This window comes from Glycine soja, chromosome 5 (genome assembly GCF_004193775.1).
Source record: "Glycine soja cultivar W05 chromosome 5, ASM419377v2, whole genome shotgun sequence".
Lineage (NCBI taxonomy): Eukaryota > Viridiplantae > Streptophyta > Magnoliopsida > Fabales > Fabaceae > Glycine > Glycine soja.
Genome location: NC_041006.1, coordinates 32,990,005 through 33,106,533, shown reverse-complemented (window position 1 = coordinate 33,106,533; position 116,529 = coordinate 32,990,005). Strand labels below are relative to the sequence as shown.

General features: G+C 32.4%; 10 protein-coding genes and 2 pseudogenes across 14 annotated transcripts; 6 read left to right on the top strand and 6 right to left on the bottom strand.

Moving 5' to 3' along the window:
- The first annotated feature begins 4,127 nt into the window (after positions 1-4,127).
- LOC114412581 (protein SODIUM POTASSIUM ROOT DEFECTIVE 3-like) lies at positions 4,128-6,380 on the top strand. The gene is made up of 3 exons (XM_028376523.1): positions 4,128-4,602; positions 5,588-5,663; positions 5,972-6,380. Exons 1-3 carry the CDS (start codon positions 4,303-4,305, stop codon positions 6,094-6,096), a joined length of 501 nt encoding a protein of 166 aa, XP_028232324.1. The 5' UTR covers positions 4,128-4,302; the 3' UTR covers positions 6,097-6,380.
- A 1,842-nt stretch (positions 6,381-8,222) lies between these two features.
- Positions 8,223-9,114, bottom strand: LOC114412580 (chaperone protein dnaJ 20, chloroplastic-like). Its single transcript, XM_028376522.1, has one exon. It carries the CDS (start codon positions 8,918-8,920, stop codon positions 8,354-8,356), a length of 567 nt encoding a protein of 188 aa, XP_028232323.1. The 5' UTR covers positions 8,921-9,114; the 3' UTR covers positions 8,223-8,353.
- A 9,263-nt stretch (positions 9,115-18,377) lies between these two features.
- LOC114412579 (non-specific lipid-transfer protein-like protein At5g64080) lies at positions 18,378-20,802 on the bottom strand. Its single transcript, XM_028376520.1, has 3 exons — positions 20,379-20,802; positions 19,526-19,552; positions 18,378-18,801 (listed from the first exon to the last, which is right to left on the bottom strand). The coding sequence occupies exons 1-3, from the start codon at positions 20,734-20,736 to the stop codon at positions 18,614-18,616; spliced, it is 573 nt and encodes a 190-aa protein (XP_028232321.1). The 5' UTR covers positions 20,737-20,802; the 3' UTR covers positions 18,378-18,613.
- Positions 20,803-39,088: 18,286 nt separating this feature from the next.
- Positions 39,089-40,538, top strand: LOC114412578 (serine/threonine-protein phosphatase 7 long form homolog). Its single transcript, XM_028376519.1, has 3 exons — positions 39,089-39,781; positions 39,859-39,943; positions 40,030-40,538. Exons 1-3 carry the CDS (start codon positions 39,642-39,644, stop codon positions 40,519-40,521), a joined length of 717 nt encoding a protein of 238 aa, XP_028232320.1. The 5' UTR covers positions 39,089-39,641; the 3' UTR covers positions 40,522-40,538.
- Positions 40,539-51,330: 10,792 nt separating this feature from the next.
- Positions 51,331-52,757, top strand: LOC114412577 (annotated as a pseudogene).
- Positions 52,758-52,844: 87 nt separating this feature from the next.
- On the bottom strand, positions 52,845-55,078 carry LOC114411311 (annotated as a pseudogene).
- Positions 55,079-58,994: 3,916 nt separating this feature from the next.
- Positions 58,995-60,753, top strand: LOC114412576. The gene is made up of 2 exons (XM_028376518.1): positions 58,995-59,128; positions 59,219-60,753. Exon 2 carries the CDS (start codon positions 59,271-59,273, stop codon positions 60,402-60,404), a length of 1,134 nt encoding a protein of 377 aa, XP_028232319.1. The 5' UTR covers positions 58,995-59,128; positions 59,219-59,270; the 3' UTR covers positions 60,405-60,753.
- Positions 60,754-74,504: 13,751 nt separating this feature from the next.
- On the top strand, positions 74,505-77,862 carry LOC114412575 (3',5'-nucleoside bisphosphate phosphatase-like). The gene is made up of 5 exons (XM_028376517.1): positions 74,505-75,057; positions 75,613-75,737; positions 75,926-76,240; positions 76,327-76,496; positions 77,228-77,862. Exons 1-5 carry the CDS (start codon positions 74,716-74,718, stop codon positions 77,641-77,643), a joined length of 1,368 nt encoding a protein of 455 aa, XP_028232318.1. The 5' UTR covers positions 74,505-74,715; the 3' UTR covers positions 77,644-77,862.
- Positions 77,863-80,686: 2,824 nt separating this feature from the next.
- LOC114412574 (endoplasmic reticulum-Golgi intermediate compartment protein 3-like) lies at positions 80,687-90,805 on the bottom strand. Its single transcript, XM_028376516.1, has 13 exons — positions 90,475-90,805; positions 89,355-89,428; positions 88,944-89,027; positions 88,680-88,760; positions 86,959-87,039; positions 85,283-85,375; positions 84,770-84,949; positions 84,561-84,628; positions 83,741-83,792; positions 83,097-83,150; positions 82,928-83,014; positions 81,590-81,656; positions 80,687-81,253 (listed from the first exon to the last, which is right to left on the bottom strand). Exons 1-13 carry the CDS (start codon positions 90,755-90,757, stop codon positions 81,162-81,164), a joined length of 1,296 nt encoding a protein of 431 aa, XP_028232317.1. The 5' UTR covers positions 90,758-90,805; the 3' UTR covers positions 80,687-81,161.
- A 1,628-nt stretch (positions 90,806-92,433) lies between these two features.
- On the top strand, positions 92,434-95,562 carry LOC114412573. Its single transcript, XM_028376515.1, has 4 exons — positions 92,434-92,782; positions 92,868-93,003; positions 94,330-94,498; positions 95,170-95,562. The coding sequence occupies exons 1-4, from the start codon at positions 92,561-92,563 to the stop codon at positions 95,390-95,392; spliced, it is 750 nt and encodes a 249-aa protein (XP_028232316.1). The 5' UTR covers positions 92,434-92,560; the 3' UTR covers positions 95,393-95,562.
- A 985-nt stretch (positions 95,563-96,547) lies between these two features.
- LOC114412571 (protein LNK1-like) lies at positions 96,548-103,388 on the bottom strand. 5 transcript variants are annotated; one of them, XM_028376509.1, is made up of 8 exons: positions 102,671-103,092; positions 102,394-102,569; positions 101,701-102,050; positions 101,240-101,588; positions 100,023-100,712; positions 99,261-99,409; positions 97,007-97,142; positions 96,548-96,841 (listed from the first exon to the last, which is right to left on the bottom strand). In XM_028376509.1, the coding sequence occupies exons 2-8, from the start codon at positions 102,394-102,396 to the stop codon at positions 96,752-96,754; spliced, it is 1,767 nt and encodes a 588-aa protein (XP_028232310.1). In that variant the 5' UTR covers positions 102,397-102,569; positions 102,671-103,092; the 3' UTR covers positions 96,548-96,751. The 5 variants fall into 5 exon arrangements, with proteins under 5 accessions (XP_028232310.1, XP_028232311.1, XP_028232312.1 ...); XM_028376510.1 differs by lacking the exons at positions 102,394-102,569; positions 102,671-103,092 and adding an exon at positions 103,188-103,388; XM_028376511.1 differs by lacking the exon at positions 102,394-102,569 and having other exon boundaries at positions 102,671-103,089.
- Positions 103,389-107,570: 4,182 nt separating this feature from the next.
- On the bottom strand, positions 107,571-112,602 carry LOC114412570 (putative pumilio homolog 7, chloroplastic). The gene is made up of 5 exons (XM_028376508.1): positions 110,516-112,602; positions 110,257-110,419; positions 109,205-109,368; positions 108,349-108,607; positions 107,571-108,074 (listed from the first exon to the last, which is right to left on the bottom strand). The coding sequence occupies exons 1-5, from the start codon at positions 112,147-112,149 to the stop codon at positions 107,967-107,969; spliced, it is 2,328 nt and encodes a 775-aa protein (XP_028232309.1). The 5' UTR covers positions 112,150-112,602; the 3' UTR covers positions 107,571-107,966.
- Between the last annotated feature and the right edge of the window lie 3,927 nt (positions 112,603-116,529).

Sequence of the window (116,529 nt, the reverse complement as noted above, 5' to 3'; positions counted from 1 at the left end):
TCCAACCATATGGGATCAGCATAGGCTTAAAGGAGCACTCAAACCCGATGACCCCCAAGGCCTACACTCCGAAGAGTCCATCAGGGCCTCTCCCTCCAAATTCAGGTCCAACCCCTAAAATCATTTTAGCACACAAACACTGCTAGTGAATTATACAATACCCACGACCTCACACTCGTGTCTTAAACACGTACAACATATTGCGCTACAATTTAACACTGGTTCCTAAATAGGAACCTACACTTTCTCTTTAACACTGGTTCCTAAATAGGAAATCTACACTTTCTCTTTAACATTGCGCATTTACACTTTTCTCAAGATAACACTGGTCGGGTTATTGTATAATTCACAGCTTACAACACAAATAATGTCACATCAAGAGTTAATCACACACTTATTCACAACCAAAATTCATTCACAATTTCACATCTCATAATGTCGCAATCCACCATCACATGTTTTCACGTATCTCACAATTCAACACCTGTTCTACTTTACATTTTTACTCGATCTCAATAACAATATTATAATCTCAAGGCAACATATTATTCCACAATTCATCACATATTTCATTTATAAGCACTGCTCATGAATTATACAATACCATGACCTCACACTCATGTTTCAAACATGTTTAACACAATTGCGCTACAATTTAACACTGGTTCCTAACTAGGAACATACACTTTCTCTTTAACATTGCACATAAACACTGGTTAGGTTATTGTATAATTCATAGCTCACGATATAATTAATGTAACATCTAGTGTTAACACATCCACTTATTCACAATCGAATATCATGTTCACACTTTAACATCTCATAACATCACATCAACCATCTCATAATATTCTCAATGATATTCATAAGGTACAACATACACATGTTCATGAAATTTAACCATAATATTCTCAAACTCCAACACTTAATAATTTTTGGAATCATACTATAACACTCTACAATATTAATTACATAAATTATTAATATAAATAACTACCTCTATATCTATAAACTAGCATACATCATATTGAATCACAAATTTCAAAGTAAGCTTTCAATGCACAAATTTTAAATAATTATATGAACACTTTGGTCAGTTTCAATTATGATATTAATTTTTTAAATTATATATAAAAACCTAAACAACAAGAAAAAGAGAAAATACAAAATCAATATCTCTCTCTAAATTTTTCCTTACTTTATTTCATCAATTCATATTAATTAGAAAAAGTACTTGATTTATAGAGTTCACGCTCAACACAATAGCATATCAATTTCACAAAAATTGGTCTGTCAAACATATATAATTCACTGTAATAATTATAAGGATAAAATGAAAATTACAAAAACACCCCCAAAACTCATTCCAATTGATATCTCTAAGGATCCCTACACATGTTCTCACTAATTCCCAATTGTGAATAACTCATCCCTTACCTATAAGTGGGCTCACGTGTCTTCCAACAACGACAGTGGCATCTCTAGTGGTTCCCTGAGATTCCTCCAATTTTTCCTCCGACTGCTCTGATAGAGTTCCCAAACGTCAGAGAGACGGAGAAGAGATTGAAACCTTCACTTGTATTGTCTTCATGCGATTCCTTTTTCTCCCTCCACGAACATTATCTCGCAAATCCCAACGGTGAAAGATTTCAAAATTGAATTTCAAACAACATATCCAAATTTTATGCAAAATCCAACGGTTAAAGAAACCAGGATCGTAATTTTACTGAGACCGTTTTGGGTTTCTACAGGAAAGGAAAAGGCTATAATGCAAAAGGTATTTCTCTTAGCTCAAAGATGATATCCAAATTCCCAACGGTGAGAATGCTCGGAATTGGGATGCAAACATAGTGCTCAAATTTCACCACGATCCAACGGTGAACAAGTCCGAGATCGTCGTTTTTCTGAGACAGGTTAGGTGGCCTGCGAGAAAAAGAGAGAGTTTTGGGAGAAGAGAGAAGAAACGAAATTGTGAGGCAGATGAGTCAGTCTGAAAACTGACCTAGCATGTTGTTATTTATAGCTAGGGGCATTTACGACCTATTATTTACTCTATTTATTTATTTATTATTTATTATTTTATAAAAACAAACTTTATTTTATTCTCTATCAAACAAATAAACAAAATACCCTTTTTATTTTCTCTCAAATCATTATTTTAATTAATAATTATATCTCCTTATTTATTTATTTATAAAATCTCATCATTTTTTTAAAATTCTATTTATTTATAAATAACAATCATTTTTAATCTAGTTTACGAAAATTGAGATGTTACATAGTTGTCTCCTAGCAGTACAGCTCGTGCTGGTTTCAGTTCCAAGGTCTCAAAATAGTCCTTTCTCGGGCTGCTATGATATGAGCATCCAGAATCCATAATTCATTCTGTTTGTGTTTTGGTATTAGAAGCTACTAAAACACCTGCACTCTCATAACCCTTCAACTATGTCAGCAGAGTCCAAAGATCCTTTCTTGATCTTGTCTGGGCAGTCTTTCTTGAAATGACCAGTTTTGTGACAATTAAAGCATTTGAACTTTATTTTCTGGCCATTCTTTGAATCCATTGACCTTGATCTGGACTTCTTTCCTCTTGTTCCCTTCTTTTCATTCCTTCCCTTTGAAATGTTCAGGCTTTCGCCATTATCCTCAGATTTGGAGTCTTGCTGTTTTTGCATCTCCTTGGTCCTTATTGAGGTCTAGACTTCTTCTAGGGTAATGACTTGATGTTTGCCATAAAGAATTGCATCCTTGAAATGTTCAACGGATTTTAGTAAGGAATTCAGAAGCAAGAGAGTTTTATCCTCCTCTTCAAGCTTTACTTCAATATTTTCCAAATCATCAAGAATCTTGTTGAAATCAGCCAATTGTTCAGTGGCTGTTCTTGACTCTGTCATCTTGAAGGTGTACAGTTGTTGCTTCAAGCATAGCCGATTTGCAAGGGACTTTGTCATATACAATGACTCCAGTTTCAACCACATTGAGGCTACTGTCTTTTCTCTTGCAACTTCTCTTAAAGTTTTATCTCCAAGGCATAGAATGATTGTACTTCTGGCTCTATCAATCATCTTTGATTTCTCTTTTGAGCTTAGAGATTCATACATCCTTTCTTCTCCTTTAAGAGCTTCTGCACAGTCATGTTGAATCAAGATTGCTTCCATCTTAATTCTCCATAACCCGAAGTCATTTTCCCCTGAAAACTTCTCAATATCGTACTTTTTTGTTCCCATCTTTCTTGATCTTGATCTCCCCACAGACGACGCCACTTGTTGGTTCTTTGTATAAGTTCTCCAACTCTTAAACCTGCACAAGATCAAAAACTAGAAAAACAGAAAACAAGCACAGCAGAATAAGACCCAAAGATTTACGTGGTTTGGCAAGCACCTACATCCACGGGAAAGTGCAGCTCCTCATCATCACATTGATCATGAAATTACAAGTTCAATACAAGCATCAACTAGCTTTGATCTCTCTTGGTTTCTCTTTTCAAAACCTCTCTCAATCACCTAGCTCACTACCTCCTTTAAGAACCCTCTAAATTTCCTGCAACTCCTTTGTCTTTACAGCCTCAAAAAAACTCTTTGTGTATTACATGATCAAAGAGTATATATACACTCTAAAAGCTAGTCCTAGGAACAAAGGCTATACTTTGGTGCCAAAACCAATTCAGTTATAATAACTAAAAACAGTTATGACAACACTACTTTAAAGTCTTCTCACTTGTGCCAATTGTGATTTTGAGTCACACACCACATTATCCATTTAATGAAATTAATTGATCGGTTCTATTACCATCAAATGTAAATGAAGGGTGAATATCTGAAGAAATATTTAGGCGATGAGATCATATCCGTTATAAGTTATAACTTTTGAAAATCAGTTTGATTATCTAGTCAAAACAAAATTTTTGGTAAAACAAACACTAAACCCCATGTTCATTAATATTATGTTTTTGTCTAATTTTCACCCTAATAAATCAACTTACTTCTGTTTGAAGTTCTTTTCTTCTCAGCAAAATAAAGCTATTGTCAAATTCTCTGCATTAATCAATGACAAGGACATCATTTTGGACACTTTCACGTCCTAGGTATATGCATAATAGATGAATTGCCAATATCATTTCTACACTGGCAGTAACCTATTGTTAGCTTATGACAGCATGTGTGTCACTTTCTGCTATTCTCTCCAAGTCAGAAAGCCAGCATTAGCGTTGCAATAGTATAATATTTGCACGCCAACCCCATCTTTTGTTGCCTTCAAAACTTCCACAGTTTCCACTCTTCATTTGTGTTGTAGTAACTTGTGATGAGCCTGAAAAGCAGTGAAAGGAAAATTATGAGAAGGGGTTTCATGTGTCGCTCTCAGGCTTCAACAGCTGTGTGCATGAGTACTCGTGACCCTCGATCTGTAGTTGTGCCTAAGAAGCTTGAAAGAAGAGTGTTTCTTGATGATACAAGGTTGATCAACTATGCCAAGTACTCCAAACTTGTTGAACCTCCAAGGTCTAATCCAGTTCCAAAGATCAAGCTTAGAGGGCAGGATCAGGTTCAAGCCAATGAACCAAGGGAACTTCTGAAAACACAGACAGATAATAATGTCTTTCAGGTTTGTTAAGTTCACATGTGTTCTACTTCACTTGGTGTAGGTTTATGCAAATGTCATTTTTGGCATGAGCATTTTTTTTTTTTTGAGTTTCTCTTACAAATATTATATGGAATACATTGCACTAATTCATGTTTTCTGTTTTCACAACACCAATTTATCATGGAAATGGAGTAAATCTTGTATAGTAGTAGTTCAAAGTTTTAAATATAAGTTATTGAAACAATCAAACAATATACCCTCTTTATGTGACATAACTACATTTATCTGATAATCAAGAAAGCAATCAAAATAATATGTCATAATTAAAACCAGGACCATAAAGAAGCTATGAAATGGAAGTAGAGTTTGGATGATGATTCATAAATGTTGGTCTTGTTGGGCTTTTCAACTACAGTTGCTATGGGGTCAACACAACTCACTAGAGTATGATCCATTTTTCCCCTTTAATTGATTATTTGTTAGATTAATAGCAATGGCTGGGACTATAGCAACCACTAGTGTCAGGTGGATTCAGCAAGGAAACAAATGATCTCCATTATTTGTCTTCCTCATATTTGTCATTTGCAGAGGTTTCAACATGTCTCACATGCATATTACTTGACCGTGTCCCATACATATTCCTTAGAGAAAGCAGAATGATTATGTCCTTTTTGTGCAAATGGGAATTTTATTAGACAAAACACATGAATGTGAATGGTGTTATCAGAGGACACGTCGTTTGATTTTGTCTCTTCTACATAAAAAAAAAAAAAAAAACCCTTCTATATAAATTTTCTATTTTTTTCCTTTATAGTTTGCCACCGAGGAAGGTATGTGCCCTAGAGTCATATATGGTCACTCTCACATATTAAATTTTGAACGGAATAATGGAATCTCTTGTTCAAATCTCTTTATGATTGTATGTGACATACGATAAGAAAATGTTAACACTTCACGTGTACTCTATCATATTTGAAATTTTATTATTGAAGAGTGTTAAATGCAGGTGGTTGTGATGCGGGTTGCAATTCATTGTCAAGGATGTGCTGGAAAGGTGAAAAAACATCTGTCTAAGATGGAAGGTATTCATCAATACTAGTTATATACCCTTATTCACAGGGTAAAAGTAGGGGGAAAAAGTAACACTTGAATAAATCATCTATTCAGCATCATATATTTTTGTATTCTAAAATAAATTGTATATATATCATATAAGCTCTAAGAACACTAGATGGCCCACTTTACCTTATTTGTGGGAGTTTCTGTTTTGTACTTGAGCAAATTTGGGGTTCAGCCAAATGACTGAATTATATTGAGGTTCTAACATTTCTTTTCTTCTTCTTTTTTTGAAAAAAAAAAGGTTCTAACGTTTTTAAACATACAATTTCAGGAGTTACATCATTCAGTATAGATGTAGAATCTAAGAGGGTGACAGTGATGGGGCACATTTCACCAGTAGAAGTCCTTGAGAGTATTTCAAAGGTGAAAAGAGCAGAGTTCTGGACTGCTTGTTAAAGCACTTCAGAGTACCTTAAAAGGGAAGCACAGAAGATGCAGAACTAGAGTCAAAAAGTTAGAAAATTACCTCAGCCATCTCATTTGTTAACATCTTTTATATGGTGGTGGACCTGGTGGTCCTCAACACAATAAAATTAGGGAAGGGGGTGGGTAGAAATCTGCTCAAGTGACTTGATTCTGGTGGTGATGTTCAATGACAATTTAATGGTATCTACCCCCCATTTCCACTTTGCAGTTTTCTTTCTTTTATGGCATTCTAATTATAGTTGCAATGCTTAAAACCAGTGTGAGCAAAAGCTGTTTCACTTCTTGACTTTTGAATTTTCTTTCTCGTCTAGTTATATTTTCCAATTTTCCATAAAAGAATACAAGAGGAAGATGACAAAATAATACAGGTGTCAGTCTCATTATGCAATGTCTCGGCTGTTTAATTTGTCTTATGTCAAATACAATAATCACTTGTGCTCATATATGATTAAATAGACTTGTCATATTTATTCATCTGGTTACGTAGACTTGTCATATTTATTCACCGAGGACAACCTTGTTAAATTTTAGTATTGTCATCGACATGCCTCAAGGTTTATGTGGCAATTGATCTACAGATCGACTACGGACACCTTTTATTAATTTAAAGTTTTAGACAGAACTTTTTTTGGATGAAGTGAAGTAGTTTTTCCAAAAGTACCAAGAATATTACCATCAAGTTGTAACTTAAGTAATGGCCCATAAGATAGGTGAATAGTGGACAGACGTGAAATGTAGTGTAATTAATACTCAAAAGGCACTAATAATACAGAAAATAAGCTGATTGACAGAAATCATAAGGTAATTCAGGCAAAGCATAAGGTAATCACAGAGTGGATGACTTCTTGTATAATAATACTAATGATATAGTGACAGCAGTGTCTTTTTGGGATGAATTACTCTCATTGCAGCTAACAACTTGATCCATCAACACCTTGTTTAGTAATGGCTTTATAAGAAGACACGTTACAAGGGTTAATAGGCCTTAAGTTCTCCAATATAACAGTGATTAGCGTCTCATTCAACTCACCAATAGTAGAAGAATTCTGGAATGCCTCTTTTATCATTCTGCATAACAAAGGCTCCACAATATTCCACTGACTATGCTAAAAAAATACCAGTGTTTTCTCAAAAGAATATGAATATACCAGATTGAATTGAGAACTCAAACCTAATTCTATAATAATTAATTAATAATCGAAGCACAAACCTTAACACCACTTCTGTCTTCCTCTATCATGTAATATTTCATCATCTTTTTATCTACTTTTAAATAAGACTCATTGCATTGTCATGCTTTTTAGTGAAGGAGGTAGGGAAAAAATGAAGAAAATAAAGAGGCAAATGAATACATTAGTACTAAAGGTGAGAGTATACATGTCCGAGTCCACAGATAGATCTGCATAACTTGCGAGCCACACAAACTCGAGTCCTTTTGTGAAAACCGATTAAACAAGTTTAATTTACGAGAGTTCACACAGGCCAAGTGTTCAAGATGTTTACACGCAGGGGGGAGGGGGGAAGAAAGTAACTATTTGCTTTTTAGTCTAGACCATAGATATAGATATTTTATATGAAAGAGAATCTTATTCGAGTTAAATAAAATTATTGTGAATAACAAACCTCTTATTTCTCGAGTTTTCAATATAGATGCATATTCACCTATCTCAATGTTATTGGTTAACAATTCTACTCTAGTTAACTAAAATCATTTTATATGTAAGAGAAAAATAAAATCATATTGGGCTAGACCAAATAATCCGTGAGTCAACTCAGAAATCAAACATATTTGCCAAAGAAATAGATATGCAGAGCAATTTGTGAATTAGACCATTTAAATGTGAAATTATGCAGGTTCATTCAATATAAACTAATGCAAATATGGGTTATTCGAGTTGATCCATTTAACTCAGGGTTAGGCCAGTCCAATCCGCATGCCCACTTATATTTGCTGAAGTTTAGATATGTGTGCGACTGTGCTCTCCTTACATATCTTCTACTAAGTGAACCAATTGAATTGTACTATGTGTGCTCTCCTTACATACCTTATCACCGAACCTTAGAAGAAATTGAACTTGTATCTGATATTTAATTCATGAAATAAAAATGGTTGGCTTTGTATAGTATAAAGAATTGTAGAAAAACTGAATTGGCTATGTAGAGTTTATATAGTTAAATACATGAAAGAATCAATCTATATCAACAAAAATACATGACTCAAAGAAAATTAATTCCTGTCTCTCATGTTTGGTGCCCTCATTCTGCTACCCGATGATCCACCCTTTTGTCCCATACGTCTACGAGACCTTGTCTTCAACTCAATCACTTGCTCCTGAAACCTACTTTCCCATCTCTCATGTTCACTACTAACACTCACACTTCTCCACCTCTCATGATCACTACTAACACTCATCACTTCGCTTCTCAAACCCAATTCACTATCATACTGTTCTCTAAGCCTTGGATTGGACAAGGTCTCGTAAGCTGCATTTAGCTGAACAAACATCCTCGTTGACTCCTCCTTCATGGAAGGATCATGGCACACATCAGGGTGGTACTGAAGAGCCATTGACCTATAAGCCCTCTTGATCTCATCCATTGTTGCACTTCCTGGACTCACAGATAATATTTTGTACAAGTTTTCTTGGGTTAACGTTGTGGCTCTGCATGAAACACTACCAAACTTCACACTAGAAGGTCTTCGATGTTGTTTACTTGAGAGTGGAAGGCCATGAGATTCAAAGGGCTTGGACATGCTTAGGCTTGAACTTGATCTTAAAGATAAAACATCCATTGCTCTAGTTTTTTTTTTTTTTCTTCCTAAAATATAAGAATCAAAGACAGGTATCAGGAGATTTACAACAATTTACACACTCTTCAGATCAACCAACTGGACTAAACCCCCTTGAGATTACTCTATATAATTGTATTGAACCTAGCTAGCTATCTTTGATCTATGAGAATGAGTGTGGAAAAATGATATGGAACTCACTCATATTTATATTTGTGATGGACTGAGAAGGAACCTAGATGTTGCTATGAAGAAACCAGGATGGTGCATTGAACACGTGATAATATAGCTACTACTTATTATTTTATGTTAATTATTTTGTGTGCATATTGGTGGACGTACGTTGAATTTTCAAAGAAAATTAAAGTATTGGGTTAGGAATAAGACTTTTCTTGACAAGAGCCCATCTTCATACGGAAGATTAAAAAATGTGAAGGTGGTAGCTAGCAACCATGTTTGACTGACTAACAAGGCCACAGTTTCTTCGTGTATTTTGCTTCAAGGAGACTCTGGTCTTGGTCATGAAGCGCTTGAAGAACTTCATTAGCGTATTTATTAATAATTAATAATTAATATTTTTCGTAAAAAAAAATGTTTAACTGATAAAGTCGATGTGCGTGTTTATTTCTGAATTAGTGAATTTGGTATAGTCGGGTGGTAGGGTCAAAAGGTGTGCATTTCAGTTGGATAAAGTAGTCCAGCTTGTATTTTCCTAGTAAACAACATGATAAAGACAGAACTACGTCGTATGGCTGCAATCAGGGTCATGTAATTAACCAAGTTTGAGTTAAGGAAAAACATATTGTGTGATGTATCCAGATTAATTGAGATATACTAGTGGTTAGTTTAACTCGGTTTTCTTAAATTTTAGAAGTGAATTTGAGTGAAACCACCTCGATTAAATTTGGCTTGGTGTTAGTTGAGTTGAATATGGTTATAGTTATACGTTTTAACAAATAATTGAAAGAAATGTAAATTACAGGGAAAAAAAAATAACATAAGTTTATTCTTGAAGATACATGCTTAACAGAATTTATAATTGAAACATAAAACTCGAAAAGAAGACAAACAATAAAATTAAGAGCACAACTATACTAGTATTTATTTGAGTGTTGCTAGGTGCACTCAGCATTTTTGCTAGTGCACCCAGCAAAAATATAAAATGCCAAAATTGCCCCTATCAACTTTCTTCCTTAAAATACCAAATTTTTTTCCGGAACAACTTCTTACTCCATTTTCAAAGAGCTTTCTTCTCGTTTTCCACTTTTTCCTGCGGCATTGTCTCTGGTTCGTGGGGGTAGCAAGGTTGAGTGCAGCGGTGAAGGTGAAGTTTCCGGCGTGAAGCTTTGCGGTGGTCGGTGGCGGCAAACAAGGTACGCAGATGACGTTTGTGCGTCGCGGACGTACGGATGGCTTCCGGATCAAGTTGATCCGTAAGCTTTTTACGGATCAACTTGATCCGTAAGCTTGTTAATACTCTTCCGGATCAAGTTGATCCGTAAGAGGCTTCCGGATCAAGTTGATCCGGGAACCTCTTACGGATCAACTTGATCCGGAAGAGCATTAACAAGCTTTATGGATCAAGTTGATCCGTAAAAAGCTTACAGATCAACTTGATCCATAAGCTTGTTACGGATTAACTTGATCCGTAAGTTCCGGATCAAGTTGATCCGTAAGTTCCGGATCAACTTGATCCGTAAGTGTATTATTTTTTGTATTTGCTGTTTTTGCATTTTTGCATCTGTTTTTCCATTAATTTTCCTTTTTTATTTTAAATTACTAATTTTTTTGTATGGTCATTTTTTGTTTGATTTGGTTAGATGGATGAAGATGAGTGGATGTATGAAATAATGTCTGAACGAGTGGATATGAATTATGAAAATGCAGAATCATGTGGTGCGAATGAACCCCAAGTTGATTGTTCGGAAGCGTTCAAGACTTCTCAGGTTATAACGTTAATGCTTGTCACATATTTAATAAAATGAATATTGGTAGAAAACTTAAATTATGTGGTTTTTGTAGGTGTTTGAGTGCCGAGAGGATGTTTTGTGGTGGGCTCGATCCGTGGCTCATGAAAACGGATTTGTGGCGGTGATTTTAAGGTCGGACACAAACACAGGTAGTAGAGGAAGAAGTACGTTTGTGTTAATTAGCTGTGAAAGGAGTGACGAGTATAAGTGTAGGAAAAAAGAATTTATCAAAAGAGACACTGGGACTAGGAAATGTGGGTGTCCCTTCAAGCTTCGTTGCAAGCCAGTGGCTGGAGGAGAAGGCTGGATGGTGAAGTTGATTTGTGGAGTGCATAATCATCAATTGGCCAAGTCATTAGTTGGACATCCATATGCGGGGCGATTGACTAAAGCTGAAAAGACACTTATTGCTGATATGACGAAGTCCATGGTGAAGCCAAGAAACATTCTGCTAACTCTGAAGGAACACAATGCCAATAGCTGTATGACTATTAAACAGATATACAATGCAAGAAGTGCATTCCGTTCTTCCATAAGAGGAAGCGATCTTGAAATGCAACATCTGATGAAGCTTCTTGAACGTGATCAATATATTTATTGACACAGAATAAAGGATGAAGACGTGGTTCGTGATATCTTTTGGTGTCACCTTGATTCAGTGAAGTTAGTCAAGGCATGCAATTTGGTGTTTTTGATACACATCACCTACAAAACAAACCGGTATAGACTCCCATTGCTCGATTTTGTTGGGATGACACCGACTGGGATGAAATTCTCTGCCGGTTTTGCATATGTGGAGGGTGAACGCGTTAATAATTTGGTATGGGCTTTACAACGCTTTCGAGGCCTTTTTTTAAAGCGTGATGCCCTCCCTGGAGTTATTGTCACTGACAGAGACCAAGCATTGATGAATGCAGTGAAAGATGTATTCCCTCAAAGCACAAATTTGTTGTGCATCTTTCACATAAACAAGAATGTGAAGGCTAAATGTAAATCACTAATTGCGCAAAAAAATGCTTGGGATTATGTCATGGATTCTTGGGGATCTCTGACTGATTGTCCTTTAGAACAGCAGTTTGATGAATACCTGAAGAAGTTCGAAGTAGCTTGCGCACCTTGGCCAATATTTGTTGACTATGTCAAGGAAACATGGATAATACCACACAAGGAAAAATTTGTTTCCGCCTGGACTAATAAGGTGATGCACTTAGGAAACACAACAACAAACAAGTATGAAACTGTTCAACTATTTCTATTAACGTTGAAAAATTTATGGAATTGTATTATTGTATATGTTTATTTTTATTTGTGTATTTGAAATGTAGGGTTGAATCTGCTCACTCGTCTTTAAAAAGACTGTTACAAAATAGCATTGGAGACTTATGTAGTGTGTGGGATGCCCTGAACAACATGATTACGTTGCAGCACACACAGATTAAAGCATCATTTGAAACAAGTACACATGTCGTTGGACATGTGTTCCAAAAAACCTTATATAGGAGGTTGCTTGGAATGGTTTCAAGGTATGCTTTAAATCAGATTGCTGCTGAATTTGAAAGTGTTCACTATGCTGGCAAGAATCCCTTAAGTTGTGGTTGCGTGGTGAGAACCACGCTTGGTCTTCCTTGTGCTTGTGAGCTATCCAAATATGTTGGTGGTTGCATCCCACTTGATTCAATTCATATGTTCTGGAGGAGACTCAGTTTTTCAGACCAAGGGTTATCTGAGCCCGAGGTGGGCATCAAGGACGTAATGGAAACAATATACCAAAAATTCGAAAAACTTGATGTTTGTGGCAAATTTACTCTAAGAAGTAAACTTTGGGAAATTGCACACCCTGATTAGAATTCGATGTGTCCTCCTCCAGCAAAGGTTAACACAAAGGGGGCACCGAAGAAAACTACGAGTAGGAACCCAAGGTCAACAAAGTGCGATCCATCTTACTGGGAGTATGTAGATGCCTTTGAATCACAACAAAATAGCAATTCGTCCGTGAGACGTACTGCATCATCCTCTGAGCAACCGATTCGAAGAACGATGATGCCCATGTTGGACCAGTTTCAGCCATTTATGCACGACTTCATTGATAAGATTGTTGATGTCAAAGGTGATGGTAACTGTGGATATCGGTCGGTTGCCGGTTTATTAGGTATGGGTCAAGACTCTTGGTCGGTGGTCCGCAACCATCTGCTTAAAGAACTTGCCAATTTCTCAGAAGACTATGTCAAGCTCTTTGGTGGCACGGAGATATTTGAGGAATTACGGATGTCACTACTTGTTGATGGGTTAACCAAGGTATGTAATTTATGAATTTGATTTTTAAGACTTTAGTTTGAAATTAAGTTTGACGTGTATATTTGTTTTATTCAGGTGACAACGGATAAGTGGATGGATATAACGGACATGGGACATGTCATTGCATCAAGGTATAACGTAATCGTTGTATCCTTGTCTAAACAATAAAGCATGACATTCATTCCCCTTAGAAGTCAACCGCTGACAAATTCTTCATTGCATCGTATAATTTGTATCGGTCATGTGTATGACAATCATTTTGTTGAGGTACATTGTAGATATGAAGTGTTTTTTTATGATTATGCAATGACTTTTGTAGGATTGAGTTAACATTTTTTTCACATACACAACAGGTTTATTTAAAAGAACGTTGTCCCTTACCGCCTGTATCATTGTTATGGTCTAGCAATTGTCATCCGCAGGCGAAGTCATGGCCAAATCCATATATTAGCAGAATGCAGCATTACAAGAGCTTCATGATGTTCAAGAGAGACTATGTTGACTTAAATGATGATTGTACATGTAATTTATAAATGCCTGATCATTTTGAACATGTAATTTATTTGTTACGTCCACAACAAAATTATTACTTAATTCTAAAAAAGCATGTATGATATATCGTTGTCTGACTTGACTACACATTGTGGAAAACCGTGTTTGATAAATTGTTGTCTGCATTAACATAAAGCGCGTGAAAGGACCCTGCACAGCATGACTACACATGCAGATCTGATGCAAGCTAAAGCATGTCATGTCATTCGTGTAGTTGACAACACATACAGAAAGCATGTGCATGCGTATTTTCAATCTTTAAAAAATGCAGCACTAATATTAAAACTCATCTATATATATGGCATTGCTAGAACCCCAGATGGTATTTTAAACTTACTTGAAACTACTATGACCCCTACTCATGATGTCCTGCTATATTACAATGGGAGGTGGAACATGTCACGCCAAAATGAGTTTGTAGGTTACTTGTTCACAGGAAAAAATCCCAAAACTTTGACATTCCCACCGGATGTACCATGGATGAACTGAAGGATTTGATCAAACAAGTTGCGTCTCGTGGGATTCCCCCTTATGATGTTGATGAAACACAAATGGTAACGCGATTGTTTTTTCGAAAACCAAGTCACCATGAGTATTCAGAAAAAGTTATAAAATTTGAAATAATTGAACTCAAAACCAACGAGGACGTGATGAAGGTGCTCATTGACTCTAACTACTGGAAAAAGATTGGGCCAATAGAAATTTTAGCTGTTTTCAGTAAACCTTTACCGCAAATGGAAGACGAGTTGTCCTTGTCGCAAAATTAGCATGAGTTAGTTAGTTGTAGTATTTTATGGAAATTTAATTTCGTTTGACTATGTTGAAGTTAATGTACTGTTTGAATTCATGTATTGCATAATCGTTTTCAATTACAAGAATCTCAACTAAAAAAATAGATTTCTATATATAACAAACTAATTAATAAATTGTTTTTCTTCTTACGGATCAACGTACGGATCACCTTGATCCGTAAGAAGAAAAACAAGTAGGGGCAATTTTGCCATTTAAGAGCTTTGCTGGGTGCACCAGCAATAATGCTGGGTGCACCTAGCAACACTCTATTTATTTCAAGTGAGGCTAAAGGCTCAATTTATATATACAATGGGTCACCTCCTAATGTTGGCCCAAAGCATAAAATATTTATCAAGGTCAATATCACTAACGTAAAAATTCTTAAAATACATTTTAAACTTATCTTGTCCATGTATTAGAATTTAGAGAAGAAAAATACTTGCATAGATACACACCTATCACATTAGCCTTAGACACAACCAATCAAGTTCAAGTGTCCAATTAATACATAATAAGAAATAAAATATTACACATGTTAAACATTAAAATACTACGCAAATATGGGGACAAATATTACACATCCTTTTGATTTTGATTCAATTTTTTTTTAAAGGAATTTGTTTAATTCATTTTGTTTGATTTAGATTTAATTTCAAACAAAAATTTATTTTTTGGTTTATTTCATCTATTATAACAATGATTTCTATTTAGTGAGGAAGGTGTCTCATAACCACAATATATTGAACCGAAACATATTAGAGGGCGTTTGGTTTGGTTGTTTTTTGTTTCATTTTCACTGGAAATAGAAAATGGTGATGGAAATGTGTTTGGTTGGATTTCTGTTTTCATTTTTAGTGAAAATATTTTTTCAAAGGAACCAAAAACTGGAAACAATAAAATTTTGTTTTCAATGTTTTCAGTTGAAACCAAGAATCTTATTTTGGGTAAAATGAAAACGCGGTGGTAAGGAATGTAATTTTAAGCAAATCTAAAAATACATTTCCTTTTGAAAATGCAATTTCAGTGTTTTTATTTCTTGAAAGCAGAAAATAAGAAGTCAAACCAAACATGTTTTTAGAATTCTAATCTTTTGAAAATGAAAATAATTTTCAGAAAATGAAAATGGTTTTCATCATCATTTGCACTAATTCATATTTGTTTTCATTTTTATATGACCAAACACAGCTGCAAACTTGATGAAATAAACCAAAAATCTATATTTTTCTTTAAAATTAAATATGAATCGAACAAAACGAATTAAACAAAGTCTTCAAGAAAAAAAAATATGAATCAAAATTAAAAAGGTGTGTAATATTTACCCCATATTAGAGTAGTATTTATTGTTTAGCAAGTGTAATATTTTTTTTACATAGCAGGTGTAATATTTTATTTCTTATGTTATGCATTAATTGGACTTACATGATTGTTAGTGTCCAAAGCTTATGTGTTAGGTGTGTGTCTATGCAAATATTTCTCATGAGAACAAAGTAATATTAATTTTGAGAGACCCCTAAGTTAATTTAGCTTGTTAAAGACTCTTATAAATACAATCAACATAATTATGATAGACATCCATTTAATATATATTATCACCCTCATAAAATTACTATTAACGTGTTAGAATGCCTTTCATCTCTTATTCACAATGTCTCAAGTGTGTTGAACAGCATAACCACAATTAAAATATACCTCAAACAATTGGTCCACTCAGAATACTCTTCACTTCAGTTAGTACAGTTTAAAAAATTCAGTCAAAGTCAACAATTCTACTTTGAACAAATCATCAAAGTACTCATAAATTTACCATCTAAAGTTGTAAGTTGTAACAACTATAGCAGCCAAAAGCATTTCGAAAACAAGCATAGTCTCTTCAAATCCATTGCTCAAAATACCAATAAATTACTCCATCCATCCGTTCCAAAATAATTATTGACATAAATTATTTTACATCCATAAAAATAATAATAAATAGATGAAACAGAATGACAATTTTATAAAATTAATTTTATTAAATAGATGAAAAAGATATTATTAATATTAGATTCAAAAATTAAATTAATATTTATTAAAGATATTTGTGAAAAAGAGCAAACACATAATACAGTGAATTAATGTGGCGCATTTACATCGAAAAAGGAACATTAAACAACTAAATAACAATATGACATATTGTTAATAACTTAATATTCAAATCAATTAAATGTCTTTTAAAAAAAATAGCTATTTTTTCTTTCAAATCTATAGAATTCTACCTAATTCACACATCAAGTACTACTATTGTTAGACTTATTTGTTTTTTAGAAAGACCTCACAGAAGAAGTCAACTCAACTACAGATGGCTTATACATATATGTTATATGTACATAGAGTAAATAGTATATGTGTAATAATAGCATAAAGTTTTTTAGCTCTCCTAAAAAAATAGTAAATTTTTTTAATATTATCATCTAATCATAAATAATTATTAAATATGATTAATTTATTGATTTTTACATTTATTATCATATAAAATTTATATCTATCATAATTTTTTAATGGTTGATGTATGATATTTGATACACATATGTGGTATAATTAAATTATTTTATTAGTAATTATTTATAAAATTACTCCACTCGATATTCTATATACATATAAAATTTTATTAACTCAGCCATTGAAATAAATGTTCTCATCCAGTAAATAGAGTATACAGTTTTTTTTATATAAATTTTTAAAACTATTTTCTAAAAATACAAGTAAAACTATAAGCTTACTTAACCAAAAAATGTTCGATTTATCTAAAATATTTATACGTACATTGTTGAGTTTATATATATATATATATATATATATATATATATATATATATATATATATATATATATAAAGAAAAAAAATAAAATTAAAATAAATATAACTCAATTTTTATCTCATCATTCATATTATTTGAAATTATTAAATTAAAAAAAATGAAAATGAAAATAAATATACTGACACAAAAGTTATCGAATATTTTCTTCTTTTTTGTTGATATCTTTTTTTATCTTATCTTAATGTTTGACCTCCTTTTTATATGAAAGAAATGAATAAATATTTATAAAGATATTTCGACACTAAAATTATAATAAACAAATGAGTGTAAGAGGATGAATACCTCCTATATACACATTTTATGGGCTTTAAAGTTAAGATAAAATAAACTAAATTTCTTAATCTTCCTGGCGAGGCTGGGACTAAACTAAATTCCTCATTAAAACTGTTTATGCGGTGCTTAATTGGACGGTCCATAGCATTGCTTACTCCACTTTGATGCACACAGTTGCAACAAGCCAAGCAATTTTTTCTGTTAAAAATAAAAATCCTGCATTGCATTCGCTTTCTTTTATTAAGCACGCGCCGAAAAGCTACAAACTGATCAATACAACAATGTCTTTCTGCCCATATAAAGGGTCGCCACATGGCAGCAATGATTTGCAAAACTTCTAAAGGTCATAATCTCTACTGCACAAAAAGGCAATACCAGTTGGTAGAGCAAAGTATTTTGCTTTTAGCAACTTTAGTTTATAACAGTACAAATCAGAACACATTAATAATTTTCAGCTTAATCTGCGCTTAAAATTAGTAGCATTTGAGCTTGATATGCGCTTAAAATTAAACAAGGAACTGGGACCCATCATGTGGGTATCCCCTAGTTAATAATTTTGCGAAGAGAGTTTGGTTGTTGTGACTATGAAAACCATGATTCAAAAGAAGTCTCTAGCACTAACTAGTAGTGCTCATACACCATAGCATGTCACCCCTTGTGACATTGGCACATGTACTTATTATTATCAATTTTCAACAACGAAAAAGAAAAAACAACTGTAATATAATATGGCAACTCAAATAGTTATATAAATAAATAGACTTATATATAATGAAAATGCGGGTACAACCTCAAAATAGATTCGAGTCACTCCCAGAATGAATGTTATCTACTTTTTAAGTTTTAAGTCAAACATAGAATGAAGAAGAGCTCTCCAATGGTAAAACCCAAAGAAAACATCAAAATAATAATAATCCCTCATGTCATCTCTCTACACTTTAAAATGGAACGAAACTCCTCTCAGAAGCCTGAGAATGTGGCTACCAATATGGCAACAAACAAGGAGATAGCTGAAATTGGGAATAATGCTGATGCTGTGTTCCCTTGAGCTGGTGCTGGTGCTGGAGATACCTCATTTACAGGACCATTAGTAGAAGCATCTGCTGCTTGTTGGGGAGATGGAGAAGCTTGTGGAGAGAGGCCTCCAGCTACAAAAAAATTAATCATAATAATAATAATTCAATTAGAAACATGAATAATTTCCTAGTCTAACCGGTTAACAAAATGGTCTAGATTTTTCATAGAATTAAAATAAAGTATCAATGCATAAACAGTACAAGAGGAAACGATAACTATAGAAGATATTGATAATAACTTTTGGTTTTCAAATTTTATATTTCAATGCATCTTGAAGCGCTTACATTTCAGTATTAAAAAAGAAAATATAAGTCTTGTTGTCTCCAAAATCCAAATCCAAATCCAAATAATAGAAACATGTAGAAAACCAGATCGCTCTGACTATAGTCAAATGCATACAATATAAATCCTACTACCTAAGCTGTTAAATGAAGGCAGCATGAAAACAAACCCATATCTCTGTTTAAATTATTGAGAATTCTTCAAACAGGCAATGTCATTAGCATAATCAAACGTATCAGTATCAATTGTTAGGTAAACAGACAGGGTTGTAAAGATCACAACTATGATGTAATTGTTATTTACTTTAAATTATCCACAGCAAAATAAGAAACAAAATCACAAAATCAGATATGGTTCTTATTTATTAAAAGCTTAATTAAGGGGCTGAAAAAGAAAAACAAATCATGCGACCCCCTTTGTAATTTGAAACGAAATTCAACATGAAGAAACATATATCAAAATTTGTATACAGAAAAGTAGAAAAAGAAAGAGTACGGTAAGTGAAAAACATACCAGGAGCAGCAGCAGGCGTCTCAGACACTGTCAAAAAAAAAAAAAAAGACACAGTTACTGACCTGAATCAAGAAAGGGAGAAAACTCCAAAAAAGGCTTATGTGTGAAAATTAAGGTTAATGTCCAAAATCAAATGAACACACACAAAAACTCAGGGTACCCCATGTACCCCCATTAGTAGACGGCGACGTTACGAAAAATAAAGACAAAAATAAAATCAATAGACTTCAAAAAAAAAAAAGCTGAATCCTATTATTAATAATAATCATTTTTTTATCAGCATATTTCTCACTAGTAACAGAAAAGTCGCATGAAAATAAAAGACACCATGAGACCGATCCATCTCATAAAACATAAAAATGAAACCTTTTTCATCAACACAACAGTCTAAAAAACCAAACTTTATGCATAAAATGTTCTCACAGGCACATGAAAATCATTGAAAATAAAACTTTCACCAACACAATAGGCTAAAACACCAAACTTAATGCATAAACGTTCTCACAGGCGCATAAAAACATTGAAAAACAAAGGAGAAATGAGAGACCCAGAAGGGTGAAAAAGAAAACTTTATTCCTCACTCTACCTAGAATAATTATTCTCTTAGGTAATTGTATAAGAAAAACAATAAAATAAAAAACGAGAGTAAGAATTTCACAAAATTAATCTTATATTATCACTAATTGATGTATATAAATTTTGTTATCCAAACGTTAATACGTTGATATTTAAGAAATATAATTGAAAAAGTAATTAATATTATATAAAAAGAATTAAAATAACAATTATTTTAAGATATATGCATATTTTCTCTGATAGGAGAATTATAAAGGCAGGGTAGTAATTGACTGACATCCACAGTTGGTGGCAGAAGGAGCAGAGACTTTGCAGGCAGCAGGGAGAGTGGTTGCCTTGGTGACATTCAAAACGACGCCGAATTGAGCGCTGCTCTTGAAAGCCTCGCAGAGACACGCCGGAGCGGTTTTGAGAACAGACTTCAAACCAGAGCAGCATGTGCCCTCTGGCTTTGTGATGGTGCTGCCGTTGGTGACGAAGGACAAGCAATCGGCCATGGTGAGAACCAGGTTGGAGCAGTCCACGGAGGGCGCTGGCGCGTGAGGGGATGATGATGATGATGATGCTCTCTGGGTTAGATCAACGGCGCACAGGGCCGCAACAACCAACGCAATCAGGGTCAGTTTTGATGCCATTTTTGGGTAACTGAAATGAAATTGGGATGTTGCTTAAATAAGGGAGTGTGCCTTGGTGCAGAGAGAGGGGGGAGGGGTGCTTTTTGAAAAGGAGCTGCGGAGGGGGAGTTACATTGCCACGTAGTGTGGTGCAAAAAGTAAGTGTGCACGTGTCATCTTTACCTTTTCCACAAAAGTTTATAGACATGGAAATTAAATCCTTTTATTATAGTAGAATTGTTTTTGTCCTACTCCTCTCGTTTTGAAATTCATCACTAACAATTAAAATATAGTAAAAGAGAAATAACTTCTTTTTCTACTGCAAAAGAGAAATAACTTTGAAAATTGAAAATACAAGAATAGAAGAATTGGTGATATTAAATTTCTTCTTCTTTTTTTTCTACTGTAATTATTTAAATTTATTAAAGTTGATGAATTGGTGATAAAAAAATTGAGAAGAATTTTTCTGAATGTGTTATGCCTTTTGAAATTGACCTTATTTAATTTGATTTTGAATACTATTTTTTAATTAAGTTTAATTATTTATTTATAATTAATATTTTTATATGACTAATATAAAGATAATTAATATTGTATTATATTATTTTTATGTAATTAATATTTTATGTGAATTTTAATTATTTATATTTTATTTATTTGTTATATAAATTTTAATTTATAAATAATATTTTATGTAATTAATTTGTTTATAGAATTAATATTTTATAATGAATATATTGTGCAATTAATATTTTATTTAAGTTTATTTATTCATATTAATTACTATTATTTTATTTTATATTTATTAATTTATTTGAATTTATTAATTTTAGTTTTTTTTTCTAATTTTTGCAGAGGTTCTCCACATGGACTAGAATATCCACAAGAAGACTTTTTTTTATTATTAAAAATGAACTAAGTCTAACGAGGCATGCCACAACACCCATGGGACATAGTTCAATCATTTAAAAAATATATATATTCAAAAATAAATCATCAATTAGACTTTAAAAATTTAGAACATCAATTATTTTTAGATTAAATAAAAGGTTAAACGTCTAAATATATGGAAAGGTGGTAGTAAAAGAAAAGTCATGTGATATAGGAATTATTGTTTAATTAAGCGATTTTGGTATAACATGGCAAAAAAAAGTCAACTTTTATAAGATGTTTCCAAATAATCTCATTTTAATAATTTATTTTTAATTTTACATCAGCTTATTAGTTCTGTGATATTCTCTGATGATTTCGCCTATTCTAAAATATATGTTAAGTCTATATGATTCACTAATCACTACGCTATTTGTCACATCTTGAATTTTAATGTTTATAAAAATATAAATTATTAATATAAATATGAGTTACGGATAAATAAGTTGAATTGACTTCCAAAAATAACTCAATCTATATTATATGAACATCTACCACTCTAGTAAGTAAACATCCATATTTAAAAATGGAAAATAATTTTATTGAGATATATTCAACTTCCAATGTGTTTTTAAAACAAACACACTCACTTATTATGAAAATCAGTGTTTATACACACCGAACTATTCCTATTTATGTTCATTGTATTTAACACCATTTACACCCTTATTTTATATCTCACAAGTGATGTCCTACATAAGTACTAAAGCCTATGTTAGCCATAAAGGGAAGTGCACGATTCCACCTTTTGAATCTAAGTTTTATCTATCTTTACTTGAATTGCTAACAACTGAAATTTAAGAAAAGTACAAAATAAAAGAAAATATAAGGTTTTTGCAAGAATATAAGAGGTGTTTGGTTTGACTGTTTTCTATTTTTATTTTCACTGAAAATAAAAAATGGTGATGAAAATGCGTTTGGTTAAATTTTTGAAAACATTTTCAGTGAAAATATTTTCTTAAACAAACCAAAACTGGAAACAATAAAATCTCATTTCCAGTGTTTTTAATTGAAAACCTCATTTTGGGTAAAATGAAAATACGGTGGCAAAAAATGTAATTTTAAGCAAATCTAAAAATACATTTCTTTTTGAAAACGCATTTTCAGTGTTTTTATTTCTTAAAAGCAGAAAATAAGAAGTCAAACCAAACATATTTTCAGAATTCTAATCTTTTGAAAATGAAAACAATTTTCAGAAAATGAAAACAAAAAATGAAAACAAAAAATGAAAATATAAACCAAACACATCCTAAGTTGTCTGTACTTTTATTCTTATCCTTGTCATTTAAAGTGCATCACGTGTTTTCATCTCTAGCTATGAGACAACGATCATATCAAAGTTCAACACTGATCCCATAATGAATCATTCATTGAAGTCTTTAAAGGTGTCTCTCTTTCAAAATTAAAATTGAGAAAATCAATCAAGTGAAAAATGAGCACAAGTTTTCTAAAGTGAAACTCTGGACAATTGAGTGGATGATATACTCAACACTTATTGAATCATTATAATCATTTTGTTAGTGAAAGCTAAAAATAACTTAGTGTTGAACAATACTTGAGTTGTCTTAGATTCTAGGGGGATTTAAGCGTATGTCAGAAGTGATAAAGAGAATATTTGTATAGTCAAGAATGACAAGTTAAAATACTTGTTTGTAATCAAAATTTTGATTAATAGAATCCTTTATAGTTGAATAAAAGAGAACTAGATGTAATTTTATTTGAATAAATTAACATAAACCAAGTGTTTATGTGTCTCTCTCATGTGATATTATTGAGTATTCTTTTAGGTTGTTTTTGGTATTGTCTTCACACCAATTGTTTTACTGAAAAACATTTGTGAAAAATAGTATTTTATTTTATTAAGACAACATTTTATTTTCATCAAATTTGTTTTTCTTATCCATGGACTACTCCTTTATTTCCATCTTTTTAAGCTTGCAATTAAAGTTTTATTTATTAAAAAGTTAACATCTTTGATTAATACACTATTTAACTTTTCTTTTAGTGTAATGGTTGTTATTTCAATACAACACTAGATTTATGTCAATTAATTTAATTTTAAAATTATAATTATTTTTTTTAATTTTTAAGATCAACGAGAATTATTTATTTTCCAAGGTTGAAAAGTAAAATATGATAATTAGTAATTATTTACCAACTTTATTTTGATAGAGAAAATTTGCTTTCACGGGAGTTGGATTTTGAAATTTTTTCTTTTTGTGGAGGTTTGGTCAAGTTCAAGAACCTCAACCACTACTATGTCTACATTGTAAAAGAACCTATTTATGACTAAGATATAATAGAAAATAAATATTAAGCATTAGTATATTTTATCATAATAATCACGATTAAATTACATAAATTATGTAAGATTTTTAAAATGTCACGTAATATTAAGTGCATATTTTTGAATGACTTCGAATTCATGCCATTTTTTTCAATTGGCATGTAAGTTTTTCTTTTTCTAACTTCAAGTCTTCACATCAGTTATGTGGTTTTTCAATTTTCTACATCAATTACGCAAATTCAAATATGCTGTAAATCTTGATCATGCTTATATAAATGTATGGTTTAGATTATTTACTCATCATTTCACTTCCATATAAAAATGATCATTTAGATAGCTTATAAGATTATCTTAACTTCAAACATTACTATTGTTACTATTGCACAACAACAACAAAAAGGACGAGGGTATCTAAACCCAATTATTGATGTCAATACCTGAATAGAAAACTTCACTTTTCCTTTTGAAATATCATTTATTTGAGCAACATTATTTTGAGAGATAACTTTACTTTTCCTTTTGAACATCAACTTAACAAACTTTCCTTCTTCTCTTGTCACATCATCCTCTAAATATAAATCATAATAAACAAATGACTTATTAGAATCATTGTTAATTAAGGCATTTGTCCATACCATCAATACCACTTAAAAACTGTCAAAAGAAACCAGTGGCCTAAAGTTCAACCTTGTATTAAAATCGGTCATCAACTTCAATTCTTAATACATATCTCACGGGTATATAATAAAATCAACCTTGTATTGAAATTAAACATCACCAATATATATATATATATATATATATATATATATATATATATATATATATATATATATATATAGAAAAAAGAAATATAATTTATTTTAATTTATATTAAGAATAACGCAGAAGTAAGAATAGAGAAATGTGATTTGTTGTAGATGAATTTTATTTTACAATTACTTTTAGTGTATTTATTTTATAATTAATATATTATGTGACTTTTGGGGACAAAATAAATTTATAGGAATCAAAATAAAAAAATATATATTTACTTACATGACTAAAACTAATAAAATAAACTCATAGGATTAAAAAAATAAAAAAGCGTTTAGTTACAGAAAAAAACATATTTAAACGAAGAAAAATTAAAGAATAAAAATACATTTTTATATTTTATCTTTTTTCCCACATTTACTCATTTTCCCACATGTATATAAGGCGATTTTGTGGCAGGACACCTACTAGTTGGGAAAGAAGAAAACGTTTAACCTCCTTACTTTCCAAAACTCAGTAATATGATCCATTAGTTGTGCAAGAAATGGCGAGAATCTAAACAAAGGGCTGAACCCAATTTTCAATGTGAACGAGGGAACAAGGAAAAGGACACCGAGGCATTTCAAACATTAATAATGAGGCATACACCCTTGTTTGCCACCTTCAACTTTTCAAGCACTTTGGATGCAATGTCGGATGGAGAGAATGCGAGAAAGGAAATTATTTATAGATGAGGCTAATTTTATTATTTTCTATAACTTTTTAGGATTCCAAAGTAATTTGTGTAAAGCTATTTGTATTATTTTATACTAACTGTGTGGATTTTAAATTGTATTATTCGTCTAGATAGGATATAGAATGGGAGGAAACAGAATATATAAATTTTGTGTTTATTGTGTTTTAGAAATAGAACATAATAGAACCTGAAATTAAAAAGTAGTTCATTTCAATTCTAATAAAAAGGGGTGAATTGGTGATCGAAACCAAAGATAATAAAATGGGACGTAAAGTTTTATTCTGTTTAATTTACTCTTCAAGTACTATTTTAATGTGTGAAAATTTGTGTTAAAAATTCCTCTTAAAATAGTAGTGATTCAGAATTTCATCTTTACTCTTGGTTTGGTTGTAATTAAGGAACATTGGGAAAAGGTTAAATGCTTGGCAAGTGGAGGATTCACCATTCATATAGACACAAGAAGACATGAAGTCATTGGGTGGTCATTATAATGGGGATGAATTTATAAAATGGAATCTAACACACATAGCAATTTACATAATATAGCCAGATGATAAAGAAATTGTGCATTTATCACCAAATCGTGTTGACACAATTCACCAGAATAAACCTTTTTAGAGCTATAGCTAGTGCGTTGGACACGCAAAACAGCTTATAAGCTTATGTGGTCAACTGGTCATGATAGCACGTATTAAACTTGCTGTCATACTTAGATCTTGTATTTTTTTCATTCTTTAAATTCAATTTTCTCTCTGAGGGTGAGTTTGGTTGTGTTAAAAGAGTGACAAATGAAATGGAAAAGAGATAGAAAATGAAAAAGTTGGAATGTTTGTTTGTGATGAAAGAGGTGTAAAAAGAAAAGAAAAGGTGGTGGTCGTGGGATGAAAACTTTCATGATTAATGCAAATCCTATGAAAATAATCGTACAACCGAGGTGTAAAATGATGTTTTGCGACGGTTTAAACTGCCAGAATGGATGTGATAAAGATAATTTTTGGTTATTTTTTCACAATTTTAATGTCATTTTGTGACGTGGATCTCTCTCAGTTCAAATTTTATTAGTGTTTGGATAGGAGAATTTAAAATTTTGAGTAATTTTAAATTTTAAGAATTTCAAATATTTAAATTAAAATTCTTTTATTTTTAAAATTTTGTGTTTGGATGAAAAAATTAAAGTTACGAGGGTAAAAAAATAAATGAAAAAGAAAAGATAAGATATGATTGGTGTGTTAATTATACGTATTCCTTTATGTTTATATTTGATCGATTGGAAAATAATATAAGAAGAGAATTTTAATTTTTCATTTTTTAAAAGAAAATTAAAATTCTAGATTTTTAGTTGTTTTAAAATTTTATTTTAAAATTTCAAAATTTTAAATTCTTCAAAAAAAAATATTTAAACAATGAATTCTAGATTACATAAATTCAAATTCTCTATTAAATTATTTTCTTTAATTAAATTTTTTTATCCAAATACACTCTAAGATAAATTTTGACGACAGTTCTTTCGGGGAACGAAGTTGGTCATTGGCTCAAAGACTTCTCACGTTCTTGTGGCATCACGACAAATATGAATGTTGAGTTACATGCAATTTTACATGGTTTAATCATGACTTGGGATGTTGGGTTCAGGAATGTCATTACGAATTTGATTCTCTGGTGGCTCTTCAACTTTTGGATCAACATGATATTATCCTTAATGCTTCAATTGTTAACAGGATTAACAGTTTCAAACTACAGGATTGTAATATAACTTTCATGCATATTGGTTGGTGAGGCATGATTCTTCAACTTCGTTGATGTAGTCCTTTGATGCTTTTGTCCGGTTCAGATGAAAAATCTCTTGCTAGCGGATGCTAGGAGTATATATATATATATATATATCCTTCGTTAGATTGTAATTGTTTTTGTTTCTTTTTTTGTTGTTCTTTATAAAAAAATACAACTTTTATTATTTAGTTGGTTTAGTTGTAGTGGTAATTAAGGTATTTTTTTTTTCTTGGTACATGGAGTTCGAATTTCGGTGGAGAAAAATAACTTTTTTTTCGTAAGAACCCTAATTTTTTTGTTACTCTCACTCAATGATACCACCTCAAAGTTTACTTTAGACTTAAAAATATGTTCAGCTTAAAATTAATTGTTGAGAAACTAAATCTAATCACATTTGACTGAATATAATTGACTTTAGTAGTAAGAAGTTTTGGTAATTTACCTGAATTCTTAGATTTATATCTCATTATTATCATCATTGGACACCGGAAAGATTTGTGCTATTGAATAAATAGTGAAACTTATATTATTTAGTCAGTCCACCAAAATAAACCAATTGATAAACTAAAATAAATTAAAACAGAGAACCTAGAAATTCCAATCAAATCCTGTCCCTACTTATTATGAATGTCAATCAAAGCTCAAAATGTAAAATTTCAAAGCTACATTGTTAACATGAAGACATATATAGTATGAAAACCATGATGGGTTTATTCTTGATCCTTGACAATCTCTTGCGGCACAGAAGATCCGTCAAGAATACGTGCCCAGCCAAATGACACAATAAGGACAGAATTACAATTCACACGCCAAGACTAATAAAAAACATAGTTATCTACTTATCTCATAGCGAGTTTCTCTTTTGAAATTTAAAGAAAAAACTCTAACATCTAAAACTATTTTTAAATAATATATTTCAATAATTGGAATTTCCTTTCTGAATTATGTATTATTAACTTAGGACAAATAAGAATAATGTATTTTTTTATTGAAAATAAAATAGAGAATAAAAAGAAGGAAAGTGATATGAAGTGAGCATGATCCGTTCACATGATGGTCTTCAAATTGAATGATAATTTGGTCTGGTCCCCTAATTAAAATGTCTCCCACGTTAGTTTTCAACCATGCTATATGGGTTATGTACTTCTACATATTATTCATATCTTTTTAATTTCTTGAGCATAGACAGACCTGGCCACACATCGAAGCCGAAAGAGGACATCAAACAAAGAGTGCATGATAGAGATGGAGAGAGAGAGGAAAAGTATTCAAACTTCAAACTTCAAATTTGTTAATTTGTTGCATAGTACGTTGTACACTGCACAGAAAGACAAGATTCTGTTTCTATTTTTTGTTTTTATTTTTTAAAATTATTTTCATTTTCAAAACATTAGAATTCTCAAGACATATTTATTTTGATTTTTTGTTTTCTGCTTTTAAGAAATAAAAATACTGAAAATATGTTTTTAAAATGAAATGTATTTTTATATTTACTTAAAATTACATTTCTTACAACCTTGTTTTCATTTTACCCAAAATGAGATTATTGGTTTCAACTGAAAATGAGATTTTATTGTTTCCATTCTTTAGTTCGTTTGAGAAAATATTTTCACTGAAAATGAAAACAAAAATCTAACCCAACATATTTTTATCATCATTTTTTATTTCTAATAAAAATGAAAACAAAAAACAATTAAATCAAACACCTCCTAATTTTCACACTCATGCAAGGTTATCTTCATCTACATTTACATGAGAACACATAATTTATTTAATAAAAGAATCTTTAATTCTCTTCACATATAAAATTTTGTTGAACTAATAACAATTACAAACTAAGAAAGAAATTAATTTCTGATCCTGGAAGACACACTTCATGGTCTCTTATGTGAGAGAGAGAGAGAGATAGATATATATATAGAGAGAGAGAGAATTACTAGGTGATTTTCTTAGTTGTTTTGTTTGAAAACTTTTGACTCAAAATCTTTGAAAAAATTGCACAGATGCACATAATTATGAGATTGGGTCCGGCGAGTGCAAATGATTATAATGATTTGGAATCACAAGCACAGGCAAAATTAGTGACAATTATGGAAGCAAATTCCACGATCCTCGCCAAAAGGGAACACACAACACTTATGATACCTTGTGCCGTTGTGTGTCCCCGAAAGCTAAAGAAAAAAGATAGACATTGATGCATGCTAAAAAAAAAAAAAAACCCTGTGTTATTTTAAGTCGTTACATTGTCAACCAACAACTTCCCATAATCATTCATGGCGAAGCTCCCTGATGTGTATTTTAATTTTCAAATTATGTGGCTTAGTTCTTGATTTTCATCCCATGCATGAATCGATGACAGTAATGATGTCATTTGTTAGATGATAGGGCCATTTCATACTTTAGATTATGTTAAAACAAATAGGGTAATGCTACTTCCAGTTCACATTTTACAATAGTTTTTACCACTAGAGAGACAGAAAGGGAAAAATGAGAAGTGTGAATTGAAAAAAGTAATTATAAAAAAGTAATGTGAGGCATGAAATAAAAGTAATTTTATTAAAAAAGTGTTTTGGTAATTATAAATAAGTAATGTGAGGTATCAAATAAAAGTAATTTTATTTAAAAAAAAAAGTATTTTGTGTGGATTAATTGTTTTAATAATTTTTCTTTTAACGTTAACTGCAGAGTGCCAGCAAGGTTTTTTTCTAGTGAGAGGTGTGTGGTCCATGCCTCCATGGCATTCTCCATATAATGATGTTGAAACCTTTATCAATCGCATTCTCATTCTGCGATCTTAAATTTGATTGGTGATTTCTGAAATTCAAGAATGATATTATTGGAGAGGCATATTATGACCGTTAAATATTCTTCAAATGTTTTTAGTAAAAATAGTAAGAAATTCATAATAAAAATAAAATATTGATGTTCAGTATAAAAATTCAAGAATGCTACGTCTTTTATTCATATTAAAAGATAATTTTGTTTTGTTATTTCCCTTAAATGGTCACAAATCCTTTATCATTGAATTAATTCTGAAAAGTTCCTCTTGCTAATCTATTTCACACCAAATAACATAGATGATACAAATATCATAAACTATTTTTTTTTATCGGTGGTAAACATCATAAAACTATTTAGTTACACAATAGTAGTGCTATGTATAAAAAAAAACACAATAGTAATGCTAGTACATGATTTGTTCTTTATGGCTTTGTCTCAATTTAACAAGAAATTAACCGTTTAAATGGAGTTACTTAAAGGGTCTTGCGATTCATTTGTGAATAATTATGATTGTATATATGTTTAAATACGGTTACAGCTGCAAACACTTGTGAACTTGTCCATTGTTAATGAGTTAATTATTAACTTTTATATGGGTTTCGTTTAGTATTTAAAAACTATTAGTCTGTAATATATATAATAAATGTTAATTTAAAAGGTTTATAGGTGATTAAATATGGTTTCCCACCCTAGCCTCTACCCCTTGACACATCTACATGTGATCTACTTACAAGTGTTGGATGCAAGAGAATCAGTGCTTGCGTGTGGGTTAGTCACTATTAGGACACTTTAACATGTCTGTAAAATAATCTTGTCTGGTGTGAAAGTTTGGTCTTAACTTACAAAAATATTATTTAAATTAGATTTATTTACTTAAATGAGTTAAAATTAAAGCTTTTTTTTATTAGTTAGTAAATTTGGACTTGATTTGTTTAAAAATATCAACTGTAAACTTGACTTTTTAACTTATTTATTATGACCTAAATATTTTCTTTTATCGAATGTCTCTTTGATTAATTTTTTTTATTAACTTGGTATTTAACAAATATCATCATATTAGAAGTAAAATAGGAATAAAATATAATTTTTATTTATAAAAAGTGATCTCTAATGATAAAGAATAACTTGTTCAAGACATATTTGTTGAAAATCGAGTATATTATATATACAACTTTTATATATACCCAGAAGTACCTTATAAGCTATGGCCCACAGTTTGGGCCGCATAAGTAAATGGATTAGTGCGATTGATCTTATCAGGGCCAATAACTATGCTGTTGTGGGCTAAAACTTCTTGCACCTCTAATTATTGCTTCTTGCACTCTATGTCGTTTTAGAAAGTTCAATCTAAAATATAATTGAAGGTGCCAGAAGCAACAACCTAGGGTATGCTGCAAGTTAAGCAAATAAAGGAATAATAATAAAAAATGGTAGAATGGACTAGGGCATTTGTTTCCTGCCCTTACTATTTTAATTGTGCAAACAAAATTTCCCTTAATAATTTCTCTCACAACACTCCCTAGATTGCATTATGGAATACACACATCCAAATATAATTGTAAATCTAGTTATTCCGGAACACATTTTTGGATTTATAATTATATTATGAAATGGGTATTCAATAATGAAATTATAAATCCGAAAATGAGTTGGAATTTCCTCTTGTATACTTATTACGGGATGAGGATTGCATAAAATGTTGCTAAATATTTGTATTTTAATTTAAAATTTATAAATATATATTAATTATATTTTATAAAATAAAATATTTATTTTAGATTTTCTTAATATTTTGTTTTAATGACTCAACAAGTTTGTTACTTTTATTGTGACAACGGTAGATTGGTTTCCAATCATCATATTTCCAACGGTCATATTTTGTTGTTGCATAAATACCTATATATATCTCTTTCCTCTTTTCCAAAAAAAGAGCATAGGCAGACAATCTAGTTTCTTTCTCTAAAAAAAAATTCTCTTTCTTTTCCTATGAAAAACTTATTTTTGAGAGCAAGAGCATTGAAAGGGGATCATTTCACTGCACACGATCAGAATCTCTTACCTGTGCAATGGGGGTGTTTTCTCCCTAAGGATAGCATTTACGCGCTTCAACCCAGACTATTTAATTCTTTCCCTTGATTTAATTTTTCCTTGTGCTTATTGTATGTTATAATGAATTATTCATGTGTTGTCAATTAAATTTATTTTGCTACTTTTATTTTGTTATTTAATTAAAGGCTTTGCATTTTTCTTCTTATTTATTTCTTTCATTTTTTATTTTATTTTTCTAACAGTCTTAGAGAGAAATTTTTTTTTTTCACTTTTTTCTTGCATAGTCTTTTCAGCAGTAGTATTCTATTTTATCAAAATGTCCACCATGGATATGATTAAGTCCCTTTCTAGTAAGCTTGAAAAATTTACGGGTGAATTTTTTTTTTTGTTGGCAACAACAAATGAAATTCTGGCCTACTGAATTGGATTTATACTCTGTGATTTCTAAAAGAAAAATAAAAACTTCAACTTCCTCTACTGATATAGTTCAAACTGATGCAACCAAATCTTCTACCACTAAGCATGATCTTTTTGATAAAGATATTTTATGTCATGGACGAAAACACAATGTATTATGCTCTATTAAAAATGTTTTTATTATATTATTTCATTTCTTTAAATTTTAAATTAGTGGGAGATTGTTGGAAAATATTTTCTTATAATTTAAAATTAAAATATATTTTTTTATCAATTATGTTTTGTAAAGATAAAATGCTTCTAGAATTAGTCCATGTGAAAAAATTGAAAGCATCTCACTACTTCCATTCCTATGTTAGGAAGCTATCTTTTTGTTGGTCAATTCTTTTGTGAACGTTATAAGTCCTTAAAATTAGATTTGTTGTTTGGTTTTTATTTTATGTTGATTAACGTGTTGTAAATATGTGTTGTTACACGTTAGTGACTGGTTGCCTCTATATATGTAGCTTCTTGCTAAAATAATAATAATAATAATAATAATAATAATAATAATAAACATGTGAAAATACAATACACAAAGTAATAAAATGAACCCTTGGTGAAGATTTATATTTTTGTATGTCATTTTCTTGATATGGTATCTTATAATTTATTTATTTTTTAAATCTTTATGAGCTATGGAGGAAAAGAGAACCAAATATGAAATATCTTAAAGTGTGGGGGTGTCTTTTAAAGGTTAAAAAATGTTAATTATATTTTTGTTAGATATTCTTTACATAATACTACTTATAGATTCTTAGTTGTTAATTCATAAATATCTGAAATTTCTAATGGTACTATTATGGAATCTGGAGATATCACTTTCTTTGAAAATGTTTTTCCTTGAAAAATAAATTGTTAAATCTTTATATGGTTTGAAGCAAGCCCCAAAGAAATGACACACAAGTTTGATCAAGTTATTCTTTCGTATGATTTTCAAATTAATGATAGTGATAAATGTGTGTATGTGAAATTTTTTTATGATAATGGATGTGTTATTTTATGTTTGTATCTGGATGACATATTGATATTTGGTAGTAATATGCATTTCATAAATGATGTGAAATCTTTATTGTCTAGAGATTTTGATATGAAAGACCTTGATCGTGTAAATGTGATTTTGAGTATCAAGCTTATAAAGAAAAATGATGGTATGGTTTTTACTTAATCTTATTATGTTGAAAAGCTATTGAAGAAGTTTAATTATTTTGATGTGAAACATGTTTCTACTCCTTATAACTCATCCATCAAGTTAAAAAAAACCGAGTAAAGAAATTTCTTCACATAAATATTCTCAAATTATTGGTTCTTTGTTGCATTTGACAAACTTCTCTAGGCCTGACATTGCATATGCAGTTGGTAGATTAGGAAGGTATACTAATAATCCTGATCATTCTCATTGGATTGCAACAGAAAGAGTTTTTAGATACTTAAAATGAACCATTAATTATGACATTCATTATACATATTTTTCTACCGTAATTAAGGGGTTTAGTGATGCAAATTGAATTTCTGATTCTGATGAAACAAAATCTACAAGTGGTTATGTTTTTACTTTAACTGGTGGTACAGTATCATGAAAATCTGTTAAACAAACTATTATTTCACGTTCTACTATGGAAGCATAAATTATTGCTTTAGATACTGCTACTAGTGAGGCTGAGTTTCTTAAAAATTTGTTATGTGATTTGCCATTGTTGAATAAGCCTATACCTCCAATTCCAATGCATTGTGATAGTCAAGTTGTTATATCTAAAGTTACTAGCAAAAATTTTAATGAAAAAAGAAGACACTTAAGAGTGAGACATAAGTCTATTAAAAATTAGATTTTTCATAGTGTCATTTCTCTTGACTTTGTCAGGTCAGAAAGTAATATTGTGGATCCGCTTACAAAAGGATTGACGCGTCAACAAGTACTTGAGTCGTCGAGAGGAATGAGACTAAAGCCCATTATTTAGTTACAACAATGGACACTCGTCTCCGTGTGATTGGTGATCCCATGAATGGAGTTCAACGAATAACAACGAAATTGTTTGTTGACTAAAGTACACCAAAATGAAATTTGGCAGAGCTATTTTGTTTCTAATTCCTATGATGATGTGTATTATAAATTGTGGCAATATTAAGGTTGAGGTATTTATATATGTGTATTTTTGGTATAAAAAATGTCTCTTAATGAATCCGATGACAATTATTGTAGGGGTGGAGTCACAACCCACTCTTTGAGGATTCACCTAGTGAGTGTGATGGTGGGGCCGCCATTATGAGATATGAGCTAATCTCTAAGTGACACTCACAAGACAAGATACAAGCACAATGTCGTGTAACACGCTACCACTGATTAGAACCTAATTGAACGTCAATATTGTAGGGATTGTGTACTAAAATACAGCTAAAGAATATGTAGTTCAAGACAATTAAATCACTACATTTTTCTTGGGTGGAAGTTCATAAACACTAGGTATAAGGCTCAAACCCCGAAGGTTCCTTATACCGAAATACAATATCACGTGTTCTTTCTCTTATGTTTCTATACAAATTATCTTTTAGAAAATATATTTTAAAATTTTAAATTATGTGGGGGAATGTTGGTAAATATTTGTGTTTTAATTTAAAATTTATAAATATATATTAATTATATTAATTCTATTTTATAAAATAAAATATTTATTTTAAATTTTCTTACGATTTTGTTTTAATAAGTCAACAAGTTTGTTACGTTTGTTGTGACAACGGTAAGTTAGTTTCCAACGGTCATATTTCCAATAAATCTTCTCTTTCTTTTCCCATAAAAAACTTATTTTTGAGAGCAAGGGAATTGGGAGGATCACCAACCGGTTGTCGTATTTTGAGAGAGGAGCGCAATCAAAATCTCTTATCCGTGCATAGGAGACGCGTTTTCTCTTTAAGGATAACGTTTACGCGCTTTAACCCAAACTATTTAATTCTTTCCCTTAATTTAATTTTTCCTTGTGCTTATTGTATGTTACAATGCATTATTCATGTACTGTCAATTAAATTTATTTTACTACTATTATTTTGTTATTTAATTAAAGGCTTTGCATTTTTCTTCTTATTTATTTCTTTCATTTTTTACTTTATTTTTCTAACATAAAACTTTGCAGAAAATAGAAAGGTACAAACTTCAGCGTCTACCTCAACCCAACGCCACCCACCTTCACCGGAACTGAGCAGAGATTAACGGAAACCCCAGTGTTTGTGGAGATGACTTCTTCTTCAACAAATTCTTCTGCGCGGAGAGGATAAACAGAGGACGATGCTAGTTGTGGAGATGAGCATAAGTTGCAGAATAGGAAAGGAGGTGTGTGAAGGTCCTTTAGGAGAGATAGGGAGAAGAGGAAAGTTATAATATGAAAATGGTACTTTAGGAATATTAAAAAAAATTGGGAAGTGCAGAAAAAAGGTAGGAAAGTATAGTGCCATGGATCAGAATAGTAGAAGATGGAACAAAAAAAAAAGTGGTATAATGGATCAGTTTCGTTAGCACAAGGTAAGCTAGATATTGAGCCCCATAGATTAGCAATAAATTGTGCTTGCTTGCATAGAGCATGCCATCTATTGAAAAAATGCTAGCTGATTCTAATTGAGCCTTTTATATATATATATATATATATATATATATATATATATATATATATATATATATATATATATATATATATAATAAATTGAATTGTGATAATATACGACGCATATATCTTCATGGCATGTCCGGTGTAGGAGAAAATATTTAACCCAATGAATTTCTTCACCTTTCATTACATGGATGGATGCACTACAATTTACAAAGATGAACTAACCAGAAACAAAAGAGAAAGGCAAAGAGGATTTCAACATGGTTAACGCCAACTTGTAGTGACTTAGAGTTGGATATAATTGAAGGTACTTCTTATTGGTAAAGAATGCCAAGTTAAAGGCCATCATAAGCAGGTCATTTTGTTTCTCAGAATGAGCTTGTAATCTTGAAACCCATTTTATATCTTGAGTTGCTATTGTTTAAAATCCCATGTATCCAAGTTTTTTGTATACAATGATGACAATAAGGATTAAATCTAAATCCTCCTACATCTATCTAATCCCTCGTCACTAACTTAATCCTAGTAGGTTTCATGTATCGAAGTTAATCTTGTAGGTTTATTAGAAAGTATGTTTGACTTAAAATACATTTTCTGTATTTTTCTTCTGCATTTATTGGAACTTTTTTTTAGATTTTGAAATTTCGGCAAATTTACGGAGGAGGGATGGTTTTAGAAACTATTTACTCAATAGGGTCTGATTTATAAGAAATTACGGGGGGGGTTTGTTTTCTACGTGGGTGCCGCCATTGACACTGGCGGGAAGCTTGAACCGCCAGTGGCAATGGCGGGATAGGGGCTGACTAGGAGAGAGGGGGAGGGGTGCCGCCAGCAGCAATGGCGGGATGGGAGAGAGAGAGGTCCCGCCCTTGGAGCTGGCGGGACAGGTGAGAGAAGCAGGCGGTACCGCCACTGTTGGTTGCGGGACAGGGGGAGAGAGAGGCTTGTGGGTTACGTGAATGAATGAAGGCTTGGTCTGCACCTTTTTCTGAAAAGCCTGCACACCTATGTTCACGTGAATGAAGGCTTGGTCTGCACCTTGCAAGCAATAGGTTTCAGGTTCTGAAAAGGCTGCATATATAGCATCTTAACGTTAAAAAAAATTTGAACGTTGGGGGTGGGGTTTAAGTTTTGGGCTATAAAAAAAATGTTGAAGTCATTATTCTTTACGTTTACGTTTACACAGCTTCCTTAGTTTGCTTTCTCTTTCTTTCTTCTTCTGGAGTTTGAGAGATTATTGTGTTTGTGTTCTTCTGTGCATTCATCTTTCAAGTGTGCTTCAAGTGCCCTTAAATTCCTGGTATGTATTTTCAAAGTAAATATGCTAATATATATTATAAGTTTAAGTTAGTTAGTATTATAAGTTAGTTAGTATGTAAATAGTAGGTTAGTTATTATTAACAAAAGTTCTAAGTTTAAATTAGTTTGTATGAGTAGCTATTGTGTTATTATTTTTTACTTATTAATAAATATTCCAATATTAGGTTAGTTAGTATGAAAATATTATTTGGTTAGTTAGAATTAAAATTTTATTTAGCTATTCTTATTGTATATATTGTTAGATGTTATTTGGTTATTATGTATAATATTTTAGTATTAGTAGTAATTGTTATTTGGTTAGTTAGAATTAAAATTTTATTTAGTTATTGTTATTGTATATATTGTTAGATGTTATTTGATTATTGTATATAATATTTTAGTATTATTAGTAGTAATTACAGCATAGCATAGAATATTATTATTAATTTTTTTTATCAAAGAATGAGAATTTTATTATGAATTCTAGAAATATCTGTAAAATAAAATATATTCTAACTCAAGAAATATAAAATTTTCTAAAATAATTATTCTTTCTTATCAACTTGTTTCAATTATTTTTGTAAATTTATTTTATTTGTGTACTACATATATAATTAATTGTATTCTTAATTATTCGTAGAATTAAAATATATGATGCAGGGGTTGACAAACTAATTATTCTTATGAGTTTTAAATAAGAAATTATTTTATAACTTAATCTCTAGTAAAAAAAATTGTATGAGTAAGTATAATTGAAAATAATATTATATATTTGTTTAGTTAGTATAAAAATATTACGTGTATATATATTTAGTTGTTGTGTATACTCTTAAATTTTATACATGTGATATTAGCTTTATAGTATTAGGTATATATTTAGACGGATGATAGTTTAGTCTAATAAATATATATACATGGATGATACTTTAGGATCAAATAAGTAATATTAGATTTTTTAGTATTAGGCACAAGTTAATATTATCTTTAGGTATATATTTATAAATTTTAGACACACCTAAATTTTTAGTTTTTGTAATATTAAATATTTGACACTTAAATAAATAATTGTAATATTAGACACTTGACACACGTAAATCTATCTTTTTAGTATTATAATTTTGTATTTTAAATAAATGAGATCATAATTTAATATTATTTGAGTTAATTATTGTTTAGTTAGAATGATATATATATTATTTGTTAGTTTTAATTTGTACGTTATTATTATTTGTTTTAGAAAATTTAAGTGATTAAATATATGATACATTGTACATTATTATTATTATTTTTGTATATATATTATTGAAAAGATTTTTTGCATTTCAATATTTGTTTGTATTATAAATAATTTGTTAGTCTATATTTTATTCAATTATTTATTTGTTAATTGTAGAAAAAAAATTACTAATAAATTAAAGTTTTCTTCACATATATTTTAATTTATGTATAGAATATATTAAAAATTGCCGAGTTTGATTTTTTACAAATTTATTGTTATATATTTAAAGTTTACTAATAAATTAAAGTTTTCTTCACATGTATTATATTTTATTTTGCAGCAGCAATGACATCTTCATCATCATCTTCATCACACATTAACATTAAATCTGGCCCCATCGATACTGATGTATTATGGATGCAACCTAAGCATGTTTCAGAACATGTTTGGAATGGAGAAGAAGAAAGGAAATTGCATATCAGACGAACTGTCCCCACGTATCAAGGGGAAGAACAAATTCCAGAACAAATTTTTCCTTTTCTTCAACAATCTGGTTTCGGGTGGATTATCAAGATGGGTTTCTTAAAAATAAATGTCTCACTAATTAGTGCTCTGATAGAAAGATGGAGGCCGGAAACACATACGTTTCACATGAGATGCGGAGAGTGTACTATCACTCTACAAGACGTCTCTGTGTTGTTAGGTATAAGTGTGGATGGTTTACCATTAATCGGTCCAACAAATCTTGATTGGGCTGATTTATGTGAGGAATTATTGGGAGTCAGACCACAAGAAGGTGAAATTAAAGGTAGTGTAGTTAAATTAAGTTGGCTGGCTCACCATTTTGATCAAATTAATAATGACGACGACGAAGAACAAGTACGAAGGTTTGCCCGTGCATGGATACTGAGATTTATTGGAGGTGTCTTGTTCGTTGACAAAACCAGTAACAGAGTTTCGGTAAGGTACCTTCAATTTTTACGTGACTTTGAAGAATGTGGCAGATATGCATAGGGAGCTGCCGTACTTAGTTTTCTATACAGAGAGATGTGCAGTGCCACCGATTATAAAACTAAATCAATCGGAGGTATGTGCATCTTACTACAATTGTGGGCATGGGAACGATGTCCCACCTTGGCTCCAAAGAGGACTCCTTCCCACATAGAAAATACACCACTAGGGCACAGGTCAGTCATTTTTAACAGCGTCTTTCATTTTAATAGAATAAATGGTTTTAGGGTATATTAAATTTTATTCTTTGTAGGTGGCTGCGACGTGGAAACCAACATATCGACAATGATGATGTGAAAGTTTTTCGTCGCAAGTTCGATATTATGAAACGTCATGAGGTAAGAACCATGCTATTGTATTTGTAAAATAAAAAATTATATGTCTTATTTTACTACAATGTTCACAACTATGTTGTTATATGCAGTTTGTGTGGGAGCCTTACCCATCAACCGTTATGTCATTCTTGCCTCCCGTTTGTTTAGTCGGAAGTCTCGCGTGGTACGCGGTGGTGCCACTAATTTGTTTCCAAGTTATTGAGTGGCACCAACCGGACAGAGTCTTGAGACAATTTGGGATGCAACAACCAGTTCCAGAGTCTCCTTCACAACCCCTAAACATTCATGGCATAACATTAAAGGGGAAACATGACGAAAATTGGGGGCAATTGTTCGCCCCAATGATTCAGCAGTGGAATAATCGGCATGCATTTAGGGTCGACGCTTATCCCCGACAAGAAGGCCTATTGAGTTTTAACTCGGACTACATGGTCTGGTATAGGCGAAAGACAAAGATGTTTGTTGACCCAGAAAATGCAAAGACGGCTACATTGGTATTTTTTACTTTTTTTTCAAATTTTAAGTTGAACTTTTATTTAATGATGGCCATTAATTTTGTTACCGTTACAAATGCAGGGTGAAGTTGCAGAGGCATTACAATACATGGTGTATCCTCAAGGGAGGAAAACATGCACATTTGATGATCTCGTGCCTTATGTGTAAAAAATTACAATTTTATCCGAAGAGCAAGAGAGAGTCACTGAGCCAGTGTCACATGGTCCCGCATCAGAGCGTCAATTTCCCGCACAACAGTTTCACATGCTTCAGTCAAGTATTGAAACTCAGGGGATAGACAGAAGAAGGGACACTGTTGAAGCGGAAGAATATTCCCAACAAATGGCGGAGCGTGGCCATGGAATGTATTACACGCCACAAACATTTGCTGAGTATCCGACACAGATGTATCAGTATCCTTTTCAGGGTCATGACACTGATACTTCTGCAACCCAGCATTCGTTCGGTGGTTTTGCGGAAACACAAGCTCAATTTTCATGGCCCACAATGACCCCTTCATAGCAATATCATGGGCCAATTCCAACACCTAATGCCCCGTTAGGAACACAATGGAATGTACCGGGACAAATACCTAATACAGGTGACTTATTCAGTGTTGATTTGCGTAACGCATTTTCTGCGGAGGCTGACGAAGAAGAAGCGGGGAGACATCGGGGCAGAAGAAATCCTGATCGCCAAGCACGAAGATGGGATCGACCATGTGGCACATCCTCACGGCATCACGGACACCAAAATGAATGATTTGCATGTCTCTGTTGATTAAGGCTTTGTTGTATATTTGTAATTTGACATTCATGGCGTAATGTATGATATTCAGTTTATTAAGGCTTACTTATGGATAGAATTTATGTCGCGTATCAAACTATAATAATCAATGAACCCTAAACCAAATAACAAAGGTAGCCAAAGGGAAAAAACTAATGTTTCTAAGTAACGATGAATTTCAATGTGAACTAAACCCTAACCCATAAAACATAAAAAGTATCCCATAACCCTTAAATATGAAACACTAACCCTAACCTATAAAATATAACCACTTAGCCCTCAATTGTTCCGAACTAAACCCTAATCCTAAAATAAAAACCTAACCCTAACCCCTAAACATTAGCCCTAAGTCAAAAATGTTCAGCACTAAACCCTAACCAAAAAATAAAAATAACATAAACCTCACCCATAAAAATTAGTCCAAAACCCTGCAATTTTCATAACTAAACCCTAACCCTAAAATAAAATAACTAAGCCTAACCCTATAAAATAAAAACTAAACCCTAACAATAAAATAAAAAACCTAACCCTAACCCCATAAACATTAGTCATAACCCTAAAATGTTCAGAACTAAACCCTAACCCTAAAATAAAAAACCTAACCCAAACCCCTAAAAATTAGTCCTAGCTCTAAAATTTTCATAACTAAACCCTAACCCTAAAATAAAAACAACCTAAGCCTAACCCTATAAAATAAGAATTAAACCCTTACCCTTAAAAAAAGTTATTTTATTTCAACTTCTAAATGTAATTGTATTTCCCTAAAAAATAAGAACTAAACCCTAACCCTTCAAATAAATAACTTTGCCCTAACCCTAAAAATGTTCAAAAGTAAACCCTCACCATAAAAAAACCTAACCCTAACCCCTAAAAAATTAGTCCTAACTCTCTAACTCTGAGATTTTGACAACTAAACCCTAACCCTAAAAACAATAAACCCTAAACCCTAACCCGTAAAAATTAGTCCTAACTCTAAGATTTTCATAACTAAACCCTCACCCTAAAATAAAAAACCTAACCCTAACCCCTAAAAAATTAGTCCTAACTCTATAACTCTGAGATTTTGACAACTAAACCCTAACCCTAAAAACAATAAACCCTAAACCCTAACCCGTAAAAATTAGTCCTAACTCTAGGATTTTCATAACTAAACCCTCACCCTAAAATAAAAAACCTAACCCTAACCCCTAAAAAATTAGTCCTAACTCTATAACTCTGAGATTTTGACAACTAAACCCTAACCCTAAAAACAATAAACCCTAAACCCTAACCCGTAAAAATTAGTCCTAACTCTAAGATTTTCATAACTAAACCCTCACCCTAAAATAAAAAACCTAACCCTAACCCCTAAAAATTAGTCCTAGCTCTAAAATTTTCATAACTAAACCCTAACCCTAAAATAAAAAAAACTAAGCCTAACCCTATAAAATAAGAACTAAACCCCTTACCCTTAAAACAAAGTAATTTTATTTCAACTTCTAAATGTAATTGTATTTCCCTAAAAAATAAGAATTAAACCCTTAACCAAATAACAAAGGTAGCCAAAGGGAAAAAACTAATGTTTCTAAGTAACGATGAATTTCAATGTGAACTAAACCCTAACCCCTAAAACATAAAAAGTATCCCATAACCCTTAAAGATGAAACACTAACCCTAACCTATAAAATATAAGCACTTAGCCCTTAACTGTTCCGAAATAAACCATAATCCTAAAATAAAAACCTACCCTAACCCCTAAAAATTAGCCCTAACCCAAAAAGGTTCAGCACTAAACCCTAACCCAAAAAAAACCTAAACCTCACCCATAAAAATTAGTCCTAAACCCTGAAATTTTCATAACTAAACCCTAACCCTAAAATAAAATAACTAAGCCTAACCCTATAAAAAAAACTAAACCCTAGCCCTAAAATAAAAAACCTAACCCTAACCCCCTAAACATTAGTCATAACCCTAAAATGTTCATAACTAACCCCTAACACTAAAATAACAAACCTAACCCTAACCACCTAAACATTAGTCATAACCCTAAAATGTTCATAACTAACCCCTAACACTAAAATAACAAACCTAACCCTAACCCCCTAAACATTAGTCATAACCCTAAAATGTTCATAACTAACCCCTAACACTAAAATAACAAACCTAACCCTAACCCCCTACACATTAGTCATAACCCTAAAATGTTCATAACTAACCCCTAGCCCTAAAATAAAAAACCTAAACCTAACCCCTAAAAATTAGTCCTAGCTCCAAAATTTTCATAACTAAACCCTACCCCTAAAATAAAAAAACTAAGCCTAACCCTAAAAAATAAGAACTAAACCCTTACCCTTAAAAAAAAGAAATTGTATTTCAACTTCTAAATGTAATTGTATTTCCCTAAAAAATAAGAACTAAACCCTTACCCTTAAAAAAAAGAAATTTTATTTCAACTTCTAAATGTAATTGTATTTCCCTAAAATAAAAAACTAAACCCTAACCGTTATACATGAGTTAGCCCTAACCACTAAAATAAATAAAAAAGTAACCCTAAAACCTAACATAAAAAGAACTTAACATGAACCCCTAAACAATAAGCACTAAACCCTAAAATAAAAAAAAAGAACTGAACCCTAACCCCTAAAATATAAGAACTAAACCCTAACGCTTAAACCAAAAAACTAACCCTATCCATAAAATATTAGAACTAAACCCTAACCCCTAACAAATAAGAAGTAACCCCTAACCCCTAAAAAATAAGAAGTAACCCTAACCCTTCAAATTCAAAAACATAACCCTAGACCTAAACTAAAAAAATTAGCCCTAACCCATAACATATAAGAAGTAACCCCTAACCCCTAAAAATAAATAAGAACTAACCCTAACCCTTCAATTTTAAAAAACTTAGCCGTAATCCCATAGTTCTAAACACTAAAACCTAAGGCTTAGACCCTAAACACTAAACCAAAATACTTAGACACTAAACCATAATGACTAAGTCCATAGTTTGTCATTGTAGATAGTTAAAAAAACTAAGGTAGACAAAATACTTACACACTAACGTTTCTAACTAACGATCAACACCAATGTCACTCAACCTCGATTGATCCACTCCATTTATTTCAACTTCTAAATGTAATTTTATTTCATTAGAAGCACACATTCAACAAAAAGTAACTGACGATTTCATTGAAGACCAACAAGTAAATACATTGAACAAAACCTAAAGCAATACAAGATCGTCATGTAACATACATAAATCAATTAAATGAATTACTCCCACGGTCAGATTGCATTGGACATCGACGCCTATTGTGCCCTTCAGCTCCACATCTACTACATTTTTGTCGGTGGTCAGATGGTTCGACCCAATCCATCTCATTCCTTATCCTTGTTGATTTTGGCCGACCTTTCGCACGAATTGTAGTTGGGTCAGGGATTAGTGTCCATGCCTCATCAGAAGGAGGAATTGCCGCTTCATTCCCAAGAGGCCACCACTGTGCGGAGTATGCTTTTAAGATGTGTTCATTGGTGTAAACAACATCTATATATTGGTAGTAGTTCATGCTCACGTAACCACAAGCTGCAATAATGTGTGAACATGGATAGTGAAGCACAGAATACCTTCCGCATTGACAATAATGGCCATTCAAGTTAACTGCCCATTTTTGTCCGCCACGTTGCGTGATAGGATTGAAGGTCTCCTCTACTTCAAACCTTGTCGAGTGGATATCGTACACACGAACGATGTGCGAACAAGCTTGTTCTTGATTTTTCCTAAGTTCTGTAACAAGCTTAGAACAATAAACTTGGCCTTCTCTTAATTGTCTTTGGGCTTGGCGACCACGATCAACAAAGTACTTTCGGCACCTACTATATGTTGACTTGACCAACGCTGTTATTGGAATGCTGCGACAATCTTTCAACACCTTATTGACACATTCTGATAGGTTGGTTGTCATGTGACCATATCGTCGTCCAGATGTATCGTAAGCCATGCTCCATTTTTCCTTTGAAATGCGATCAATCCATCTTGCTATGGCTGGACTCAGTTGACGAAATTTTTCTAAGTTTTGATCAAACACATGCTTGCAAGGAGTGTACGCTGCATCAAATTTGTTATCATCAAAAGTTGTACGTAGACATCAAACTCAAATTAAATTAATGTATAAAATCAACCTTACCCAATTTCTTGAACATCTCTTTTTGTTTCGCGTTGTTGAATTTGCGATTGAAATTGCTGGCTATGTGTCGGACGCAGTACACATGATAACCGTGGGGAGGTTGCCAACCAAGATGTTCGTTAGCGACAACAGACTTTATACTCGCGTGACGATCAGATATTAGACAAATTCCATTCTTATCTGTGACGTGTTCACGCAAGTGGGCCAAAAACCATGACCATGCTGTTAGCGTCTCGCCTTCGACCACGGCAAATGCTAGAGGAAGAACACCACCATTTCCATCTTGCGATGTGGCCATTAACAGGGTCCCACGGTATTTGCCGTATAAATGTGTGCCGTCAACTTGTATGATTGGCTTACAGTACTTAAAAGCCTCTTTGCATTGACCAAATGTCCAAAATACTCGATGAAACTGACGATGTTCGCGACTTACCCTATTACCAACAATAAAATCGTCATGTAGTATTTGAAAGTAAGAGCCAGGAGAATGATTTTGCATGTGTGTTAGCCATGACGAGAGTTTCGCATACGACTCTTCCCAATCGCCATATTCAATTGCAATCGCCTTTTGTTTGGCCATCCATGCTTTTCTGTATGAAACCTTATAGGAAAATTCACTATTTATCCTTTCTTGAATCAAAGAAATTTTTATTGATGGATCTTCTCTGATCATGCATGTAATTCAAATACTAAAATAAAATTACAAATTAAAATAACAAATAACACAAAAGTAGGATAATATGAACATAAAAAACGTACCTACTACGCAAGTCGCAATTAAATTTGAATCAAGCTTCTCATGGTCTTGTGTCATAGTCATATTTAGACATGTGTGCGGTCCACCCCATTGTGTCACTTTCCATGCATCAGTTTTTTTGGATAAAATTGCCCTCATATAAAAAGGGCAAGGAGACTCTTCGGTGTTGTTGGGACAACAAACGATATATTTGTGTGATTTCGTTTCAACAACCTTAAAAGTTTGATGCACCTTCATCACATATTGTTTCAGTGCATTTTTTACCGCATCTTTACTGTCAAAATCCATGCCAACATACAATTCTTGTCCAACATTAAAAGTCGTTGGCATGTCCAGACCACAAATGTCCTCCTCGTCCAGATGACTCCAATTGATATTATTATAATGCATAGCATCATTCCAAAATGGATTTTGAATTTGTGGTACACCTAATAATTTAAAAAAAAAATCATGTCAACAAACTACTCCTATTTAGTTACCATTAAATACAATTCTCATAAAAAGATAGATGTATTCAACTAATTTTGTATTTCACAAACATTTACCTTCGGTTGGGTGAACAATTGAAACTGGTTCAACGATGTCAGTGACTTCATCGTCTGTATCAGATATTCCATCATCACTATCATCTTCATTGAAAGACTCTTCAACGTATGAGTTAGATGCAAAGTAATCGTCATCATCATCATCTTCATCATCATATAAATTACTTATATTTCTTGGCAGTTCCGATTCATGATGAGATACATTACGTCCACATGACGTAACAGAATTTGCAGCATGAAACATCGAACCACCAGCAACATCCTTTTCTACGTACAATTCTAGAACTGACATTTGTTGTTGTTGTTGAAAACTTTCGATCATAGTTTCAACATCTTCGTCATCACAAATTTGCAATGCAACATATTTTCCTGAAACTAAAAATCTACAACTTATAGTAGAAATAATTTCATTATTTTCTAACTTTACCTTATCTCCAATTTTTTTTTTCAAAGCATTGAAACTAATTCCGCGTTTAATCTGAATGGCATTTTTACTGCCTTCAAATATTACACCATCATTGTCTTCATATACTCTTCCATTGAAATACAACACTGTAATAATTGAATTCATGATATACCTACATCATCAAAATTAATAATAATTAATCATAACAATAGGAGTTTTAAAATAAATAATTACTCATACTAATTTTATAATAAAAATTCTAATTAAAAAAATTAATTCACTTAAACTTTGCCTTCAAATATTAGTCTAACAAATAAAATCATTACTTCAATTAAATATCAAATATTTATTTGCTTCCTCTATTAAACTTAAACTTTACATTCATACTTTATTCTAAAAAAAAGTACTCTAATTAAATAATTTATGAAAAATTCCTACTTCAAAAAAATTCCAGACAAACACAAAATGGAAGGGTTATAAATGAAAGGATTACACTTAAAAAAATTTCAGACGGAACATGGCCAACACGCCTAGGCGCCCCCATATTTGTATCTTCCAAGTCGTTTTTCAGTACTAATTAACGAGAACAACTTACTTAACTCAAATGACATATATTCGGTAATGAAGGATATATCATATATATATACATATGACAAAATTAGTAGGAAAGTATACTATCTATATATAGGAATGGAGGACACAGACAAATAAGGCATAATTTTTCCTCCATCTCTACTTAATAGTCTCAATGGTTAATTAATTAAATTACATGCGCGAATATGTAAGGCAAAAAATACTCGGTGAACAACTAATTTGAAACTTAGTGAGACAACGAGATAAAAGAAATATATACAATCCAACTAAACTTCTTTTATGATTACTAAAAATCAATAAATTACTAATAAATATAGTAACAAAAAATTGTTATTCCCATGTTAGTAAATTTAAATGACGGGACTTTTAAAATTGGTAATATTTTTCTTATTGTTTTTATAATTAAAATTAAAATTTCTTTTTGTTAACTTATACTAAATTTTATTACAAGTAAAATAAAACTTCGTACTCAGAACAAACAACAAAATACTTAAGAAATAGCATGTAATTATTTTTTGTCTTAAATTAAATTATATGTCAAATAATAATTCAGACGCAAAAACCATTAACAAAAAGGCTTACAAATAATTACTACTAATATTTTTAATATTTAAAATGTAATTTACAAAATTAATACACTTAAAGTTGAGCTTCAAATTTCATTCTAACCATAATATTTGCTACTTCAAAATAAAAAATTTGTACATCATAAATAAACAAAATGAAAGAAAACTTTAATTAAATAAATATAAAACATCCTTACTTACTATAGAATCAAACTTCAAAACTCTTTCTTCCTCTTTCACAATACTCTGGTCTCAAATTTATGCAAGTGTGCAGAGTGTGATTGAAATTTGCTCTATTTAAAGAATTTTTTTAGCAAAGAGCTACGTACGCAAATTTATACACCATTATTAAAGTAACTCTGTATAGAAGTCACCTCCTACATGCCTAGCTCTTTAAGCTGCCATACATGCATGTGATTTTTGATTTCCTATCCAATACAGTGCCCTATTCTCCTCCCTAGCCTGTATAAAAAAAATTTCAATGCATGTGAACCGTAGCTGCATCAGGCTTGAGTCTCATCATTCAGGATCACTTTCCAAGCTTCAGTCCCATCAAACCTATCAAGTGGAGTGGTTTAAAATTATTATTATTATATACAAAACTGTATGGTTGATTTATGGGAAAAAAGTGTAAGAAGAGAAAAATAAGGAATAGAAAATATATAAATGATATTTATTTTTCAAATTGTATGATAAAAAAGAAATAAAAGATATCAAAATTAATAAAAACTGTGTTTAAAATTATAAAAAAGTTTAAAACAAAAAAGATAAAAAAAAATTAGAAAAAATTTGTTTAATTTGTGCCTTGAACCCTAGCTTCAGTGCCATGTGCATGAGAATAATTTGTAATTAAATCACATGCATGACTCGGAAATCGGAAATTATATGCGTTGCTTAAACACACAAATGAGATAAGGTTTTAAAAATCTAGCAAATTAAAACACACCAGGTGGATATAAGCGGCTGAGGAAGAATCTTCCATGACCTTGATGAATATTCTATTGTGAGAGACAAAAATCAGAAGATGATGTCTGATGATATAGTATAAAAGAGTGTCCCGCAGGCAGTATTGGCGGCACCAAGGTGTCCCGCAGGCAGTACTGACGGCACCAAAGTGTCCCGCAGGCAGTACTTGCGGCACCACCCTCTCTCACCTGTACCCCAAACAGCATTGGCACACTTTGGTGATAATTGCTGTCACAAACTTAATTGGTTCATCTTCATTTTTTGTTTTTAACTAGACTTAATTTAAACGCAATAATTATTACGAGATCAATTATGTTTGTCTACACATTGGATTTGGATTTGAAAGCTACTGAAATGATTTGAATACTTGTTGCACTGAAGTTCATTCAAAAATCGATGAATATACATAATATATAACTAGCCAGCAACTATTTTGATAGTATTTTATGTTCAATATTCTAAGTATTATTTGAAAATTTTCACATACCATTATAAAAAATAACTAACAAAAAAAAATAATTGTTAAACTAAACCACGTTGATAAATAAAATTCATATTGCTTTGCATACATTTTTAATACGTATATAAATTATACAATTAATATTCTTTGGTTAATACAAGGATTCTTTCTAACTGCAAATCCACTGACTAGCTTGTACTTCACCTAATGTTTTATTTGACTAGCTTGTACTTCACCTAATGTTTTATTTCACAGAGTCACAGATATATTAAGCAAGAGTGTCCCGCAGGCAGTACTGGCGGCACCAAGGTGTCCCGCAGGCAGTACTGGCGGCACCAAAGTGTCCCGCAGGCAGCACTTGCAGCACCACCCTCTCTCACCTGTACCGCAAACAGCATTGGCGGCACCCACCCTACCCACCCTCTCTCACCTGTCCCGCAGATGCCATCAGCGGCACACCCTCACCCCTCTCTCCTACTCAGCACATGTCCCGCAACTGGGACTAGCGGTACCCTCCTTACCGCCATTGGCACTGGCGGTTCAAGCTTCCCGCCAGTATCAATGGCGGCACCCACGTCGGAAACAGACCCTGCATGTTATTTGTTTAAAAACGAACCCCCTTTGGTAAATTGTTTGTAAAACAAGCCCTGTACGGTAAATTTGCCTGAAATTTCATATTACGGGTTTATTTAATACTTATATATTCTTTCAATAACTTAACCAGAGAGACCCATGGTGTGAAAATCATTTTTTTATAATATTTTTATATAGTACTTGAGTAAACAAAGAAAGAAAAAAAAGATTCTCGTTATCTTCATCAAATTAGTTTTGTTAGGAACTATTCATCTTAAGAAAAAGATGGACATTATAAAATATAATATGTGGTTAGGAGTTGATGCACGTGGTTTATGAAACATGGGAGGTAGGGATGGGAATAGGTTAGATCAGCTTTGAAAGACCTAAGTCTAGTCTATGATGAATTTTTTAGGCTTAAGTCTAACCTATAGTCTATTAAAAGATTTTATTTTGTCTCGGATTGATCTTTTTAAAAGTCTAGTCTAATAGCTTTTTTAAAAGCCTTCTTTACATTAAATATTTAATTTGCTCTGGAGACATGCAATAAGAAAGTTAGAGGAAAAGGAAACGTTAACACAAATAGGAAAGTCAATAAAAATAATGAGAAATATAAAATGACACATGACTCACACTTAAATTGTAATTAAAGTCTTACTTGATTATAGGGATAGAAGTTATGGAGCTAATCCATCATAATTTTTTTTAAAAATTAATTGTAACCAAAAAATAATATAAGTATATATATATATAGACCGGTCTATTAGGCTTATAAGGTTTTTTAATAAACCTAAGCCTAGTCTATTTAATTTAATAGGCTTTTAAAAAAACTTAAACCTAACCTTTCAATTAAATAAGTCAGTTCAGGCCAAATTTTATATACATCAAGTCGTAAGTCCCTATAGGTCGGTCTGACATATTCCCATCCCTAATGGGACGGGGATGGAGACCAAACATTGGTCCAAAATCTATCCACGAGAGTTTAAGATTTCTTCTATAGATTTCATAGTCCTACATGGCATTCTATGAGAGCACCCTCGGATTTTCTCACACTTCACATATAAGATCACAAAGTGTGTTTTTGCAAAAGAAAACTCCAAACCTGCAGCTTCGGTTTCCTCAAGTAGGCTATAGTTAGGTGAAAGAGTGATGGCAGCTGCAACATCTAGTGCTGTGTTAAATGGGTTTGGATCTCACTTCTTGTGTGGAGGAAAGAGGAGCCATGCCCTTCTTGCTGCTGGCATTGGAGGCAAAGTTGGTGCTGTTGTTAGTCCTTGAAGAGTTATTGTGGCAGTTGCTGCTGCACCAAAGAAGTCATGGATCCCAGCTGTAAAAGGTGGTGGGAATTTCATTGACCCAGAATGGCTTGATGGCTCGTGAGTCCACCCGTATATCTTCTCAATTTCTCCCCTGTTTCTCTTTTCTTTCTTATATTCTTTGTTTGAAATTCAAGTATGAGTTATTAGTCTCACATTAATCAGGAAATGACTCAATGATGTATATATGACTATATAAGAGATTAAGAGATGTAACTCATCTAATGTCTTAAGGTTTTGGATAACCATATAGAGTTTGATTTTCATGATAATCTTAGTCATTACATTAGGCTCAAATATCTGTTAACAAAAAACTAATAATAATAACATTTAACATTTGCTGATAAAATAAAAAACATTAGCCGGTTAACCCTTCTAAGTGCTTCCCAAACTCCCAACAGTCTCTATAGTGTTAAGAGTTTGATGGATTCATTTGTTGTTGAATGTTGCAATTGCAGGCTACCAGGTGACTACGGTTTCGACCCATTAGGACTAGGAAAGGACCCAGCATTCCTCAAATGGTATAGAGAAGCTGAACTCATTCATGGGAGGTGGGCAATGGCTGCAGTTGTAGGCATCTTTATAGGGCAGGCTTGGAGTGGAGTTCCATGGTTTGAGGCTGGAGCTGATCCTAATGCAATTGCTCCTTTCTCCTTTGGTTCTCTTCTGGGTACCCAGTTACTCCTAATGGGGTGGGTTGAGAGCAAGAGATGGGTGGACTTCTTCAACCCAGATTCTCAGTCAGTGGAGTGGGCCACTCCATGGTCAAGAACTGCTGAGAACTTTGGCAACTCTACTGGCGAACAAGGCTACCCTGGAGGAAAATTCTTTGACCCTTTGGGATTTGCTGGCACAATCAAGGATGGTGTTTACATTCCAGATACCGACAAGCTAGAGAGACTGAAATTGACTGAGATTAAGCACGCTAGGATTGCTATGTTGGCTATGCTGATTTTCTACTTTGAGGCTGGCCAGGGCAAGACACCCCTTGGTGCTCTTGGGTTGTAAGCAAAATAATGTACACTAGGGAGATAATCATTGTCCTGTATAGCCAGATTTCTCCCTTGAGAAGTTTCAAATTTTATGCTCTTATCTTGTATGCATTCACCTTGTATCTGCATTATAAATTTATAATATCGACACCTCATATAAATACTTGCATCTATATTGAAAAATTTCAAGTTAGGCAATATTTATTTGTAATTTCACACAAATTATCTGTTATATTTATCATAATCATTTGCAACACAGAAAAACACACATGCAAAGATAGCTTGGACTGCTATAAAAAAATACTTTGCAAGAAATTTGAGCTTGAGAAGTACATGAGGCCAAATGACTCAAATGGTGATCATGCTCATCAATAAAAGAAAATCTAGGGCTAAACTAAATGCAGCAGAACCAACTCTTTCTTTTTGGTGGAGGGGTTTGTCTTAATTATTCGCTCCCAGTAGCCATCAAAACTCACCGTCACACACAACTTCACCTCCAACATATGCCTTTCCTTCCATTTTTGCTATTCCATATCGCTTTTGCAGTTTGATAAGTGTCATTCTCATAACTAAAGTGTCTCCTGCAATCACTGGCTTCCTAAATCGCACTTTGTCTATTCCAGCAAAGAAGAAATTCTCACGAGAACCTCCAACTTCAGGCTGCAACATAACCAAGCCACCAACTTGTGCGATTGCCTGCATTAAAGATAATTCAACAGAACCTTTAGAAAATTACAGACACCCTGCTGTCAATCTTAACGCAAAAGCTCTTTCATGGGTTGGAACTTATGCAATCAGGTAGTGAATATAAATAAGCTATGAAGTCTAATGAGACATTGAAGGTAATATGGTACCCTGACCTAATCAAGATGAAGGTGCAATATTAGCTCTAGAGATAGGACAGATATAGGAATCTTGCTTATGTTTTTCTTGCATTCAAACCGGCACAAGTTAAACAAAACCTAAGCTAGACACTAAATGAAATGCAGAGGAAACTTGACGCAACAAGCAAGAATGTTACCATTAACCAATATTCATATGATATTCGGTTATTCACAATCATTGAGATTATGTGAACATTAACTTAGTCAAAATTACGTATCAATCTCCATCTCCAAATTTTGCATTTGAGTGGCAGGGGTCAGGACACATAATTCCAAATTTAAATAGTAATATAATTCATTTTACGACGTTCAAATTTGAAAAGGTATGGGAACTTAAGTAAATTTGATGATCTACAATCTTTAACATTTAAATTTTGCATTTGAGTGGCAGGGGTCAAGACACGTCACTCCAAATTTAAATAGTAACACCATTCATTTTATGATATTCAAACTTGAAAAAAGTGTGGGAAATTCAGTAAATGTAACGATCTACAATGTTGTAGATTCTATTTTTTCCCCTGGTCTCTTTGCACTTCAAAAGTCTAAGAATGTAATAGAAGAGTCCATCTCGCAAAAATTAAAAAATCGCTTGCTATTGCTCCAAAATTTCAAAATAAGAAATCAAATCTGCATTTTTACAATTTAAGAGATCTTAACATGAAACCAAGTTGATCTAGATTGAGTTCTTAAAGGTTTCAAATGAACTACTACTGGGAGGTAGTATCCAAAGTTCAAATTGAGTAGTAGAGACTTATGAGCTATCACTTCCATTATTAGTTTATCCAACTAAATAAAAGTACCATGTAAATTGTAATAGACTGATGATATTCAAAGTTAAAACATCAAACAGATATTTTATTTAATTAAAGCACAGATTTTTACACTTGATAAAAAAATTGCAGGCATGAAGAGAATATAAAGGAAATATAAAAGGGTAGCTAGACTCATATTAGTGTTTACCTAAACCATGAGAACACCAGGCATGATTGGTCTTTCTGGAAAATGCCCAGGAAAAAAGTTGTCATTTATTGTCACATTCTTTATGGCCACTGCAGAAACTCCAGGATTGTGCTCAATCACTCTATCCACTAGAAGAAATGGAAACCTGAATGATGGCACCCCACCAAAAGAACAAAGAAAATGGATTTAGAAAAGAAAAAACGAAAAGCACAATCAAGGGATACATCCATAACTCAGAAAAGAGAAGGAAAAAAAAAACCAACACTTACCTGTGCGGCAGAATGTCACGAATCTTATTGATATCCAATGATGTTGGAAACGCAGGGTAACCTGCAACAACGGCAAAACACACAAACAACGTGCGTAAGAAAATGGAAGGTGAAGAGAATCTGAAAAATCATTAGAGGAAAACAAAGATGCATACTTAATTCAATTGGGGTGTTTTCTTTTGGATCATTTGTAGCGTCTAGAGAACAAAACGTTGTAAACCGTGTTGTCCTAGTTGTTCGAGCTTGGAAATCTGAGAGATGAAAATTTGGATTGAGAAGAATGAGATGCTGGAAACGAGACTTTTAAAAATGCTGTTTGTGTTTGTTCTATGGATGCATTTATTGTTATGCAAGATGTTAGATGGGGGAAAGTAACAAAGCTGCAAGTGCAACCACTAATGGCGTTTTACGTGTTTGGACATTGTTTGTTCAACTATATATTTTTTTTTAAATCCGCAAAAAGTTATATTAAATTGGGTACAATGGGTACCACAAATCCTTACATCTACACATGCCAGAAACATAACTTTCCCACAAGCTAACTATTGGTTACATTGTCTTTAAATCTAAATCAATTTAAATACCAAGTAACCATAGCAAGATCCATATTCCCTTTCCCCACAGATACATGGCTATGAAAATAGAAGATGACAGTGGCCATGGACCTTTGTATTGCGAAAAATATTGTGATCACAATCAACCATTCCACAATATACATCCCGATCCACATACATCAATCACATCCTTATCCCACTAGGCATGCATGTTGTGCTGTCACCCATTGGTTATATGACTAGCTCCACCTATCTCCCATATTCCTTAACCATGACCAAACAAAAAACTTTGATATTCTGCATAATTTTTCCTGTATCAAAAACAGCATTGTTAAAGACACACTCATTCCTATGTCTCCAAATGCACCAACTGCTCCTTTTTCAGATGGTGCGTGACTGCACATTCTGCTAATGCCGTTTGCATATTTATCCATTGATAACATTCCATCCAAATACGATTAATCTTCTCACACGTAAAAAGCAGATGCTGATAGCTTTCATCAGTTAATTGACAAAACAGACATAAGAAGTTCCCATCATGTGACAGGACACCCTTTGTTCTTAAATTACACCTCGTGTTGGTAATCGATTTTTCAGCCCCCTGATCCATACGAACAACGTAACTTTTGGTGGAACTTTTATTTTCCACATAGCAGCAAAAGTCTCGTCCAATTCAATTGAAAAGAATGAAAAAACTTGTCTAAATAAATAAAATAAAAATATATGACTGAATTTATAAAATAATTTAATTAGAATATATTTGTGCCCTCTTAGATATAAAGGCTTTGCAGTAAAAGAAATATATAGAGACTTTGGTCGGGTCATGGTGACTAGACTTGACAATTTCTCAAATTACGTTTTTTATTATTGGAAAGAATTTTGACCGTAATGATTATTTTGCGATCCTCTCAGTCAATATCCCAGTCAAACTTTGCAAATGTCACTTGAAGTACGTTAATGGAAACAAGTCACTCTTTTGCTATATAAACACATCAAGAGATCTTTAGGTATGTTCATTTTTACTCTCTTAAACCCAAACTGACTTAAACATTAGAGTTTTTATAAGTATCCATCGAATCCATAATCAATATAGTTAGACAACTTACTCGAAATAGTGGGAACGGGTAAGAATAATGTTGACATAGTATAAAAAGTTTTTGTAGTGTTATTTAATCATAAAAGTTCTTTACTTTTTATAACAATTATATAAAAAAATTAGATGTTTTTTCCTAAATTGTCTAATCATATAAAAAAAGTTGTAGCAAAAATTATATTTTTTTTAAAGGCTTGCAGCGAAAATTATTTGTAATAGTTGGAGAGAAACTCAAAAAGGACCCACACATGCTTTGGAGTGCTATGTAGAACATCGGTTACTCTTCAATTTTGGTGGGATCATCATACAAAAGTTGCATTATGATATTGTTTTATTGTATTTCTCAAACTGAAATATTTAAAATTAGATAGATTGCGTGCGGAGTTCATTTGAGAAATTTTAGTGAGCTCTTTGAAATTTTATTTAAAAAATAGAAAAGAAATTTTGATGGAGTTGTTAGTTAGAGATGCTCTTAAAGCATCCACAATGGATTAACTATTTTTTTGGACTTCCAATGGATCTTGCATGTACACATCAGCCATTTTTTACTTTTTCCATACAAACAAATGTAAGTACTTAATTTTTAGAAAAGTAACTTTTTTTTGTGCTGCCAATGCATCCTATCAAAAACTTATATCATTATATTTTGTTAATAACTTATTTATTAATTTATAGTTATCTTCTTAATAAATTAATTCAAGTTTAAAAGTTAAGAAATTTTTTAAACTATTATTATATAAAATATTTTTTGGCACAGTATAGAATAAAATAAAAATATAATTAAATTATATTGGTCGCCACTAATACTCATTGAAGACCCTCCATCCATAAAAGATTATTGAAACATATAAAATTGATATTGATGAAATGAGAGTGTAAAAAGCCTAAAATTTGAGGTCTAGGAAGCCTCCAAAGCACAATGAGAGGAGTAAGAGAGGAGCAAGAGAACTTATATTTCTTGTAAGATACATAGGTATTTATAACCAAAATCACAGAAATGCAAAAAAATAACACGAAAGGCATAACAGGAAGAAAATGACAGACATCATCTTCTAGCCAGTTCAGCAATGAATAACTGAATCTGCTGTGTGAAATCCTTTAGATGTCTTGTGGATTGATTTTCATTTTGGACCTTATACTGCTGCTTTCGGTATCTTATGGACCCATAGTCTCCGGCCTATCATTTTGATTGTGTAAAAAAAATAACATTACACTTTATTTATATTACAAAAAATATATCCATTACTTAACAACACAAATTTTAACGGTTAGAAATATATTTGTTACATTGCACTCTATTTTAGAGGTTTTGCCTCTTCAGGAAGCAATTGTTGTCTCGCTAGCAATCATCCGTACATGGCAAATTAACCAAGTTCATTTTAGAAACTTATTCCTAAAAGGAGGCTGTTTCAAAACTTTTCTCAGATCTGTTTTATGAGGGAACTCCCAATGGAATTGGCGAGTTGGACACGTGGCAGCTGGTGGAACTCGCCAGTGGAGATAGTGAGACACTGTCCACGTGGCGGGTCCCGTCATTCGTGATGGCGAAATGCTTTTTTTACGGAATTTTTTTTTTAACTTCAAACGAGTTTAACTTTTGATAGGAATGTCCGTTTGAGACTCATAATATGTCAAAATGCTCGAAATTGAATCAAGAATCCCTTGGCAAATTCCTGAAGGGGATTTGGTCAACTCATTTTTCAAAGCATTTGTCAGGAATTCTTCATTCAATTTTGAGCAGACATATTATGGGCCTCAAACGGACATTCCTATCAAAAGTTAAACTCGTTTGAAGTTAAAAAAAAATTCCAAAAAAAAGCATTTCGCCATCACGAATGGCGAGACCCGCCACGTGGACAGTGTCTCACCATCTCCACTGGCGAGTTCTACCAGTTATTCGTCAACTTTATTGACAAATTTCCTTTTAGATATAAGTTTCTAAAATGAACATGCTTTGGTCAATTTGCCATCCGTACACACCCCCTTGGGAGTTGTCTCGCAAGTGCATTGCTTCCTCCGACGGGATTGTTTCCCAAGCATGCGATAATGATGTTATAGGTTTCTCAAAGGCCTCATTAAATATACTAAAAAATTAATCATTTTATATGTTCTAGATGAACTAAGTTTATGTGTCTAAGCCTTTAAGTTTAATTGTTGATTAGAATTGAGTTATGGTATATGTTACCAGAAGTGAAGTGGACTTCTAAATGGATAAAGATATGAGATCTTCAAAATTTGATGGGTCTTCCAGTATGGTTAAGACTACGTGAAAAAATACCTATAAAAATAATTATAATGCTTTACTCAATAAAAAATTATATTATAATAATGATGTGTATTAAACATTTACTTGTTACTTTAATATTGGGTGATTTTATAGGGGTCTAAAGTCTTTCACGGGCAATAATATTTTGTACTAATGTAGTGAAATGATAAATTTATTGTGATTTGAGTTATCCACTTTGGTTAACTCTTAGAGTTGTGACTTTGTATTAATTCCACCCTTGACCTAAGACGAATAAAATAAAAATCAATTTAGATGAAATCAAATTATATCTGTTTTTTTAAATGTATTTTTCTACCTGGGAATACAAAACGAAGGAACGTAACAGTAGCTATTTCTTTAGAAATTTTGAATTTAATTTAATTCCCGTGAAGGTGTTCCATATTCCAATCAGGGAATATTTGGATAAGAAAGATCAAAAGGAAATTAGAAAGAGCAGAATACTTTATTTTGATCATCCAGCAAATTCCAGTTAGGATTAAGAAGAATTGATGATGAAGGAGCAGAGCGTTAAAGGTGATTTAGGTGAGTCTGGTAAAAATATTATGTCAAAAATGAAACTAAATATTATTCAAAAGATTCACCTTTTAACGGATTAATCACTTGTGTTGCTAGTTACTGCTTAGCTTCTGTGGTGTGTGTGGGTGAGAGGAAGAAGAAGAAGCAAATGGAGTTTCAACGCAGCGATTCATCATCGTCCCCGCCCACACCCAACAACGCCGATCCGAAGAAAAACACTTGTTCTGACCCAATGCATTCATGGTGGGAATCAGTCTCAAAAGCCCGTTCCCGAATCCACGCCCTCGCCGCCATCCTCCCCTCCTCCTCCTCCGACTCTCTCTCCTCTTTAGCGGACTCCGACCGCCCCGCTTTGTCGTTACTTTCCTCCCCCGCCGCCTACTCCGCCGTCTCCTCCTCCCTCTCCGGTTCCCACTTTGATCCCCTCTGCCACTGGCTCTACGACACCTTCCTCTCCTCTGACCCCCACCTCCGCCTGGTAGTCCTCTCCTTCGTCCCCCTCCTCGCCGGCCTCTACCTCTCCCGCATCCACTCCCCGGAGCCACCGTCCCTCGCGGGATTCGAAGCCGTCCTCCTCGCCCTCTACGCCGCCGAGACCAAATCCCGCAACGGCAAACCGCTTGTGGTCACAATCCCCGACCTCTCCCACCCCTCCATCTACCACGCGCCCCTCCGCAAACCCCAAACCCTAACCCTCACCACACCACCCTCGGTTGGACTCATTTCTCCCCCTTTAGAACCCCAGCTCGGCGTCAAATCCACCAAGCGCGCCTCCATCGTCGGCGTCGCGCTCCACTCCTTCTTCTCCCAGATCTCCCACATGCCCGCCTGGTCCAAGCTTCACTTCTGCCAATTCGCCGCCGCCTGGGCCGGCGGCGCCTCCCACTGCCCCTGCCGCAACGAGCTCGACCGCGATGGCGAAATCGTTGGCGAAATCAACGATTTCGCCAACACGTTCGAGATTCGTGATGATATGGAAGGGAAAGGGGAGAGGATTCCCTTGCCGTGGGAGATTCTGCAGCCTTCGCTCAGAATCCTGGGGCACTGTCTATTGGGACCGTTGAACTCTCAGGATGTGAAGGACGCCGCTTCCTTCGCGGTGCGGTGCTTGTACGCCCGCGCTTCGCACGATTTGGTGCCGCAGGCGATACTCGCGACGAGGAGTCTCATTCAGCTTGATGTGAGGACTCGAGAGGCTGCCAAGACGAATGCCGCCACTAACTCGAACGCCAACACCCCCACCAAGGCCAAGAAGCCGGAGATTCTTCTGGTTTCCAAGTGAGGAGGAGGTTGCTGCTGTGTACTATTACTGTAGGTCTTCATACTGTAAACACAATTTCTATTTGTATAATAGAAACTTCATAGATGCCATTTTTTTTTTATATATTTCTTTTGCTTGTTCTAGGTTATAGTATACATATATATTTATTTATTTTTCCTACCCAGTGATTAGGTAGCTGTATTGAGTATTGACTTTGTTTCTTCATGGAATTATGCTGAGCTTCCTTTGTGTTTGTGTGTGTGCCATTGTTTGATTATAGTTGTGTGATTTCCGTGTGGTGTTCTTTTGGCTTTGAATTATTGTTGTACTCTCTGGAGATTCAGGAAATTGAATTGGGTGTTCTAAATGAGTTATGGTTTTGCTGCGGTTGGTTTCACTGGAGATTTCAGTTTATCCCTAGATAATGATATGATGGCATGCTCAGGGCATCAGGTGATTTGCTTTTCTAATGTTGACAATTTATTCTTGATTAAATGTTATCATTGGATATGCTGAGAAGTCATTGCAAGGCCTCTATGTTGTTGTTTATACATACTGACAAGGTCAATTGTATTGCTAGCATTAGAAGATTGTGTATGAATCAACATATATGAAAGTTTAGTAGTATTCCTGTTGCAGTTGTTGGTTTTTACTACCGTAAATGCCTTTAGAATCTTTTGCATCAAATTTTGAGGATGATAGTCATCCTCAAGTTACCTGGTTTTCTAAAGTGTATTTTAGGATTAAAGGGAAAGAAGCCAAGGGAATTGGTTAAACATTTTGATGCACACACCCTGCTGCAATGCCTGTATGTGGCAAGGGGCATTTGGTTAGAATGCAGGATTAAGAATGAGAACAGAGAAGGTATAGGCAAGTTTTGGGAGAGAGTAAGCAATCTTTAAATTTCCTGTGCTATCTCTGTTTCCTGGTTGGGTACCTCTTTGATTTCTGATATCATAAAATACAGTAGAACCTATTATTTTCTTTTCTAACAGAAGGCGTTGCAGAGAACTTTTAGAGTTTCTTTGATGTTTGCCAGTAGTATATAGTGGAAACTGTTGATGTCAAAGAATATTAAGAATGATAGTCCCTAGGATAATTTGAACTCCATACTGTCTCAAGTTTAAGTGAGTGATCAGTTTGACAACAGTTTTTTATGCTGGAAGTATGAAGTAGGAACTTCAGTTCACTCAATAATTCTACTACCCTGTTATCCATGGAGTGCTGAACTCTTGTATTCAGTTTTGCGGTGTGGCTAGGCTTCTAAGCCCTGGTACAAAAATAAATTTTCCACTCCTTGTCTGGCAGTCAAGGGCACACTTTAGAGTTTCCTCCTCTTTAGCAGATGCAGTGTTGGTGCTTTGGTATTTAAAATGTAATGTTATATTTGCTTTTATATATCGTCTCCTGGTTCATTACAAACTAAGACTTGATAATATGAGACTAGACTAGGTCGATTAGATTTGTTGACACAATATAACAATCTTAGAGTGGAGTATTATTTATAGTTAAATCATATAACTAATCATGTTTTTAACCCAAAGCATAACCCGAATCCGTCCCTAAAACATACCTGTCTAATTTCCAAAACTCTAACCCCTGTCAAAATCAACTTCAGGCTTACCTGGTTTAATGGGATAGGATGGGTTAGGTCATTAACACATTACCTTGGTTTTCATTTTTCATTCTATGCACATCAAAATCAAAGATGGGAATGGAATGAGAGCATGAGTGTTAGTGGTGATTGTGTGATATCAACAATAGAAATGTGTGAAATTTTGAGGATAGCATCTTTGAAGTATGATATGCATTCATACGATAGACCAATGATTGGTTGGTTGGATAAAATACTTATAAATGCTTTTTCCATACAAGTGTGGTGGTCTTTTATATATAGATCAAACAATGTCATTGTGTTCTATCAAAAACCAAGTCTCTAGAGGGGTCATTTAGATCTAAAATCCTTATTTAATGGTTTCTTGAAGAGTTTTTTCCCCAATCTTCCTCTACCTCAATTTATTAGGCAATCTTCCATCTGACATGGCCAAACCATCATAAGCATGATTCTACCATCTTTTCCTCAACAAGCATCACTCTAACTTTGTAATACATTCATTCTCATATTTTTTCTCTCCTTATTTGACTATTCATCCTATGCAACATTCTTGTATGACCACTAGATGGGTTGGATAAAATATGGCAACTGTTTTCTAATTCACATGGATCTCATTGGATGTGTTGCTGAGAATGCATTCTTGATGTGTGTTTAGTTATCTGAAGCTTGATATTTTGGGGGGTTTGAGGCCTTACGACATAAGAAATTATAGACATCAGTGAGGACTTTGTCGAGGATGTTTGCAGTCATCTAATGCCAATTTTCTAGCAACGAAGTGCAGTGAATAATGCCGGCATTTTGTCTAATTATGCCTGCATCTTGAATGTTTATGGTAGTAAGACATGGCAGTGAGCTAGGAATTAATGTAACGATCTTGCTACTGCTATTTTTCTCTGCTCAAGAAAATTGATGAAAAGGAAAGATCAGACTACGAATATGTCAACACCACGGCAGATACAATAAGATTAACTGCAAATTGCGCTATGTACATGATCAAGGTCCTATATTTTCTCATCATGAAATTTGGTTCTCAAACTTAAAAATATAAAACTGTCTTGCAAACTAGTGCTCACCGATTAAAAAATTAAAAGAGATTTTTTTTTTATTAGAAATCATGTGAACGCATTTAAAACTACCAGGGGAACACAGCATTTGCCAAAGAGAAATTACGTGGATTTAGTCTCTCAGCCTTGTTTTTACTGGTTAATTAAGAGCATGTTGTGAATTTCACCGTGGGTTCCATTTCCATCTCAATGTTGCTCATCCTCGTTCTTCACTATATATTTTCCGAATTTCACACTAAATGAATGTATCGAAGCAAGATGCATGCGCCAATTGATTCGAAGTCCACTATTTTGCGGCCAAAATGCTTGTAATTGGGGAAGGAATGAAGAAGAGTCGATGAAATTGTCAGGACCATTTCCTCCATTGAAGTTTGTTATGGACTGGGCTTGGGCTTAATCCATGTTACATAATGAATAACACAACTTTCTTGCATAAATTAATGTACCACTCGTCTAAATACTTGTAAAACCAGTTTTGCCTCATAATATAACCATTTCAGTTAGTCTCCACCTTGTGTCCCTGCATCCCGATTCAACTACGTGTCAATTATCAACTTTTCACGTGATATATAAGTACCAAATAATAATTGTTATAAGGTGCCCTTGAGAACCACGCACATTGCTATAAGTAGCATTTAAGTTTGAGACGTGACCCTATTCTTTAAAGAGAAATGATAAGTTACACTTTTTTACAACTCTATTTCATTGATTAAATTTTTTAAAATTTAGTGAGTTTTATATAGTATTTAATAGTTTTTTTTTATTTTGTAATTTTTAATATATTTTAATCCATAAGAAATATTATCTATGAAAGAATGTGTTCCTAGTATTTTTCTTTTTCAAATACTTAATTAGATATAGAACCAATTTGTTTAAGCTTATTTAAAAAATATTTTTTTAATAAGTAAATTTATGTTTTTCTGATATATTTGTCTTAACTTTTTTTGTTTAAAATAAATATTTTTATTTTTTTAAAAGTAAATCTTATTTATTTCTTAACAAATACTTTCATAAAAAAAATTATTTTAAAATTATTTTTTAAAATTTAAATAAACTCACTCATAATAATACAAAAGTGCACTCATTATAATCAGTAAAGAGTTTTTGCTTGATTAAGAGTACGTATTTCGTCATGATTTTGTTCTGTTATGTTTATTTTAGTAATGAGTATTTTTTAATAATAAAAATTGAACTCAAACATTATATTATTTATAATAACTTACACACAATCGGTCAAGTTATCCATCTTTGATAGTTTATTAATGGATTCTACAATAATTAAATATATAAAAAGAAATTAATAATCAATACAAAAGTATTCATATATTTTTTACATTTTAAAAGATGCTTCTATTTAAATTTCATATATACATTTAGAAGTAGTATTATATATTGCAATTGCATGTCATGCTTACAGTACATTTTAGTGTTAATCTTCTCAAAAGCGAATGTATTTTTACTGGAACAAAACCATGAAATTCTGATGGTTTGATTTTTGAACTTAACAAAGGTCTAGCTGCTTAGCTAGGGTTTTTTAATATAGTATTGTATTTGAGAGCTCCCACATGCATACAACTTTTAACATGAAACAAAGCTGATATATGACCCCTACAGAGTCAGTGTATGCAACTGACTTCAAAAATCTTCACATCACAAGCAACTAACTCATGTCTGTCAAGTGCCTACAAAGAGGTTGCATTAATGTTCTATTCTACTCTTCATCTTTCAACAGGTGCAGGTTTTAAAACAGAGGTCACTAAACTGTTCCTTGCCTCGATTGCCGATCCAGGATAATCCCATCATGAGTTGGTACATCACAAATTCACTCACAAACAAGCAAATGCCAGCGATGCATCCTATCATCAGTGTGTCTCATCTTTATGAAATCATCATCTTAGACCATCTACAAGGAATGAATTAAAACGAATTAAAGTTGTGTTCAGATGTTTTATTTTAAAAAATTAATAATAAATTTCAATGCCAAAATTTTGACTCAATTACTTTAAATTATTTTAACTCAAAATTCAATCATATAAACATTACATAAATTACACAATTATTATTTCAATGTGATTTTAAAACTTAACATAAATCTAAACAAAAACAAATAATAAATTGAGATGAGACCATTGTCTTACCTGAGAAGATAACTTTCCAATAATAAAAAAAATGTTTTTAAAATAATTTATGACAAACCGAAAAAATTATTGGTTGAGTCGCGGACAATGTCGTTTTCTTTAAGACGTTTCGTGACACTGACAAAAATTGTGCAAACAGACTATCAACCACGAAGTCCCGAGGATAAAACAGTTCAGATCACTGTATAAGATTTTCACTGCACTGAGAGAACTTTTCTACAATTACACCCTCTTGTATAACTTGAAAAGTCACTCTAAAACCACCCGAAAATATGACTTGAAAAACCACTCTAACAGTCAATCGAAAAATATGACTTGAAAAGTCACTCTAATAGCCAACCGAAAATTTAGTGCGACAGAAAGAGGGAGAAGTTTGCCGAAAATGCATCGACTAAAATATGAGAGTGAGAAAGAAAAGTTGAGGAAATGCTTCTCAACTGGAACAAGAAAAAATGAAGAAATGGGCTCTCTATATATAGGGAGTGAAACAGTATTCAAGTGTTTACTCTGAGCAATATGGGACTTGAAGTTTTTTTTTTCTTTTCTTTTTCAAACTTTCACCCATTGTCTCATTTGTTCTAACAATCCCCCACTTGAAATTCGAAAAAAAAAATCGAGTATTTCATAAAATTGTGCATAAACAAAGGTGTCATACAACTTGAACCTTTGCATAGTGAGTAAGATTCAGATTTTACTAGAGTGACTCGAAGTCTTGAACTTTACCTCCGACATCAAACCACACACAACCTTTTCATAGGTGTATTCTATAAAGCCTGTGCGTTAAAGGCCAAGCACGTCTATCCCGGTATAGTGAACGTTCTAGAAAATTTTGCTCAAAATTTCATATGAAGCGGCCCCCACTTCCACATTCACATAGGTGAGTCTATCAAGAGTACTCCTATAGTCTAGGTACTCCACTCAATATAGAGTATATATCTCATTAAGAATTAAGAATTTTTTCATAACTCATCCTCTTGTTACTTTAGGAATCATGCTACTTTCACTTATAACAGCATGTTCATCTCATATCACTTCATAACTTGTTATTACCCATTGAACCTAGTTCTTGGGATCTCCAGTCATTTAGGTCAGGTTACCATCATGAATGATCATCACATTAAGGGCAATAGTCCCATTCTTTTAGAAGTGTTATGGACTTTCTCTCTAGCTAATCCTTTCGTCAAAGGATCTGCTAAATTATCATCAGTGCGTACGTGGTCCACTCTAACAGCTCCTGTTGAGAGTAATTCTCTAACAGTGTTGTGCTTATGACGTATCTGTCATTTCTTACCATTGTAATAACGGTTCTCAATTTTTGTAATAGCCGCGGTACTATTGCAATGGATCAACACAGCTAGTATCGGTCTTTCCCATAAAGGAATCTCTGCAAGTAAGCTTCTCAACCAACTTGCTTCCTCACTAGCAGTTGCTAGTGCTATCATCTCAGATTCCATAGTGGACTGAGCTACGATAGTCTGTTTCTTTGACTTCCAAGAAACAACTCCACCAGCTATGCTAAATATATAGTCGTTGGTTGCTTTGGAATCATCTAAAAGAGTGTTCCAATCTGCATCGTTGTATCCTTCAAGTACAACTGGAAACCTTTTATAATGTAATCCAAGGTTTATGGTTCTTTTAAGGTATCTCATTACCCTTTCAATAGCGTGCCAATGCTCCATACTAGGTCTACTGGTAAACCTGCATAATAATCCCACAACATAGGTTATGTCGGGTCTAGTACAATCAGTGGCATACCTAAGGCTGCCAATGATACTTGCGTACTCAATTTGTCGTATACCTTTACCAGTGTTCTTAAACAGTTTTACACTTGGATCATATGGTGTACTAGCAGGTTTACAGTCAAAGTAGTCATATTTCTTTAAGAGCTTCTCAATGTAGTGAGATTGATCCAGAGAAATTCTCTCTTTTGACCTGGTAATCTTAATACCAAGGATTACACTTGCTTCTCCGAGGTCTTTCATATCAAAGTTGTTACACAACAATGATTTCACATCGTTCACTACATGAATATTTGAACCAAATATGAGAAGGTCATCGACATATACACATATGATAGTACAAATATTATTTACAGATTTGTAGTAAATGCATTTGTCACTTTCATTCACCTTAAACCCATTCGAGACTATTAAGTTATCAAAATTTTCATGCCACTGCTTAGGTGCTTGTTTTAGACCATACAAAGATTTAGCTAACTTGCAGACTTTATCTTCTTGTTCATGAATCACAAACCTTTCAGGTTGCTCCATATAGATTTCCTCTTCCAATTCACCATTTAAAAAAGCAGTTTTAACATCCATTTGGTGTATCACTAGACTGTGAATAACAACAAGAGATATTAGCACCCGAATAGATGTTATTCTAGTGACTGGTGAAAAGGTGTCGAAGAAATCCACATTCTCTCTTTGCCTAAAACCCTTGGCTACAAGGTGACCCTTTTATTTATCCACAGTACCATCAGGTTTTAGTTTCTTTTTCAAGATCAATTTATAACCAATTGGTTTGCAACCAGGAGGCAAGTCTACTAAATGCCAGGTCTTGTTAGATTCTAAAGAATCCATCTCATCATTAATGACTTCTTGCCATAAGTCAGCATCTAAAGAAGATAAAGCTTCTTGGAGGTTTGATGGATCCTCCTCTAATGTATAGGCCATATAATCGGGCCTATAGTCTTTAACAATTCTTGCTCTCTTACCTCTTCAAGGCTCTATTTCTGATTCTGGTTGTGCAAAATTTTCACTACTAATAGCAGGAAGATAACTGGATGAAGTACCCCAACTATTCCTTAATTTAAAAGGAAATTTATTTTCATAAAAATCAGCATCATTTGACTCTATGATCACTTTTGCGTTTAGGTCATAAAACCTATACGCTTTGCTATTAATAGCATAACCAATGAACACACATTCATAGGCTCTACCTGCGAGTTTAACCCTCTTGGGGTTTGGAATCCTTACATAGGCCAGACATCCCCAAGTTCTCAAATAGGACAAATTTGGTTGTCTTTTCTTTAATATCTCATAGGGAGATGTCTTGCTTTTTGATTTGGGGATTCTATTTAGCACATAACAAACAGTTAATAAAATTTCGCCCCACCAAAAAGATGTTGCACTTGAACTCAACATAGTAGCTACAACTAATTCTGTAAAAGTTTTGTTATTTCTTTCAATTTTACCATTCATTTCAGATGAATATGGAGCAGTTGTCTCATGTATGATTCCATGCAAATTATAAAACTCATTAAACAAACTAGAATCATACTCTGTGCCTCTATCACTTCGAAGTTTCTTAATTTTCTTATTGAATTGATTTTCAATTTTTGTTACATATAACTTAAACATGTCAAGCGCTTCACTTTTATTTTTCATAAGATATACATATGTATAATAAGAGTAGTCATTAATAAAAGTGATAAAATATCGTTTTTCATTTCCTGTCAACGTTCCATCAAATTCACATATATCAGAATTCATTAAATCAAATGGCTCAGATTCTTTAACTACTGATTTATGTGATTTCTTAGTTATTTTAGATTGACTGCAAAAAACACATTTTTCAAAGTGATTTGAAGATAGCTTTGGAATAAAACCTAAGTTACTCATGTTAGATATGCAATGACTATTTATATGACAAAGTCTAGAATGCCAGATATTAAAATCACACAACAAGTAAGCAGAAGGAGAAACTTTATTAATATCAAGATTCAATTTGAACATGTCATCAGTGGCGTACCCTTTCCCTACAAATACCCCATTCTTGGTCAAAGTAAATAAATTCGTACCTATGGTCTGAGTAAACCCAACCTTGTTTAAAAGAAAACCAAAAATCAGATTCTTTCTCATCTCTGGAGTATGCATCACATCTTTGAGGATCAAAGTCTTTCCAGAGGTAAACTTCAGTTCAACATCTCTAGTTCCAGCAACAATAGTGGTGTGGGAATCACCCAACAACACTTTCTTATTTTCAACATTCGTGTATGTTTTAAACATAGCACGATCATAGCAGACATGGCGGGAGGCGCCAATGTCTACCCACCATCCATCTGATCCTCCAATCATATTGATCTCAGTTATCACAGCTATGTATGGCTCTTGAGTCATGCTAGCCTGGGGAGCACATGTCATTGAAGGATTTCTGTATTTACGTGCCATATGTCCTGGTTTGCCACAATTGTAGCAGAGGAATGGTTCACCAGGATTATTCTTGGCAGGTGGATGTTGTCTAGCATGTTGGACCCTTGGGGGGTTCTTGCTGCAGTTGGAGGTATTGTTCATATTACGGTTCTGATTCTTAAAGTTTTTGCCAGTAGGCTTCAGAACTGCACTTGTGTTCTTCCTTTTAGTGTTGTTGTGAGACACAACCAACACTTCATCTTTTTGATCTTGTCTGTGTGCCTCTTCCTCAATGCGCAGACGTGTGATCAGAGACTCCAAAGAGAATTCTTTGGTCTTGTGTCTGAGAAGGTTTTTGAAATCCTTTCAGTCAGGGGGCAGCTTGTCTATGATGATAGCAACCTGAAATTGCTCATCCAAAGCCATACCCTCTGATATGATATCATGAAAAAAAAATTTGTATCTCATGAGATTGAGACTCTACTGATTTATCATCAGTCATTTGATGCTTGAGGTAGCGGCTAACAACATACTTTTTAGTCCCAGCTTCCTCAGTATCATACTTCTTTTCCAGAGCCAGTCAAACTAATTTGGCAGACTTATATAGGCTATAATAATCATAGAGATCATCAGCTAACCCATTCAGAATGAAATTCTTGCATAGGTAATCATTTTCATTCCAGAGAGCTAATTCCATAGTCATTTTATCCTTCACTTCCTTCTCAGCATCTTCAGGTACCACTGGAATATCAGTGTTCAAAACATAGGCAACTTTCCTCATAGTTAAAGAAAACATCATCTTTTGTTGCCAACGTTTGAAATGATACCCTTCAAACCTAAAAGGTTTGTTGAGGTCATTGTTGTTCGAGTCAGTAATATCTATGGTAGCCATGGCAGAACCGAAATCCGTCTTAAAATTGTTGTTAAAATAATTTATGGCAAACCGAAAAAATTATTGACTGAGTCGCGAACAATGTCGTTTTCTTTAAGACGTTTCGTGGCACTGCCAAAAATTGAGCAAGCAGACTATCAACCACGAAATCCCCAGGATAAAACAGTCCAAATCACTGTATAAGATTTCCACTATACTGAGGGAACCTTTCTAGAATTACACCCTTTTGTATGACTTGAAAAGTCACTCTAAAGCCACCCGAAAATACGACTTGAAAAGTCACTCTAACAACCAACCGAAAAATATGACTTGAAAAGTCACTTTAATAGTCAACCAAAAATTTAGTGCGACAGAAAGAAAGAGGAAGAAGTTTGCCGAAAATGTATCGGCTGAAATATGGGAGGGAGAAAGAAAAGTTGAGAAAATACATATTCTCAACTGGGACAAGAAAAAATGAAGAAAGAGGCTCTATATATAAGGAGTGAAACACTATTCAAGTGTTTATTCTGAACGATGTGGGACTTGAAATTTTTTTTTTTTTTTTTCAAACTTTTACCCATTGTCTCATTTGTTTTAACAGGAAAAATATCCTTTTTATTTATCGAAGAATCCATTCGGAGAGAAAAAGACACATGAGACCTATGAGAATTTTTTTAAATGCATGATGAATACAACACATCAATTACAAAGTAGTTATAATATACTAATATTAGAAGTGATCTATTCATCTCGACATAGACAATACTATTAAATTAGAAGAAAAAAAGTTATAAATAACTAAATTTTCTGTGCCAATACTCAACATTATGTTTTATATATATATATATATATATATATATATATATATATATATATATATATATATTCAAAATTCAAACTTTAATCTAAAATAGCATCCAACATTTATTACTCTTCCAAAACTTACACAGACTTGGGTACTGAAGTGTTTCAAACACTTCATGTCTCTCCTTGTCATACCATATATCCTGACCATGGTTTTAAATATCGGTCCATAATCCGGCCGTGGCGTCAAGGTATTTTGACTCACCATAAACTCATCACGGATCGTAATTACAATTATATTAGCTGCATTTTTTCATAATTATTTGCAATGTAAAGATTTTTTTGGCTCACCATAAAGACAACCGCAACTTAAAACCGTGACCATGACATAAGATGCCACAATAGAAGCTGCACCAAATGGTCAATCCGGGACTCTGGCGAGTCTTCTGCATGTGTATGTGTGCATTGCATGCAGTATGCAACCCTGATGTTGTCCAATGTATATGCCCTAGTACTGAGACACTAATTGAGTATTGACATATTATATATAGAGATCCCAAGACCTGATTCAGATTAATTACTCTACATAGTGACATGGTACGTCACAGGTTTCAGTTTTAATATATTATGATTATGGTAAAAATATTTTGCACAAGAGAGCTGTCCAAGGTAATAAGGTATATTATGGAAAATATATATGCTTCACAAGAAAACTGTCACGTTTCCAATGGTTTTTGCATATAGTAAATTAGACTGCAGGTATAACATGTCACGCGCATGAGGAGCTGGATGTATTAAATAGCATTGATTCAGATTCAGTCCATATAATAGCAGAGCACGTGATAGAGTAAACCTGTTATACATATTTCTGGGATGGTTGTACGTATTATTTCCCTTCACTTTTGGGATTTCTTGAGCTTGATAAAGAAATCATTGTTTCTTCAATGAGGAAAAAAGGAAAATCAGAAATTAAATGGCATGACACTGGCACCCCCATCTTGGAGAAAAGTTGTGTAGATTGGTTAATTATAAAATCATATAATTATAATTTCAAAGTATTCTTTTTGTGGAGTATTAAAATTTGTCTATATAGCTACTTAACATAAAATAATGATATGTCGGTGTATACATTTTCATAACTTGTACAAATTAGTTTGAATGAGATTTTCACTCTGCCCTAACCTTAAAATCGGGCTTTTACTAAACTAAAGTAAAATGCTTAATTTGTATTATAGCACTTGCACAGTTCTACGGAATATAAATGAATTGAAGGTAATATTTAGTCCATGTTATTTTTTTTCTATTTTAACAAGTCACATAAACATAATTTTAAAAAAAATATATTATAAATAAAAGTGGCTTTTTTAATAAACAAAAATACAAAAAAAAGCTTATAAAAACTACTTAATTAAGAGTACTGGTGAGTTGAACTATATATAAAATCTGTTTCACAAGAAAATCGATTGTCATCCACACACACAAAAAATCAATATTCATGATGAAGAAATACCACTTGTGCGTGCACTTCATTGGCCCTAGCTAGCATATTGTGTACAAAATTTTGGTCCAAACAAAGGAAGAGCACAACTTTGTTTGACATGAGAAAGAGAAAGAACAAAGAACAAATGGCTTCTTTTGAAGAGAGCATCATAAAGAAAGAGATAAGAGGACGGGGGATACAGTGTACGAAAACTGAGAAATACTGGAAAAAAGCAATAATGAAAAAAGTAGAATAGAAAGGAGAGCAAAAACGACCAAGACATTGACTCACATGCACAGCACTGACAAATGAATTTGAGAAACAATCAAACCACAAAGCAAAATCAAGCTGCATGCATGTATCATGATGAGGATGTCTTTTGAATAATATGAATTAGTTAAAAATAATAGTAGTGGTTACCATATCATTTAGTAATTAATTAATTAATTATAAATAAATAAATACAAATATCATTGTTTTAGACAAATTTACAGAGATAAACTGCTAAGGTTATGGAACTATAAAGATTGAATGAACTGAAGACCATGAGAGAAAACAGCATCAAGAAGAGATAAGCCTGGACCTGGTAATAGGCAGATTCGTTGAGAAAAACTCTGGCCATATACAATTTTTAAAAGTTGAGTTGTTGCACTCAAAATCATTACATTTGGGTTGCCACTAACATGCATCTGCATTCAAAAAAATAATATAAAGCTGCAAAACTAAACCGAAATTTGTATTTTACTGTCCTAGGGGAAAGTACATTGAGGGACCGAAACTATGTATATTTGTTTATGCTAACTTAAGAGCTAACTTAAGAGTTAAGACACAGAAGTTACAAACACAAATACAGATTGTATAGTTTTTTCTTACGGTATTTTTTATTTTTTGTGAAATTATATTCCAGTATTTGACTTAAAAAACTGTTTTTTTTACTATGCAGTTTAGTGGTAGACAAAACTAACTTCAGACCGTGTACTGTTAGTGTTCTTTCTCTTTCTCAGTTTCTCTTATAAGTTTTCTCATTTTCTTATCTCACCCTTACTTTCATTAACCCAATTTTTAAAAAACTTAGATTGAATTTATAAAATATATATATGCGCATAATTTTAATTCTTATTCAGGGAGTGATATAGGCATAATTTTTCAAATAGTGAAAGAAATTATTTGAAAGTACTATCAACAACTTTCAGCATAGTTAGTTTCTTAATTAAGTGTGTTTACAGGTTCTTTGATTCATCGTCTGTTGCACATATGAAAAAGATTTTGTGTGAGAGCATCAGAATACTCATAGGGATATGGAATGCCACGGGAAGGCTTGGGAAGGTTGGCGCGACCAAGTGTGGGAACAAAACCGCAATGAAGGAAGGGTTGGGAAGGGGATGTGAGAAGGAAGAAGGGTTGGGAATGATGGATGAGTTTGGAAATTACTGCATAATTGATAAAATAAGTTAATAGTCAACGTTTAGTTTTTTTTATATTGATGCAAATAATGAATTTTAAAAAATAAGAAAATTTTGATAGTAAATTAAAAAAATAAGAAAACCGATTTAATAAAATAAAAAAATAAGAGAATTTTTTTACAATTAAGCCTTTATTTTATTTATATTTAAATTTGAGTATATAACTATTTAGAGAGAAAACTTTACTCTCAAATATTTCCTTTGTTATTTTTTAATTGTTGGATTCATGGAAAAAAATTTATTCATGTTTATCTCTTGTTTGTAAAATTCAAAATCACATTAATTATTATTTTTTATCAATTATATTTTACTTGTTTTTTATTTTTAATTAATTTACACATACATTTTATTGTAAAGTAAAAAATAAAATAAAATAAACTAAAAAACTCCGTAACAATTTTAGAATAAAAAAAATTATTATATTTATTGATTTCCACACAATAACATTAAAAAATAGATAAAAAGAAAGGAAACTAGTATAATATTATTGGATTTAGTGGAGAGAAAAAGGGCTAGCAGTATATTGCAGAAAGAAAGCAAAGAGTGAGTATTGGGGTACACCTGTCTCTGTCTGACCATAGTCACCAAAGGGCTAACCTTGAGGACACCTGTGACCTGAACACTACCCTTCAGTATAAGGGCATCTACTACCTTGTTAGCCTTAGCCCCTCACTTCTTCTCTCTCTCTCTCTCTGTTATGTTACTACCCTAACAATTTTAACAAATAAAGAACCAAATTTTCACTCTTTTCTGCACTGCCAGTGATGGGAGATGGGTGCGCGGTTGAGAGCACCACGGGGATTTCCAATTCCAATAACAACAACAATAAGAAGAAGAACAAGAAGAAGAAGAGCAGGGGTGGGAGCAAGAAGAAGATGACCCACGAGCAAGTTTTGGCCTTTAAGTTAGTGAGCGAGTGGGTTTTCTTGGATCACCCTTCTGCTTCGTCTTCGTCTTCTTCTTCTTGTGTTGTCGATGATTTTGGTGTTCAGAAGCCTCTGGGGAGAGGCGGGGAGAAGCTCCTCTTTGAATTGCATTCTCACTCCAAATTCAGTGATGGCTTCTTCTCCCCTTCTAAAGTTGTTGAGAGAGCCCACCTCAACGGCGTAAGTTTCAATGTTCTCTCTTCAATCATTTTGTTAAAGTTGGTGTTTTTTATGCTTAGCCTTATCGGAAAGTACTATCTTTTTCTAGCAGCTAGTTACCTTTCTATTCGCCAGAAACAAAACAAAATACTATCAGAATTTATTTACTCAGCAGAATAAGTGAGTTTGTTATTAACAGATGAGAAATAGGTTGTGCCCTCTTAATTTCATTGTCTTTTGTTTTAACTTCTCATTTTGGTATTATCCGCAAATCAAAGAATCAGAGTCAGACAATGGATCAGTGTTTATTTCTCTATTTGGGATTTTCTAGAAATATGTGCATTTTCAACCAAGATGTTTGCTAATATCCCTGTGACTATTTAATGAGAGATGGTATGGTTGATAGAAAGTCAACTGAAATTTAAGGTTAATTTCAATGTTTATTATTCAATAATTCTAAATTGCTGTTACCCATGATGGTACAAGAGGATTGCCTAAGGCATCAACTGCTGTGCATAGGGTTTCCTTTTTTAGTGATAGGCTCCTTTTTTAATTAATGTTATTTGCTCATAACAGGTGAAAGTTCTTGCTCTGACAGATCATGACACTATGTCAGGCATTCCTGAAGCTGTAGAATCAGCTCGTAAATATGGCATCAAGATAATCCCAGGTGTTGAAATTAGTACCATGTTTTCTCCAAGGTGATTTTTTAATTTTTAAATGTTACATACTTGATGCTTGTTAAATGAATTGACACTTGTATTACTGTGTTGCTTTTCTCTATTGAGAGATGGAAAGCAGGAAAATTTATAAACTATAATTGTCAAAATCAATTAATATTTAATATCCCTTCTCTACATGCAACTAATGTATGCAAATCCACTGGCAGAGGAGACTCTGAAGTAAAGGAACCAGTTCACATTTTAGCATATTACAGCAGTATTGGACCATCAAGGTTTGAGGAGCTGGATAAGTTTCTATCAAATATAAGGGATGGACGTTTTCTTCGTGCGCAGAACATTGTCTTAAAACTGAACAAGCTCAAATTGCCTCTTAAATGGGAGCACGTTTGCAGGATTGCTGGCAAGGGGGTTGCCCCTGGGAGGCTTCATGTCGCCCGTGCCATGGTTGAGGCAGGTTATGTAGAAAATCTCAGACAAGCCTTTGCTCGGTATCTTTTTGACGGTGGACCGGCTTATGCCACGTAATATTGCATTGCTTGCTCTTGTTGGTTGTAACTATTTTGTGTAGTTAGGGAAAATTGTTAAGGATGTGGCAATTGTGTTTCAGGGGAAGTGAGCCTCTGGCAGAGGAAGCAATAAAAATGATTTGTCATACTGGGGGTGTGGCTGTTCTGGCTCATCCATGGGCATTGAAAAATCCAATTCCCATTATTAGAGGGTTAAAAGAAGCTGGTCTTCATGGGATGGAGGTCTACAAAAGTGATGGAAGGCTGGCAGGTAAATGCTCAGTAGAAAAGTTTCTCACTTGTTTAATCATTAAAATGATGTTATTGAGCAGTTTAGGATTACGAGTCTCTTTGTGAAACCTAACCTTGTACCTTTGTCTGAAGTTGAATCATAATTTATTCTGATTTATTCCAAAACAGAGACCATGAATTGTTCTAATTTTATTGCATGGCTTTCCTCTGCCTCCTTCCACTTACCCTATTCAACTGTTTGATAACCTATTATAAAGTCGAGTCCACTGTGGAAGAGAAAAATCGCCTCAGCACTGTCAACTTGGGTATCAGCACATTAAGTTGTTTCTAATTGTAGATGTTGACTAGCAGCAGATAAACTGACGGTGGAGTAGTGCTAGTAACTCATGCTCTAACACACTTCTATCAATTAACTTTTTTTGGAAACTACAAAATCATGAATGAGAGTTCATTTGAATAAGGACTAGGACCCATATAAATTTGTGATTTCCAATAAAGTTCAGTCAATAATCAAAAGTGTCTTTAAAAGAGTATATTAGAGAAAGTGTGCTAGCATTTCCCACAGAAGGTTATCCATATCTAGTCATAAAATTAACGGTATGCACAATGAAAGCATCCATGTACTGTTGAATCTTACCAACTGCATTTTATCAGGTTACAATTGTGTGATGAGAAATTATATCATGAAGTATAAACAGAAACAAATTCTTATTAAATTCTTGTATGTTAATTTTTGCTTTTGATGTGCAGCATATAGTGACTTGGCTGATGCCTATGGGCTTTTAAAGATTGGAGGATCAGATTATCACGGGAGAGGAGGGCACAATGAATCTGAGCTGGGAAGTGTGAACCTTCCAGTACTAGTGTTGCATGACTTCCTTATGGTAGCTCGGCCTATCTGGTGCAATGCCATCAGGGAGATATTAGAGTGTTATGCTGAGGAGCCTTCTGATTCAAACCTAGCAACAATTACAAGGTTTGGGAGAACCCGGATTTTTAAGGGAGGCTCACCCTTGAGTTTTGGACAGGACTTGATTGATCATTGTTTACCCCTCTGGTTGTCTAGCCAGGAGATGGAAAATGCAGGGTTTGAAGCTATCAAGTTGAAGCTTTCCAATGTTTCAGATAGTCACGAAGGAATTCAGGTTCTCATAGAGACTAAATAGAAGTTGTGCATGCCACCTTTATCATTCCCAGTATTGTTGGCAGCCAAATCTTAATATTAAATTTGTTATTCAAGTTCAAATGTCTGTTGATTCTTTTGAAAATTTTCTATGATCATTGAGCAAACGTTTCTCATATTATTGTTTTATCTTCTACCGCTGATGTTATTTTCTTTTTTCTCTTTTTCTTAATGCAAATTTGTCAGAAAAGATTGTATCTACGAGAGTTGAAACAGGAGGGATTCCCTCTTCAATGCTTGATAATTTCGGATGCCATTCTTATTCTGAATAGTTTTTGTAATCTTCTAAAGAATTGGAGGGCCACAAGAGAAGTTACTTTGAATCAAATATGAAAGAAAAACTTAACGAGGTTTTAACGTTCAAAGTACTTTAAAATTGTACGAATAATTTGTGTAATCTTCTAAAGAATCTGAGGGCCACAAGAGAACTCTGAATCAATACTCTAAAAGAAAAACTAAATGAAGTTTCACCTTCAAAATTTACGGAGTTCTATCTTGAATTATACGCAAGTATTTTTTAGAAGGTAACATGTTTGTGTTTATACAGCTCCTCTTGGTAGTGGTAGAGAGAAATTTAGTGTGTTTGAATTGCCGGACAGAGGTTGGAGATGCATGTTCTTTGTTACTTCTGTGGTGGAGGTGTTTTGTACTTAGCTATCACTTTCACCGGCAAAGCAAACACGTTCTTAGTTTGTGCTAGCTAGAAGATTCGACAGATTGCATCTCCAATCAAATATTACAGTTCTTATAGTCTTCAAATCCCAATCAAATATAGTGGTGGAGGAATCTGCTCCATTTACCATTAAGCTACTCAAGCATCAAAATAAAGGAGCTTTGTAAGGGAATTGAAAAACGAGTGGGAAATTTTTTAAAGGTTCTAGTTGGGTTGCTGTGAAAAACATGATGTTTTCAATAATGATCTTGATTATGCTCAGATAAGGACACCTTGGTGTAATTGGATGACAATTAGTGGAACGAATATTATTACAAGTACTGGGTTGCAAATGTTGAAGAATAAAAAGAGTTTTTTAGTCCCACATCGAAGACAAAACAAGTTGTTAAACATGAAACTTTCCTATATAATGCTGAGCTGGAAGCAAACGATTAATCTGTTCTCTTGGGCAATGACGCAGCTAGGGAGATTGGCCAGGCATTTGAGAGTTTGCTGGTTGAAATCTATTTCCTTTGGGGTAAAGTCCTTAGTTTAAGTTTTAATTATTTTCTTAATCTACTCAACAGCCACATTTTATTGTTTTTATTAAAATTTTGGTGTTAATGCAATAAATTATTGTAATTGTTGTTTGAATCTCTTTTTTGTTTTGATATTATTGTTTGAATCTACTCATTCTTTTAGTTTGGTTTAGATTCAAATAAAAAGAGGTGACAAACTGGATCTAATTATTTTGATTAAATTGCTTTTTTTAAAAAGCATTTTTCTCTTAAACCAGATTAAATCAATCTCATAGACAACCCTAATTTCAAGGATGTTAACAAAGTTTGTAGAGCATGACAGAAGCTTTAATTATCTATGTTAAAAACTTAAACTATAATCAATGTTTGGATAAAAAGCGTTAAGTTTCCTTAAACTTCCCTTTTTTACAAATAGACATCCTGAATTTTAACTTTGTCTCAATTAATCTTTAACTTAACTTTTGCAAATAAACACCATGAATTTTAAATTTATTATGATTGATATTTAAGCTTTAACTTTTTGTGAATACACACCTTAAACTTTAATTGCATTTCAATTGATCTTTAAAACTTATCTTTTTACTAATATTTATTATTTCAAGTTATTTATCTTAAAATGTTAATCATTCATTTTTTTTTGTTACAACTCATTTTTTCTATATTTAAATATAACCAAGAAAATAAATTTAGAAGATATATGAAAAAAGGAAAATAATAACATTAATAAAAAAATGTTTTTATTTGATTTTTTAATTCTAAATTTTATTATGTTTTAATGTTTGAAAAAGTGATTTATAAAAAAATTTAACAGTTGAAATTAAATAAATTAATAAAAATTGGATTTTTTTTGTTAGTAACTTAACTCCCATTTATTATAAGATATTGTTAATGAAAGGAGTCAATTTTAACAATTAATTGAACTGAAATTAGGTCCCTATTTGCAAAAAAAAGGTAAAATTTAATTGAAACGAAATTAAAGTGCATGGTGTCTATTTACAAATGAGATAAAGTTAGGGATCAATTGAGACAAAATTAAATATTAAGATGTTTATTTGTAAAAAAGGATAAAGTTTAAGGTACGTAAATATTTTTTCCTTAATATTTAGCTATATTTTTGTTTAGTTTAAAATTTTACTGTTGTGTTCCTTCAAAAAAAAAAAAACTGTTGTATAATTGATTATCAATTTAAAATCAACATTGCTACTTAACATGGATAATGCGAAATCTTTTTGTATAAAATTTTTGCCATTTCTCATTAATGTATAGATTTAATTACATATTTAATCCCTTTAGTTTGACCAGTGTAAAATTTTGGCCTCCCAAAATTTTGTTAAACTAATTAATTTCTTCTATTTTTAAAATTAAGTAAAGTTGACCCTATCACCTATTTCCTTCTACCTAAAGCGCTCAAGTTATTATTTCTATTCAAGTATTTAGGAATTTACAATGAATTTACGGTATGGTATAATTTTAATAAAGTTTGATTAAAAACAATTATAGCATATAAAATTAAGATTTAAAGGAAAATTGAGTTTTCTTTTTATTTCAAGTAAAATATGATGTTTTAATTGGTGAATTTAGAACTCGATATTTTAAACGATTTATTCAATTTAATTTGTAAATATTTTTAAATAATAAATTAGAATGCGTTTTAACTGTTTAAGATATAAAAAAATATATATGGATGGGATTTGTCTAATTTTTTTATAAAAAAAAAATAGAAGAACTTAAATCAGCACAATACAAAATTAACGTAACAAAATATGCATAATCCAAAACTAAATGGACCATAAGCACAGTGGGTTAAACGAAAAATACTGAAACATTTCTCATCATATCAAACAAAATTGTTGCCCTTGAATTGTGAACATTAACTAAGCATATAGGAAACGTGACAAAATATTTAAATCCTAACTTAGCAGCTTCAAATTCTTCAAGTTCAATGAAAACATTGGCTAGATTACAGCACGGGGAACAGCAACACAAGAACTGTATGTTATGCATAATCAACCATGTCATGTATTATGCAGCAAAAATATCTAAAAAGTTCCCAACAACTCTTTGCATTCCTCATCTTCATCCATATATTAAAAACCCACCAAAGTAGCAACTTAATAGAAATTGCTACACATTAAAGGAAAAATCATGATCCAAAAAATACACTTCATGCATCAACCGAACCTACGGCTCTGCTTACCCTTGGCATTATGTGCATATGCTACCACATTATAAACGATACTCAATGCACCAGCCAACCAAATACGTCAAATCAATTAGGATATTAGAGCACTCATGCAGAATTTGACCACATCATGTAAATTTTCCAAGCTCCATCTTCCTCTTGATTGTTCTCTGACCATAATATATCGATGAATCTATTATTCCCGCAACAGTAAATACACCTACACAAAAAGATTGAAATTCAATTTTAATTAGCAGCGTGAGCCAAAAACTTAGAGCTTAATTTTGATAGGCTGTGCAGTGTAAAGTTTTTTATACTGTCAATTAATTAGAGATCACTTTAGATATAACTTTTAAAGTTAACTATTACTAAAGAACGTAATTTTCAATTATATGGCAATCTATGATTGAATAATAGTGTAAAAAACATTTATAATGCCATATATTCCCGTTAAATTCTTTCATTTAACTCTATTCATGTAATCATTTGATAAGAAATTAATTTATCACCCTTATCTTTTCTAGGCCTGGAGTGGATAGAGAGAACAAGGAATTACCTCCAATAATTGCACAAATATTGGTCAGGAAATGTAAAAATGGAATATGTTCCTCTTTAAAGTTGACCTGCAGCATAAAACATATCAATTTATTTAAGAGATCCAATCATAAAAATGCACGACAATATGCATCAACAGGTTCTTATATATATATATCCTCCACGTAATAAAAAGATAATAGATACATGTTGCTACTGAATCAGGATCAGGATGCACTATATTTTGGGGAAAATTTCAAATGGAAGAATATTGAAATACCAACATCAATCATAGGGACCACAGCTGTAACATGCAAAAGCATTATTTCAATTTTCTCTATTTTTGTGCTTAGCAGCTGCCTCAATAACATGATTGAGATCATTGTCATAAGTTGCCACTGTTAATGGTGCCATATGGTTACCAAACATTTATAGTCACGTGACAGAAGTCTCCATACTTTGAGGGTAGGAACTCATTTGAATTTCTTGCCACATAGCACATTTGAGTCAATAACTCCACCTCATCCAGAATTTTAGGATTAGTCGCAGCCTGCTCTCCAAATCACTAGCTAAATACAAAATTTTGCATTTTCTTACTATTTGATTACACTTACACCCTTGGGGTATTTTCAAGTTGTTTTACATAATGAGAAGATTTTGGAAAAATTATCTTTGATTTCTAGAAGCCAGAACTTTCAAATTTTGAATTTATACTAATGTAGTTTTCAGAGATCAAGTATTACTCCAAAGTTAAACTGGCTTAAGTTTTGATGTTCAAGTATTGATTTGGAATTTGATTACGTTAAATCTCAGGATTTACTTTGTTCATCAATGGAGATGGTCAAGGCCTAATACTTCAAAACTCCTTGGTGACAATAATACTTGCGGAAATAAATAAATTTCAAGGTGGGTGAAGGGGATTAATATATCATATTACTGGCTGCATATAATCGTGTCCTTGATTGACTTTTCATTTCATGTCCTTTTGAATCTATAATAACAATTTTTAAATAGAGAAGAGCATCAGAAGTGCAAAACAGGCCCCAATAAATTCACAGGATGGATGAGAGCATCTGAAATGCAAGAGTTCACGAGTGGAAAAATGAAATAGGGATGCAGAAAATTAACCATTCATCTACAGTGTGCATAAAATTCAGCACTCAACCCCAATTCCCCAAATGTGCCCCATTCACTATATGAGGAAATGTTTAAAATATCTTAATAGGAAAGACTAAGACTATTATGCATGCCGGGCTGTATCAAACTAAAGTGGGAAAACACAAATGTTGAGTGCAGTCAACGGAAGAAGAAGAAACATCAACATTTTATACAATTTGCTAGTAAAATTAGGCAATTTTACCTTGATTGGAGATATGTCATAAAAGAAGAAAACTCCAGGAACTGCAACACCCAGCTCTGAACTCTTGAAATGCTCAGTCACAGAATACTGTGCAATAACATTTATTATGCTACATAAGCACTATCAAATGAAACATGACACGACAGTATGTTCATGATATCAACCATACCTGATTTGAATGGATAACACGGCCTCTAATGTCTGTGTATATTGTAGGGACCACCTGCAATGTGTACACAGAGGCCCAAACAAGTGTCAACTCGGTGCATAATTGCATGCACAATATTCAAATAGTTAGAAGAAAGCTAAAAACAACATTGGATGCAATATGTTGAAGCAAATATTCAAGATGTTTTTGCTGGTTCTCTCAGCTTTGGCAGGACAAACACTAGAATATACTAGAGTTTGTAGAAATGAATGCAGTATACTGTATACTAACCATATGAAAAAATAAAAGAGAAGGAAAAAAAAAACAAATGCAATATCATGTTATAAGCAGTGCACCTACAAGGGAGAAAAGGGTAATAACATAATAGAAATCCATAATAGCATTAAAACATCAAAATTGAATGCAGTATATTCAACCCACCCACACCCCCTTTTTCCCCCAAAAAAAAGTAAAGAAAAGAAATGAATGCAATATCATCATGAAAACTTGATATGTTAATGTTTCCATAAAAGTAATAGTACAGCCAAAATAGTGAGATAAAAATTAAATAAATTAGTTGGATTTAACATCAATTAGTTAAAAAACTTGACACGCAAACAAAATCTCTAATTAGGAATATGTCCCTGATAGTACCAACTACCAACCTTTATGAAATACTGGTACATGCCATGAGCAGGTCCTTGCACCCACTTTACCCTGCAAAGTATTGGAAGGAGAAGAAAATGAGGAGACTTCAAATGGTTGAGGGTGGAAAAATTTAGTCACAGCATTTTTTAAAGGCTATTTTTAGAAAACCAATAATGTATTTTGCACACACTGTATTTTGCATTTACTATACAAACCTACTCTATTGAAAACCAATATAAAACTTGGAGATTAGAACTTCAAATTGTTGCTAAGCATAACTGGAAGCTAATGGATGTTGGCACTAAAAAATCTTTCTTACCCTTGTTTCAGCCCTATATGTTGAGAGAATGTGAAGAACACATTCATTTGCAGTAGCTGAGTTAAAGGTTCATCTTGGCATCCAGACATTTGCATGCTTCCTTGTTCTCAACAAATAGGATTGAATAAGGGTAACAAATGGGAATTGATCGTACTTTATCTAATGAAGTTACGCCTTATTCATCAAATCTGTTACAATCTGTTTGGTTATGATTTTTGAAGGTCTCAAATGGCTATTTGGGAGAATGAGAAAACATTTGCTTTTCATTTTAGTGCTTTGCAACAGAAGGAAACATGCTTTGTGGTGAAAATAATTTAAACCTTGTTATAGTCTTTTTACTTATATAATAGAAATTTGATTAAGTTTTACTTTTATGATAGAGGGTGAAGTAAATTACTTTAGAATTTCAATCAATGGCATTAGATTCAAATTTAAAAATCCCAGTATGTGAAAACACCTATGCCACATGCCATCCTTGTCACCAGAAAATAAAGGCATCTGCTGGAGAAGAAAATTACCCGTCAAGAGGATTTACCAATCCAGGGAAATGGTGACCAAAACTTAATTTGTTGATCCGATGGCTAATCTGCATCATACACCATATTTTTTTAAATCAACATGAGGATATGAGATTACAAGCAAAAGGAAAGCATCAGAAATTTATCAAAGTTTTCAGAATATATACACAATTCAGGCAATGAATAATAAAAAATCAGTTCAGTCTTACATTATAATGATTATCCTGTAGAGCAAGCAGATCAGCCAGAAATATAGCAGACTGAAGAAAGCTTTTCCCAGTTGCAAAATGAAAATTTCCTGCTACTTTATTAACTTCAAGAGATCCTTGAAGATTGCATCCTTCACCTTCTTCATCCTTTACCCTTTGCACATAACCCTCTCTTTGACACTGAAAGAAAAACCAAAGCGTCAGAATGCAATATTTCTCTGACAAAATTCCCACTACAAATTCAAACATCAGGGCAAAGTACACAAGTCCAATATAATTAACACACATGTCAGATTTCATTCAGCCAAAAACTCAAAGGTACGGTGGAGCCTTTTCAATTCTAATTGTGTTGTTAGCCTCCTCATTGCATTCTTAAGCTCTTATAAATCATAATAAATATGCTTCAGCAACAAAATAAATAAAATGTGTACAGCTACGGCCTCATAAGTGTGGCATTTGAATCCACAGAAAATTCCAGTGTTTATTGTGTAATACAAAGAGTATGAAGCCAACCTGATCAATCAAATCCATATTTGTCATTGCCCAGCCCTTTTTCCTATATGCTTCACGCACTTCTTCACAAGAATTACAACAGTGTTCATCTGACTGCATGAGAACAAGCGATAGAGAAAGCATAGACATATAAGAAATAAAGAAACGATTGGAGTATAAGTTGCACTGACATGAAAGTGTACAAATACACAGTAAAATATACAATTTAGCAGCATATTGGACTACTCATATGAAAGCAGTAATGATAATAATTAAATTTAACTTCAGCATAATAATAGCTACTCATAAACTTCAGTCAACCATAGATTCTGTGATCATTCAAGAACAAATGCTGCTGTGTTAGTCAAGCCACAAAAATTTTATCCAGCATCCCAACCATGTATCTCCATGTACATTTGCACCAGCCTAACTTTGTCTATAATATACATTGAACAAATCAGTGTTATTAGGATTTATCATTGTTATTAACATTGTTACTGAAATGTAACAGTGAAGATAATTTTGGTGTTTAAGAATAAGCACACAGAAATAGAGTATCTTTCTATTTTTTCAACTTAACAAACATGAGAACATTGATGTGATTAGACATGAGGCATAGAACAGAAATTGAATACACCAAGGCAAAACTGTCACCAATGGGAAAACTACAGAAAACTCATAATATAAAGACGAAGATCGCAGAACATGTTTTCCAAGCAATTTTCACAAGAAAAGCCAGACAGTGTTTCAATAGCAATATCCTTTCACCAAGTCTCCAGTATCCATCCTTTGTCTTTGGTTCATAATTAACCCCCACAAATGTGTAGTTGTTTTACATCCAATGTAGTTAAAGGTGGCAAAAAGTGTGCCTTAATGGCACTTTTCCATCAGAGCAGAGGCAATCCAGGTGAGCATCTTACTTATAAAGCTCAATCCATAAGAGTCCTTAGGTTTTTGTATAAAGAACAGTGGCATACAGGTCAATCACCTCTTTAAAAAACGAAGTGCATAAAACAACACATGAAAGGAGGCAAACACCACTCACCTCCATATCATATCTTTTTATTTGATAATGTTGCCCCACTGAAAAGATATTATATTTGTTGTCTTCACTTGTTGAAGTCAGATCAGAATGAAAATATAAAAATCTTCTCATTTAATACTATTCTCTTAAGTTCTTCTTTATTCTGCTTTTGATGCTCTCTTTTTTTCATTCATTTGCAGAGTGAACTAACAAGCAATATGTTTTCTTTTCCAAGTACAAAACACACATGCACTGAGTTATGTTTCACGTCCATAATAGAGTAAAACACTATTTTTTTTAAGCAAGACAGTTAAATCTTTATGGTTGTTTACGTCTTTCTTTAATGAGGCCTGGTCCTTATGGCACAAGGCATTAAAAACTTAGAGCCTTAAGGACACTCTTCACCTTTGATTACCATGTTTAGATCCCAAAAGTTGTTCTCATAGTTAAATCTCACCAAATTCTGTCACCACAACCCTTGATACCTAATTTCTCCTTTTTCTTTAAAGCCTTAAATCCTTCAGAACAATTTTTTTAAAAAAAGATATATTCTATAAAACATCAAAGCCTTAAAGTCTTGTCAGTCCACATTGACACCCAATACATGTTATGGTAGTTATAAAATCATAAGAAAACTGGATCAAATTTAAGTGTAGTAAATGGTCAAAGGTACCTCTTCTGCACCAAAACATGAACCACAATACTTTTCATCATGTCCAAGTCTGCCACCATGTTTCTGTAAGGGTCTCTCAATCTGCATTAAGAAAGATATACAGGAAATGAAAAAGTAAATTCATTATTATTGACCTTTGTCTTCCAAATATGACAAAATATAAAAAATTAGTAGAAACATGATGAAGAATAGAAAAATGAATTTCAACTCCTTTAAAGAAACAAGGGGTATGAGATAACTAGCACCATTATAACTAAAGTTTACCCATCAGATTGATAGGTATCGACAACAGTTGCCTTCAAATTATGGCAATCGTTATTGGTAATGAAGGGACCAAGATCCAAAAAACAAATTCTCATCAAGGCAAACGCATCAGGGGATCAAATGCCCTATGCAGTCTTTGCAAATGTAGACACCTCAATATTGTGTATAATCTTTTAAGTACCACAGATCAAATAAAAGAACTAAAACTAGACTAGAGAACCTTCTACTTCCTTTAACCATCAAGAAGCAAGAACAACATTATTGACTTGGGAGAACAAATATGATGCTGGAAAAGCAATCTACAAGAGAAAAAAAATAATCAGAGAGATTCAGCAATACAATGCCAAACCCAAGCAATAAGAGTCTCTTTTCAAACAGTTTGAGCAGTGAATAACCAGTTACGACCATCTAGCCTAAAGGTTCTTTTTGCGAGTAGAAGCCCAAGATCTTCACAGAAAAGTCTGTAAGAGCTTCATTGTTATGCAACAATAATCTATCATCCCTATTTTCATTCCTGTCTTAAGTAATAAAGCTTATAGTTATGCTAAAATTCTTTCACATTAAATATCTGAACATAACAAAGCTGATAGCTAACACGAAGTATCTAACTGGCCAAAACCTCCATTCTAATATCTTCTATTTCATGTTTCACCAACTACTAGTCATCCTTATAGATATAAGAAACCCAAACATAAGACCTTTCATTTCCAAGCAGCTTAGTGCAATATTTACGCATAGCTAGCATGGTTCTCTAATACTACAAAAGTATGAATGTGTTTCAGGGTAGCATTTCTATTAACAATAGTTCCTCTTAATTTGTATTAAAATACAGCATCAACAAAATTTTCAATAAGGTAGCCTTATCTAACTGCATGGGGCCTGCTACATGTATGACGCCTTTTGGATCGACCAAGAACCAAATTTTCAATAAAACCATTTAGAATACGGTATTTTTTTATGGTTTCTTCTAATTTCTAAAGTTTTCTTCAGTCTTCTTTTGCACCTTTTAGCTGGACTATCTTCCATCTGATTAACTTTTCTCACATTACCAAACTACAACCACCTTCAGTGAGTTTTAGTCATCTCCTCAATAGGTGCTACCCCAACCTTCTCCCCCAATACATTTGTTCCTCCTTTCTTGTATATCCACTCATTTACCTCAACATTCTGATCTGATCTACACTTTTCTTTAAAGCTCCCACTAATACTTTACTACCTAATATTCACTACTACTATAGTGAATTATAAATTTGTACATTTGAAGAACAACTCAGCAAGAAGCTGCACTTTCTGAACATAGATATTGAGTTGAAAACACACAAGACGTATGACGCAACCTTTAAAAGTATCATAAATATTCTAAAGGCAATTTAACAACAAAATAGATAAAACTCTACAGTAATCACAAAACAAGCCACCATTATGCAGTAAAAAAGCGCCTGAGAATTTCAGCTAACCTTTGGTGCACCAATTCCATCCTTCCTCTCTTCTATCACATTACCATTAGCATCAATTCTTTTCTTCACTATATTATGTCGCTGCAAATAAAAAACAGTGTAGTGTAAACAATAATTAATAATTAACAAGAATGCTATGAACATGAGACTTTGGGAATGATAGATAATAAGACAGAATGCAATGAATAAAGAAGTATAAATATGCAGTTAGAACTACAGGAACTGATAATTAATTGATAAAAAGCTAATTTAAGAAGAACATACTATGTCAAGATGCTGCTCGCCACTAATATCCATTGCATCTAAGCTGAGTATTGAACATCGAACAGCAGGAAAAGTGACATCAAACTGTATTTTCAAGGGGGGAAAAAGAATCAAAATTTTACTCTGAAAAAGTAGAGTCTATATTAAGACTAACACTGGCAAACCTACAGGATATATGAAGGTACAAAGCCAATCAAACCCTTGCATAATCATTTGAATTTTTTTTTAGAAAAAATGGAATAATGGTTTTTATACAAATTTATATCAACAACATATAACCAAACTAATAAATTAAATAACAAAATAATATTGTACAATCCATGAATCGTAACATGGTCCATAGATTGGACTTGGAATATGAAGAGCTAAATAAAACTATATAAGTTACACTGTAAATATAACAATAATTACATTGATGTGCAAGGTATCTCCCCTTGAAGTATCCACCAAAAGCTTACTCTCCGTAACTGTGTAGAGGTATAAACCTACAATCAAAGGTAACAGATAATATTATTGAAGTTTAATGGGAAAGGCAAGGTAATAATTCAGACAAAAGACAGCCTCAGCTAAGTGCTCACTATGTTTTATTGAATATAACTCCCACGTTTTTTTTTAAAAGATTGGTATATGCCTTTTATTCCTAAAACTAGCAGAACTTAAATCTCCACAACCAGAGCAATGACCGCATCATATGATTATTGCAGAAAAATAAGCTTTAGGGGATACAAGTGTAGCAATAGAATTAGACTTTCACTAATTGAGTATGATCCTAAGTGGATAAATTTGTCCATAAGCACTTATAGGAGAAGAAAAATAAGAATGTCAAACGAATTGAGCTCCTCGCATAATCGAAAATCAACTTATGCACTTAGCTTTTATAGAAGCTCTTTTCATTTAACTTCTCCAAAAGCTAAGGTGCATAAGTTCATTTTAGCTTATGGATAAGCTAAATGCATTTTACCTTCTGATTTTCTTCTCCTATAAGGGATTATGGAGAAGTTTGTCCAAACAGAGTCTACTCAAGTCATATTATCAGAAAAAAATTGTAAGATGAATCAATGCACCCAACAGAACGCCCAAACAAACCCATCTTAATGAAAATCCCTAATCAATTTTTTTCCCATCAATTACATGATTGAAACAATGGATCTAAGCCCTTATTGCCTTGGAACTCTCAAGTCTCAACCATCAACTTATTGTAAACATGATAATGCCTAGAAGAGAAAGAGGGTTAAAAAAGCTCTCGCTCCACCCAAAAAATAAATCTTTCATTTCCTAAGTTCCCTCACCTCTCAATAAAAATACATTTCAAATTCAGCTCAATGCAACAAATTTGCCAAGCACAGGATACATAAATTGGCACAATCTTCTCAACACCCCAAAAATAAAAATCCAAAAAATTCAAATCCCCCCTTTTAAATTTCCCACCTTTCCCAACCAAGCAACAAAAAAAAAATTCGAAGTTCCAACAATCCAACATATATATAAAAAAAAAATTAAAAAAAGGAAAAGAAGAAGACGGGGGCCATACTTAGCTCGGAAAAGAAGAGAAAGAGCATGACGGCGGCGGAAACGACGGTGACAACGCCGCCGGCGAGCGTGCGGTTGTAAAAATCTTCATTGACTTTTGGGTAAGCGTCCAAATTGCGGAGCTTGTTGAAGACTTTATCCATCACGGGCGGTCGCCGAAGCCTTTGGGAGAATATGAAGCGGTGAACGGCGTTCCGTCGTCGACGGTGGCCGGAGAATGGCGCGTGGGGGAAGGAATGGGTTGGTTGAAGAATGAAGAAAGACCCAAACAAACACGGGATCATATGAATGACCCCTTCTTCAAGGTCAAATCAGTCCAACATGCCGTCTAGCCCCTTTTTCCTTCTTTTTTTTTTTCTAAAATATTTTCGAGTGATTGGTTATTTTCAACATTTTAATTTTGGAAATGGATTTTCGAAGTTAAATTTAACGGATATGGCTTATCTCAAAGAGGATATAAAAAAACTTTTTGAAATTGATGATTATGTTCAATAACTGTAAATAGCATATTAACTGGTTTTTTTCTGGTTTCTTGAAATATGTTGTTTGCTTGATTGGTGAAAAACGAATCTTTAGAAATTGGTTGGTGTTAAAGGTGGAAATTTCTCCAAAGTATACACAAATATTGTGATTATATATATTTTGAATTAATTATTGTAAAATTCAATGAAGATATTATATGATAATTTATTAGTCGATCTAATTTAATTGAAACCCAAAAAAATATTCTAAAAATAAAAAATAAAATAATAAGGATCTATAACAAATTTTCACTTTCCCATGCCCATGAGTGTGTTCTGTGTATTCAAATTCCTGGACGCTATTTTCTAATCAAAAGTTATATTTTCATCCAATGTTTTTATTCTTTTATTTCACACCGGAGGAATCGACCAAAACACGAATCCATCATTCACACATTTTCGTAGGCTTGTTTTTTGGAACCAATTATTATGGTTAAAAATTATTTTACAAACCAACAAATATCAATTAATGTGCGCATATTTGTAACTTAATTAGTGATGTAAAAAAAATGTAAATAAGTAAATACATTACAACATCCAACACCTAAATAAACCTAGTAAATCAGTAGTATGTTGCAGCAAATTCAATTTTCAATCTTTTCTTTATTCTAGATAAGATCCTACCTTTCCAATCAATATATCTGACTTTGCCAACCTTCCACAATATTTACTTAAGAAAGTGTTTCAATTTTGATAGAATTTTTTCAATTACATTCACTAAATTCTTACATTATATGTGATACAACTAAAATGTATTATTTTGTAAATTTAATGGAGCAAAATAAAATCTTTTAAAAATTTAAAATAATAAAATAAAATCATTTAAAATAATATCATTTTAATTAATATGTCACATCATTATTATAATTTGCATTAAAAAATATATCATATTTTTTATTAACATATTAAACATTTTAGCCAAAATAGATCAACACGAAATCCTTGGAAAGTATAAATAAATTAAAATAAAAATTTTAAAATTTAATAGATCAACAGAGAAAAAAATATAAAAGTCTAAAAATAACATTTATCATTATTTTTTATGTTAAATTAATTTTTTAATCTTCTAATTTATTTTTTAAATTCAATTTGATCTTTTAATTTTTTTGCAATTTAATCTTTAAATTTTGAAATTCATTCAATTTAATATTATAATTTAAATTATAAGAAATTATACGTTGTGACGGTTTAAAATTAACTTAAATAATTTTAAATTGTCACAAAATATATATTTTTATAAAAACAAATAAATTTTAAAAATGAGACAATGAAATTAAATAAAAAAATTAAAAAATAACATTGAATCAGTTTTAAAATTAAAAAAAAATCAAATTAAACCTATATAATAAAATAGAGGACTTGAAAGAGAAATTTAACTTTTATTTTTATCCGAAGATATAAATTCAAACATAGTATTTTTTAGCCATTTCCACATATTATTATCGACCCTGGAATCTTACTAGAAAGTAAATAAAATGAACGAGTGCCAAATCCGAGAGCCATGTCCGTGGTTGATATGTTGAATTGAGAAGTTAGTAGGGTTCCTTCATTCGACTCAAACACACAATGAGTTTGTCTCTCATTCAAGGTTATTCTTCCGCCGAAGACGAAGACCAACCCCAACCCCACGATTCCGACCTCGAAGATTCCGACGATGAAGCCGCCGCCGCCGCCTCCTGGACCGCCGCCGCAAACCACCCTTCTCTGGGCGACAGATCCATCTTCGACCACGTTCCGAATCCTCCTTCTGCCACGGGTCTTCCTTCTGCATTCGACGCTTTCTCCGAAGTAACTAACTTCCATTCCCTCCCCTTTGGGATTCTCGAATTTTCCCCTCCGTTGTTGAATCTATTTCTATGTTGCCCTGATGGAGATTGCAGAACCGCCACAATTTCTGAACAACAGTGTGGAAGAGTATAACAACAACCCTTCTTCGAGAGACGCTGATGAGCAACAAGGGAAGCATGCCAATAGGTGGCGCCGCAAGGACAAGAAGGATTTACCTACAGGTGTTCATTATTGCATCATTCTTAATTAAAAAAAAGAAATAAAAAGCCCCTCTAATATTGAAAAAGATTTAAAGTGGAGGAAATATAATTTGTAATTTTTAGACTAAGGTATATCTAAGCTAAGCTGTGGCCTCTTGGTGTAAAAGGGTATGCTAGATTTGGAGGGTAGGTGTAGGTGTTATGTAAGCAAAGCAAGAATTCACTTTGATTTTGAAATAGCGTTTAGTCTCAATTTTTCCTTTGTCAACGTTACATACAGTCTGCTATTCATGGGGTGCTGGCACTTGGCATTGATTTTTGGTAAGCTTTTCTTTGCATACTTAGAGTTAGACCTGTTATAGTGTACAACTAGAAAGAGTATTCAGTGAAATTGGTGTGGCTATTTACACTTGAATTGCAAATATTTTCCTGATTTGTCATGTTATTTTGTTACTCATGTAAGTTTAGTTGCTAGGCCTGATTTTGGGGTGGATTAAAATTATGAGGGGTGTCCATTCTATGAATCCAGGTTAATGGGTTATTATGGTCATGTGAATGGTGGATTTGGCTTCCTGGTGTACAATTGCTACTGAGGAAAATTGTTTATCATGTGTATTTAATCTAACATTGTTGACTTGGCAAAGGAATTGATCACTCCAGAAGTCACACAACCACCAGTCAGTGCAGTAAAATATATAGGATAGGTTAATGATTATCAGAATATCAAACTTAAATGATATAAATACGACTTTCTATTGTGTGCCCGTGGGCACAGTGTGAAAGCCTTGTGTATACCTATTAGATGCTTTAAATTACTTACAAATCGTACATTGAATGATTGGTGTATTGTCTATACATAAGTAGTTAAGTACTTTGTATTTTCAACTTCTTATCATGTGCTGACCCCCCTGTAAAAAATTGAGTGTTGAGCCTTCCACCATTAACTGAGAGTTGAGACTTCTGACAATATATAAAATTAAAACAAGTGCCAAGTAATTTGATTCACTAAGGAATTAAAAGAAAACTAAATAAATAGACTGCATGACTGCCTATCAAGTTTAAATGGCTGTTTCCCTTTCAAAATGCTTCTGGGTGTTGTTGCTTTAGTTGCCATATCTTAAAATACACTTTTACCAGGAAAAAACAACTAATGGGCAGTTAAAATAAATCTTTCTTAGGGATTGTTATATTGCTATGATGTGTTAATTCAGTTGGTAGTTTGTTAAAATAAAGTGAAGAAACCTCTCTTAATTTTTTTCTTTTTGCAGGTTTAATCTTGTTATATGAGTATAGATTTACATTCCCATTCATTTGGAAAGTACAATATTTATGATACATTTCATATAGGTGCGGTCGTAGAGGCAAAACCTCAACTGGTTGGGATTCATGAGCGAGTAAGAAGTGACATCAATGGTAGCCAAGCACCAACATCAGCTGCCTCAGGCACATCAGAAGGAGGCAAGTGGGCGCCAACTGCAACAAATCCTAATGCTGAAGATGCTGCAGAGCTTTTAAGGTATTCATTATTCCTTAATAACTAGTGCTGTATGTAGTCTGTAGATAAAGCTCCCTTGTGAATTCACAGTATGTGTTGGAAATAATACCAATAATAATAGTTTGACACACTTAGGAAATTGTATGTTGATGAAGTGCGTGATAAAATCTATTAAGTGTTCATGGGTGGTATCAGTGTCTAATGAGTTGCACTTGATTAATTTTTAGTCTAGCAAATAGTCTCCACTAAGGGTGTCAAGAGTCTATATATATGGATGATATGCTGAACCTATGTATGGCATTTCCTCGAATTATAAAGCATTCTCATTTCCTAAATCTATCTAAGATATTCCGTTCTATCTTCCTCTAAATTCAACTGGTGTATCTTGGTAAAAAAAATGTTTATGATGTGAGCTTTTGAATAGATAACAAGGAAGTTCCACTTGCACTTGCAGTAACCTGAGAATAAGTTACAGACTTAGTGCGTGTTTGGATTGCCATTTCGGCAACTCCAACCTCTGTTTGCAGAAGCATGCTCTTTGTTACTTCTGCAGTGGAGGTGTATCGAGCTTTGTGCTGCCACAGTTCCGACGGCAATGCAAACACGCTCTTATAGTTCTATTCTATCTCATGCATGGATAGAATTTTTTTGTTGTTGCTGCTAATAGTCTGAGTACTTCACTTTCTCTGTAGAATGTGCTTGCAGTGTGGGATTCCCAAAACATACTCTAGTGCACGTGGAATGGTCTGCCCTGTATGTGGTGATCGCCCTCCAAAGGATGATACCAGCACAGAATCCAAGAAGAAAGGATCAACTGTCAAAGATAAGGAAAAATCTAAAAGGATGAAGGGTCAATCATCCCATGCAACCTGGAAAAGTGAAACAGAGATGCATCTAAGGCAACAGTTTGATTAGCATTATGTGTTTCCTTGTAGGTTACCAGTTACCTGGTAGAATGTGTTTGTGTTTAGGACAATGCTGTTAAATTAACAAACTTCATTGTTATCAATGCCAACAGAAGTACAAGTTGCTACATATGACTCTAAAATTATGGTATCATTAGTAGCTGAAGTTAGATTTTTGTTCGTTAAGAGAGAAATCTCTTGGCTCTCTTGAATCTAAACATAACTACCAAATGTCACTATTGTTTTCATGTGTTGTAATCATACAAGAATTTTTCCTTCAGAAATGTAAATTTTAGGGCATGTTTTCATAATTAAAAAAAACTTAAAAAACATTTTTATTAGTTTTTGAGATATTTTAGGGCATGTTTTTATTACTTTCAAAATCTATTTCAATTTTTTAGTTATTTTAAATTATAATTTTTTTGAATGTTTTAATTTTAAAAAAAAAAAAACAGACCGACGGTCTTATTCTTTGTGTAAAAAAAAAAAGACCAAAATTATGAAGTTTGTTTGGTGAGTGCATCATTGCATGTTTGGACATGTCACACAAGAAGAATTTACCATTTAAGTGTATGTTTAGTTTAATTTCTTTTAAAAAAATTAATTGAATATTTTATCAGTCTTATGAGATTCAAAACATATGATTTCTTTTTTCTAAATTTAATCTTTAACAAACATGCTATTAAGAAGATTAAAAGTAGTTGAGATAGACGAAGGTTGTGTAAGCAATTATAGTTCGGTTTGACAGTAAAATTGAGGACTTATTGGCTAAAATGCATAGTACCTAATAAGTTTGGGGGATCAAGCGTGCATTTGGATTGTTCATAAAAACCTAAATACCAAATGCAAAAAAATTGGATGCTATTCTTGAATTTACTCCCTCTATATCTTGGAATAGTTATTTCATTTTATTTCAAAATTGTGTCATTTTATAATATAAAAAATAAAAAACATTTAATTATTTTTCAATGCTTCTTTCCCCTTCTAGTAGCGATTGTATAGTAATACGTTGTTCGAAAATATCGAAATAGAAAACCAATCAACATCCTAAACTAACGATAAGAAAAAAACTCATTTGGTTCAGTCGAGTTTTATTTTCGCTTCTTCTTCCATTGGATTCGGATGTCTGACTACTTATAAATAAATAAAAACCTACACTAGAAAATTATATCTAATCTCATACGCTACCTTGGATTGATGATCAGTCATTTATACATCAATATAAATATAATGGTATCGGATGGCAAAAAAATGAATCACTAACAAAGGGATCTGAGCAAGTCTCCGAATAATTAATTATACATCATATATGATACGATGACTTACTTTAAAACAAGCCATTGTTTCTCTTTTCACGAGGTGTTACCCTTTAAGACGACTTTTCTAATCCAGTAGAAGATTCTTCCTGACAAACCTCTTTCTCAGTCACTACTGCTGGATTGATCACCGATCCACATAACTGTCAGTTAAAGCAGAAAATGAGACTACCAACAAAAAACAATTATTCCCCTTGGTCCTGTTTATAAGAAACACAAGTTGTAGTACTATAACTTATTTCATATAAATAGGACCCAAGATAATATCTACTTCGTTAAAGCATGTTAACAATTTGATTAAAGCATACCATGGAACTGGACTTGAAAGGTAAAGGATCATTATGGGGCAACATTGATGGATCTGAAGGCCTGTGAAACAGTAAGTGTGCAACAGTTCGATCAATGGGATTTGTATCAGTTTCAATATTCATGAATCCCGTACACCTGAATAGAGCAAGGTGTTATACTTATCAGTAAGATTAGAAAATAAACATTGTTTTTCTACGGATATTAAAACTGGATGGGAGCTAAGAACAAGAACGGAGCTTAAACATAATAACGTGTTCTTCCTCTCCTTTCTATTAAGAAACATTCATTGTCCATTGCAACAATAAAATGTTTTTTCTATATATATATTTTTTTGTAAATATAACTCCCATCCTAAGATGAACTTCCAAGTTTGAAATAGGTTGAATATTTCAAGTAAAAGGATGAGCAGAAGTTTCAAATAAATGCAAACCTGGATGTTTTAAAAGGCTCAAATTAATTCACATTTAAATTTTAACGAGAGGAAAAAAAAACTTGAAGGAACAATTTCTGAATATTATTATTACCTTATACATAAAGATGTACAAAGCATCAAAGTGTAAAGGCTATGCATAAGTTAAGCAGATTAATCACTTTCTAAAGTAGGATTAAAAATTTGGTAACTAAAAATAGGCACTAATTTAAAATACCTACAACACAACCAATATGAGATTGTTAAAACTTAAATCTCACTGGCATTATATCTCAATATGTGGTAGGCAACCCATTATTGAAATGCCATTATATCTCAATATGTTTGGTCTTGTCAAGCAAAAATATTATATGCAATTCTAATAGTGTTTGTTGTCACAAAGTAGCCTTATAGGAGTCTCATAGTTTAGTCCAAGGTCCATCTAGTATAATTTTCATCTATAACAACTCACACTCCTTGTGGCATAGCTCAAAACTTAGCTTCTGCACTTGCTTGAGCCATAACATTTTTCTTATTGATCCTCCAAGCAATTAAGTTTCCACCCAAGAACATATATACAGTAATATGATGTTGACGGTTGACCTCCTACTAGTGATTGGCCCAGCCCTGCATAATCTGCATTTGTATATGCTTCCATAAGAATGGATCCTTTCATGTCAAATTTTGACATGACAAGGTCACATTCAAATCATGTATCTCTCTATCCCTTTGATATGTCCTCTCTCTTAATATATCAAGTGAGACATGAACATAATAACTACACATATACATAAAAGGATTCATTCCCACACTTTCATAGTTAGATTTCCACCCTTGATAATAATACTCTTCCAGATGTAGGTTTAACATATGGAAGAATCCTGTGTCATGCATGAACTTGCTAACAGTACTAATAGCATATGATGCCAAATATGGTTAGGTAGTGCCAGACTGCCAGGTATATCAACTTAACTACAAACATCTAGTATTGAGCTCTGTCAACCTTGAGACTTTTTACGTCATCTCCCATATTCCATTCTTCTACAACACACTCATTTAAACCCAGTTCTTTTACTTCAATGCTACCTGTACTATTGTTGGGATTCAAATCAAGGGTTGAAATGAAGTTCTTGTGATGTAAGGAAAGGTCTTTAAAAGAAACAAACTAGGAAATAAGATGCAAGGCTCTGTTCCTTTTTCTTAGCTCAATAGGTAAGACATCTGAGTCGAGATTACAAGAATATTTCAGCTGTGTGCCAAAATGTCTGTAATCAATATAAACTTGGGTTGAGCAATTCTTATGCTCAATGTAAGTTTCCGTTTAATATAATTTAGCTTATAAAAAAAATACAAGAATATTTAAAGCATTAAATTCAGGAAAAAAAGAGCATGTGCCTTCAGCATTTACCATAGGTTCAAACACTTGGAGTTATTTGGCCAGAACAGTGTTTTCATATTATGATATGGCAATTTGGGTGTATCTACCTTGGCCGTAGCCAATTTAGGTGGTTCAATTTTCCATGCCTTGAAAGGGGGTGGGAGGGAAAGAGCAGCATGGTTATACTGTAATAAAGGTTTTATCTAACAATATATGCTAACTCACAATACTGTCCTTTCACATAAAAATATTTTATTCTCCATTTCATGAATATTTCACTTTTCACATATCCATATATAAACCTGATGACTAAAAATTAAAAAAGAATATTATGTGTTTGAGTACATTAAAAGTGTCATATAAGCAAACCACAAGCCTACTCAAAATCATGCCGCACCAGCATTGCATTGTGTAGTCAAGACCCAAGAGAAATACAAATTTGAACCAGAAATCAATGGAGTGATACCTGTTTGAGTCCTGTATCATTACTGCTTTGCAGGCTTCAACATCATCACCAATTTGACCACTTGCATTGGTATCATTATGTCTTTGTTCAGCACTTTTAGCCAAGCGGTATAGACTGTCCCTTATGCATAGTTTGGTTCTAATATCCAACTGCAATCAAGTGAACTTTATGTTATGGAAAGTATTTTTTAATCAATTGATAAATAGATTTCCAGCAATAAGGATACGCAAGCATTAACTATCTTAGCATTCTTAGCATCACAACATAGGTTTAGTTCCTCTAGAATGAGGGGTGTACTGTAGAATAAATAGTGCAAAGTTATAACTGTTGATTGGAAAATCATGAGAATAGATTTAACAACAATAGTTTGTTAAACATGTGCATGTAGTTTATCTCAAACACAGCCATCGATTTTCTAAGCAAAGGTTATAACTCGATACTTTTCCATTTAAAGTGCATTCTAATTTTTGAAAAACCAAATCCCACGGCAAGAAATTTTTTCAGATAAAAAAAGAGTCAGACCCAGGATTTGGGTTGATACTGGCAGCTACCTTCCTATCATACGGTGTTTCAGTAGCACCAAATTTACAAAATTTATATGGCCAAGCAAAATTAGAGATGTAATGTTAACACAGCCCTGACAAGAAAATCCATCATGATGAAGAAACCAAAACTAGTCAGTTGCTGGTAAGTTAATTTTGATTTCATAGTCCAAGAAAATAATACAGAATCAAACTTTAACATTGCAAAATATTAAAATACCTGATCCATGATCTGTTGCAGTTGGCAAAAGCTAGTTGTTTCAAGTGAGGCTTCGTCCAGTGCAGAGCTCATAGATGAGCTTTCCTGCACATTTGATGAGTCTATTTCTTGTGAAAATCTTATGCTAATTTCTCCAACTTCACTATGGCCTTCATTCTCATTTTCAAACTGATGGCCTACCTTCTGAGCTGAACCTGGACTTTTGAATGGCTCAGGATTTCCCATATTTCCACTTTTAAATCTTGGACTTATTAGTTGTGCATCGTGGCAAAAATATAAATTTTCTCTCTCATTTTTTGTTTTCAAGGCAACAGCATCCAACTTATGAGCATTAGAACTCTCCATGTTAGGTGCAAATGACGATTCTTTAAAAGAAGGAGATGGATGTCCATCATGTCCAGACCTAGATCCAGACAAAGTTGGAAGGAGGGAAGTGTAATTAGAAGTATGACAATAGCCTGGGTCCATTAGGTCAGTTTGTATCTGTATATGTCCTAAAGAATTAGAATCCATGTCTGGTCTGTGTTTGTGGATGCTATCCTGTGAAGTGACCCCACTGGAAGAGGCTCCAAAAGATTGCTTCAGATTTGCATATTGCTCCACTTGAGCATAAGGAAGATCAAAATCACCATGTCCCAGGTAACCATTTTTTCTCTTTCCTGCTGATGTTTTTAACAGGTTTCCTTCCATCTGTCATACAAAGAGGCTGTTTTTGATATTCAAATTAAGCGACAAATTATTTTTTAAGTTCACCTGAATTAAATAGACTGGCCAGTCAGATTTGTTCACTGTTACTACAAACCATATGTCAGATGAATGCAACAGATCACTCAGAAAATAAAGCAGCTGAAATTGAGTATTGCCTAAAGGTCAAGGCCAGTTTTCTATTATTGAAAAACAAAATTTACATCAAACAAAATAATCATTGAATTGTCGAATACAGTCAGATTTAGTGCCTACATCATAGCATTCTCATAATATCAAACTTCAATAAATAAATTCAATGGAATTAATACTTTCACAAGGTTAGAGGCAAATATCAAACTCATTGTGTTATATGCCTTTGAGGGGTCAATTTTGTGAGTATATGTATGTCTCCATGTGTGTGTTTTGGTAAAAGAGTCCACAGAGAATTGTAGCAACATAATTTGAAATTCAGAAGCTCAGAATCCAATTTGAAAATCAAAATAGAAAAAAAAAATTGAAGGGTAGCCAACCTTTAGTTTAGCCATCAAGTCATCTCTATTACCAGATTTCATGGCTGATTCATGGAATGTTGATAATGAAGAAGGAACATCATCATGATTGGCATTCATTCGAGACCTCAATTTTTTATCAATAGGAGATGCTTTATTGTTGCCGTCATTAATTGGCAGACCTTCCATGTTTTCATTTGTGTCGATATTATAATCTGATATACTTTTCAACAGACTTGCTTCAGCAGATGAAAACTTGAATGCAGACTTCAATGCATCATCAGATCCTTCAGTTCCATTTGAAGACCGGAGCCAGCAGAACTCCTCTTCATTATTGAGGCTCTCCATTCCAAATGTCAAGTCACAGCTTCTGCAATTTTAAAAGTAATATTTAGATATTCATGGTGATAATGATATATTGATTAGCATATCATTCAAGGTGGATGGTGAAAATACTTCGGTCACATAGGAGAATTTCTTACAACATCATCCTATCAACATCTTCAAAGTTTCCGATATTGAGCCACCCATCATTATCAAGAAAGCTGAGTTCATTGTCAGTTTGAGATATGTGATTGATTGAATATTGAGACACGCTATCATCCTCCACCACACACTTGTCTCCTAAGATGGTATCATCTGCATAAAGCTCACTACTACTAGAATCTACTTTGCTGCTCTTCAAACAATGATCAGACATCCTTGTATTATCTGATGTTAGCTTTTTATGTTCTCTGCATGAGTCACTATCACATGGAGAAAGCAGATCTTCAGGTTTGTTAGCCTTTTCTGTTCTCTCTTTCTGGTTCAGATTTAGCAAGTTCTCCCTACCCTGAGATGTAATGTAACATAAAGACAGACAATTAGAAAATTATTTAAGATAACCTGGCGTCACAGGACATAATAATTAATCCTCATAAAACATATCATCAAACCTAATAAATAGTGTAACAAAAAAGGTGATAATCATTTCAGAGATTTCAATCACTTTGCATAGAGAGGTAAAAAAAGTGATGCAAGTAGAATGGAAGAAAACATATTTTTCCTTTGATGACAATGTTGAGTCAATATATTGTTAATATTCCCTGGAAATGATTTTCATATCATACCAGATAACCTAGGTTGTCTGGTATGATATGAAAATACATTTTTCCTGTAATGACATCACTGCTCACCATCAGTATAATCTTGTCCAATTTGGAGAGTTCATTTCAAACAGAAGGAATTTGTCAAATAGTTCAATTAAATCATCTGCCACCTTTTCAGTCGAAGAAACACTATAGCCTTAATTTTTGGTACTCAGTCTCAAAAGTTACAAAAGAGGACCCAAATTATTCCTATTTCAACATCCCTACAATCATAAAGATGCTTGTCATTACTAATGATGCCAACTTAATTTTAACCAATAACGAATGTATTTAACAGAACAAAAAATTAGACGGGGAGATTTACCCTTTCTCATGAAAGAAGCCCCTCGTAGAAATCATAACTATCCTCTCTTGTTTTGAAGCATGAACCAGAGCCCTCAAAATTAAATCAAAATACCACAAAGCTGAATTTCTACTCATTTATGATCTTATACTACAATATTTTCAGTAAGATACACCAAAATAAAAACAAACAAAAGAGGCAAACGCTAAAAGTTGAAGATCTAGAACTTAGAAGCTCATCCCAAGCCCCAGTTTACAATAGATTGCGAATTTAAATAGAAGAAATTTCCATGCCAACAAATTATAACACCAACTCTATTGCTACGCCACATCATTAATAAAATAAAATCACAGAAACTAAACTATACAACCATTACTAGCCTGTTGCCAGAAGAAAAAAATGGAAAAATCACAAAGCATATCATAAATATAAATCCTAAATCATAAACAGAGACAATTAACAACTCTATACCAAAACTTAAATTGCATAAACCAAAGCAATTAAAAAAAAAGCTACAGAACTAGAAAAAAAAAAAAACCTGAAATTGTAACTATGTTAGCATCCACATCCAGCTAAGCCAAGGTAACCGGAGAACCAAATTTTCCGAGAAAACGAGAGAGAATCTTCTTTTGAGCACTGTTCACCTCTGCGGTGGGGATTTTCTAGGACTTTCCAGAGGCTTCTTTTCCGTCGAACTCAACTCTGCGGCACAAGTTTTCTTTTTTTTCTTTAATTGTCATTAATTAATATTTTTATTTATTGTTATTTGGAATTGCAGCGAAAGGTATCGTGCAGAGATCGACACGTGGACATCAAACTCGGAGTTCGTGGATGGGAGGATCAGTTCCTGCGTTTCTATTCGTCCACGTGCCCTTTTCCATTGGATTCTGACACGTGTCTTTGGACCACTCGTTGGGAGCACAAGTCCGTACTAGACTCCGCACGTGCCGTCTTCCTCATCCCTTCTTCACTCTGTTTTTTTCTCCTGATGCATGTAAGAATATTTTATTCATTCTGTTTATTCCTCGTGATAGAATGGAAATAGAATAAGAGTATTTTTTATTTTTTGAGTATCCGTTGTATTATTAAACTATTAATAAAATCGCAACTTGGATGTTGGACGTTGAAAGATATTTCATTCCTTTTCTCAGCCTTTGATATTGCCTGGTCTGATGATGTCTGGCACGAAATTCTCAATAAATTTTTAGTTAATAATAAAAAAATTAAAAGAAATACAAAAAATATTATTAATATATTTTCTTATTGATTTGGTTTCAATTGAATTTGATTAATTAAATCAGTCTAAATCAAGTTGATTGATTTTATTGGAATTATTGACTTCATCAAGTTAATTTTGAGTCAATGAATATCTTTAGATGAACAAATATCAAGTCAAAATGGATTGAATATGACAAATTAACTCATTAAATACAAGTTTGGGTTAGGTTATGTGTCAATCATTTATTAGTATAGTCAAGCCTACTTAATATTTTTATAATTGGGTTAGGTTTGATGATAGCTTCAAAAAAAGCATGTGTTAATACAATTTAGTATGATATTGTTTTTGTTGTACTGACATAATTTTATCATTGGATAATAATCAGTTAATCTTCTATTCGCTCACTAATTAAGTAATCATCTATCCCACTAACTCACACATTATCATTATAGATTAGAGGAGTACACGTCATTCATTTTTTAACTCTAATAAAAATTTATCATTCCTTTACTAATTTGAAGTCAGAATAACTTTACCAACACTATTAAATCAAAATATTTATGATTGTAATATTATATTTAGATTATTTTTATTTATTTGTTTATTGGGTATATCAACTTAACTATGAGTCATAAATTTTTTAATAATTTTTCTTTTAATTTTAACATATTAAACCAATTCCACCCACACCCTAATAGGAAAGAGTTATGTATACATTTTTACCTCGATATAAAAATAAATACAACCTAACCCAACCAAATATGAAAAAATTGATTTATAAAAGTAACTTTTTTAAGACATATTCAAGTATATAACAAAGGTGGATTTGAATGAGATTTGTCATGTAAGTTCAATTTTGGATTTTTGCATCCATAAAAAAATTAAACCTAATTGGATATGCTAACACACACAAGGTATTTAGATACGGTTTGCTCACTCAAAACAAGTACTCACATGTAATCTTAAACCTAATACGCGTGATTTTCTTTCTCCATTTGAAATCCTAGCCAGTTTTGCACCACTTTCACCTCTCATCTAGCTTGCTCTTACTCTGAAACACATGCAATCGTTGTGTGCCTCTGTTCATCTACGCTCTAACTCATTCTACCTGAGATTTATATTAATTCGGTGACCATGAATTTTGTAATTTTATAATTATTATTAGATAAAAATAAAACTATTTTTTATTTTTAATAAATTTCATCTAACGATAAAATTTATATTTTAAAAAATATATTAAAAAGTGAATTTATAACATTCCTTGTATATTTCTCATCGAAATGAGGTGAGTCCCGCAAAAAATTCATCCATTGTATGTTTGTGCGCAGGTGGGTCCCACAGGAAAAAAAAAGTCAGAGGAATGTTTCTAATTTTTTACTCTTGTAACCTTGTTTGTTTATTTTGAAAGAAACTTGATCTTACCAAATAAAGGTATAAGAGTATTTTTTACATGTTTACTTAATTATCTTCTCCCATTTCGTTTAAATTAAACAAATTTATATTTTATTTTCTATTTACTTTTTTCAAATTAAACAATTTAACATTCAATTTTATTTTGATCATAGTTTTTTTATTTTTTATTTTTTATTTTTTATTTTCATTCCCTTTGTTTTCTTCCAAAACAAACAAACAGTGATAGTACACTACCCCGTTAATAACGTGTGACGTGGAATAATTAATTTTGAATGTTATTATTAATCTTAGTCAGTCAAAAATAAAATGAATTTTTAAATGTTTCTATTTCCAAGTAAGTGATAAAACACGTGATTAATATATTAACATTAAGGTTGAATCAATTTAAATATTACCTGAATTCAATTTTTCGTATTGATAATACTTTATTTATTTTTTAATGAACTTTACATTAATTAAAAAAAAAATTCTTTAACCAAAGAATTAAGACTAAAAAATATTTTTATCATCGATTTGAATTATTTTTATGAGTTGAATGTCATGTGTGGATGCTGTAAAAAGTTTTACACGGTACACATGTGTATAACTTTTTTTCTTTTTTTTTATTATTCTAGAATAATAAATATTTAAAAAGAGTATAATTTAATCTTTAGCTTATTTGATAACGCAATTACTTTTGTTCAAGCTTTTATGACTTGTGACGTTGTCATGCATCCTAACCTTGATGGAAATCTACTACCACTATCATCTATGTAACCTATCAGCTAATAGTGGAAACATATTTCTTACCAAGAAAAAAAAATATTAGAGGAAGCAAATTTAGGTAGCTTCAGAAACTTCCATACATCGATATACAGCAAAACGAAAAAACTTTCATTATCTTATAAAAAAAACTACTAATAAGTATTAGTATCTCGTACATGTGTATTTCTTTTATTTAGGTAACATTTTATAATATAAATTATTACTTTTTTATGAATTTTAATTATACATAAATAAACATTTATCATGTATAATGTATAGGTTAAAATACTAGTTTAAAAAAATAAATAAATAATATAATAGTAATTTAAGTTTAGGAGTTTTTTTAAAGATTAAAAGAAATTAGTTTGAAAGTATAAGTAAATAAAATTTTAAAAAATTAATGTAAAATAAAAGTATTTCTTATTTTCTTAAAGAAAAATAGAAACAAGGGCAAAATAGTGATAAAAATACGTATCTTAAGAAAAGAGAGAAATAAAATAAAAAGTGATCCAGAAGGATCAGAACTCTTAAAACTTTGTATGATAAGTATTTAATACCTTTTATATCTCTAATTTCTAATACAGTACATGCATTTATTTTTTAATTAATACTTTCTTTATAAAGTACCGTAGTAATTAAAAAATATAAATAGATTAGAAATAAAGTCATGGAAGATGATAGAATCAAATTATGCAATATAAATGCATTATTTTTCCTTTTTGAAATAAAAGTTTATAATTCTCTTCGGTTAACTAGCAGGCCAACCTACTATATTCCCAAGTAGCTGTTATTTGCGGCCCATACATGATTATAGAGGAAATATTAGAATTTATAAAGAAATAACCGGATGCATAATTGTTTTATATGTATTTGTATTTCCATGGCTCGTCAAGTTATGGTAGAATTATTACTCCATTAATCTTTAATACTATATTTGTATTTCCATGGCCAATCAAGTTGTGTTAGACCAACCATCTTATATATGTATTTCTAGTACTAAATTAAAACTTCTATGTGCCTCATAATGTTGTTTCATTAAAAGGTTTAGGTGCGTTCCTTTAATTTTTTGCCGAAAAGCCACCTTACTCTGTCCTTTAAAAAAGATTTTTTTAGAAAACCGTTGAGATTTTAATAAATTCTTAAGTAATTATACATCACAATTTTATTCGTTAATTTCTTGATGACTTTTTTTTTACAGCAATGAACTATTATTGATTTACTAGAATTTTGATCCATGCGTTACACAAAGTAAACAACGAGTTTGAGTATTTTTTATTGTTTAGCTGTGAAAATGGACATCGACGTTTGTCAAATAATATGACAAATTATTTTTTTTATTTTTTTTGTAAAGTGCTGAATGCATTTAAGAGGAACCAAAATGCCAAATCTAGCCTCCTTGTATGAAGGAAAAAAACAAAGACATGAGATTTTAAAATCATGAACAAAATGGTGAACAATCATAAATTTAAAATACAATGAACGAACAAGCATCATTCACTCCCCTTGCACTTAGAATGAAGGACGTTATTATGAAAGAGTGTAAGATAAAGGTTATTCAGAAAGTTCTTCATATTATTATACAATAAAAGCAAAAGTCTAAAGTTCTATACACTGTACATTCTCACACAGTGAGAATAGCATAATTAACATGATAATAATATCCAATAAGTTGAAAAACAAGAAATAGTACATGCAAATGCAAAGATCTAAATGTGAGCAAAATTTCTGCTCTGTTCTCTCTTCTTCCTCTTTTTTCCATAATTAACTGAGCAGATGAACAAGCACTTATAAACAGACTTTAACTCATTTGTATGGTTATCATCATTTAACTTACAGTTAAATAACCATCCAAAACATATATAAACCGTTGTTGTGGCAGACCTAGACAAGCTTTCTTTGGCACAGAACAAGAACCCTTCTTGCACAAGAGGAGAATGTACATCATTTCTTCAAAAGCTTCTGCGAGAAAATCTTCTTGGAATACGGGCTGTTTCGAGAAACGGCTTTGTGGGACTCGATTGCTTCAACTAGTAAATTGTGTAAATGACCCTAGTTTAGAAGGAAAAGAAAAAATAAATAACAATCGCCACCAGATCAAGATCAAAACTTTCATTGATGACATAACTGCTAAAATATGAGTGCAAAAATTATATGCACTTTTTACTGATATAAAATAGGAAGTGTAGTATCAGAACATACTAGTAGATGACAGCAATTTTTGGCTAAAGAGATAGTATCATCATAACAAGATTTTAAACTGATTATTATACTGTCATTGATTTATCAAAAGTGAAGAGCAAAATAAGGTGGCCATGTTACAAACCTCAGAATGTCGAAGAGCTGATTGAACAACATAGTTTGCATGTGGATCTTGAAGCAAATGTTCAAAGTGAGGCGTGGAGAGCAGTTCAAGAATGACTCTTGATCGATTCTCATCATTGAATGCAGCAAGACATTTTTCAACCACATGACTACCAAACTTCTGTCTTGATAGGTGCACATAGTTGCCTTCAAATTGCAACCTTATGCATGTGGTGACAGATGAAATCTTCAAGTCCAAGATAAATTGAACAACATAATTTCTGCAGCAGGCAAAAAGAACAGAGAGATGAAAGGGTAGAAAAATCAAAGAGTAGTGGAAGCAGCATTTATCTCATAGTTCCAAAGTAGGTCAACACAGAATTGGTGTTTTATTAAAAACGATCAACAGGCTTGATTTGTTAGATGTGAGTCCCATGCAAAGACAAAAGCAAAAAGGTGTATAGAAAGAAATCTGTTCAATCAATAGAGAAGTTAAAGCCGGTATTTTTTTTTTTTTTATCAGCAAGTTAAAGCTGGTATAACAACATATGAATTTCAATTTGAATTTTTATAAAAAAGAAAACACTGTAATTTAGATCCGGTAGTTATTAACAATTTTGTTTCCTAGTGTACTATTCACTTTTCATACTGTGTGACCACCACATTTTCCAGTCCCCACTAGACTTGGCCTCTGGTAAAACGGGTTAAAATCATTTATACAATTGCCAAAGACATTTGACAACAGCTAAGATTATTGCTTCTGCAACAGAAAAGAGAAAACATTTTTGTGGGTGGAAAAGTAGATATACAAAACAGAAAAAGAAGAACCGGTGAAAGGAATTTTGTGCTTTATAAACAATTATGTTTCCAAAAGTTACCCGAATTGATCTTGAGCTAGCAGAAGTGCATTAGCACATATTTCTGCAATCAGTTTTTCTCGATACTCCCCGCTTGAATGGCCAATGCATCTTTGCAGAACACAGCATCCGTGTTGGTGAGTTGCAATGTCAACACAATACTTTGCAGCAGCAACAAATATAAACTGCAGAATGCAAATAATAGGGTAAATATAACTTCTTCAAGGAGATATCAATTTATGTATTTATTCTACATTTCATCACACTCCAATCATGAGCCACAACAAAATGGACACCGATTCAATCATAGTTCACAAGCTCTTTATCCCAGAATCCAGATAATTACAAGCATTTCTTTTTGTTCATTGGTCCCTATTTATAATATTGGTCATTTTACTAACCCTGTAGATATTAATTCCACAACGGAAGTAAAGGCCATAAGAAATCTAGTTGTCTAATTTTTTAAATTAGCTAATGGACAATTGTACTAGGATACTCTAGGCGTTAAATTCATAACCCTTCACCAGCAATGTTTCTGCTGAACTGAGCATTAGCAGTTAGAGTGGTGTTAGTTTTATAGATCATTGATCAATTCAAATTTTTTTTCCAAAACAAAATCGGAATCTTAGAGCAACACATAACATTCATATAAATTTATATTCATTCTTGGTGATGAAACTTGAAGAACATTTAGCAAATTTAGTCCATGGTACAAAAAAACTCAAACTTTAGTAGCTTAGAAACTGCAAGCATAGCATTGTCAATTTATGATGGCAAAAGCATGTCTTTCACATAATGACATTTAAAGTTTATATACACCATTTTTAAAGCACCATTATTGTTATCATAACTTAGACAAGAGTGTTGCATGTTAAGGAAGAAAAGCTTTCAGAATGAACTGAATATGTAAGAAAACAACGAAGTCTATTTCACATGAGATGATCAGCTATCACTGATTAAAAAGTTTATAAAATAGAAACAAGAGTGAGATGAGGATACAGATTTCTGTTCACTCACAAAAACATCATGCACAAGATATCAATAAACTTTATTGAGAAAGATAGAATTCATGCCTTGTTATCTTCGTTGCTTAAACATAGCAAACAACGCTGAACCACATGGTTTCCATTTAGATCTTTGATGAGAGCCAAGAATCCTGGTTCAAGAGCTGAAACAGCTAATGAAATTTGCTGCCTAGTTTTGAGAGTCTCAACTAGCTTCTGCACCACGCGAGTGCTGATAAAAGAAAAAAAAAAAAGTAAAGAAGTCATGTCAAATTCAATATAAGCCAACTACATAAAATTGCAGTAGATTCACAAGTTGTGCCATCACCCATGAGTGTTTAAAGAGATTCTGACAAGCTGCCCAGGTTCTTCGGTAATTATTAATAGGATTTGCATCCTCTGTTCTTCATTGCATACATCCAATAACTTCTGCATAAGGTAATTTCCAAAAGGATTCATCATAAGTTCCACTACATGATCAATTATCTCATTAAATATCATTAGAACATCTTCTGGTGTACCCTCATCAAACATTTTCTGCAAGAACCTACAGCCATGCTGATCTTTGGCCATTAAATATATATAACCTTGAGCTTCAGCTAGGGAACTGTACTTGGGTAACAAAGGAAAGGAGCAACCTATCCTGGCACCCCTAGTATTGTCATAAGTTCCTACAACCTGGTATGGCATGTCTAGCTCTGATCTCTTCAAATTCCTAGCAAAGCCGGTGTCTCGCACCGCAGCCTTACTATGATACATAGAACGATCCAAACCTCTGCTAGCAACATAATTTACACCTTCACCTTGTATGATGAAGCTCCCCTCACTTGCAATAGCATCTATGTTTCTTTGTGGGATTCTAGCATTTGAAAGAGGCACAGCTCTTGAACTATTAGGCAGAGAATGGCTATGCCTATACTGCAGTAAATCCTGAACACCCAAATAAGGTCTTAAATTAATACCTCGGGAAGAGCTGGGCAATCTCAACATGCCTCTTTCTTCAGTTACATTCATTCCATTTTTCTGTGCATAAAGTAAAGCATCAACCATTGGATTCCTGCTCAAAGAAGCAGTACACTCCGGTGGCTGATTTCGACTTCTTCCAAAATAGTAGTTATCCATCAGCTGCCTTGAATGATGATGACATGGAGACTCCATTGAACCACTAAAGTCATTTAATTGAGAAAGCATTGGCTCGGACCTTTTGGCACACTGTCTTGATCCAAATAAATTAGCCATTAAGGCCGAATTCATATCGGTATCCTGATTTCTAGGACTCCAGGGAAGAGGGGACTGAACCCCAACACAATCAAAAGAACCTCTCCTGAAACTGTAAGAATCCCCATGCTTGTGAACATTGCTTGGACCATTTCCAGTGAAGGATACACATTCAGGAAATGGACGCCTATGCATGGCCATTGAAGCATCCTTGAAATCACAAGGGCTCTCCTGTTGATTGCTGATGTACATTTGGCTAAAATTGGCACACAGGCCGCCAAGTTCATTAACCAAACCTCCATTGGCATTCCTGATAAGAGTTGAATCAGGTGTGATGAAACGGTTATTAGGGTGAGAAGAAGAACCTCCAGAAGAAGGCATGGTGGTGGATTTAAGATCCTCCAATGGAGGAGGGGTTGGTGATCCAGTGTCAGACAAGGCATGGCCAGAAGAAGAGAACAAGCTTGAGGAAGAACCATCAGATTGCAGAGAAAAGCCACTCACAGGGGATGAAACACATGGATACTGAACCTGAGTGAATGGGTGGTCATCATCACACATTCCATGAGACACAACAAAAGAACCATGACGATGATCATCATCATCACCATGATGAACAACAACATCATGCGATTTCCCATGGTAAAGATTGTGTGATGTTGCCTGAGGGATCTCATTCAGCAACATCTCAAGCTCCTCGAGCCCCCCATCATCCTTCACGTTCTCCAATATCTCTTTCCCCATCTCAACGCTTTCAACACACCAACAACAAACAAGTGATAGAACAAAAAAGAAAAAAGGAAAAAAAAAAACAGAACAACAAATGAAACTCACGCAGAACAATCAGAGAGAGGAGTCTATGCTATGAATCAGAAAGAAAAAAAAAAGAAAGAAAAAACCCATTTCAGATATTGATTCAAAGAGAGTGAAAAACACAACCCCGTGAGAAATTACGAGTCTTTGGTCATCTGGGTTGGGCTCAGTGGGTGGAGAAACTGGGAAAGTTGGGTCCTTTTAGAGAATTGGAATTGCATTTGCATTTGGAGAAGAAAATCATATCATTCGGGGTAATGGGTATTGTCTGAGGGGAGTTGGTGAAGCATGCAAATATTGAAGATTTACATGCGGTCACTGGGAACCGTAGGCGTACACACTCAGCGTAGTCTCACAGGCCATTAAAGCTGAAGCAAGAACAGACGCTACGGGCTTTCCATATTTATATATATATATATATATATATATTATATAGAGAGAGAATATTTAACTCCAATATATATTTATTTGTAGTATAAAAATTAAAAATCATGAATTCTTCAGGGTTTTTACCATCGTCATTTTAAAAATTATATTTTATTTTATGTTATTTTTAATTGGTTGGTAGAGTAAATATCTTTTACAATATGAATTAATTAAAAATTGTTTTAATTATGATTTTTATAAATAGTCATTATAAAACTTAATATTTTTTAGTTTTTACTTATATAATAATTTTTTAATAATGATAATGTAAATTTTACATTATTTGTATATTTCAATTAAGTTATATGTCATTATTTGGGGGGCGTTTTAAATGCATGAAAGGTATAATTTATTGATACATTTCTTTTACAAAATCAACGGCTGTATATTAATATTCTTTATTGTTAATGCACACCTAATTATTCTTTTAAAAAATATATCGTTCGTTTATTATTAATATAAAAAAAATTATATTGTCAGTTATGTAAAAAAATTATACTTATAGTTAATAAAAAGATTATTTGTTTATGTAATGTTAATGTAAAGTTATACACCTATAGGTATACTTATAGTTAAGTTATAGTAAATCTATATATTTTAAATAAAAGAATAATAAAATATAAATTATTTCAGTTTCAATTATGGATACTTATATTTTAAATTGAAGTCAATCATTACATAATTATACATTTGATCAGAGAAATTGTAAATTAAATCAAATACTAAGAGACGTTACATAAGAATTACTTACTCTTAGATAGGGATAAAAATATTAGATAGGTTTTATCTATTTGAGAAAAATCAAGTTTTAAGTCTAATTTTTTACTTATTAAAGATTTTTTTTAGGTTTAATTCCATCTTTTTGAAAGCTTAATTTAATTTTTAGATTATTTAAAGTCCTATTCATATTAAAAAAAATCGAAAAATATGATTTATCTTTAAACATAAATGTTATTAACATACTTTTTGACACATTTTTTTAACACATATTCTTTGATTGGTTGAAATTTTTAAAAAATTACAAAATAATAATAAATTTTACATTTTATTTAGTGACTCTTTCTCCTCCTGATTTTGTAAATTTTAATAAATTTAAATAAATCATAGAATATGTGTTAAGAGAAAAGTATTACTAGTATATTGTGTATTGCCAAACATTCGTCATCTCTAATTTGGTTAATTGATTAATATGTCAAAAAAAACTATATAAAACAAACTTTAAACTATAAAAAAAAAAAATCACTACTACTTAAGGCATGAGATGAAGGATTCGATTCATGGATATGCAAAATGAACAAATAGATATACTTACAAAAAACCACATGTCACACCTTTGATCAAGTGACTAGAAGCTTAAGCCCTTTAAGAGTTTGATTCATGTAACGAGAGTAATAAATGCAAAAGGAGTTGTCTTTTAATTTGTATTCTACTTCTCAAATACTTAGTCTCGGGACTTCTAATAATAATAATAATAATAATAATACATAGATATTTTCTTGTAGCATATTCAATTATATTAAAAATGAATGGTATTAAATAATAGATGATATTAAGAATGTTTATGGTTTCATTTTAATATAGTGTTAAATTTGATTTAATTCAATTAAATTATAAATAATATAAAATAAATTATTTTTCTTTTACTAGTCTTTCAAAGCAAAGGAATCATTTAAAAAAAAGTTAAATTACTCATTTGATTTTTATAATTTCATGTTATTATCTTTTTAGTCCCTATAGTTTGAAAGTGGTATTTTTAGTCCCTATAATTTATATTTTAATTCTATTTTAGTCTCTATAGTTTAAAAGTGTTCTTTTAAGTTCTTATTATTTACATTTTAATTCTCTTCTAGTTCCTCTAGTTTAAAAGTGTTCTTTTTCTGGTCTCTATCGTTTACATCTTAATTCTCTTTTAGTCCCTCTAATTTGAAAACTATATGTTAAAAAGTAAGAATCATGAAATTATATGGACCAAAAAAACCGTTTTTAAAACTAGAGAAATTAAAAGAGAATTCAAATATAAATTATAGGGACTAAAAAGACCATTTTCAAATTATAAGGACTAAAAAAATAAGAATCATGAAACTATAAAACTAAATAAGTAATTTAAAAAATAAAATAAGGAAACCAAGTTCTTCACTATTTAGCTTCATTATCTTTCTCTTTAATAGATAGATGTTGGATTAAATCATTTAGAAGGATGTATATTCTCTTAATTTCATTTCTTAATAAAATATCAACCGTTTGAATTTTTATTTTTTTTAAAAAAAAGAAGTATATGATACTAAAACTCAACACTATTTCACAAACATAATCAACATAATGTTAATGTAATAATCACATTACACTATCTGTATTACTTCAACGTAAAAAGATACCATTTTATCTTTTTATACAATTTTAATTAAAAAAGCATTTTTAAATATACAACACAAAAAGTTTTCCAATAAAGAAAAATACGACACCCAACAATAAATTTTAAATCGATCTAAAACTACTAAGCCTATGTATTAAGATGTAATTCTGAAACCATAGAAAATAATTAAGGTAGTACCATAATTTTATAAATACATATTTATATAAGTATGAGTTATATTGTACTTTTTTTATAAAAAAAAAACTATGTATATGTATGAGATAAGTTTAGTTTGATTTGAATCCTAAAATTATATCCAAAATCTGATTTAATTTAATATAATTGATTGTTATTTTCTTTTTAATTTTACGTTTGATTTGATTTTTACGGTTAACATTAGATTGGTTGAGGTTATCAATATTTCCAAGTGTTAAAAAATTATATATATATATATATATATATATATATATATATATATATATATATATATATATAAGAAATAAGTTATAGTAAAATATCTTATAACTTACTTTTTATAAAAGGAATGAATATTTAGCCGTACTCATAACTTTTATATAATGTAAAGAATGTGATGTTAAAAAATATAAAAAAAAAACTTATACATTATAACAGATTGCACAAACTTTTTTAAGATGTAAGGAAATTGGTATTTCCTTCTTTTTAAAAATTTATACAAATCTTTTAAATTTTTTCCAAATATTTAATAGTAAGAAGTTACCTATGTTTCATATAATATTTAATGAGTATTTTCAAAAAATGTCAATGTTTCTCCTTTAAGTATGGGATAATTTTAATAAAAAAAATTCGAGTTACAAAAAAATTAAACTATCATACCAATAAACCTATAAGTCAAATGAATACCACTTTCAATAAGGAAATTATTGAACAAAACTCATTCCAACACACTGAAGTGAAAAAAAAAAAACAATAGTCTTTAATTGATAGTAAAAAATATTAAAGAAAATCAATAGAAATTAACTAAGTTAAAAATATTTGCATGGGTGAGTAAATGAAAGGAAAAAAAACACTATTTTAAATCAAAGAATTTGTAATGTGATGGGTTTTTTTTAATTATTAGATCATTAATGCATATGATTTTTTTTCATATACCTTATAATTATTATTATAAATAGAGAATCAGTAAACTTAAAAAAAAGTATTTAATACACCATTGATTTTATAAAATAACATATATTTTGGAATACATTTTTCTCTCTAAAATCTCATATTTTTTTAGCAATATTAAAGTTCTTCCATTACGACGTCGAAAAAAAAAAGTTCTTCCATTACACATGACATTTTTTTTAACTTTTATATTTTAAATTGTTTTAATTTAGTTATTTATTTTAATTTATTTTACTATCTTTAATTTATTTCATGCATATGTTTTTTTAACATTTTAAATTTATAATTTATTCGTTGTTTAACAAAATATACAAATAAATAAAAATTGAAATTACATTAATTTGTAACAAACTAAAAAATCTTAGAAATCTTAAATAAATACAAGT

What these genes read in the sequence shown, in the direction of transcription:
- LOC114412571 (XM_028376509.1), bottom strand. An exon ending in TGCAACAGATCATGGATCAG is followed by an intron (nt 99,410 to 100,022) that starts GTATTTTAATAT and finishes ACTTGATTGCAG; the next exon opens with TTGGATATTAGAACCAAACT. An exon ending in ATGATACAGGACTCAAACAG is followed by an intron (nt 97,143 to 99,260) that starts GTATCACTCCAT and finishes TGCTCTATTCAG; the next exon opens with GTGTACGGGATTCATGAATA.
- LOC114412581 (XM_028376523.1), top strand. Translation starts at nt 4,303, where the DNA reads ATGAGCCTGAAAAGCAGTGAAAGGAAAATTATGAGAAGGGGTTTCATG. An exon ending in CAGATAATAATGTCTTTCAG is followed by an intron (nt 4,603 to 5,587) that starts GTTTGTTAAGTT and finishes TGTTAAATGCAG; the next exon opens with GTGGTTGTGATGCGGGTTGC. An exon ending in ACATCTGTCTAAGATGGAAG is followed by an intron (nt 5,664 to 5,971) that starts GTATTCATCAAT and finishes ATACAATTTCAG; the next exon opens with GAGTTACATCATTCAGTATA.
- LOC114412578 (XM_028376519.1), top strand. Translation starts at nt 39,642, where the DNA reads ATGTGCAGTGCCACCGATTATAAAACTAAATCAATCGGAGGTATGTGC. An exon ending in AATACACCACTAGGGCACAG is followed by an intron (nt 39,782 to 39,858) that starts GTCAGTCATTTT and finishes TATTCTTTGTAG; the next exon opens with GTGGCTGCGACGTGGAAACC. An exon ending in ATATTATGAAACGTCATGAG is followed by an intron (nt 39,944 to 40,029) that starts GTAAGAACCATG and finishes TGTTATATGCAG; the next exon opens with TTTGTGTGGGAGCCTTACCC.
- LOC114412580 (XM_028376522.1), bottom strand. Translation starts at nt 8,920, where the DNA reads ATGGATGTTTTATCTTTAAGATCAAGTTCAAGCCTAAGCATGTCCAAG.
- LOC114412576 (XM_028376518.1), top strand. Translation starts at nt 59,271, where the DNA reads ATGGAGTTTCAACGCAGCGATTCATCATCGTCCCCGCCCACACCCAAC.
- LOC114412570 (XM_028376508.1), bottom strand. Translation starts at nt 112,149, where the DNA reads ATGGGGAAAGAGATATTGGAGAACGTGAAGGATGATGGGGGGCTCGAG. An exon ending in ATCTCTTTAAACACTCATGG is followed by an intron (nt 110,420 to 110,515) that starts GTGATGGCACAA and finishes TTCTTTTATCAG; the next exon opens with CACTCGCGTGGTGCAGAAGC. An exon ending in TAAGCAACGAAGATAACAAG is followed by an intron (nt 109,369 to 110,256) that starts GCATGAATTCTA and finishes TGCATTCTGCAG; the next exon opens with TTTATATTTGTTGCTGCTGC.
- LOC114412575 (XM_028376517.1), top strand. Translation starts at nt 74,716, where the DNA reads ATGGGAGATGGGTGCGCGGTTGAGAGCACCACGGGGATTTCCAATTCC. An exon ending in GGTGGACCGGCTTATGCCAC is followed by an intron (nt 76,241 to 76,326) that starts GTAATATTGCAT and finishes ATTGTGTTTCAG; the next exon opens with GGGAAGTGAGCCTCTGGCAG. An exon ending in AAGTGATGGAAGGCTGGCAG is followed by an intron (nt 76,497 to 77,227) that starts GTAAATGCTCAG and finishes TTTGATGTGCAG; the next exon opens with CATATAGTGACTTGGCTGAT.
- LOC114412579 (XM_028376520.1), bottom strand. Translation starts at nt 20,736, where the DNA reads ATGGCATCAAAACTGACCCTGATTGCGTTGGTTGTTGCGGCCCTGTGC. An exon ending in TTCTGCCACCAACTGTGGAT is followed by an intron (nt 19,553 to 20,378) that starts GTCAGTCAATTA and finishes TTTTTTTGACAG; the next exon opens with TGTCTGAGACGCCTGCTGCT. An exon ending in GACGCCTGCTGCTGCTCCTG is followed by an intron (nt 18,802 to 19,525) that starts GTATGTTTTTCA and finishes ATTTTTTTGTAG; the next exon opens with CTGGAGGCCTCTCTCCACAA.
- LOC114412573 (XM_028376515.1), top strand. Translation starts at nt 92,561, where the DNA reads ATGAGTTTGTCTCTCATTCAAGGTTATTCTTCCGCCGAAGACGAAGAC. An exon ending in CATTCGACGCTTTCTCCGAA is followed by an intron (nt 92,783 to 92,867) that starts GTAACTAACTTC and finishes GCCCTGATGGAG; the next exon opens with ATTGCAGAACCGCCACAATT. An exon ending in GATGCTGCAGAGCTTTTAAG is followed by an intron (nt 94,499 to 95,169) that starts GTATTCATTATT and finishes CTTTCTCTGTAG; the next exon opens with AATGTGCTTGCAGTGTGGGA.
- LOC114412574 (XM_028376516.1), bottom strand. Translation starts at nt 90,757, where the DNA reads ATGATCCCGTGTTTGTTTGGGTCTTTCTTCATTCTTCAACCAACCCAT. An exon ending in TTGGTAAATCCTCTTGACGG is followed by an intron (nt 83,793 to 84,560) that starts GTAATTTTCTTC and finishes AATACTTTGCAG; the next exon opens with GGTAAAGTGGGTGCAAGGAC. An exon ending in ATGACATATCTCCAATCAAG is followed by an intron (nt 81,657 to 82,927) that starts GTAAAATTGCCT and finishes TTTATGCTGCAG; the next exon opens with GTCAACTTTAAAGAGGAACA.